This window comes from Dendrobates tinctorius, unplaced genomic scaffold (assembly GCF_039654945.1).
Source record: "Dendrobates tinctorius isolate UK_male_01 unplaced genomic scaffold, ASM3965494v1 ptg000195l, whole genome shotgun sequence".
Lineage (NCBI taxonomy): Eukaryota > Metazoa > Chordata > Amphibia > Anura > Dendrobatidae > Dendrobates > Dendrobates tinctorius.
In genome coordinates this window covers 591,090-735,268 of record NW_027361862.1, presented here as the reverse complement: position 1 = coordinate 735,268, position 144,179 = coordinate 591,090, and the positions used below count along the sequence as shown (strand labels likewise).

At 49.9% G+C, this 144,179-nt stretch overlaps 1 protein-coding gene across 1 annotated transcript; it reads left to right on the top strand.

Annotated features, from left to right (window-relative positions):
* The first annotated feature begins 61,754 nt into the window (after window positions 1-61,754).
* FAM204A (family with sequence similarity 204 member A) lies at window positions 61,755-105,275 on the top strand. The gene is made up of 7 exons (XM_073552720.1): window positions 61,755-61,916; window positions 63,248-63,302; window positions 86,572-86,614; window positions 86,689-86,788; window positions 90,416-90,505; window positions 104,756-104,865; window positions 105,015-105,275. The coding sequence occupies exons 1-7, from the start codon at window positions 61,809-61,811 to the stop codon at window positions 105,064-105,066; spliced, it is 558 nt and encodes a 185-aa protein (XP_073408821.1). The 5' UTR covers window positions 61,755-61,808; the 3' UTR covers window positions 105,067-105,275.
* Window positions 105,276-144,179: the final 38,904 nt, after the last annotated feature.

Sequence of the window (144,179 nt, the reverse complement as noted above, 5' to 3'; positions counted from 1 at the left end):
CGCGTCTCTGGGATACCCGCTATTTACCTTGGAAACCAGCATACACGCTAGTTTCCAAGGTAAACAGCGGGTATCATTTGAATCATAGAATTGAGGTTTCTTTGAATCATAGAGTTGGAAAGGACCTCCTGGGCCATCTGGTCCAACCCCCTGCTCAAAGCAGGATTCGCTAAATCATCCCAGACAGATGTCTGTCAGCCTCTGTTTGAAGACTTATATTAAAGGAGAACTCACCACCTCTCATGGCAGCCTGTTCCACTCATTGATCACTCTGTCAAAAAGTTTTTTCTAATATCTAATCTGTGTCTCTTCCCATTCAGTTTCATCCCATTGCTTCTAGTCTTTCCTTGTGCAAATGAGAATAAAGTGGATCCTTCTACAATGTGACAGCCCTTGAGATATTTGTAGACAGCTATTAAGTCTCCTCTCAGTCTTCTCTTCTGCAAGCTAAACATTCCCAAATCATGCAACCTTTCCTCATAAGACAGGGTTTGCAGACCGGTCACCATTCTGGTCGCTCTTTTCTGAACATGCTCCAGTTTGTTGATGTCTTTTTTAAAATGTGGCGCCCAAAACTGGACACAATATTCCAGATGAGGTCTGACCAAAGAGGAGTAGAGGGCAATAATGACTTCACGTGATCTAGACTGTATGCTTCTGTTTATACATCCTAGATTTGCATTTGCCTTTTTTGCTGCTGCATCACACTGTTGACTCATATTCAGTCTGTGATCAATTAGTATACCCAAGTCTTTTTCACATGTGCTGTTGCTTAGCCCTATTCCTCCCATTTTGTATATACTTTTTTCATTTTTATTGCCAAGATGTAGTACTTTGCATTGTTCCCTGTTAAAAACTATTCTGTTAGTTGCTGCCCACTTCTCCAGTTTATTTATATCTTTTTGAATCCTCTCTCTCTTCTCTAGTATTAGCTATCCCTCCTAGCTTTGTGTCATCAGCAAATTTAATCAGTTTACCCTCAATTCCTTCATCTAAATCGTTGATATAGATGTTGAACAATACAGGGCCCAGGACAGCCCTGTGGTACACCACTTGAGACATTCTTCCAACTGGATGTGATTCTGTCATAGAAGGAAATTAAGTTAGTCTGACATGACTTATTAGTTACAAACCCATGCTGACTCTGTTTAATCACATCATTCTTGTCCAGGTACTTACATACATGTTGTTTAATAATTTGCTCAAAGATCTTTCCTGGTATAGAAGTCAGACTCACCGGCCTATAGTTGCCTGTGTCCAACTTCTTCCCCTTTTTGAAGATAGGAACATTTGCTCTTCTCCTGTCTTCTGGGACTTTTCCTGTTCTCCAAGAATTTTCAAAGATTATGGAGAGGGGTTCAAAAATTTCTTCTGCTATCTCCTTCAGAACTCTGGGGTGTAATTCATCTGGACCTGGAGACTTGAATTCATTTAGGTTAGCTAAGTGTTTCCTCACTAACTTTCTGTTTATAGATATCCTGGATTCTTCTATTCCCTTAATAGGACAGTGAAGATCAGTTGATGTTACATTTCCTTTCTGAGAGAAAACAAATGCAAAATAGGAATTTAAAAGTTCGGCCTTCTCAACATCCTGTCTTACCATTTCATCATTTTCATCCTGTAAAAATCCTATAGCATCTTTGACTTTTCTTTTACTTTTGACATAGCCCCAAATCCTTTATTATTGCTTTTGACATCTCTTGCAAGCCTCAATTCATTGTCAGCTTTAGTTATCTGATTTGTGCCCTGCAATTTCTGCAGACAGCATTATATTCTTCTTTAGATATGCCTCCCTCTTTCCATTTTATAAACATTTTTTTCTTCCTTTTTAGTATGTGCTTAAGTTCTGTGTTCATCCATCCAGGTTTCCTTAAACGCTTCCTATTCTTCCCTCTTTTTGGAATTGTTAACAATTGTGCTCCGAGAATTTCATTTTTCAAGATTTCCCATCATTCCTGGACATTTTTGTCCTTAAGGATATCCAGGAGCCGCGCAGCTCTTAGATACCCGATGTTTACTTTGGACACCAGCTTGCTCGCTGGTCCTGTTTTCTGGAGGGGCTGTCTATGTGACAGCTCACCAGCTATCAGCCTAACGATGTCCCAGCGATCCCATCCATGTTGGATTGTTGGTGGGATTGCTGGGACATCGTTATGTGTAACGGGGCCTTAATTGAGCTAATTCAATTATCAGCCTTTTGGAAGGTAATTGAGACTCCAGACAATATGGGTAATACATGAAATGATACAGGGCAACAAGAAGACATTATGAAAATCAGTGAAATAGAAATATACACAAAATGATACCCACATAGCCTATCACACATCACATCCCCAAAATCCTTTTTTTATTGATTTTGACATCTCTTGCAAGCCTTAATTGTCAACTTTAATCTGATTCGTGCCCTGCAGGTTCTGCAGACATTATATTCTTCTTTAGAGATGCCTCCCTCTTTCCATTTGATAAAGATTTCTTTCTTTTTAGCATGTGTTTATGTTCTGTGTTCATCCATCGTGGTTTCCTTAACCCCTTCACCGCCAAGGGTGGTTTGCACGTTCATGACCGGGCCAATTTTTACAATTCTGACCAGTCTCTTTATGAGGTCATAACTCTGGAACGCTTCTATGGATCCCGGTGATTCTGACATTGTTTTCTCGTGACATATTGTACTTCATGATAGTGGTAAAATTTCATTCAAATAACTTGCGTTTGTGAAAAAAACGGAAATTTGGCGAAAATTTTGAAAATTTTGCAATTTTCCAACTTTGAATTTTTATGCCCTTAAATCACAGAGATATAGCACACAAAACACTTGATAAGTAACATTTCCCACATGTTTACTTTACATCAGCACAATTTTAGAACCAAAATTTTTTTGTTAGGAAGTTATAAGGGTTAAAAATTGACCAGCAATTTCTCATTTTTGCAACACCATTCTATTTTTACGGACCACATCACATTTGAAGCCACTTTGAGGGGTCTGTATGATAGAAAATACCCAAAAGTGACACCATTCTAAAAACTGCACCCCTTAAGGTGCTCAAAACCACATTCAAGAAGTTTATTAACCCTTTAGGTGCGTCACAGGAATTTTTTGAATATTTTAAAAAAAAATGAATATCTAACTTTTTTTCACAAAAAAAATACTTCAGGTTCATTTTTTTATTTTAACAAGGGTAACAGGACAAATTGGACTGCAAAAGTTATTGTGCAATTTGTCCTGAGTACGCTGATATCTGATATGTGGGGGGGAACCACTGTTTCGACGCATGGCAGAGCTCAGAAGGGAAGGAGTGCCGTTTGACTTTTTCAATGCAAAATTGGTTGGAATTCAGATCGGATGCCATGTCGCGTTTGGAGAGCCCCTGATGTACCTAAACAGTGGAAACCCTTTAAAGACTACAATATTGTGTTTACGCACTTAGGGCGCCGCGAATTGTCTGTTCTTCTCTCCCAAACAGGGTTTTTTTTGCTAAAAGTTATTGTGCAATTTGTCCTGAGTACGCTGATACCCCACATGTGGGGGTAAACCACTATTTGGGCGGATGGCAGAGCTCGGAAGGGAAGCAGCGCCATTTGACGTTTTTGGCTGGAATTGAGATCTGACACCATGTCGCGTTTGGAAAGCCCCTGATGTACCAAAACAGTGGAAACCCCCCACAAATGACACCATTTTGGAAACTAGACCCTCAAGGAACTTATCTAGATGTGTGGTGAGCACTTTGACCCCTCCAGTGCTTCACAGAAGTTTATAACGCCCGGGCGTGAAAATAAAAAATTCGTATTTTTTCCACAAACATGATCTTTTAGTCACCAATTTTTTTTATTTTCCCAAGGGTACCAGGAGAAATTGGACCCCAAAAGTTGGAGTCCAATTTGTCCTGAGTACGCTGATACCCCATATGTTGGAGAAAACTACTGTATGGGCACATGTCGGGGCTCGGAAGGGAAGTAGTGACGTTTTGGAATGCAGACTTTGATGGAATGGTCTGTGGGTGTCATGTTGTCTTTGGAGAGCCCCTAATGTACCTAAACAGTGGACAACCCCCACAAATGACCCCATTTTGGAAACTAGACCCCCTAAGGAACTTATTTAGATGTGTGGTTAGCACTTTGAACCCCCAAGGGCTTCACAGAAGTTTATAGTGCCCGGGCATGAAAATAAAAAAATCGTATTTTTTCCACAAACATGATCGATTAGTCCCCAATTTTTTTATTTTCCCAAGGGTAACAGAAGAAATTGGACCCCAAAAGTTGTTGTCCAATTTGTCCTGAGTACGCTGACACATTTGTGGGAGAAAACTACTGTATGGGCACACGTTGGGGCTTGGAAGGGAAGTGCGACGTTTTGGAATGCAGACTTTGATGGAATGGTCTGCGGGTGTCATGTGCGTTTGGAGAGCCCCTGATGTACCTAAACTATTGAAACTCCCCACAAGTGACCCCATTATGGACACTAGACCCCCCATAGAACTTATCTAGATGTGAGGTGAGCACTTTGAACCCCCAAGTGCTTCACAGAGGTTTATAATGCCCGGGCATGAAAATAAAAAATCATATTTTTTGCACAAACATGATCAATTAGTCCCCAATTTTTTTATTTTCCCAAGAGAAATTGAACCCCAAAAGTTGTTGTCCAATTTGTCATGAGTACGCTGACACCCCATATGTGGGAGAAAACTACTGTATGGGCACACGTCGGGTTCGGAAGGGAAGTAGTGACGTTTTGGAATGCAGACTTTGATGGAATGGTCTGCGGGTGTCATGTTGCCTTTGGAGAGCCCCTAATGTACCTAAACAGTGGAAAACCCCCACAGATGACCCCATTTTGGAAACTAGACCCCCTAAGGAACTTATCTAGATGTGTGGTGAGCACTTTGAACCCCCAAGTGCTTCACAGAATTTTATAACGCCCGGGCGTGAAAATAAAAAAAATCATTTTTTTCCACAAAAATGATATTTTTGCCCCCAATTTTTTATTTTCCTAATGGTAACAGGAGAAATTGGACCCCAAAATTTGTTTTGCAATTTGTCCTGAGTAGGCTGATACCCTACATGTGGGGGTAAAACACTGTTTGGGCGCATGGCAGAGCTTGGAAGGGAAGGAGCACCATTTGACTTTTTCAACTCAGAATTGGCTGGAATTGAGATCAGACGCCATGTTGCATTTGGAGAGCCCCTGATGTGCCCAAACAGTGGAAACCCCCCAATTATAACTCCAACCCTAACCCCAACACACCCCTAACCCTAATCTCAGCCCTAACCCTAGCCCTAACCCTAATGGGAAAATGGAAATACATACATTTTCTTTTAATTTTATTATTTTTCCTTTACTAAGGGGGTGATAATGGGGGGTTTGATTTACTATTTATGGCGGTATTTATGTTTGGCGGCTGTCACACGCTAAAAGATGCTTTTTATTGTAAAAATAGTTTTTGCATCACCACATATTGAGAGCTATAATGTTTCTGTATTTTGACTCACTGAGTCATATGAGGTCTTATTTTTTGCGGGACGAGTTGACGTTTTTATTGGTACCATTTTCGGGCACGTGACATTTTTTGATCGCTTTTTATTCCGATTTGTGGGACGCAGAATGAACAAAAACCAGCGTTTCATGAATATCTTTTGGGGGGGGGTGCGTTTACACCGTTCCGCTTGCGGTAAAATTGATAAAGCGGTTTTATTCTTCGGGTCAGTACGGTTACAGCGATACCTCATTTAGGTCTTTTTTTATGTTTTGTCGGTTTTATGCAATGAAAACTATTTTATATAAAAAATAATTATTTTTGTATCGCTTTATTCTGCGAGCTATAACTTTTTTATTTTTTCGCTGACGATGCTGTATGGCAGCTCGTTTTTTGCTGGACAAGATGACGTTTTCAGCGGTACCATGGATATTTATATGCGTCTTTTTTATCGCGCGTTATTACACTTTTTGTTTGGCAGTATGATAATAAATCATTTTTTGCTTCGTTTTTTATTTTTATTTTTTAAGGGGTTCGCTAAAGGGGTTAACTAATGGGATAGTTTTATAGGGCAGGTCGTTACGGACGCGGCGATACCTAATATGTGTACTTTTATTGTTTTTAATTTTTATTTAAAAAAATGGATTGGGGGAATATTTTTTTTTTTTCTAATTTATTTGGCGATTTTTTTTAAATTATTTTAACACTTTTTTTTTTTTACTTTATTACCTTGTCCCAGGTGGGACATCACTGTCCTGTGACAGATCGCTGATCTGTCACATCACAGATCACTGTGACAGATCAGCAATCTGTCACAGGCAGTTCTGCAGACTTCCTCATGCCTGCGCTTTGCAGGCAGTGAGGAAGTCAGCTCCCTACAGGCCCTCGAAGGCCCCCATCGCCATCTTGGATTCGGGGGCCTGTAGGGATAGAGAATCCCGCAGCAGCGCTGCACATTGCGCTGCCGTGGGGGGCTCAGGGAAGCATGGAGGGAGCCCCCTCCCTGCTGATGCTTCCCTTTAACCCCCGATACACCGCGATCATGTTTGATCGTGGTGTGCAAGGGGTTAACGTGTTGGGGCTGTCCGTGACCACCCCTGACACATAGTGCCGGGTGTCAGCTGTGATAATCAGCTGATACTCGGCCACGATCAGCGGCGCTCACCACGTGGGCGCCGCTGATCGCGGTAGACGTACTATCCCGTCCATGGGCATAGGGGCCCGGGTCCCATGGACGGGATAGTACGTCTGATGTCAGGAAGGGGTTAAATGCATCCTATTCTTCCCTCTCTTCGGAATTGTTAACGATTGTGCTTTGAGAATCTCATTTTTCAAGATTTCCCATCCTTCCTGGACTTTTTTGTCCTTAAGGATATCCAGCCATTGGATCCCTCCGATTCTCTGAGTCCCTTAAAATCTGCCTTTCTGAAATCTAACCTTGACGTCTGAGTCTTCACAGGTCTTCCTCCTCTAGTTATCCAAAATTCTAAAATAGCATGGTCGCTACCTAGGGTCCCAGCCACTCTTACCTCAACCATTTCTTCCCTGTTTATAAGGCTAAGATCCAAGGTAGCAGTTCCTCTTGTTTTCTCCCTTACCTTTTGGAAGATAAAAATGTCAGCAAGAGAGGATAAGAATTTCCTTGACGTGTTAGTTTTGCTGAGATTCCCAACAAATATCTGGATAATTGAAATCTGAAATGACAACTATGTCATATTTTTTGGAGAACTTGGCCATTTAATGCATAAAGAGTTCATCCATATCTTCAGCTTGCACAGGCGGCCTGTAGTAAATGCCTACAATGGTGTCCTTTTCATTGTTCTGTCCTTGTATTCTTACCCAAACAGTTTCCACAGAACTCCCAGTCTCTGAAGCTTCAATCTCTGTGCAGATACACGCTTTGCTACTCAGAGCTGCAGGATCTGCTTGTGAAAGTACGCCGCCTGTGTGCCCATTTTAGAAAGTCAGCTACAGCTTCCGCTGCCCTTGCCGTGCTTCATCAGCGTTTTCAGCTTCTGGCTCACCGACTGTCGTGTGATATCCCCACATGTTGGAACTCTACACTGCATATGTTGGAAAGGTTTTGTGAGCTGAAGAGGGCAGTTGTTCACTACCAGCATCAACAAGGCCGTCGGTATTCAGTTCAGTTCAGATTCCACACATAAGACCTCAGGAGTGGATGAATGTCAGACATATATACTATCCTACAAAACTTTGAGGAGTCCACCAAGATGGTGAACGGCGATGACGCCATACTTAGTGTCACCATCCCGCTTCTCTGTATTCTGAAAAGCTCTCTGCTAACAATGAAAGAGGATGCATTGCAGGCGGAGCACGATGAGATGGAGCAAGAAACCATACAGGGTGATTACACACAGCCCAGCCTCAGGTCATCCCAACATGGATTGGTTGACAATGAGGAAGAGGAATAAGAGGAGCTACTTTCATGCGCTATAGACAGTACTACAAGCTTAACTGTAAAACCGTCTGTTCAGCGTGGATGACCTGAGGACAGGGAGGACAGCATGGTCAGTCATCCTCTTGCCTGTTAGCAGTCTGTCACGCATGGCTGACTTTATGTTGCGCTGCCCTTCCCATGACCCTCATATTCTCCAAATTTTGAGTGACAGTCATTACTGGTGGGTGACACTTCTAGACCCACGCTACAAGGAGAACTTTCAATCTCTTCTTCCAGAGGCAGAATGGTCTACTAAAATGTTGCAGTACCAGAGGGCCATTGTTGCAGAATTATTAAAAAAAATTTCAATCTGAAAACGCGGGCGGCAGAGGACACAGTTCGTTGGACAACCAAGGAGTACAGGCGAGAGAGACACAACTCCAATCCAGCAGAGGAACACTGGCAAAGTTCTGGGAGAGTTTTCTCTGACCCTCCCATCGTACAGGCCCTGAGGCGCAGGGTACTCTCACAAGGAGTGCAAAGTTTTGGAAGATGCTGAGGGAGTACCTTGCTGATCGTACCAATGTCCTCCGTGATTCCTTTGTGCCTTATAATTATTGGGTATCCAAGCTGGACATGTGGCATGAACTGGCTCTCTATGTCTTGGAGGTCCTGGCCTGTCCTGCTGCTAGCGTTTTGTCAGAGCAGGTTTTTAGTGCCGCTGTTTGAATTATAACTGATAAGCGCATCCGCCTGTCAACTGACAATGCTGACAGGCTGACTCTTATAAAAATGAACAAGGGCTGGATTGATCCAGACTTCTCTACACCACTGAATCATAATAGCAAAACATAACCTCAAATCCAATGTCATTTTTTGGGAGGTATATTCCCATGCACCTCTTCACACCCACACGAGTATACGCTTTTTGATTTTGCCTATTTGCTGTTGTCCTCTTTCTTCTCCTCATCATCCAGCACCACTATATCTCCAGGATGACCGTGGTCTGTGATGCAACCGCCACGTTATTGTGTTAAAGGGTGTCTTTGATGCCTGTAAAATTATTATTTTTTTTTTTTACACATTATGTTGATTTGAACCCCCTCCAGGGGGAAATGTTTGTCAGACCGGCTCCTTTAAATTGGGAAAAGATTTCTAGTAGGCCCTACTCCACGTCTCTTCCAAGGGGTATTGGAGTGAATCCAAATTTGGAGCAGACCTTGCATTCACTTCATGGGCAAACATGTGAGTAGCAAATTAAGAATAATGGGAACTTTGTTTTCATGTGGCTGTTCAAGACGTGGCTTCAAAGGCTTATAGGGGTATGGAAGTAGCTAATTAACCCCTTTACGACATCAGACGTACTATTCCATCCATGTGACCAGGACCAATTTGACCATGGATGGTATAGTATGTCTAAGGCATCTTTCACACTTCAGTTTTTTACAATCCGTCACAATCTGCCAGGTTTTGAAAAAAACGGATCCTCAATTTTTTTTTGAGGATCCGTTTTTTTTCCCCATTGACTTGCATTAATGGCGGATTGTGACGGATTGCTGTCCGTTGCATCCGTTTTTTTGGAGGATCCGCCAAAAGTTGCTGTCCGTCACATCCTCAAAGATTTCAAAACGGAGCTTGTAACGTTTTTTTCTCTGGCGGATCCTCCAGACACTCATTTAACCCGAAATTCTTTCTGGGTGCCGGACAAAAAAAAAATCTCTCTCTCTTCTCTCTTTCTCCTTCCCCCGGCCAGCGTTTCCTTTAAATTTCCTCATTTTCAGGATCCGTCTAAAAACGGATCCTGTGCCATCCGTTCACATCAGTTAAGAACGGATCCGCTTGTCTGACTTTTTGGCGGATTTGAACTGATGCAAAAAACTGAAGTGTGAAAGAGGCCTAAGCGATCGGCCGCGCACACGGGGGGTGGGCAGCCAATCGCCACTGAGTGTCAGCTGATTCTCACAGCTGCGATTGAACACAAAATGCTGCGATTGAACACAATTGCAGCATTCCAGGAACAAGTAGAGGGCAAACAGCCCCTCTGCCTTTGGATTGGATACCTCGCGGCTTGACACGGGGTCCCGATCGCTGCCATGGTAAGCCGATGTTGTTGTGACGACATCCGGGTTACCAGAGCTAAGAAACTTCTGCCATGCGCAGCGCATGATCAGAAAGTCTCTCAGTGTCAGTGCACTAAGTGCAGCGCTGACAGCTTCTATAGCATGCAGATGCTGCTTCAGCTGCATGCTATAGAAGCGATCAGCCTGCAAAAAAATGATTGTCTCATAGTGGGACAAAGTAAAAAAGTAAAAAAAAGTAAAAAAAAGTTTAATTGCAAAAATATTTACAAAAAGAATAAAAAATAATAAAAAAAAAATCAATAACTATTTTATCACTAAATAAATATTTGAATGAAAAATAATATCTAAAGAATAAAAGTGCACATAATTGGTATTGCCGTGTCCATAACGACCCAATCTATAAAACTGTCCCACTAGTTAACCCCTTTAGTGAACACCATAAAAAAGGCACAGAACAATGCTTTATCATCATACCGCCGAACCAAAAGTGGAGTAACACGTGATCAAAAAGACGGATATAAATAACCATGGTACCGCTGAAAACGTCATCTTGTGCTGCAAAAAACGAGCCACCATAGAGCATCATCACCGGAAAAATAAAAAAGTTATAGCTCGCAGAATAAAGTGATGCAAAAATAATTATTTTTTCTATAAAATAGTTTTTATTGTATAAAAGCGCCAAAACGTAAAAATGATATAAATGAGGTATCGCTGTAATCGTACTGACCCAAAGAAAAAAAAGCTTTATCAATTTTACCACACGCGGAACTACATAAATGCCCCCCGAAGAAATTCATGAATTGCTGTTTTTTGTTCATTCTGACTCCCAAAAATTGGACTAAAAAGCGATCAAAAATGTCATGTAATCGAAAATGGTACCAATAAAAACGTCAGCTTGTCCCGCAAAAAATAAGACCTCACATGACTCGGTGGGTCAAAATATGGAAAAATTATAGCTCTCAAAATGTGTTGATGCGAAAACTATTTTTACAATAAAAAGTGTCTTTTAGTGTGTGACAGCAGTGAAACATAAAAACATTAGATGCGACCGTCCACACTGAGAACCACTGGTGAATGAGCTGCTGGGAACACAGCGTCAGTATCCGGGGGTGACGTCAGAGGTTACCTCAGGTCACTGGGCTCTGTTCCCAGCCGGGCTGAGCTGCAGTGAGATCCAGGGTCACTTATTATATTCACATACCAGGAAACAGTAGATTATTTCCAAAAAGGGGCACTTGTTGGGTATTACCTCTGTTAAGGCACATATACATAAGTTCCTTGGGGGGTCTAGTATCTAAAATGGGGTCACTTGTGGGGGGTTTCCACTGCTTGGGCACATCAGGGGCTCTCCAAACGTGACATGGTGTCTGATCTCAATTCCAGTCAATTTTGGTTTGAAAAAGTCAAACGGTGCTCCTTCCCTTCCAACCTCTGCCATGTGCCCAAACAGTGGTTTACCTGCATAAATGGGGTATCAGCATACTCAGGACAAATTGCATAACAACCTTTGGGGTCCAATTTCTACTGTTACCCTTGGTAAAATAAAAAAATTGGACCTGAAGTAAACTTCATGAATCTGGTTTTGAGCCCCTTGAGGGGTGCAGTTTTTAGAATGGTGTCACTTTTGGGTATTTTCTACCATATAGACTCCTCAAAATGACTTCAAATGTGAGGTGGTCCCTAAAAGAAAAATGGTGTTGTAAAAATGAGAAATCGCTGTTTAGCTTTTAACCATTATAACTTCTTAATCAAAAAAAAATTTGGTTCCAAAATTGTGCTGATGTAAAGTAAGCATGTGGGAAATGTTACTTATTAAGTTTTTTATGTGACATAGCTCTGTGATGTAAGGGCATGAAAATTCAAAGTTGGAAAAACGTCAAAGAATATGTCACAAGAAAACAATGTCAGAATCACCGGGATCCATGGAAGCTCCAGATTTATTACCTCATAAAGGGACAGGGGTCAGAATTGTAAAAATTGGCCCGGTCATGAACGTGCAAACCACCCTTGGGGGTAAAGGGGTTAAGAAAAATATGAATGTTGGTTTCATGTGGCCACCCAGAAAGTTGGTTCAAAGGGTTATTGGGGTATGTGTAACTTTGGCTCAGGGCAGGCCTTGCATTCAATGCATAGGTAAACACTATGGGACACCGAGTTTCTTATAATGGGAACATTTTTCATGAGACCCTCCTGTACGTCTCGTCAAAGGGGTATTGGTTCAGTGCATAAGCTAACAGTATGGCAATACCAAATGAAAAAAATGAGAACTTTAGTTTTATGAGGCCCTCCTTAACGTCTCGTTGTCACGATAATGTAAACATGAACTATGGTTTTCCTTATTAACACACCTTTCCAGAATGTTCCACACACACTGAGCCTGCAATACTAGCTGTGATGGTTTGACCCCCCTCCTTCCCCCCGCCAGCCTGCCAGTAGCTGCAGCTTTCTCCCGCTCGCTTGCCTGTAATTCAATAGTCCCCCCTCACCCCTCCCTAAGGAATGTAGTAATAAGCAGAATACAATCCTTTGTCCCCAACATGTGCTTTGGGTCTTCCATAGCATAGATGTAGAATCTAACCATAGGACATAACTCGATGCCAGTTTATGTTATAAATATGAAAGTTACATATTTGGGACGTGCTTCGACGGGGCTACTCGGCCTGTGTTTTTCCAGCCTCCAGCTTCAGCGGAACCCGAGAAATGGATTCCTGCGCAGCCGAGGCAGCCCGATGAATAAGATAATACTATGTGTGTCTCTATTTGAGGTACCCTCTGCGAGATATGATAATTATGAGTTTTCTTAGCCAGTTTTTAAATCTGAAAAAAGGGGAGGGTGTTCCTAACTCAGCCCCTTTAGTGATGTCAGAGCCTAGAAGTATTGTCACTCAGTCTGCAGGCAGTCTTGTCTGGGAAATGCTGATACAGAGCCCACTCTGTGATGCGTTGTGACGTATGGCTCTTCCCACCAGCCTGGTCTGCCCAAGATGATCTATGCAAATGTAAGGGTTTCTCTTCTTTAATCCCTGTTATTTTGTAATTGTCTGTACATCCTTTGTCTCATATTGTAAAATCTTTTTATACCTTCTGTAAACACTGCCTAACTATTTGGAGTTGTGACGAACAGCCCCCCGCTGTTCGCCAATTACGTGACGAACGGGGGTCCCGCTGCCACCAAAGCGCAACAGACAGCGGACCCTGTCACCAATATGTCACAATCCCATCACTGACACGGGTGTATCAGCGGACGGAGGGGCGTGACGCACTGCCGGCACACGGCTATCACAGGTACAGTGGGGGCTTATCTTAGTTATCCCACCACTGGTACCATGTGACAAAAAATGCAGCAAGCTAACCTTGCTCTAACAATTTATTGCAGGGGGTATTTTGGATGCCCCACCACTGCAGATATTTATGTATATCCCACTTTCTCAGTTCCACTTTGGAACTCGCAGCTCTCCGGCGCCCCCTTTACCCTCAGGTCAGTCAGGGAACTGCACCTAGGATAATTAGTCGCTGGACGGGCTGCTTGTTGTGAACCGGCGGTTAGGCTACTGCAGTGAGGGAATTATCAATGCTGTGGCCGCAGCCCCTCATTCAGCAATATAAGACCCTTCTGGACTACCAACTAGCCAAAACAACCATACACAACGCGCTGCCACCAGCCATGGTTTACTTAATTCACAGAGTTAATTAAGAGGGTCCGTGGCAAACCCCTTGAATTAGTAGCGATCTAAAAGAGGCGCTTAGTTCGTTTCTTAGAGCATGGAGACAGACTAAATATTAAATCATTTATTCCCCGAAAAAGTAGGGCAGTGGTTATACAGATCAAAGGTGCTTTTTATAAAATTGAGACATAAAATATGTACAGTAGACAAGTATAAAACAACAATGAATGAAACAGAAAGAAATTACACTCACAGTTGCATATTGTTCCTTAGGCAGCCCATGCGGCGTGGGGGAGGGGCCAGACATCCCAAGACAAGGGGGTAGGTCTGTTCAGCATCAAAACTCAGCTCCAACTTACCGGGATATCATAGGGAATGCCCATAAACTAGGGTTTGTGACCTCATGAAAGGGGCGGTCTGAAGGGGTCCCACCTCTCCCTCTTCAAGTTATGATCTGGCTACAAACTTTAGAATAACCATTGTGACGAACAGCCCACGGCCGTTCGTCCACTTACGGGCGACGACTAACGGGGGTCCCGCTGCCACCAAAACGCGACGGACAGCGGACCCTGTGTCACCACTATGTCACGATCCCACCACTGACACCGGTGTATCAGCGGACGGAGGGACGTGACACAATGCCGGCACACGGCTATCACAGGCGCAGTGGGGCTTATCTTAGTTATCCCACCACTGGCACCATGTGACAAAAATATCCAGCAAGCTAATCTCGCTCTACAATTTGCCGCAGGGGGAGTTTAATTTGGATGCCCCACCACTGCTATCAATCTTCCAAGTACTGCGGGGATTTGTGTATATCCCACTTTCTCAGTTCCACCTTGGAACTCGCAGCTCTCCGGCGCCCCCCTTACCCTCAGGTCAGTCAGGGAACTGCACCTAGGATAATTGGTCGCCGGACGGGCTGCCTGTTGTGAACCGGCAATTAGGCTTCTGCAGTAAGGGAATTATCAATGCTGTGGCCGCAGACCCTTATTCAGCAATATAAGACCCTTCTGTACTGCCAGCAAGCCGTAATAGCCGTACACAACGCGCTGCCACCAGTCACGGTTACTTAATTCACAGTGTTAAATTAAGAGGGTCCGTGGCAAACCCCTTGAATTAGTAGCGATTATCTATCAAAGGCGTATAGTTCGATTCTTAGAGCATGGAGACAGATCTAAATAATTATTTCATTTATTTTCCGAAAGAGGACAGTGATCACAGATAAAAGTTGCTATAAAATTGAGACATAAAATATGTACAGTACAGGTATAAAATAAAAGTGGAGAAAACAAAGAGATTACACTCACAGTTCCATATTGTTCCTTAGGCAGACCATGTGGCTAAGGTGGGTGGAGGCGGAGCTGCACTTCTCCGCTCATCTGAGTTCTTGTCAGCACGGATTCTGCAGCTGTTCTGAGCTGGTTTGCCCAGGAAATGCCTTATAGACTTTCCTATGTGACATCACAGAGAGGTGCATTCTGGGTTGATCCCACCTCTCTTATCCAAGTTATGTTTTGGCTACAAAACTTAGATTAGCTATAACTTTATGGGAGAAGCTGGTATGGACTCATCAGTGGTATCATGTTTCCCAGCGTAATGAGCCCATCAAGAAAACATCAAACATCTATGCGATATGACCGTCCATTTGGGCGCAAATCCTATCTCATGTTCTGGACAGGGTAGAACTTCGAAACATACGCGGTCTCGAAGCTGGGACCGCTCAGGTTATAAAAATATGATTTTCATATCTCTAGGGTATTTGGTTCTTATGGTATAGTCTCTCATAGTTTTATTCGTTTCAAACAAAGAAGTTTTGTTCCCGCACTTTTTTTTCTCTTTCAGCTGAGAGAAGCCAAATGGTGTGAGGAAGATGGTCTAGCTAATTAACATTCCTGCTCTTCCAGAGGAAGTGGCAGGGTTGATAAAACCTGGGGGGAAGGAATTCCTACTACTGACAGTTTACAATGTCCTAGGATGGAGGATTTGTTAGCACATTGCAACAGAAAACATATCTTCGGGCATTGTACATCACACCTCCCCCCTTAAGAGGGCGCTAAGGAGGCATTACCTCTCGGTAATCTGCCATGCGCACCTCAGCGGGTTCGCCCCGGCGGGACAACCCATCGGCATTGCCGTTTTCACTGCCCTTCCTGTGTTTTACAGTAAAATCGTACTGTTGAAGGGCAAGGCTCCAGCGGAGCAATCTTCCATTGGTTCCGGACACTGTGTGCAACCAGCTCAGAGGGTTGTGGTCGGTTACCACCGTGAAGGCGCGCCCATACAGGTAGGGCTGCAAACGCTGCAGTGCCCACACCATGGCCAGACACTCCTTCTCGATGGTCGAGTATGCCACTTCCCTCGGCAAAAGTTTCCGGCTCAGGTACAACACGGGGTGCTCTTGGTCCCCCGAGTCGACCTGGCTAAGCACAGCACCGAGGCCAAACTCGCTGGCGTCGGTCTGTACCAGAAACGGGCGACTGCTGTCGACTGCTCTCAACACTGGAGAGTTGCACAGGGCTGCTTTCAAAGCTTGGAAAGCCACCTCACAGTCATCTGTCCAGTTGACTGTTTGGGGTAGCCTCTGCTTGGTGAGGTCAGTCAAGGGTTTGGCAAGGGCGCTATAGTCCTGTACGAACCGCCTATAGTACCCTGCAGTGCCCAAGAAGGACTTCACCTGTTTCTTGGTCCTGGGGGTGGGCCAGGACACGATGGCGTCCACTTTTTCTGGCTCCGGACTCATGGAACCCCCGCCTACCCGGTGCCCCAGGTAGTGGACCTTGCGCATGCCTATCTGGCACTTCCCCGGCTTGATGGTCAGGCCTGCCTGGTGAAGACGCTTGAGCACCTCCTGGAGGTGCTGAAGGTGTTCCTCCCAGGTGGAACTGAAGACGGCAATATCGTCTAAGTACGCCACTGCGTACTCCTCCAGTCCCCGAAGCAGGTGGTTGACCATCCGCTGGAAAGTGGCAGGGGCATTCTTCATGCCGAAGGGCATGACCGTGGACTCGTACAGTCCAAAGGGGGTGATAAAGGCGGATTTCTCCTGCGCCTCAGGGCTCAGGGGAATCTGCCAGTATCCCCGACTCAAATCCATGATGGATATGTAGTTGGCGTTTGTCAACCGCTCGAGCAGATCCTCGATGCGCGGCATTGGGTGGGCATCAGAGGTTGTGATGGCGTTGAGCCCCCTGTAGTCCACGCAGAACCGGGTGGTTCGATCCTTTTTAGGCACGAGGACTACAGGTGAAGCCCACGCACCTTTTGACCGTCGAATCACTCCCAGCCTTAACATCTCATCGACCTCTTGGCGCATGACTTGTTTCACCGTTTCAGAGATCCGATAAGGTGTTCGCCGTAATGGGGCATGATTCCCGGTGTCCACCTCATGAACCGCTAACTCCGTCCTCCCAGGACGGTTGGTGAACACGGGCCGGAAGAGTTCCAGGGTGGCCATCAAATGCAACCGCTGGGACACGGTGAGCGAACCACTTATCTCCATGTCCTCAATGGACCCATTGGCCTTGGCCTGGGCCAGCATGTCCAGGAGGGAATCTTCCTCCCCATCCTCTGGCAGATTGCAGACCGGTAGGACGCAAGCTTCACGTTCGTAGTGCGCCTTCAGCATGTTGACGTGAAAGGCCTTGCGCCTACCCCGAGTATGGTCAAGCGTGACCACGTAGGTGACCGGGTTGAGCTGTTGGTGGACGACGTACGGGCCTTCCCAGGCTGCCTGAAGCTGCGTCATGTTGTCATGCACCAACTGCGTCAAGGTCTGCATCTTGTCACGGAAGCGCATGACATAATCAACGATGGACACTTCTGTGGGGTTTGGCTCATCTTCCCAGGATTCTCTTATCAACCCAAGGGGTCCCCGGACTCGCCTGCCATACAGGAGCTCGAAGGGGGAGAACCCGGTCGAGGCCTGCGGAACTTCTCTGTAAGCGAACAGCAGGTGTGGGAGGTACCGCTCCCAGTCGCGCCCTTGGGTCTCAACCAGTATGCGGAACATCTGTTTGAGGGTACCGTTGAAGCGTTCACACAAACCATTAGTCTGTGGGTGATACGGACTCGATACCAGGTGCGTCACCTGCATTTTCTCACAGAGAGCCTCCATTAGGCGAGACATGAATTGGGGCCCTTGATCGGTAAGCATCTCCCTGGGAAATCCTACCCTTGAAAAGATGGTCACCAGTGCGTCAGCCACCTTATCTGCCCTGGTTGAAGACAGAGCTACTGCCTCTGGGTACCGGGTAGCGTAGTCTACCACGGTGAGAATGTATCGCTTTCCGGAGCTGCTGGGGACGGACAGCGGTCCTACAATGTCCACCGCGATTCTCTGGAAAGGCTCCTCTATCACCGGCAAAGGAATAAGGGGAGCCTTAAGAGCAGGCCCCGCCTTACCCACTTTTTGACAGGTGGTGCAGGAGCGGCAGTAGTGTGTTACATCTGTCCCCATCTTGGGCCAATAGAAGTGTTGAGACAGCCGTGCCTTTGTTTTGCTGATCCCCAAGTGTCCAGCGAGTGGAATCTCATGGGCAATCCGCAACAACTCAGTTCTGAACTGATAGGGGACGACCAGCTGTCTTTCCCTCAACCACTCCTTTTTAGGATCTCCGGGTACTGTCTCCCGGTACAACCTTCCTCGTTCCCAGAACACCCTCTCCTTATCAGGCTTGGAGGTGGGCGTCTCGGCGAGACCTCTCAATTTCTCCAGGCTGGCATCTGAGTGCAGAGCAGCCTGGAACTCCATGCTGGAGGCTGCCAGAAGTGACGTCAGGGTACCTCCTTTACTGGGACCCTCTGGAACCGGCTCTGGGTTCACCTCTGGTTCAGTCTCTCCTGTAGCAGCAGAGGGTCCAGAAGACAGTGCGTTACCTGCGATCTGGGCACTCTGACTGCGTGTGACAGCTGCTATGTATGCTGTCTCCCTGGGGATTTCTACAGACCCACCAGCCGGTGCTGCCCTGGGCTCTCCCTCCCCATCCACCCCCAACACTTTAGGAGCAGTGCTACTTATGGGCCAGTTACCTTCCTCGGTGGCACTGGTCAGCTGCATGGCATTACCTTCCTCATGGTCCCCATGCACCTCCCCATTCTCTTGAGCACCGTTGCTTGCTCCTGCCAGGGGTTCCTCAGCCGTCTCACTCCGCAGAGTGACGGGGCTGAGCACCTCGGTACCTGTGGACACATCTGCCGTTTCAAAGAAAGGGTTAACGGGTTCAGTCGGCACAGATACATCAACATCATCATTCCTAGGAAAAGAATGGTTATCAGTTTGCTTTGGTACATTCACATCAGCATCAGCATCATACCTTGGGAACGAATGGTTGTTAGTTGCATCATTACTCATCAAGGCATTAGCAGGTAACACATTCAGTTTCCCATCATCAACATCATCAGGGTTAACGTTACCCTTATTATCAGTTTGGGGAAGGGTGTCAGGGACATGGTATGCAACCATCCTCCCCAAGTCAGTCCCCAATAAAACATCAGTGGGCAAATTTTCAGACACTCCCACCTCCCTCAACCCGCTCCCGGCACCCCAATCAAGAAAAACTCGTGCCACTGGCAAGGGACAACGGGTGCCTCCAATCCCGGTGACAGTCAAGGTTTTCCCCTCAACAAACTCTTCAGGGGCCGCCAGTCCAGGACGGATGAGGGTTCGTTCAGCCCCGGTGTCCTTGAGGCCTGTAGCAAGACGGGCCCCCACCTGAACAGGTTGAACGTTGTCGTCAGCCCTCCCAACCACACCTCCCACCAAAAGAACAGAGGCGTTGGGCCCGGGGGCCTTGGCTGGGGGGTTCTTCGGCCTATCCGGACAGGTGTAAGAGAAGTGACCAGGCCGCTTGCAGTGGTGACACAGGCGACTGTCAGTAGCCGGCCTGTTGTTGGCAACAGGGACAGGGCCTCCGGAGGGACGGCTAGCTGGGGCATTGGGGTTGGTTGCTGGCTTACCCCCTTTCCAGCTGGTGGCGACTGGCCTCCGCGTCTCAGGCTTCTGGTTGGCCTCGTGGTTGTCGGCGATCTGCGCCGCTTTGTCCACGTTCGTTGGTTCGCGGTCCAGGATGAACTGTCGGACCTCAGCTGGGCAGAGATGCAGGAACTGGTCTTTGATCATCAGGTCCCGTAGCTGCTCAAAGGTTTCAACGGACAGTCCATGGATCCACTGGTCAAAGTGGGTCCTGAGTCCTTGCACCACATCACTGTAGCTATCATGTGGGCCACGTTGGAGGTGTCGGAACTTCTTTCGGTATACCTCAGGTGTCAGCCGGTATTTGGCGATCAGCGCCTGCTTTATGGCGTCATAGTCGTCATCGGCTTCTGGCGGAAGAGAAGCAAATGCCTCCAGGGCTTTGCCTTTTAGACCTGGGGTCAAGTACCTTGCCCATTGGTCTCTAGGCAGCTGGTACTGTCTGCAGGCTTTCTCAAAGGCTCGCAGAAATGTGTCCAAGTCCCCATCCTTTTCCATCACGGGAAAATGCTCTGGCCGGGGTTTAGGAGTCTGGACGCTGCTGGGCTCACTGCTTCGGGCTGTGGGGGCATTCCCACCCCGCTGGAGTACCTCCAGTTCATGGGCCCTCTGCGCCTGGCGCTCGGCTCTCTCAGCCTCAGCTTGGCGCTCACGTTCGGCTTGGGCCTCCTGCCGATATTGCTGGATCAGCCTCACCCGCCCATCCCTGTCTTCGGCGGGGAGTTCGTCCAAGGCCATTTGCAGATAGGGGTCCACCCCGTTCTGGTTGAATGTGGGGCCAGCGCTCAGGAGTGGAGCCTCTGCTGCAGCCCCATGGCAACTTGGGCCAACTTCTGCGCACGCTGGATTCTGGTCGTTGTCCAGCTGCACTAGAGCCGCGATCATTTGATCTTTGGTTCCGCCTGCGGCGTCTATGCCTCGGTACGTGCATAACCCAGCAAGGGTGTCCTTTTTCTGCTTCTGATACCACTCCACTGTCATCGCCGCCATGGTTGCCAAATAAAAGATAGAAAAAGAAAAACGAAGAAACGGGAGGGGGATACTTGCAAGTACACACTAATGTCTCAGGACTAGTAACCACTGAGTCTGTTCTCCAAAACCTATGATGCAGGATTCCCGCAGGAACCGTGCAGGTCTTTAGTGAGAGGAATGATTGCTCAAACCAAATCACTAATGCTCTAGGATTATCCCACCGCTCTGCCACCAATATGTGACGAACAGCCCACGGCCGTTCGTCCACTTACGGGCGACGACTAACGGGGGTCCCGCTGCCACCAAAACGCGACGGACAGCGGACCCTGTGTCACCACTATGTCACGATCCCACCACTGACACCGGTGTATCAGCGGACGGAGGGACGTGACACAATGCCGGCACACGGCTATCACAGGCGCAGTGGGGCTTATCTTAGTTATCCCACCACTGGCACCATGTGACAAAAATATCCAGCAAGCTAATCTCGCTCTACAATTTGCCGCAGGGGGAGTTTAATTTGGATGCCCCACCACTGCTATCAATCTTCCAAGTACTGCGGGGATTTGTGTATATCCCACTTTCTCAGTTCCACCTTGGAACTCGCAGCTCTCCGGCGCCCCCCTTACCCTCAGGTCAGTCAGGGAACTGCACCTAGGATAATTGGTCGCCGGACGGGCTGCCTGTTGTGAACCAGCAATTAGGCTTCTGCAGTAAGGGAATTATCAATGCTGTGGCCGCAGACCCTTATTCAGCAATATAAGACCCTTCTGTACTGCCAGCAAGCCGTAATAGCCGTACACAACGCGCTGCCACCAGTCACGGTTACTTAATTCACAGTGTTAAATTAAGAGGGTCCGTGGCAAACCCCTTGAATTAGTAGCGATTATCTATCAAAGGCGTATAGTTCGATTCTTAGAGCATGGAGACAGATCTAAATAATTATTTCATTTATTTTCCGAAAGAGGACAGTGATCACAGATAAAAGTTGCTATAAAATTGAGACATAAAATATGTACAGTACAGGTATAAAATAAAAGTGGAGAAAACAAAGAGATTACACTCACAGTTCCATATTGTTCCTTAGGCAGACCATGCGGCTAAGGTGGGTGGAGGCGGAGCTGCACTTCTCCGCTCATCTGAGTTCTTGTCAGCACGGATTCTGCAGCTGTTCTGAGCTGGTTTGCCCAGGAAATGCCTTATAGACTTTCCTATGTGACATCACAGAGAGGTGCATTCTGGGTTGATCCCACCTCTCTTATCCAAGTTATGTTTTGGCTACAAAACTTAGATTAGCTATAACTTTATGGGAGAAGCTGGTATGGACTCATCAGTGGTATCATGTTTCCCAGCGTAATGAGCCCATCAAGAAAACATCAAACATCTATGCGATATGACCGTCCATTTGGGCGCAAATCCTATCTCATGTTCTGGACAGGGTAGAACTTCGAAACATACGCGGTCTCGAAGCTGGGACCGCTCAGGTTATAAAAATATGATTTTCATATCTCTAGGGTATTTGGTTCTTATGGTATAGTCTCTCATAGTTTTATTCGTTTCAAACAAAGAAGTTTAGTTCCCGCACTTTTTTTTCTCTTTCAGCTGAGAGAAGCCAAATGGTGTGAGGAAGATGGTCTAGCTAATTAACATTCCTGCTCTTCCAGAGGAAGTGGCAGGGTTGATAAAACCTGGGGGGAAGGAATTCCTACTACTGACAGTTTACAATGTCCTAGGATGGAGGATTTGTTAGCACATTGCAACAGAAAACATATCTTCGGGCATTGTACATCACAACCATAACTTAGCGAGAGGAGCTCGCACAAACACATATTTGGTATCATTGGTTGTAATTTACCGAATAGAATCCGAAAACACCAAACATGCCATAACTGAGACATTCTATTTGGGTGCAATCCATATCTCAGTCTCTGGAAGTCCGAGAACTATGCAAGAGCCACTGTAGGGAAGCCGGGATCGCGCAGATCACAGAAAGAGGAGGGGGGAAGCTGCAGCTCCATGCCAGGCTGACAGTTTACAATGTCATAGAATGGAGGATTTCTAGCACATTCCAACATAAAACATATTTTGCAGACATTGTATATCACACCTCCCCCCTTAAAAGGGCGCTACGGAGGAATTACCTGTTGATAATGGGCCATGCGCACCTCAGCGGGTTCGCCCCGGCGGGACAACCCATCGACATTGCCGTTTTGACTGCCCTTCCTGTGTTTTACAGTGAAGTCGTACTGTTGAAGGGCAAGGCTCCAGCGGAGCAACCTTCCATTGGTTCCGGACACTGTGTGCAACCAGCTCAGAGGGTTGTGGTCGGTTACCACCGTGAAAGCGCGCCTGTACAGGTAGGGCTGCAAACGTTGCAGTGCCCACACCATGGCCAGACACTCCTTCTCGATGGTCGAGTATGCCACTTCCCTTGGCAAAAGTTTCCGGCTCAGGTACAACACGGGGTGCTCCTGGTCCCCCGAGTCGACCTGGCTGAGCACAGCACCGAGGTCAAACTCGCTGGCGTCGGTCTGTACCAGAAACGGGCGACTGCTGTCGACTGCTCACAACACTGGAGAGCTGCACAGGGCTGCTTTCAAAGCTTGGAAAGCCGCCTCACAGTCATCTGTCCAGTTGACTGTTTGGGGTAGCCTCTGCTTGGTGAGGTCAGTTAAGGGTTTTGCAAGGGCGCTATAGTCCTGCACGAACCGCCTATAGTACCCTGCAGTGCCCAAGGACTTCACCTGTTTCTTGGTCCTGGGGGTGGGCCAGGATGCGATTGCGTCCACTTTTCCTGGCTCCGGACTCATGAAACCCCCGCCTACCCGGTGCCCCAGGTAGTGGACCTTGTGCATGCCTATCTGGCACTTCCCCGGCTTGTTGGTCAGGCCTGCCTGGTGAAGACGCTTGAGCACCTCCTGGAGGTGCTGAAGGTGTTCCTCCCAGGTGGAACTGAAGATGGCAATATCGTCTAAGTACGCCACCGCGTACTCCTCCAGTCCCCGAAGCAGGTGATTGTCCATCCGCTGGAAAGTGGCAGGGGCATTCTTCATGCCGAAGGGCATGACTGTGGACTCGTACAGTCCAAAGGGGGTGATAAAGGCAGATTTATCCTGCTCAGGGGGATCTGCCAGTATCCCTGACTCAAATCCATGATGGATATGTACCTTGCGTTCGCCAACCGCTCAAGCAAATCCTCGATGCGTGGCATCGGGTGGGCATCAGAGGTTGTGATGGTGTTGAGCCCCCTGTAGTCCACGCAGAACCGGGTGGTTCGATCCTTTTTAGGCACGAGGACTATAGGTGAAGCCCATGCGCTTTTTGACGGTCGAATCACCCCCAGCCTTAACATCTCACCGATCTCTTGGCGCATGACCTGTTGCACCGCCTCAGACATCCGATAAGGTGTTCGCCGTAGTGGGGCGTGATTCCCGGTGTCCACCTCATGAACCGCTAACTCAGTCCTCCCAGGTCGGTTGGTGAACACAGCCTGGAAGGGTTCCAGGGTTTCCAACTGCGACCGCTGGGTTACGATTAGCAAACCACTTATCTCCATGTCTTCAATGAACCATTGGCCTTGGCTTGGGTCAGATTGTCCAGGAGGGGATCTTCCTCCCCATCCTCGGGCAGGTTGCAGACCGGTAGGACGCAAGCTTCACGTTCGTGGTGCGCCTTCAGCATGTTGACGTGAAAGGCCTTGCGCATACCCCGAGCATGGTCAAGCATGACCACGTAGGTGACCGGGTTGAGCTGTTGGTGGACAACGTATGGGCCTTCCCAGGCTGCCTGAAGCTTATCCGTTGGTACGGGGACCAGCACTCACACCTTTTGACCCACCTGGTAGGTCCGCTCCCGGGCGTTCTGGTCGTACCAGTGCTTCTGGTCAGCCTGAGCCTGCGTCATGTTGTCATGCACCAACTGCGTCAAGGTCTGCATTTTGTCATAGAAGCGCATGACATAATCCACGATGGACACTTCTGTGGGGTTTGGCTCATGTTCCCAGGATTCTCTTATCAACCCAAGGGGTCCCCGGACTCGCCTGCCATACAGGAGCTCGAAGGGGGAGAACCCGGTAGAGGCCTGCGGAACCTCTCTGTAAGCGAACAGCAGGTGTGGGAGGTACCGCTCCCAGTCGCGCTCTTGGGTCTCAACCAGTATGCGGAGCATCTGTTTGAGGGTACCCTTGAAGCGTTCACACAAACCATTAGTCTGTGGGTGATACGCACTCGATACCAGGTGCTTCACCTGCATTTTCTCACAGAGAGCCTTCATTAGGCGAGACATGAATTAGGTCCCTTGATCTCGGTAAGCATCTCCCTGGGAAATCCTACCCTTGAAAAGATGGTCACCAGTGCGCCAGCCACCTTATCTGCCCTGGTTGAAGACAGAGCTACTGCCTCTGGGTACCGGGTAGCGTAGTCTACCACGGTGAGGATGTATTGCTTTCCAGAGCTGCTGGGGATGGCCAGCGGGCCTACAATGTCCACCGCGATTCTCTGGAAAGGCTCCTCTATCACTGGCAAAGGAATAAGGGAGCCTTAAGAGCAGGCCCCGCCTTACCCACTTTTTGACAGGTGTTACAGGAGCGGCAGTATTGTGTCACATCTGTCCCAAACTTGGGCCAATAGAAGTGTTGAGACAGCCGTGCCTTTGTTTTGCTGATCCTCAAGTGTCCAGCGAGTGGAATCTCATGGGCAATCCGCAACAACTCAGTTCTGAACTGTAGGGGGACGACTAGCTGTCTTTCCCTCAACCACTCCTTTCGAGGATCTCCGGGTACAACCTTACTCGTTCCCAGAACACCCTCTCCTTATCAGACTCGGTGGTGGGCGTCTTGGCGAGACCTCTCAATTTCTCCAGGCTGGCATCTGAGTGCAGAGCAGCCTGGAACTCCTTGCTGGAGGCTGCCAGAAGCGACATCAGGGTCCCTTCCTTACTGGGACCCTCTGGAACCGGCTCTGGGTTCACCTCTGGTTTAGTCTCTCCTGTAGCAGAAGAGGGTCCAGAAGACAGGGCGCTACCTGCGATCTGGGCACTCTGACTGCGTGTGACAGCTGCTATGTTTGCTGTCTCCCTGGGGATTTCTACAGACCCACTAATCGGCGCTGCCATGGGCTCTACCCCCCCATCCACCCCCAACACTTCAGGAGCAGAGCTACTTATGGGCCAGTTACCTTCCTCGGTGACACTGGTCAGCTGCATGGCATTACCTTCCTCATGGTCCCCATGCACCTCCCCATTTCCTTGAGCACCGTTGCTTGCTCCTGCCAGGGGTTCCTCAGCCGTCTCATTCCGCAGAGTGACGAGGCTGAGCACTTCGGTACCTGTGGACACATCTACCGTTTCAAAGAAAGGGTTAACGGGTTCAGTCGGCACAGATACACCATCATTATCATCATCATTCCTAGGAACAGAATGGTTATCAGATTGCTTTGGTACGTTCACATCACCATCGGCATCATTCCTGGGGAAAGAATGGTTGTTAGTTGCATCATTACTCATCAAGGCATTAGCAGGTAACACATTCAGTTTCCCATCATCATTACCAACATCAGGGTTAACGTTACCCTTATTATCAGATTGGGGAAGGGTGTCAGGGACATAGTATGCAACCATCCGCCCCAAGTCAGTCCCCAATAAAACATCAGTGGGCAGGTTTTCAGACACTCCCACCTCCCTCAACCCGCTCCCAGCACCCCAATCAAGAAAAACCCGCGCCACTGGCAAGGGACAACGGGTGCCTCCAATCCCGGTGACAGTCAGGGTTTTCCCCTCAAAAAACTCTTCAGGGGCCGCCAGTCCAGGACGGATGAGGGTTCGTTCAGCCCCGGTGTCCTTGAGGCCTGTAGCAAGACGGGCCCCCACCTGAACAGGTTGAACGTTGTCGTCAGCCCTCCCAACCACACCTCCCACCAAAAGAACAGAGGCGTTGGGCCCAGAGGTCTTGGCTGGGGGGGTTCTTCGGCCTATCCGGACAGGTGTAAAAGAAGTGGCCAGGCCGCTTGCAGTGGTGACACAGGCGACTGACAGTAGCTGGTCTGCTGTTGGCAACAGGGACAGGGCCTCCGGTGAGACGGCTAGCTGGGGCACTGGGGTTGGTGGCAGGCTTACCCCCTCTCCAGCTGGTGGTGACTGGCCTCCGCGTCTCTGACTTCCGGTTGGCCTCGTAGTTGTCGTCGATCTGTGCCGCTTTGTCCGCGTTCCTTGGTTCGCGGTCCAGGATGAACTGTCTGATCTCAGCTGGGCAGAGATGCAGGAACTGGTCTTTATTTCAACAGGTCCCGTAGCTGCTCAAAGGTGCTCACTGACAGTCCATGGATCCACTGGTCAAAGTGGGTCCTGAGTCCTTGCACCACATCAATGTAGCTATCGTGTGGGCCACGTTGGAGGTGCCGGAACTTCTTTCGGTATACCTCAGGTGTCAGCCGGTATTTGGCGATCAGAGCCTCCTTTATGGCATCATAGTCACCATCGGCTTCTGGTGGAAGAGAAGCAAACGCCTCCAGAGATTTGCCTTTTAGTCCTGCAGTCAAGTACCTGGCCCATTGGACCTTATTCAGCTCGTACTGTCTGCAGGCTCTCTCAAAGGCTCGCAGAACCGTGTCCAAGTCCCCGTCCTTTTCCATCACGGGAAAATGCTCTGGCAGGGGTTTAGGACTCTGAACGCTGCTTGGCTCACTGCTTCGGGCTATGGAGGGCATCCTCATCAGCCGCGCCAGCTGCAGTTCATAGGCCCTCAGCGCTTGGCGCTCAGCTCTCTCTTGAGCTTGCTGGATCAGCTGCAGACGTCCCACATGGTCTTCGGCTGGGAGTTGCTGTAGGGCCAATTGCAGATAGGGGTCCAGGATTTCCTGGCTGCCGGACTGCACCAGCTGGACCTCTGCGGCTGCACCATCGGCACTGGTGCTGCCTTCTGCGCCCTGGTTCTCTTCCCATTGCACTAGAGCCGTGACCAACTGGGCTTTGGTCTTGTCGGCGACGTCATTCTGACGTGCACAGGGACCTCAGGGTGTCCTTATTAAGCTGCTTATAATAAGATTCTCCCCGCGTAGCCATGGTTGCCAAATAAAAGATAGAAAAGAAAAACGAAGAAACGGGAGGGAATACTTGTACGTACACACAAATGTCTCAGGACTAGTAACCACTGAGTCTGCTCTCCAAAACCTATGATGCAGGATTCCCGCAGGAACCATGCAGGTCTTTAGTGAGAGGAATGATTGCTCAAACCAGATCACTAATGCTCTAGGATTATCCCACCGCTGCCACCAATATGTGAACAGCCCGCCGCTGTTCACCAATTACGTGACGAACGGGGGTCCCGCTGCCACCAAAACGCGACGGACAGCGGACCCTGTGTAACCAATGTCACAATCCCACCACTGACACGGGTGTATCAGCGGACAGAGGGACGTGACGCACTGCTGGCACACGGCTATCACAGGCACAGTGGTGGCTTATCTTAGTTATCCCACCACTGGCACCATGTGACAAAAAATGCAGCAAGCTAACCTTGCTCTAACAATTTATTGCAGGGGGGTATTTTGGATGCCCTACCACTGTTAACAACCTTCCAAGCACTGCGGGGATTTATGTATATCCCACTTTCTCAGTTCCACTTTGGAACTCGCAGCTCTCCGGCACGCCCCTTTACCCTCAGGTCAGTCAGGGAACTGCACCTAGGATAATTAGTCGCTGGACGGGCTGCTTGTTGTGAACCGGCGGTTAGGCTACTGCAATGAGGGAATTATCAATGCTGTGGCCGCAGCCCCTCATTCAGCAATATAAGACCCTTCTGGACTGCCAACTAGCCACAACAACTGTACACAACGCGCTGCCACCAGTCACGGTTTACTTAATTCACAAAGTTAATTAAGAGGGTCCGTGGAAAACCCCTTGAATTAGTAGCGATTATCTAAAAGAGGCGCTTAGTTCGTTTCTTAGAGCATGGAGACAGACTAAATATTAAATCATTTATTCCCCGAAAAAGTAGGGCAGTGGTTATACAGATCAAAGGTGCTATAAAATTGAGACATAAAATATGTACAGTAGACAAGTAAAAAACAACAATGAATGAAACAGAAAGAAATTACACTCACAGTTGCATATTGTTCCTTAGGCAGCCCATGCGGCGTGGGGGAGGGGCCAGACGTCCCAAGACATGGGGGTAGGTCTGTTCAGCATCAAAATTCAGCTCCAACTTACCGGGATATCATAGGAAATGCCCATAAACTAGGGTTTGTGACCTCATGAAAGTGGCGATCTGGAGGGGTCCCACCTCTCCCTCTTCAAGTTATGATCTGGCTACAAACTTTAGAATAACCATAACTTAGCGAGAGGAGCTCGCACAAACACATATTTGGTATCATTGGTTGTAATTTACCGAATAGAATCCGAAAACACCAAACATGCCATAACTGAGACATTCTATTTGGGTGCAATCCATATCTCAGTCTCTGGAAGTCCGAGAACTATGCAAGAGCCACTGTAGGGAAGCCGGGATCGCACAGATCACAGAAATATGATTGTTATATCCGTGCTGGGTATGGTTTTTGCAATATGACTTGTTTTAATATTTCTCATATTGATCCCAGCACATTTCCAGAGAACAAAGGATTTCCTGTCCTGTGCAGGCAGGGGGAAGGGAAGAATTCCACACTTACTTCGAGAGGAAGTGGCCGGTTTTAGGTTTCACAGAGCTGCAAGCAGGGGGGCACTGGTCTGTGTGTGTGTGTAAGCTGTGGGCGTAAAGAAGAGGGGGAAGCTGCAGCTCCATGCCAGGCTGACAGTTTACAATGTCATAGAATGAAGGATTTCTAGCACATTTCAACAGAAAACATATTTTGCAGACATTGTATATCACAGGAGTAAAATATAAATTGACTAGTTTCATTTCTCCTTGCTCTATAACGAATTTTGCACGTGCCTGAAGTGAATTACGCTACTAATTTGGGTTGGCTTCGGACCCCATTTATTAAGAAATATTAATAGAAAAATCGGAGCAGGTGGCAGCGAAGTGTGTTCTGGGCTAGGTGTGTAAAGCTGGCAGTGAAGGAACGGGTTATATAAGCTCATTGTCTAGCTGCGGCTAGGATTAGTTATAATTCCCTGCAGCTCGCCTAATAGCCAGTCCACAATGAAGCAGGCCCATCCTGCGACCAACTATCCTAGGTGTAGTTCCTTGACAGACCTGAGGGTAAGGGGGCGCCGGAGATCTGCGAGTTCCAAAGCGGAGCTGGAAAGTGGGATAAACAAATCCCTGCAGTTCGTGACCTATTGCTGACAGCAGTGGGACAACTAAAATAAGCCCCTGTGGTAAATTGATAAGTCAATAGACCTGTTTGCTGTTTTCATCACATTTGGTGGCAGCGGTGGGATAACTACGATAAGCCCCCCTGCGCATGAGATAGCCGTGTGCCGGCCAAGGTGGTTTTCGTGATATATTGGTGGCAACGGTGGGATAATAGAGCATTAGTGATCTGGTCTGAGCAATCACTCCACTCACTAAAACTTGCACGGTTCTTCCAAGAACCCTGCAGCAATAGTTTGGAGAACAAACTCAGTGTTTATTAGTCCTGAGACAATTGTGTGTACTTGCGATTACCCCCTCCCATCTCTTTGTTTTTCTATCCTATCTTTTATTTCACAACCATGGCTGTGATGGGAGAAGAGTGGTATAAGCAGCATAAGGAGGACGCTCTTATTGCCCTTTGCGGGTGAAGGCGGGTTGACACCACGGACAAAAACAAAGACTTACTGGTCGCGGCTCTGGTGCAACTGGAAAACGCCCAGAGACCAGCGGGCGCAGAACTCAGCAAAAGAGAAAATGGTGATACAGCATAGGCCCACTGTACGCTGGCCCCACTTGCCCCCAGGTCAGATTGGACCCCCACCTGCAGACGGCCATGGAAGAACTCTCTGCCGAAGACCATGATGGACATCTGAGACTGATACAGCAATACCAGAAGGAGGCCCGAGCCGAGCGAGAGGCTGAGAGGGCCCGGCGAGAAGCCGAGCGGGAGGCTGAGAGAGCCGAGGGGGAGGCTGAGTCGAGTGCCAAGTCAAGGGAGAGGCCGAGCAGTGGGAGGCACAAGATCGGAGAGACCATGATGGCCTGGCTGGGGAGGATACCCTCCACAGCCCAGAGCAGTGAGCCCGACGATACGCTGGAGGACGATATCTTGGAGGGGACGATACACTGAAGGACGATATACTGGAGGGCACGATACACTGGAGGATGATATATTGGAGGGGACGATACGCTGGAGGATGATATATTGGAGGGGACGATACGCTGGAGGACGATATATTGGAGGGGACGATACGCTGGAGGACGATATATTGGAGGGGGGATAATATACTGGAGGATGATATATTGGAGGGGACGAAACACTGGAGGACGATACATTGGAGGGGACGATACACTGGAGGATGATATAATGGAGGGGACGATACACTGGAGGTTGATATATTGGAGGGGACGATACCCTGGAGAACGATATATTGGAGAGGACGATACGCTGGAGGACGATATATTGGAGGGGGGAGGATACACTGGAGGTCGAAATTTTGGAGGGGGAGGATACACTGGAGGACGATATATTGGAGGGGACGATACGCTGGAGGATGATACACTGGAGGACGATATATTGGAGGGGACGATAGACTGGAGGATGATATAATGGAGGGGACGATACACTGGAAGATGATATATTGGAGGGGAAGATACCCTGGAGAATGATATATTGGAGGGGACGATACGCTGGAGGACGATACATTGGAGGGGGAGGATACACTGGAGGTCGAAATATTGTAGGGGGACGATACCCTGGAGAACGATATATTGGAGGGGACGATACGCTGGAGGACGATACATTGGAGGGGACAATACTGTGGAGGAATACACACAGACCCGTTCCTCCCACGTCACCACCGTGACGTAACTACACAGGCAAAGTTCTCCGGCGCCCCCTTTGTCTCTCAGGTCAGTAAGGAAACTGCACCTAGAGCAAATGGTCGCCGGGGAGGAGGTCCTGTTACCCGCTGGGGGTTCTAAGGTTCGTGATCAGAGTAAAAGCATCAGCCCAAGATTAGGTTTATAGTTTAATTTCCTTAAGGGCTTACTTGATAATTACAGAAATATACAGTAAATTTACAGTCAGAGAAAAGATATAACAATAAGGGTACAAGATTTAAGATATTAAGCTGGAGGTCAATTTACCAGATTGTAGGGTCATGTGGGTGCTGGGGAGCTCTGCAGTCCACAGGTACAAGAATCTTAGTTGCCGGACAGACCCCCAAAGCATGGGCCGCTGCTCCGGCCCCCTGCTGGCACGGCTCCGTACCTGAGCTTTGAAGCTCTGTTTTGGGCCTATCCTCATTATCACACCAATGGCCCAGGCTATTTAGCATTGGAACACTAAATCCTGCGTGTATTTACAAAGTACACAGCACCTGGGGGTATAGAAGCCGTTAGCTGCCTGTAATTCCTGAACTTAGACCAAAATGGATGCCAAGCTCAGACATGTGGCCCCATATCCCAAGATGGCAGCTGCTCCTTCATCACACCTCCCTGCTTTAGAGGGCGCTAAGGGGTATCACATTCCTGTGATACCCCATGCGCCCTTCTGCACCCTCTCCTTGCCGGGACAGCCCATCAGCGTTACCATGGTCCCTGCCTCTTTTGTGGCGAATGAGAGGCTCCAGCGTAGCAACCTCCCATTCCTCCCACAGACCGTTTGTAACCAGCTGAGGGGGTTGTGGTCCGTTTCCACGGTGAATTGTCGTCCATACAAGTATGGCTGCAGACGCTGCAGGGCCCACACAATTGCCAGACATTCCTTCTCCATCGTGGAATAGGCCACTTCCCTCGGCAGGAGCTTCCGGCTCAGGTACAGAACGGGGTGTTCATGGCCCGTAGTGTCGACCTGGCTGAGCACAGCACCAAGGCTGAAGTCGCTGGCGTCGGTCTGCACTACGAACGGCCGTGTGAAGTCGGCTGCCTGTAGTACAGGAGAACTAGAAAGGGCGGTCTTGAGCGCCTGGAAAGCTGTCTCGCAGGCGACTGTCCAGTCGACTGCGACGGGCAGCCTCTTCTTGGTGAGGTCCGTCAGGGGCTTGGCCAGGGCACTATAGTGTGGAACAAACCTCCTATAATACCCGGCTGTCCCCAAGAAGGACATCACCTGCTTCTTGGTCCTGGGGGTGGGCCAGGATGCGATGGCATCCACCTTCCCGAGCTCTGGCTTCAGAGCTCCCCCACCTACCCGGTGCCCCAGGTAGTGGACCTCACTCATACCCAGCTGGCACTTTTCGGACTTAATGGTCAAGCCTGCTCGCTGGATCCGCCCGAGCACCTGCGCCAGGTGCTCTAGGTGATCTTCCCAGGTGGGACTGAAGATGGCGATGTCGTCTAGGTACGCGGTCGCATACCCTTCCAGTCCTTCGAGCAACGTGTTGACCATCCTCTGAAAAGTGGCAGGGGCATTCTTCATGCCAAATGGCATCACCGTGGACTCGTACAGTCCGAATGGGGTGATAAAGGCAGAGCGTTCCCGTGCCCCAGGGGTCAGGGGAATCTGCCAATACCCCCTGCTCAGATCCGTGATGGTCAGGTACTTGGCCCCGGCCAGTCGATCGATCAGGTCATCGATGCGCGGCATTGGGTACGCATCAGTGACCGTCACAGCGCTGAGCCCCCAGTAGTCTACGCAGAACCGCATAGTTCGGTCCTTTTTAGGGATGAGGACTACAGGCGAAGCCCACGCACTATTGGACACTTGGATCACCCCCAGCTTCAGCATCTCGTCTATCTCTTGGCGCATGCGCTGCTGCACCTCAAGAGAGACCCGATATGCTGAATGCCGGATCGGGGGACGATTGCCGGTGTCCACGTCATGGACGGCTGTCTCAGTCCCTCCGGGCAGGCTGCTGAACAGCTCCTGAAAGGGGTGTAGGGTGACCCTCAGCTGGGAACGTTGTTCCTCCGAGAACTGGTGGCCAACCCCTACATCCTCGATGGATCCACCCACCTTGGCTTGGGTGAGCAGATCCAGGAGGGTTTCTACCTCTCCTTCCTCAGGAAGGTTGCACACTGGGTGGGCACAAGCCTCCCGCTCATGATGGGCCTTCATCATGTTCACGTGGAAGGCCTTCCTCCTTCCACGGGTGTGGTCCAGGGTGACCAGATAGGTGACAGCGTTGAGCCACTGGTGCACGAGGTATGGACCCTCCCAGGCCGCCTGAAGCTTGTTTTGAGGTACGGGGACCAGTACCCACACCTTTTCACCCACCTCGTAGGTCCGCTCACAAGCATTCTGGTCCTGCCACCGCTTCTGGTCAGCCTGGGCTTGGGCCATATTGTCATACACCAGCCATGTCAAGGCCGTCATTCTGTCCCGCAAGCGCACGACATACTCAATGACCGACACTGTTACAGAACCACTCAGCACCCAGAATATGTTGTGCAGTTATATGTATATATAATAGGTTCCATGTCCCTAATGTATCAGCAGTGTCCGCCCTCCCCCTACCTTTGTAATTCCCACAGTAAACATATGCAGGCTCCGGCCACCTGCTGCTTTTAGAATCATAGAATCATAGAATCGTAGAGTTGGAAGGGACCTCCTGGGCCATCTGGTCCAACCCCCTGCTCAAAGCAGGATTCGCTAAATCATCCCAGTCAGATGTCTGTCCAGCCTCTGTTTGAAGACTTCCATTGAAGGAGAACTCACCACTTCTCGTGGCAGCCTGTTCCACTCATTGATCACTCTAACTGTCAAAAAGTTTTTTCTAATATCTAATCTGTGTCTCCTCCCATTCAGTTTCATCCCATTGCTTCTAGTCTTTCCTTGTGCAAATGAGAATAAAGTTGATCCTTCTACAATGTGACAGCCCTTTAGATATTTGTAGACAGCTATTAAGTCTCCTCTCAGTCTTCTCTTTTGCAAACTAAACATTCCCAAATCCTGCAACCTTTCCTCATAAGACAGGGTTTGCAGACCGGTCACCATTCTGGTCGCTCTTATCTGAACTTGCTCCAGTTTGTTGATGTCTTTTTTAAAATGTGGTGCCCAAAACTGGACACAATATTCCAGATGAGGTCTGACCAAAGAGGAGTAGAGGGAAATAATGACTTCACGTGATCTAGACTGTATGCTTCTGTTAATACATCCTAGAATTGCATTTGCCTTTTTTGCTGCTGCATCACACTGTTGACTCATATTCAGTCTGTGATCTATTAGTATACCCAAGTCTTTTTCACATGTGCTGTCACTTAGCCCTATTCCTCCCATTCTATATATGCTTTTTCCATTTTTATTGCCCAGATGTAGTACTTTGCATTTCTCCCTGTTAAAAACCATTCTGTTAGTTGCTGCCCACTTCTCCAGTTTATTTAAATCTTTTTGAATCCTCTCTCTCTCTTCTCTAGTATTAGCTATCCCTCCTAGCTTTGTGTCATCAGCAAATTTAATCAGTTTACCCTCAATTCCTTCATCTAAATCGTTGATAAAGATGTTGAACAATACAGGGCCCAGGACAGAGCCCTGTGGTACCCCACTTGAGACATTCTTCCAACTGGATGTGCAGCCATTTACGACCACTCTTTGGGTCCGATCACTAAGCCAGTTATGAATCCACCTAACAGTTGCCTTGTCCATTCCATACTTAATCATTTTTTCAATAAGGATTGTATGAGAGACTTTGTCAAATGCTTTGCTGAAGTCAAGATATACTATATCTACAGCATTTCCTTGATCCACCCAATCAGTGATACCGTCATAGAAGGAAATTAAGTTAGTCTGACATGACTTATTAGTTACAAACCCATGCTGACTCTGTTTAATCACTTCATTCTTATCCAGGTATTGACATACATGTTATTTAATAATTTGTTCAAAGATCTTTCCTGGTATAGAAGTCAGACTCACCGGCCTATAGTTACCTGGGTCCACCTTCTTCCCCTTTTTGAAGATAGGAACAACATTTGCTCTTCTCCAGTCTTCTGGCACTTCTCCTGTTCTCCAAGAATTTTCAAAGATTATAGAGAGGGGTTAAAAAATTTCTTCTGCTATCTCCTTCAGTACTCTGGGGTGTAATTCATCTGGACCTGGAGACTTGAATTCATTTATGCTAGCTAAGTGTTTCCTCACTATCTTTCTGTTTATAGATATCCTGGATTCTTCTATTCCCTTAATAGGACAGTGAATAACAGTTGATGTTACATTTCCTTTCTGAGAGAAAACAGATGCAAAATAGGAATTTAAAAGTTCAGCCTTCTCAACATCCTGTCTTACCATTTCATCATTTTCATCCTGTAAAAATCCTATAGCATCTTTGACTTTTCTTTTACTTTTGACATATCCCCAAAATCCTTTTGTAATGCATGTCTGGCCTGACGCTTGTCTATTGGCCGGCCCTCTGTATCTGTGTGATATATATTCTGTGTCCTGTGAGTAAAGTGTTGTCAGACTGGAAATACATGGAGAAGTAGTGATCTTTTTCATGCGCCAATGCACTCAGAGGCATTCCAGCCAGCGTCCTTCATTCAGACTACAACCAATGCAGAGTGGACCTCCGAAAACACGGGGTGGTACTGAAAGAAGTACCCCAGCTTGGATGACCCCGTTACACTGGTGGCAGACAGCGGGATTTGATACCCCTTCTACAGGAGGAAAGGAATGAATGGAAAATAATTACCAGAAGTTAAAAAGAGGACTACATTAAAAGACCTGGTGGAAGCCCAAGGGTTGATCGCCAGCAACAAAACAAAAGCGGATTTGATAGCAGCCATCATGGAACACGACAGTGCAGCGCCCCCCAATGTGAATGTGGAGGAGACCGAATTCCAGAGGGAGGTAAAGAACAGACTGGCGTTCTACGGCCCAAACCCTGCAGTAGAGATCATACGAGAAGTGATAGCTGATGTGCGTACTGATCTGAAGGAAAAGATGGCCGAGCGGACCAGGATAGAGCTAGCCAAGATGGGAATGGCAGAGCGGACCAAAGTGGAGCTGGCCAAGATGGAGATGGCAGAGCGGAGACAGGAGAGTCAGCGAGCAGGGGGAGCTCTGGCCTTCGACCAGGTATCTTCAACAGTAAGCCACAAAAAGATCCAGTACAATGCCTTCCGACAGTTGGGGGAGGCAAAGGAAGACATTGATGGCTTTCTGCAGGACTTTGAGCGGCAGTGTGCCCTTCATCAAGTAAAGCCGGAGGAATGGGTTCAGATTCTGGCCAGCAAGCTGACAGGCCGGGCAGCGGACACCTATCGCACGGTACCTGATGAGGACTGCATGGACTATGAGCGGATCATAGAAGTGATCTTGGCCTGGTATGCGCTGACACCAGAGGCCTATCGCCAAAAGTTCCGCAGACTTATAAAACGCGTAACCGATACCCACGCTGAATGGGCCTGTAAATTACGGCGGTCACTGCTACAGTGGGTACAAGGGAGCCAAGCAACCACTAAGGAGGACGTCCTCCAGCTCTTCCTGTTAGAACGATTCTTTAATGGACTAAACCCCGAGACACAGGAATGGCTTCGGGACAGGCGGCCAACGACTCTTGAGGAAGCCGCTCGTTTGGCCGATGAACATCATGATGCCAGGAGGCCGCAGTTCTCCGGATCAAAGGTGGTCACTAGGGGCCCGCCCATGGACCTGGGGGGCCCCAAACCACCGAAGATTGTAGGGGGATCAGCTAGAAACCCAGCCTACCACAGTCCCCCTGGGGTGCGATGCCACACCTGCCGTCAGCTGGGCCACCTGCAAAGACAACGCCCCAACCAGACTCAGCATACCCAGTGGCCAAAGGCGGGAACAGCTACCTTCAGCCGGGCTGCTGTACACTGCTACCAAGGCGAAGCTGACCCGGCATCGGGGGCTACGACTAACCAAGGGGTGGAAGAGATGGAGGAAGTGCTGCATGAAGTAGACCCGGTGCAGACAGCCCGGGCAGATAATCGACAACAGCATCGACATGTCGTGTGGGTTATTGGGAAACGTATGCAGGGACTAAGAGATTCCGGAGCAACTTTGACCCTTGTGAAGCCTCATCTCGTCCGGGACCAAGAGAAGATGGATCGGACAGTGGCAGTCCATGTAGCAGGGGGAGCTATACATCGATTACCCTCTGCCAGGATTCACCTGAACTGGGGAGTCGGGGATGGCCTTGTTGAGGTCGGCTTGATGGAGGATTTGCCTGCAGACGTCTTGCTGGGAAATGACTTGGGGCTCATGTTGTCTGCATTCTCGGTGGCCCCTCTGGCTGAGACCTATCCTGTGACCACCCGGAGACAAGCTCGAGCTGCGGAGGCGGAATCACACTCAGAGGAGCCCCAGGTAAGACATCCCAGCCCTGCACGTATTCCCATAGCCAGACATTTCTTGGGCCACCCCAGATGAATTTAAGAGGGAGTTACTTGAGGATCCTTCATTGGAGGGATATCGTGGGAAGGCACAGGAGGGGAGAGGGGTACTGGAAGGGGAACAGTTTGTATGGAAGCAGGGACTCCTCTACCGGATCACAGAGCAGCACCACACAGGGACGAGCCCCACTATAAAACAACAGCTGGTAGTTCCCAAGAAGTATAGGCAGGAGCTACTGCGAATCTCTCATGATATACCCTTGGCCGGGCACTTCGGCGTCAGTCGCACCAGGCATCGTCTGACACAAAACTTCTTTTGGCCGGGGGTAACCTATGATGTTAGTCAGTATTGCCAGACCTGTCACAGTTGTCAGCGCATTGGCAAGAGGGGGGATCGATGCAAGGCCAAATTACGCCCCCTCCCCATTGTGGAGGAACCATTTAGCTGAGTAGCGGTTGATTTGATAGGGCCGTTAGCCAAACCCAGTCCGTCCTGGAAAAAGTATATATTGACCGTGGTAGATTATGCCACACGGTATCCAGAGGCGGTTGCGTTACTTAACATACTGGCAGAGACGGTGGCGGCTGCCCTGCTACAGGTTTTCTCACGGGTTGGATTTCCCCGGGAGATTATCTTGGACCAGGGTACCCAGTTTACAGCAGAGGTGACCAACCAACTGTGGAAGCTGTGCGGCGTAAAGTCCATTAGAAGCGCCCCGTACCACCCGCAAACCAATGGGTTGTGTGAACGCTTTAACAGGACATTAAAACAGCTCATTGGGACTTTTACCAGGACCTACAGGGACTGGGAGAAATTCTTGCCACACCTCCTGTTTGCCTATCGGGAGGTGCCCCAAGAATCCACGGGGTTCTCCCAGTTCGAGCTGGTATACGGCAGACGGGTAAGGGGACCCCTAGACTTAGTGCTGGAACACTGGGAAGGGGAGGGCCTCATAGAAAGGGTACCTATTGTACCCTATGTGCTGGAATTCCGGGACCGCCTACAGGAGCTAACTCAGGCAGTATGTGAGAACATGCAGGCGACCCAGCGGCGCCAGCGCATATGGTACGATCGGAGTGCCAGAGAGCGCACTTTGGAAATAGGACAGAAGGTCCTGGTGTTAGAGCCCACTAAGCAGAATAAGTTTCAAGCTGCATGGCAGGGGCCCTACCAGGTAGTGGGGAAAATAGCCGACACAACCTATAATGTCGCCGATTGTGACGACCCCAGGGTTATCCGCATGTTCCACGTGAATATGCTGAAGCCCTACCGGGAGCGCCCTGAAGAGGTAGTGGCCATCTGTGCACCTGAAGCAGAGGATTTAGCCGGACTTCCCTTGCCGGATGTCTTAGGCTACTTTCAGACATCAGGTTTTCGGCATCAGGCGCGATCCGGCGTCGTGCCGGAACGCCGGATCCGGCAAATGTTTAGTAAAACCTGATGTGCCGGATCCGGTTTTCTGCCGGATCCGTCTTTTTCTTGACAGACAAAACCGGATCCGTCTCATCCGGTTCATCCGTTTTTCTATTCGTTTTTCGACGGATTACGCCGGATCCGGTTTTTAAAATTGACCCTTGTGGCCTTCCGAACGGGATTGGCTACTTGAAAACTATATATAGCATGTTCCTACAGCCCTTCTTTGACAGGTTGTAGAGGAGAAAGTGCAGGTTGGAGAGAAGAGCAAGTTACTGGCGAAGATGGATGTTGTCATTGGAAATATTTTGAAGAATTTGGCGGATTTTATAGCGGAGGCAAATCGTTTGAGGGTGATTGTTCTGGAGAAGGAGAGAGCGAGACAGCAGCGCATCAGGCATCGTAGACGACGTTTGTGGATCCACCCCATCACAGCCAAGAGAATGACGCGTGGGGTCTATTCTACACTCTGCATGGACCTTCGACGAAACCCGGATAAATTTTTTGGATATGTTAGGATGAAAATGGAGAATTTTGATTACTTGGTGGAGCGCATTGCACACCGCATAAGAAAAGCGGACACCTATTGCCGCTTCTCTGTTTCACCCGCAGAGCGTCTGATGGTGACTTTAAGGTAAGCCACATTTATTGGATGTGATCGCATCAGAGCACACTTTCACTGCAATCTTGTTGGTGGTAGTTTGTATCTCCAAGTGTTAGGTCAGTTTTGGTATGTAATGCTGTGATTTAAAACTAATTTATTGTTTTTTAATTCCCCACAGATTTCTTGCAACTGGAGAATCCCTTTCGTCACTGCATTTCCAGTACAGACTCGGGATTTCCACCATATCTGGAATTGTGAAGTACACATGCCGTGCACTGTGGGACTCCTTAGCTGAAGAGTTTTTACCAGAGCCCACAACAGAGAGGTGGATTGAAATTGCTGACAAGTTTCAACAGATATGTCAGTTTCCCAACTGCTTGGGCGCTGTGGACGGGAAACATATCCGCATTGTAAAGCCAGCTGGATCGGGATCGGAATATTTCAATTACAAGAAATATTTTTCAATTGTCCTCATGGCCATCGCTGACGCGGAATACAAATTTATTGCGGTTGATATTGGGGCCTATGGCCGCTCCAATGACTCTCAAGTTTTCAAACTGTCTGCCATGGGGCGTAAACTGTATGGAAACACCTTCCAGTTCCCACCACCTAGACCGCTGCCGCAAACATCTGGTCCACCTATGCCATTTGTCTGTGTAGGGGATGAAGCCTTCCAGCTGTCAGAACACCTTTTGAAACCGTACTCTAGCAGAGGATTGACAAGACCAAAACGCATTTTTAATTACCGCCTCACAAGAGCAAGAAGAATGGTTGAATGTACCTTTGGTATTCTGACAGCCAAATGGCGGGTCCTATTGACTGCGATCAACCTCAAGACAGAAACTGTGGACGAGGTGATCAAAGCGTGCGTGGTACTCCACAATTTTGTTATCTGCAAGGAACCCATTTCCATTGAGGACACCTCTGAAGAAACCACCTTGCAAGATTACCATGACATTACCACTAGAAGTTCTGTGACGGTTTCAGTAATGAGGGACAATTTTGCACTATACTTTATGTCACCTCAAGGCAGAGTACACTGGCAGGATGACAGAGTGTGAAAGATTTGTGCCCAACCAAACTTGTGTACCTTCTGTACCAACAGTATATACCTTTGCCAACCAAAGTTGGCTATCTTGTCATGGTCTCTATTTTTAGCTTTAGGCCACAGGTGTGTACCTGGTTGTGTTTTATGCAAAGTATTTCACCTTTTAACAAAAGTTGTGTACATTGTTAGGAAATCACCAACAATAAACACAACTTTTTAGGTGAAATACTTTGCTTCAAACACAACCAGGAACACAACTGTGGCAAAAAGCTAAAATTTACCCACAGTTATATACCTAGTTTTGAATACCATTTCACCTTTTAAATAACCTGTATTTAACCTTTTTCGCCGCAGAAAGAAATGACAGACAACCAGTGTAAAATAATTTAACTTTTATTGAAAAATGTTTTTTTTAGTAAACTTTTTTAAAATGTTAATAAACATGTTTAATAAAAATTTGAAACTATAAAACTGAAACCATAAAACTGGTCATTTTTATTTAAATACACACATTATAATTCTGTGTAGTGTGTGGTGGAAATACTGCTGTAGGGGCTGCGGGACACTTCGACACTGGGAGTGTGGAGAGAGGACTGGGATCGTGGTGGGGAAGGAACAGTTAGAGGTGAAGGTGTGGAAAAAACTACAGAATGGGTGGACATGTGGGAGGCAGAAGAGGTGGTGGGCGGTGGAGTGGAGGGTTGGGCAGGGACTGTAGGAGCAGATGATGTTGATGGAAAGTTGTATGGGGAAGGAGTTTGGTACGGGGAAGGAGTTTGGTACGGGGCAGGTTGCTGGAAGTGGGGAGATGTCTGGTACGGGGCAGGTTGCTGGAAGTGGGGAGATGTCTGGTACGGGGCAGGTTGCTGGAAGTGGGGAGATGTCTGGTACGGGGCAGGTTGCTGGAAGTGGGGAGATGTCTGGTACTGGGGAGGTTGCTGGTACTGGGGAGTTTGCAGGTACTGGAGAGGTTGCTGGTACTGGGGAGGTTGCTGGTACTGGGGAGGTTGCTGGTACTGGGGAGGTTGCTGGTACTGGGGAGGTTGCTGGTACTGGGGAGGTTGCTGGTGCTGGGGAGGTGGATGGTGCTGGGGAGGTGGATGGTGCTGGGGAGGTGGATGGTGCTGGGGAGGTGGATGGTATGTAATAGGAGGGGGAGGATGGAAAGTGGCTGGAGGGGGTGTAGATGTAATAGGAGGGGGAGGATGGAAAGTGGCTGGAGGGGGTGTAGATGTAATAGGAGGGGGAGGATGGAAAGTGGCTGGAGGGGGTGTAGATGTAATAGGAAGGGGAGGATGGAAAGTGGCTGGAGGGGGTGCAGGTGGAGGAACTACTGTGGTGGGAGGAGGAGGTTGGGAGGTAACTTGCTGGAGAGCAGCGTGGCATGAATGCATTACATGCATCTGCTGGGCAGGAGAGAGCGTTTCCATGCGCTCCACAACAGACCTGAAAAAGGTGTGGTTTGGCGAAGATCTTGCTTCTGAATGCATGGTTTGCAGAAGTGTCTTCACCTCCAGAATGCTGGAGTTGATCTGCTGATAGCCTGCGGAGATTTGCTCTGACAAGACTTTTAGACAGTTCTGGAAAGATGCATTCAGATGCAAGAACTCTGGCGCATAAGTCTTTTCCTGACCCCTCTGCCGCTGCCGCCCAGTACCCGCAGGTGTACTAGAGGTGGCAGGGGCAGAAGGGTGGGGTAAAGGGAAAGCGATCTCCTCACCAGCAGCTTCATGTAATGTAGGCGGCCACGATGCTCCTGTGCTGGTGGATGGGACAGATGGGTCGAATGTGTTGGAAGGCTGGGAAGGTGCAGATGTACCGGGGCGGTCGAAGTGTCCCTCGGTGCCGGTCTCCTCAGGGATCGCCTCAGAAGGGTCCAATCGTGCCGGCTCCCGAGTGCTGCTCACCGTGCTGTGGAATAAAGAGAAAAAAAAACAATTAAAATACTGACATGGTATGGCCCTGGCTGAAAAAAAAATTTACATCTAACATTTTTTTTCACATGTGGTGTGTAATATTTACCTTCTGGTGACCATTGTTTCCCGGAGGAACGACAGGGCTTCTGCGTACTTGTACTTGCTCCTGCGTCCTCCAGATCCACTCGGGGCCCGCATCTCTTTATTGAACTCCTTCTTGAAACGATCCCTCACAGACCGCCACCGATTCACAATTCTGTTCCCTGAAACGAGAAAGGAGTGGTTAGTATACAACATCAGTGTTTCCCAAACTCCAGTCCTCATGGTCCCCAGGGGTCATGTTTTCAGGATTTCCATAGTAAATAGAAATCCTGAACACATGATCCGTGGGGACCACGAGGACTGGAGTTCGGGAAACACTGGTTTAAATCAAGCAACCGGTACTGTATATACTTACGCTCTGTAATCTGGGCCCGAACATCGAGGTCCTCCCAGCGTCCCACAAGGAGCGAACAGATTTCCTCCCAGAGTCGTCGGGTAACGATCAGGTCAGCGTGGCGGCGGTCAGCCATATTCCAGAGCGGCTCCCTTTCTCTGACGAGATCGATGAGGCGGTCCACATCAATCCCTCCATCCTCACCGTCAGAGTCGGGAGCATGCTGTGAAGGCTGTTAAAGAAAAAGACAAAAATAACATAATTAGCCTCCACAAAAGAAATGAAATAAAAAGTGCAAAAAAAACAAAGCAAAAATATTTATACTTACACGCTGGTGACCGCCGCGTTGCTGTCGCCGACGACCCTGGGAGGCACTGCGAGGACCTCTTGGCCGAGCACCAGATTGGGAAGACTAGAGAAGAAAACAAAAAATGTTATGTCTTTGGATGTAGGCATTTGTTTGCTGTGTGTGGTCTGCAGAACATTGTTTTCTATGTGTTGTGTGTAGTGTGATGTTGTGTTTCTGCGTTTGATGCAAAAAACTTACCAATTGTGAGCCCACTCCAGGTGTCTGTCCACCCCTTCCTTCTTCTTCTGGGAGCTCCTCTTCATCTTGTGATTCCTGTTTTGAAATAAAAGGCAATGAATAGACATATATTACAGAGATGATGGATTTTGGAAATAAAAACTTACCGTCAAACGCTGACGATGCGAGGGAGGGCTCCCAGAAGATGATGTGCTGTCTTCCTGGTGGCCACACTCCATGCCTGTGGGTGGTGTTCCAGCTGCTGCCAGTGCTTCTGCTGATGCTGCTGCATCTATTGGGCGGCTGTTGAATAAAGAGAAACAAAGGGCCAATGAATATCTTGATATTCAATAGCCCTAGTTTGGAGGAATGGGGGATTTGATAATTACCGTCTCTCATCTGCTGCTGGACTCCCCTCCTCAGCATGTTCCATTTGCTGTTCCATTTGCTGCTCCATTTGGGGTGGTGGTGGTGCTGATGGTGCTGCAGTGGTCTCCTGCCTTCTCCTGCTTCGCTTGGTTGCTGTCTTGGGTGGCATGTTGGGTGTGGCTGTGGGTCCCACTGTCTTGCTTTTATATATGTCTTGTGGGCAGAGCTACTGAGCATGCTCAGACCAAAAAACCGGATCCGGCGCATTGCGGCGCTCATAGGCTTTCATTGTGTGAAAAAGCCGGACGCGCCGGATCCGGCGTGTCCGGCTTTTTCGCCGGAGACAAAAAACGTTACAGTAGACGTTTTTTCCAGACGCCGGATCGCGACACATTGCGACACATTGCCGGATCCGCCGCAAACCGGATGAAACGCATGGCCATCCGGCGCGATCCGGCGCAAATGCAAGTCAATGGGGGGGAAACCGGATCCGGCATTGCATTTCGCCGGATCCGGTTTCTGTCAAAAGCGCCGGATCGCGCCTGAAGGCGAAAACCTGATGTGTGAAAGAGGCCTTAGGCTACTTTCACACATCAGGTTTTCGGCGTCAGGCGCGATCCGGCGTCGTGCCGGAACGCCGGATCCGGCAAATGTTTCGTAAAACCGGATGTGACGGATCCGGTTTTCTGCCGGATCCGTCTTTTTCTTGACAGACAAAACCGGATCCGTCTCATCCGGTTCATCCGTTTTTCGACGGATTACGCCGGATCCGGTTTTTAAAATTGACCCTTGTGGCCTTCCGAACGGGATTGGCTACTGGAAAACTATATATAGCATGTTCCTACAGCCCTTCTTTGACAGGTTGTAGAGGAGAAAGTGCAGGTTGGAGAGAAGAGCAAGTTACTGGCGAAGATGGATGTTGTCATTGGAAATATTTTGAAGAATTTGGCGGATTTTATAGCGGAGGCGAATCGTTTGAGGGTGATTGTTCTGGAGAAGGAGAGAGCGAGACAGCAGCGCATCAGGCATCGTAGACGACGTTTGTGGATCCACCCCATCACAGCCAAGAGAATGACGCGTGGGGTCTATTCTACACTCTGCATGGACCTTCGACGAAAACCGGATACATTTTTTAGATATGTTAGGATGAAAATGGAGAATTTTGATTACTTGGTGGAGCGCATTGCACACCGCATAAGAAAAGCGGACACCTATTGCCGCTTCTCTGTTTCACCCGCAGAGCGTCTGATGGTGACTTTAAGGTAAGCCACATTTATTGGATGTGCTCGCATCAGAGCACACTTTCACTGCAATCTTGTTGGTGGTAGTTTGTATCTCCAAGTGTTATAGGTCAGTTTTGGTATGTAATGCTGTGATTTAAAACTAATTTATTGTTTTTTAATTCCCCACAGATTTCTTGCAACTGGAGAATCCCTTTCGTCACTGCATTTCCAGTACAGACTCGGGATTTCCACCATATCTGGAATTGTGAAGTACACATGCCGTGCACTGTGGGACTCCTTAGCTGAAGAGTTTTTACCAGAGCCCACAACAGAGAGGTGGATTGAAATTGCTGACAAGTTTCAACAGATATGTCAGTTTCCCAACTGCTTGGGCGCTGTGGACGGGAAACATATCCGCATTGTAAAGCCAGCCGGATCGGGATCGGAATATTTCAATTACAAGAAATATTTTTCCATTGTCCTCATGGCCATCGCTGACGCGGAATACAAATTTATTGCGGTTGATATTGGGGCCTATGGCCGCTCCAATGACTCTCAAGTTTTCAAACTGTCTGCCATGGGGCGTAAACTGTATGGAAACACCTTCCAGTTCCCACCACCTAGACCGCTGCCGCAAACATCTGGTCCACCTATGCCATTTGTCTGTGTAGGGGATGAAGCCTTCCAGCTGTCAGAACACCTTTTGAAACCGTACTCTAGCAGAGGATTGACAAGACCAAAACGCATTTTTAATTACCGCCTCACAAGAGCAAGAAGAATGGTTGAATGTACCTTTGGTATTCTGACAGCCAAATGGCGGGTCCTATTGACTGCGATCAACCTCAAGACAGAAACTGTGGACGAGGTGATCAAAGCGTGCGTGGTACTCCACAATTTTGTTATCTGCAAGGAACCCATTTCCATTGAGGACACCTCTGAAGAAACCACCTTGCAAGATTACCATGACATTACCACTAGAAGTTCTGTGACGGTTTCAGTAATGAGGGACAATTTTGCACTATACTTTATGTCACCTCAAGGCAGAGTACACTGGCAGGATGACAGAGAGTGAAAGATTTGTGCCCTAACCAAACTTGTGTACCTTCTGTACCAACAGTATATACCTTTGCCAACCAAAGTTGGCTATCTTGTCATGGTCTCTATTTTTAGCTTTAGGCCACAGGTGTGTACCTGGTTGTGTTTTATGCAAAGTATTTCACCTTTTAACAAAAGTTGTGTACATTGTTAGGAAATCACCAACAATAAACACAACTTTTTAGGTGAAATACTTTGCTTCAAACACAACCAGGAACACAACTGTGGCAAAAAGCTAAAATTTACCCACAGTTATATACCTAGTTTTGAATACCATTTCACCTTTTAAATACCCTGTATTTAACCTTTTTCGCCGCAGAAAGAAATGACAGACAACCAGTGTAAAATAATTTAACTTTTATTGAAAAATGTTTTTTGTAGTAAACTTTTTTAAAATTTTAATCAACTTGTTTAATAAAGCTTTGAAACCATAAAACTGAAACCATAAAACTGGTCATTTTTATTTAAATACACACATTATAAATCTGTGTAGTGTGGGGTGGAAATACTGCTGGAGAGGCTGCGGGACACTTCGACACTGGGAGTGTGGAGAGAGGACTGGGATCGTGGTGGGGAAGGAACAGTTAGAGGTGAAGGTGTGGAAAAAAACTACAGAATGGGTGGACATGTGGGAAGCAGAAGAGGTGGTGGGTGGTGGAGTGGAGGGTTGGGCAGGGACTGTAGGAGCAGATGATGTTGATGGCAAGTTGTATGGGGAAGGAGTTTGGTACGGGGCAGGTTGCTGGAAGTGGGGAGATGTCTGGTACGGGGCAGGTTGCTGGAAGTGGGGAGATGTCTGGTACGGGGCAGGTTGCTGGAAGTGGGGAGATGTCTGGTACTGGGGAGGTTGCTGGTACTGGGGAGTTTGCAGGTACTGGGGAGGTTGCTGGTACTGGGGAGGTTGCTGGTACTGGGGAGGTTGCTGGTACTGGGGAGGTTGCTGGTGCTGGGGAGGTGGATGGTGCTGGGGAGGTGGATGGTGCTGGGGAGGTGGATGGTGCTGGGGAGGTGGATGGTGCTGGGGAGGTGGATGGTGCTGGGGAGGTGGATGGTGCTGGGGAGGTGGATGGTGCTGGGGAGGTGGATGGTGCTGGGGAGGTGGATGGTGCTGGGGAGGTGGATGGTGCTGGGGAGGTGGATGGTGCTGGGGAGGTGGATGGTATGTAATAGGAGGGGGAGGATGGAAAGTGGCTGGAGGGGGTGTAGATGTAATAGGAGGGGGAGGATGGAAAGTGGCTGGAGGGGGTGCAGGTGGAGGAACTACTGTGGTGGGAGGAGGAGGTTGGGAGGTAACTTGCTGGAGAGCAGCGTGGCATGAATGCATTACATGCATCTGCTGGGCAGGAGAGAGCGTTTCCATGCGCTCCACAACAGACCTGAAAAAGGTGTGGTTTGGCGAAGATCTTGCTTCTGAAGGCATGGTTTGCAGAAGTGTCTTCACCTCCAGAATGCTGGAGTTGATCTGCTGAAAGCCTGCGGAGATTTGCTCTGACAAGACTTTGACAGTTCTGGAAAGATGCATTCAGATGCAAGAACTCTGGCGCATAAGTCTTTTCCTGACCCCTCTGCCGCTGCCGCCCAGTACCCGCAGGTGTACTAGAGGTGGCAGGGGCAGAAGGGTGGGGTAAAGGGAAAGCGATCTCCTCACCAGCAGCTTCATGTAATGTAGGCGGCCACGATGCTCCTGTGCTGGTGGATGGGACAGATGGGTCGAATGTGTGGGAAGGCAGGGAAGGTGCAGATGTACCGGGGCGGTCGAAGTGTCCCTCGGTGCCGGTCTCCTCAGGGATCGCCTCAGAAGGGTCCAATCGTGCAGGCTCCCGAGTGCTGCTCACCGTGCTGTGGAATAAAGAGAAAAAAAAACAATTAAAATACTGACATGGTATGGCCCTGGCTGAAAAAAAAAAGTTACATCTAACATTTTTTTTCACATGTGGTGTGTAATATTTACCTTCTGGTGAGCATTGTTTCCCGGAGGAACGACAGGGCTTCTGCGTACTTGTACTTGCTCCTGCGTCCTCCAGATCCACTCGGGGCCCGCATCTCTTTATTGAACTCCTTCTTGAAACGATCCCTCACAGACCGCCACCGATTCACAATTCTGTTCCCTGAAACGAGAAAGGACAAAGTGGTTAGTATACAACATCAGTGTTTCCCAAACTCCAGTCCTCATGGTCCCCAGGGGTAATGCTTTCAGGATTTCCATAGTAAATAGAAATCCTGAACACATGATCCGTGGGGACCACGAGGACTGGAGTTCGGGAAACACTGGTTTACATCAAGCAACCGGTACTGTATATACTTACGCTCTTTAATCTGGGCCCGAACATCGAGGTCCTCCCAGCGGCCCACAAGGAGCGAACAGATTTCCTCCCAGAGTCGTCGGGTAACGATCAGGTCAGCGTGGCGGCGGTCAGCCATATTCCAGAGCGGCTCCCTTTCTCTGACGAGATCGATGAGGTGGTCCACATCGAGTCCTCCATCCTCACCGTCAGAGTCGGGAGCACGCTGTGAAGGCTGTTAAAGAAAAAGACAAAAATAACATAATTAGCCTCCACAAAAGAAATGAAATAAAAAGTGCAAAAAAACAAAGCACAAATATTTATACTTACACGCTGGTGACCGCCGCGTTGCTGTCGCCGACGACCCTGGGAGGCACTGCGAGGACCTCTTGGCCGAGCACCAGATTGGGAAGACTAGAGAAGAAAACAAAAAATGTTATGTGTTTGGATGTAGGCATTTGTTTGCTGTGTGTGGTCTGCAGAACATTGTTTTCTATGTGTTGTGTTTCTGCATTTGATGCCAAAATCTTACCAATTGTGAGCCCACTCCAAGTGTCTGTCCACCCCTTCCTTCTTCTTCTGGGAGCTCCTCTTCATCTTGTGATTCCTGTTTTGAAATAAAAGGCAATGAATAGACATATATTACAGAGATGATGGATTTTGGAAATAAAAACTTACCGTCAAACGCTGACGATGCGAGGGAGGGCTCCCAGAAGATGATGTGCTGTCTTCCTGGTGGCCACACTCCATGCCTGTGGGTGGTGTTCCAGCTGCTGCCATTGCTGCTGCTGCTGCTGCTGCATCTATTGGGCGGCTGTTGAATAAAGAGAAACAAAGGGCCAATGAATATCTTGATATTCAATAGCCCTAGTTTGGAGGAATGGGGGATTTGATAATTACCGTCTCTCATCTGCTGCTGGCCTCCCCTCCTCAGCATGTTCCATTTGCTGCTCCATTTGGGGTGGTGGTGGTGCTGATGGTGCTGCAGTGGTCTCCTGCCTTCTCCTGCTTCGCTTGGTTGCTTTCTTGGGTGGCATGTTGGGTGTGGCTGTGGGTCCCACTGTCTTGCTTTTATATATGTCTTGTGGGCAGAGCTACTGAGCATGCTCAGACCAAAAAACCGGATCCGGCGCATTGCGGCGCTCATAGGCTTTCATTGTGTGAAAAAGCCGGACGCGCCGGATCCGGCGTGTCCGGCTTTTACGCCGGAGACAAAAAACGTTACAGTAGCCTTTTTTTCCAGACGCCGGATCGCGACACATTGCCGGATCCGGCGAAAACCGGATGAAACGCATGGCCATCCGGCGCGATCCGGCGCAAATGCAAGTCAATGGGGGGGGAAACCGGATCCGGCATTGCATTTCGCCGGATCCGGTTTCTGTCAAAAGCGCCGGATCGCGCCTGACGGCGAAAACCTGATGTGTGAAAGAGGCCTTAGGGGAAAGGACTCAGTCTAAAACATGGGACCAGGTACACTTGGGCGAAGACCTAGGCCCCTGGGAGAGACAGCAGTCGGAGGCGTTGTTGAGGCTGCGACAGAGGATGTTTTCAGAGAGACCGGGGTACACTCGCCTGGCACAACACAAGGTTGAGACCCAGGATCAGACCCCCCTGCGACAAAACCCCTTCCGCGTCCCTGAGGCTGGTTTCACACTTAGCGCTCGGGCGCACAAAATGCATCCTGTTGCATTTTTTGGGCGTCCGACTTGCCTCAAAAATACGCATGCGCACGCAATGCGTTTTTTTACAGCAAAACACCCATTATAAGTCTATGGGTGCGCATATGTGCGCATTGGCATGCTTATGTATGCGTTTTTTTTTTTTACCATTAGTTGGACAATGGAATTTAGGGGTTTGGGTTAGAGTTAGGGTTAGCTAGGGTTTAGGGTTAGGGTTAGTATGGTTTGGTTAAGGGTTAGGGTTAGGGTCAGGGTTAGGGTCAGGGTTAGGGTTAGTAAAGTCATGGTTTGGGTTAGTGTGAGGGGCCACCTAATGTTGGAAAAAACCGCAAACGCGGTAAAAACGCACTAAAAACGCATACAAACGCTTAAAAACGCTGCGTTTTTTTCATGCATGCTCATAAAAATGCTTGAAAAAAATGCAGCATTTGTATGCGTTTTTTCAATGCGTTTTTTTGCGGGAAAAACGCGCTGCAAAAAAAAGCAAGTGTGAAATTAGCCTGAGTCTGTACGAGAGGGGATGCGACAAGAGATGCTGCGTTTAGGGGTCATTGAAGAGTCAGATAGTCCCTGGGCATCCCCCATAGTGTTAGTGCCCAAGAAGGATGGGACTACACGATTTTGTGTAGACTATCGTAAGCTCAATGAGAAAACAGTGACGGATGCATATCCCATGCCGCGTGTGGATGAGTTGTTACACCGGCTTGCGGGGGCAAAGTATTTGACCACCATCGATCTATGCAAAGGCTACTGGCAGATTCCCCTTAGTCCTGACGCTATTCCCAAGTCGGCATTTGTCACCCCGTTCGGCTTATTCCAGTTTCGAGTTATGCCATTCGGGATGAAGAATGCCCCGGCGACCTTCCAAAGGCTGGCTGACCGGCTTCTGGATGGTCTATAGGAATATGCTTGTGCCTACCTGGACGACATCACCATCTACAGTGCAACATGGGAAGACCATCTAAATCACCTAGAGATAGCATTGGATAGGATCCACCAGGCCGGAATCACCCTGAACCCAAAAAAGTGTCACGTGGGCAAATCAGAGGTTCAGTATTTAGGGCATTGGGTGGGAAGTGGGAAACAGCGACCAGAACCAGCCAAGATTGAGGCCATAGCCAAATGGCCCATCCCACGCACTAAAACCCAGGTCATGGCGTTTCTAGGGACAGCGGGGTATTACAGGAAATTCGTTCCCAATTACAGCAGCGTAGCCAAGCCCCTCACTGATCTGACCCATAAGAACCAACCCCGCCAGGTAACCTGGACCTCAGAGTGTGAGGAAGCCTTCCGCCAACTAAAGGACGCCCTCACCAATACCCCTGTATTGACCGCACCCGATCCAACTAAACGTTTCCTTGTTCACACAGACGCTTCTATGTTTGGATTGGGGGCAGTACTGAGCCAAGTCGGGCCGGACGGCCAAGAACACCCGGTAACTTACCTGAGTCGGAAACTACTGCCCCGTGAAGTAAGCTATGCGGCCATCGAGAAGGAGTGCCTGGTGGTAGTATGGGCACTCAAGAAGTCGCAACCATATTTGTATGGACGACAGTTTTCCCTCCTAACGGACCATAAACCCCTAGTCTGGCTTAATTGGGTCTCCTGTTATGAATGAGTCACCGTAGGAGGCAAAAACAGAAATGCTAGCTAAGTCCAGAAAACCAGAGAAGTTGGCAGCTATCGGATTGCAGACCCCTGAACCTATCAACAACAACTAGCAGTAGCCGTGGGGGGTTCCTACGATGCCCTAGACCCCTCGATCACAGCCGGAGGACTAAATAGCCTAAAGACAGAAAGGGAAATCTAAACTGCCCCAGAACAGACCCCAAAGCAAAAGGCAGCCCCCAACATATAATGACGGTGAAGCAAGAAGAAAGAACACTAACACAGACAGAAAGATAGACTGAGCAAAGACGGGGCCCAAGCTAACTAGATAGGAAAGGACAGGAAGGCTGCTGTCTGCAATCCGTGAAAAACCCTATGAAAATAAGAGCCAACAGACTGACAGTGAAAAAGGCCCTGAAGACGCTAGGCTTCAAAAAGACTATGTCAGTACTCAGGAATATTCTGAAGACAGAGCAACCGGCAAAAGGTGATTCAGCTCACCCCAGCAGGGAATGGCAGAATCCAGAAAAGCAAGGCAAACAAAAACAAAACACAAATGCTAAAAGGCAAAGCAGAAAACTTAGCTTTAGAGCAGCAGGAATCAGACTTTTCTCCTAAAAGTCCACAGAGAAATCACCCGCAGGGCAGAAGGGCGTCGGCAGCTTTATATCCAGTCCCTGACTCCACTCAGCCAGTCATCATCATTAGGCTCAGGTGCCTGATAATCAGGCTCATTACCTTCCTTTACCAGAATAGGGAGTTCACCAGACCTCGGTGACGAAGGGGAAAATGAACTCACAACAGTCTCCGGAGACAACGCCAGATTGCTGCGGTGGGGTTTAGCCCTACAACCTCTGGACTTTACCATCCACTACAGACCCGACAAAGAAAACGGTAACGCCGATGGACTAAGTCGACAAACGGAACTTGTACCAACCCCATAAACTTCGGTCATCCCCAAACCGATCCGTTGAGGATCAGACTGTGTATGCCGATCGCGTCGCTGAAAAGGGGGAGCCGTGTTACAGAACCACTCAGCACCCAGAATATGTTGTGCAGTTATATGTATATATAATAGGTTCTATGTGAGATGCATGTCCCTAATGTATCAGCAGTGTCCGCCCTCCCCCCACCTTTGTAATTCCCACAGTAAACATCCGCAGGCTCCGGCCACCTGCGGCTTTTGTAATGCATGTCTGGCCTGACGCTTGTCTATTGGCCAGCCCTCTGTATCTGTGTGATATTTTCTGTGTCCTGTGAGTAAAGTGTTGTCAGACTGGAAATACATGGAGAAGCAGAGATCTTTTATATGCTCCCATGCACTCAGAGGCATTCCAGCCAGCGCCCTTCATTCAGACTACAGCCAACGCAGAGTGGACCTCCGAAAACACGGGGTGGTACTGAAAGAGGTACCCCAGCTTGGATGACCCCGTTACAGACACTCCAGGGGTAGCCAAATCCCCTTCCCATGCTTCCTTCACCAGAGCAAGGGGCCCCCGTACACGTCGCCCGTACAGGAGCTCAAAGGGGGATTACCCTGTTGAGGCCTGTGGGACCTCTCGGTAGGCAAACAGCAGGTGTGGGAGATACCGCTCCCAGTCTCTCCCGTGGGAGTCGACAAACATCTTCAGCATCTGCTTTAAGGTGCCATTGAACCGCTCACACAGGCCATTGGTCTGTGGGTGGTACGGGCTGGCTACCAGATGTTGCACCTGTACCTGCTTACAAAGAGACTCCATCAGCTGCGACATGAACTGGGTCCCTCGGTCGGTGAGCATTTCCTGGGGAAACCCCACTCTGGAGAAAATCTCCAGTAAGGCAGTGGCCACTTTGTCGGCCCGAATGGACGACAAAGCTACCGCCTCCGGGTACCGGGTGGCATAGTCCACTACCGTTAGTATGAAGCATTTCCCGGAGCGACTGGGAGTGGACAGAGGTCCAATGAGATCCACAGCCACCCTCGAGAAAGGCTCTTCGATGATGGGCAGAGTTACCAGTGGGGCTTTGGGGCGCCGCCCCGCCTTCCCCACCCTCTGACAGGTGTCACACGAACGGCAGTAGGCAAATCACCTCGGTCCTCATTCCTGGCCAGTAGAAATGCTGAGCTAGGCTGGCCCTGGTTTTAGCGATCCCTAGGTGTCCGGCCATGGGAATCTCGTGTGCGATCCGCAACAATTCTGCCCTGAACGGATAGGGTACCACTAACTGTTGGTCCCTGGGCCACGCCTCCGGTGAACCCTGCTGGACCGTTACCCGATACAGCCATCCCTGGTCCCAGACCACTCGCTCTCGGTCGGACTCCAGGGGAGGCTGTGCCGCCTGCTCCTTGAGAGCTTTCAGGCTAGTGTCAGCTTCCAACGCTGCCTGAAATCCCTGACTCGATGTGGCAAGAAATGACGAAACTGCCACCTCCTCTGTCAGCTCCCCGGGATCTGTCTCCTGGCCGCTGTCTGACTCGGCAGCCACTTGGTCGGAGAGATGGGAACCGTCGGACCTCCGCGAGGCTCCTTGGGCTCCGGCGCTCCTACTCCTGGTAACAGCGGCCACGACCGCTGAGACCACAGGTAGCTCCTGCTTCCCCTCGGCCCCCGACCAAGTCGCCGGGTCAGGCAAACTTCCCTGGCCTCCTGACATCCTGGATGTGGGGAACTCCTGCCCTGGGGTCTTACCTGGTGGCTCCTCTCCCAGGACGCCCCCTCCCCCCATGGCCTGTTCCTCTTTCTGCAGAGGTCCTCAACTCAGCAGGCTGGATTCACTTAGGGGCCCTACACTGCCCATAGCAGCCCCTCCCTCCACCTCTGAGCTCTCCCCTGCAGGCTTCTTACCTGTCCTCACTGTGAGTCCTGTGTGTGTAGTGTCAGTGCATGGCTTACCATCAGGTTTCACTCCCTCCTCCACTGTTGGAGGCACATTCAACACATTAACATTAGCATTCACAGTAGAGTCATGACATTCTTGGGGAGCTGGACTTGGGGGTTCAGTGGTCACCCACTGAGTCACTAGCTGCCCCAAATCTGTCCCAAGCAACACATTGGCAGGAATATTTGGCGTTACTCCCACCTCCCGCATTCCCCTCCCGGCGCCCCAGTCCAAAAACACCTTGGCGACGGGCAGCGCCGGTTCAACACCTCCAATTCCGGAGATGGAAAGGGTTTTCCCAGGCACCAAGTCTTGAGGGGACACCACCTCAGGACGTACCTGGGTTCGTTCAGCGCCTGTGTCCTGCAGTCCCATGACCGCTGAGTGGCCGATGGTGACGGGTTGGTAATTGTCCAGGGACCTCCCACCACCCCCTCCCACACACAAAACAGTGGACGGTTTCTGGGACAGGGATGGGGCCTTATGGCGCTGGGGACACGCAGCCTTAAAGTGTCCCGGGTGGTTGCAATGATGATAACGTCTGGGTTCTGCTCCTGGCCTGGAGAGGGCAGCAGGGGCGTACACCCCTTGCACTCTGGGGGCTGGGGGGACAGGGGCAGGACTGGGCTTACCCCCTCTCCAGGTGCTGCTGGCAGGCTTCTTAGGCTCAGAGGCCCTGTTGTTGGCATACTCGTCTGCCAGGGCGGCTGTAGCAGAAGCCCCCTTTGGTTTCCGGTCACGGAGGAACTGCTGGAGGTCCTCTGGGCAGTTCCACAAGAACTGCTCCGTGACAAACAGTTCCTGGACCTCCTGGCGGGTGGTGAGCTCTAGACCCGAGCTCCAGTGCTCCGCAGCTCTCAGCAGTGCCCGCATGTGGTCGGTCCAGGTGTCCTTTGAGCCCTGTTGAAGGCTCCGGAACTTCCTGCGGTACGACTCCAGGGTGAGGTTGTAGTGCTGGAGCAGGGCCCGCTTGATGCTGTTGTAGTCCTGCTCCTCCCCGGCAGGTAAGTCCCCCAAAACTTCCAGGGACTTACCCCTCAAACGGGGGGTCAGGTACCTTGCCCACTGATCCAGGGCCAGATGGTGTTGGAGGCAGGTTCTTTCAAAGGCCAGCAGAAAGGAATCCAGGTCTCCATCCTTTTCAAGCAGGGGGAAGTCCTCCGCCCGGACATTGGAAGCCTTGGTCCCTGGTGGGGCTGGAGCGTCCAGCGGGAGCCCGTGCTGAGCCATCTCCAGTCGGTGCCGGCGCTCCACAGCTTCACGGCGTTCAGTATGCTCACGCTCCGCTGCTCTCTCGGCCGCCGCTTGCTCACGCTCCGCTGCTTTCTCTGCTGCTGCTAGGAGTCTGTCATGGGCGGCGTCATTACCAGCCTCGAGCTGTGCCATAGCTGCTTGGAAAAGGGCCTCCGATCTGGACAGGCTGGGGTGGGCAGTCCACTGCAGGACAGAGCACGGGGGTCTGGCTCCTTGGGGAGCCCTGGCTGAGCTCCCCCTAGCCTTCATTGGTATTGTCCTCCACCACCTCCTCATAGACCATAGCATTGGCCTCCCCATTTGTCCTACTCCTGGTGCTTTCCGCCATCTTGGGAACCTCTGGTTACTGACACAGCTGCAACCCTGGCCTCGCACACAACTTATTATATTTGCACTCTGACCGCCTAGTGCTGGGCTGACCTTAAGACCGCAGCAGTGAAAGTTACCGCTGGTAGTCTCTAGTGTCTGGGAGTAGGGTTCCCACACACACTATTACTCTGATCCCACCGCTTGCTACCAAGTGTGGAGGAACACACTCGGACCCGTTCCTCTCACGTCACCACTGTGACGTAACTACACAGGCACAGCTCTCCGGCGCCCCCTTTGTCTCTCAGGTCAGTAAGGGAACTGCACCTAGAGCAAATGGTCGCCGGGGAGGAGGTCCTGTTGCCCGCTGGGGGTTCTAAGATTCGTGATCAGAGTAAAAGCATCAGCCCAAGATTAAGTTTATAGTTGAATTGCCTTAAGGGCGCACTAGATAATTACAGAAATATACAGTAAATTTGCAGTCAGAGAAAATATATAACAATAAGGGTACAAGACTTAAGATATTAAGCTGGAGGTCAATTTACCAGATTGTAGGGTCATGTGGGTGCTGGGGAGCTCTGCAGTCCACAGATACAAGAATCTTAGTTGCCGGACAGACCCCCAAAGCATGGGCCGCTGCTCCCCTTGGCAGGTCTGTACCCAGGTCCTTCTTAGTTCGTCATCGTCCAGATCTTCTGAGTGAAAGACTGAAAGTCTGCCAGGGGCTGCCAATCCTTAAACACGCTAGGTTCCTCCCCCTGTGTCAGAGGGTGGGCTAATAATCCATGCTCCTAGGATGGAGCCAAAGCGTCTGGGACACACAAAGGACGTATATTCCTACGTCTGCTAGCAGGTACATTCTAATTGAAGCCCTAGGCTTTTTTCCGGCCCCCTGCTGGCACGGCTCCGTACCTGAGCTTTGAAGCTCTGTTTTGGGCCTATCCTCATTATCACACCAATGGCCCTGGCTATTTAGCATTGGAACACTAAATCCTGCTTGCATTTACAAAGTACACAGCACCTGGGGGCATAGAAGCCGTTAGCTGCATGTAATTCCTGAACTTAGACCAAAATGAATACCAAGCTCAGACATGTGGCCCCATATCTAGGATGGCGGCTGCTCCTTCATCACAACGATATATTGGAGGGGGAGGATACACTGGAGGACGATATATTGGAGGGGACGACACGCTGGAGGACGATATATTGGAGGGGACGACATGCTGGGGGACTGTTATGAATGAGTCACCGAAGGAGGAAAAAACAAAAATACAAGCTAAGTCCAGAAAACCGGAGAGGTTGGTAGCTATCGGATTGCAAACCCCTAATCCTATTCACACAACTAACAGTAGCTGTGGGGGGTTCCTACGGTGCCCTAGACTCCTCATTCACAGCCGGAGAACTAAATAAGCCTAAAGAAAGAAAGGGGAAATCTAAACTGCCCCAGAGCAGACCCCAAAGCAATAGACAGCCCCCAACATGTATTGTCGGTGAAAAACAGATGAAAACACAAACACAGACAGAGACAGGTTGAGCAAACGATGGGGCCCAACTAACTAAATAGGACAGGACAGAAAAGATGCTGGCTGCAATCCGCAAAAAACACTACAAAAATGTCCCAACCGTCTGATAGGAAAAAAGGCCTTGAAGTTGCTAGACTTCAAAATCACTATATCAGCACTCAGGTATATTCTGAAGACTGAGCAAAAGATCAACTTGACCAGAGACAAAAATGGAGCTCAGCCTGTACCAACAAGGGCAGGCAGAACCCAAACACTAAGTAAACAGACACAATCTCATGGAAAAATAAGAGAGCAAAAACTTAGCTTTCAGAAGACAGGTACTGAACTGGTTTGCAAGAGCTCAGAGCAGAAAGGATCACCAGCACCCCTGCAGGGCATCAGCTGCCTTATATCCACTCAGTGATTCCGGGTGTCCAATCACGCTCCGCCTGTTCAGATGATTGGGATGGGAAAAACCTATCAATTTCACTACCTCTCTTCACCAGCAGAGGGAGTTCATCAGACATCAACGATGAAGGGGAAAATGAACTCACAACAGGGGACGATATATTGGAGGAAACGATACACTGGAGGACAATATATTGGAGGGGACGACACGCTGGAGGACGATACATTGGAGAGGACGATACGCTGGAGGACGATATATTTGAGGGGAGGATACGCTGGAGGATGATATATTGGAGGGGACGATACGCTGGAGGACGATATATTTGAGGGGAGGATACGCTGGAGGATGATATATTGGAGGGGAGGATACGCTGGAGGACGATATATTGGAGGGGAGGATACACTGGAGGACGATATATTGGAGGGGAGGATACACTGGAGGAAAATATATTGGAGGGGGAGGATACGCCGGAAGACGATATATTGGAGGGGAGGATACGCTGGAGGACAATATATTGGAGGGGAGGATACGCTGGAGGACGATGTATTGGAGGGGAGGATACGCTGGAGGACGATGTATTGGAGGGGAGGATACGCTGGAGGATGATATATTGGAGGGGGAGGATACGCTGGAGGACGATATATTGGAGGGGAGGATACGCTGGAGGACGATACATTGGAGGGGAGGATACACTGGAGGAAAATATATTGGAGGGGGAGGATACGCTGGAGGATGATATATTGGAGGGGAGGATACGCTGGAGGACGATATATTGGAGGGGAGGATACGCTGGAGGACGATACATCGGAGGGGACGATACGCTGGAGGACGATATATTTGAGGGGAGGATACGCTGGAGGATGATATATTGGAGGGGACGATACGCTGGAGGACGATATATTTGAGGGGAGGATACGCTGGAGGATGATATATTGGAGGGGAGGATACGCTGGAGGACGATATATTGGAGGGGACGATACGCTGGAGGACGATATATTGGAGGGGAGGATACGCTGGAGGACGATATATTGGAGGGGAGGATACGCTGGAGGACGATATATTGGAGGGGAGGATACACTGGAGGACGATATATTGGAGGGGACGATACACTGGAGGAAAATATATTGGAGGGGGAGGATACGCCGGAGGATGATATATTGGAGGGGAGGATACGATGGAGGACAATATATTGGAGGGGACAATACGCTGGAGGATGATATATTGGAGGACGATATATTGCAGGGGACGATATATTGGAGGGGACGATACGCTGGAGGACGATATATTGGAGGGGAGGATACGCTGGAGGACGATATATTGGAGGGGACGATACTCTGGAGGATGATATATTGGAGGACGATATATTGCAGGGGACGATATATTGGAGGGGACGATACGCTGGAGGACGATATATTGGAGGGGAGGATACGCTGGAGGACGATATATTGGAGGGGACGATACGCTGGAGGATGATGATATATTGGAGGACGATATATTGGAGGGGACGATACGCTGGAAGACAATATATTGGAGGGGACGATACGATGGAGGACGATATATTGGAGGGGACGATACGCTGGAGGACGATATATTGGAGGGGACGATATGCTGGAGGATGATATATTGGAGGGGGAGGATACGCTGGAGGACGATATATTGGAGGGGGAGGATACGCTGCAGGATGATATATTGGAGGGGAGGATACGCTGGAGGACGATATATTGGAGGGGACGATACGCTGGAGGACGATATATTGGAGGGGACGATACGCTGGAGGACGATATATTGGAGGGGACGATACGCTGGAGGACGATATATTGGAGGGGACGATACGCTGGAGGACGATATATTGGAGGAGACGATACACTGGAGGATGATATATTGGAGGGGACAATACGCTGCAGGATGATATATTGGAGGGGACGATACGCTGGAGGACGATATATTGGAGGGGACGATACGCTGGAGGACGATATATTGGAGGGGAGGATACGCTGGAGGACGATATATTGGAGGGGAGGATACGCTGGAGGACGATATATTGGAGGGGAGGATACGCTGGAGGACGATATATTGGAGGGGACGATACGCTGGAGGACGATATATTGGATGGGAGGGTACGCTGGAGGACGATATATTGGAGGGGGAGGATACGCTGGAGGACGATATATTGGAGGGGACGATACACTGGAGGACGATATATTGGAGGGGAGGATACGCTGGAGGATGATATATTGGAGGGGACGATATATTGGAGGGGAGGATACACTGGAGGACGATATATTGGAGGGGAGGATACGCTGGAGGACGATATATTGGAGGGGACGATATATTGGAGGGGAGGATACACTGGAGGACGATATATTGGAGGGGACGATATATTGGAGGGGAGGATACGCTGGAGGACGATATATTGGAGGGGACGATACGCTGGAGGACGATATATTGGAGGGGACGATACGCTGGAGGACGATATATTGGAGGGGACGATACGCTGGAGGACGATATATTGGAGGGGACGATATATTGGAGGGGAGGATATATTGGAGGGGAGGATACGCTGGAGGACGATATATTGGAGGGGACGATACGCTGGAGGACGATATATTGGAGGGGAGGATACACTGGAGGACGATATATTGGAGGGGACGATATATTGGAGGGGACGATATATTGGAGGGGAGGATACACTGGAGGACGATATATTGGAGGGGAGGATACGCTGGAGGACGATATATTGGAGGGGACGATATATTGGAGGGGAGGATATATTGGAGGGGAGGATACGCTGGAGGACGATATATTGGAGGGGAGGATACGCTGGAGGACGATATATTGGAGGGGACGATACGCTGGAGGATGATATATTGGAGGGGACGATACGCTGGAGGACGATATATTGGAGGGGACGATACGCTGGAGGACGATATATTGGAGGGGACGATATATTGGAGGGGACGATATATTGGAGGGGACGATACGCTGGAGGACGATATATTGGAGGATGCAGGGGAGGAAGGTAACGATTAGGGCTGATGTGTGGCGTTGAGCCTTGGGGACGCACACACACACACAGGTGTATACGCATATAATATGTACTACCCTGTACACACTCACGACGTCTACTCTCCGCAGTCTCTGGCCTCCACTACATCAGCGCAGACTGAGGGCGGGCAGGAAGCAGCGTTGCACACACGACTTCCGGTGTTCCCTCGGTTTCCATAGCAGCATTCACCTGCTTCCAATTTGCGGTTCGCGCCTCGTTTTCATCATTCAGTTTGTGATCTCATTGGTTCCCCACATTAACACGCCCCTCTGTGGGCGGTGTCACCAGTGGCGCTGAGCTGCGCGGAAGATGTGGAGCGGCCTGCTGCCTCAGGGAGCGACCGAGAGCGACTTGTCATCTGAAGGCGAGGGCCCGGGGCCGAGCACCGACACCACCGTGCCCGAGAGCCTCGTCACTGTGCGTAACACCCGGAAGTAGGCGCCCCGGTGGCGGGCTGTGGCCCATTGTCCTGTATTCTGGCTCCACTCCCTTGTCCTGTGCTCTGGCTCCTCCCCCTTGTCAGGTGCTCTGGCTCCTCCCCTTTGTCAGGTGCTCTGGCTCCTCCCCCTTGTCAGGTGCTCTGGCTCCTCTCCCTTGTCCTGTACTCTGGCTCCTCCCCCTTGTCCTGTACTCTTGTCTTCTCCTCCTTGACCTGTACTCTGTCTTCTCCCCCTTGACTTGTGCTCTGGCTCCTCCCCCTTGTCCTGTTCTCTGGCTCCTCTCCCTTGACCTGTGTTTTGGTCCCTCCCCCTTGTCATGTGCTCTGTCCTCTTTCCCTGTGTTCTTTTCCCTCCCTCTTGCCCTGTACTCTGATCCCTCCTCCTTGTCCTGTACTCTGGTCCCTCCCTCTTTTCCTGTACTCTGGCTCCTCCCCCTTGTCCTGTGCTCTGATCCCTCCTCCTTGTCCTGTACTATGGGCCCTCCCCCTTGTCCTGTACTCTGTGCCTTCCCCTTTGTGCTATGCTCTGTTCCCTCCATCTTGCCCTGTACTCTGGTCCCTTCTTGTCCTGTGCTCTGGCTCCTCCCCCTTGTCCTGTGCTCTGGCTCCTCCCCCTTGTCCAGTGCTCTGGCTCCTCCCCCTTGTCCAGTGTCTGGTCCCTCCCCCTTGCCCTGTACTCTGTTCACTCTCCCTTGTCCGGTGCTCTGTTCCCTCCCCCTTGTCCTGTGCTCTGGCTCCTCCCCCTTGTCCTGTGCTCTGGTCCCTCCCTCTTGCCCTGTACTCTGGTCTCTCCCTCTTGCCCTGTTCTCTGACCCCTTGCCCTGTACTCTGGCTCCTCCCCCTTGTCCGGTACTTTGTTCCCTCCCCCTTGTCCTGTGCTCTGGCTCCTTCCCCTTGTCCTGTACTCCGGTCCCTCCCCCTTGTCCTGTAGTCTTGCTGCTCCCCCTTGTGCTGTGGTCCCCCCCTTGTCTGGTGCTCTGACTCCTCCCCCTTGTCCTGTGTTGTGGTCCCTACCCCTTGTCCTGTGCTCTGGCTCCTCCCCCTTGTCCTGTGCTCTTGCTCCTCCCCCTTGTCCTGTGCTCTGGCTCCTCCCCATTGTCCTGTGCTCTGGCTCCTTCTCTTTGTCTTGCACTCCGGCTCCTCTCCCTTGTCTTCTACTCTAGCTCCTCCCCTTTGTCTTGTACTCTGGCTCCTCTCCCTTGTCCTGTGCTCTGGTCCCTCCCCCTGTCCTGTTCTCTGGCTCCTCCCCCTTGTCCGGGGCTGTGGTATTTTTCTTGGTGTCTTTCTGATTTCTCTTTTTCCTCCATAGAGATTTGTGGCTCTTCAGAGGAGACGCAGTGAGCGGAGGCCGAGACACCGGACAGGTAACCGGGGCTGCGCCTCACAGGGAGGGGCCGTCCGGACAGAGCGCGGCACTCAATCCTGGGGTTGTGGGGGTCCCGCAGAGCATCACCCCGGGGTCCCACCGCTGTCTGTCTCCCTGCCCCCCTTCCTCTGGACCGCCGTCACATGACCCAGGCACACCTGTTTGTCAAGCGTCATCTGTAACGACTCGGCCTCGTGTCGCCCGGCCTCGTCCCCGTGTCGCCCGGCCTCGTCCCCGTGTCGCCCGGCCTCGGCCCCGTGTCGCCCGACCTCGGCCCCGTGTCGCCCGGCCTCGGCCCCGTGTCGCCCGGCCTCGGCCCCGTGTCGCTCGGCCCCGTGTCGCCCGGCCTCGGCCCCGTGTCGCTCGGCCCCGTGTCGCCCGGCCTCGGCCTCGTGTCGCTCGTCCCCGTGTCGCCCGGCCTCGGCCCCGTGTCGCTCGTCCCCGTGTCGCCTGGCCTCGGCCTCGTGTCGCTCGGCCCCGTGTCGCCCGGCCCCCGTGTCGCTCGGCCCCGTGTCGCCCGGCCCCGTGTCGCCTCGGCCTCGTGTCGCTCGGCCCCGTGTCGCCCGGCCCCCGTGTCGCTCGGCCCCGTGTCGCTCGGCCCCGTGTCGCCCGGCCTCGGCCTCGTGTCGCTCGTCCCCGTGTCGCCCGGCCTGGTATGAGGAGATCGGCCCCGTGTCGCCCGGCCTGGTATGAGGAGATCCAGGATAGGGCGAGGTCTTTGATGCCAAAGGAGGAGAGGATCTGTAGAGGAGGCAGTGGTCAACTGTGTCGAAGGCAGAGGACAGGTCTAGAAGGAGGAGTATAGAGTATTGTCCGTTGGCTTTGGCTGTATGTAGGTCGTTAGTAATTTTGGTCAGGGCTGTCTCAGTGGAGTGATGGGGGCGGAAACCAGATTGTAGGTTGTTGAAGAGCAAGTTAGATGAGAGGTGGGAGGAAAGTTCGGCGTGGACGTGCTGCTCCAGGAGTTTGGAAGTGAATGGAAGCAATGATATTGGGCGATAGCTGGACATAGCGGTTGGGTCGAGGGTTGGCTTTTTAAGGATAGGCGTGATTGTGGCATGTTTGAAAGCAGAAGGGAAGGTACTGGAAGTTAGTGATAGGTTGAAGAGGTGGGTTAGGGATGGGATAAGTGTGGTGGTGAGGTTGGGGAGGGGATGGGGTCAAGTGCACAGGTTGTGAGGTGCGATTTGGAGAAGAGGCGATTAAGCTCCCCTTCAGTGATGTTGGAGAGAGAGGTTATGGGGTTTGGGCATTGGTCTGGTATACAAAGGGGTTGTGGTGATTGAGTGATGAAGACTTGACGTGTTTGGTCAATCTTGTTTTTGAAGTGTGCGGCAGAGATGAGGGAGGTTGGAGGAGGCAGTGGTGGGCGGAGGAGGGAGTTAAAAGTTTTGAATAGCTGTTTGGGGTTGTAAGATAGGGACGATACGAGGGTTGTGAAGTAGGCCTGTTTAGCAGAGGTGAGGGCAGATTTGAAATCGAGTGTTCCTTGTTTGAATATGGTGAAGTCGTCTTAGGAATTTGTTTTCTTCCAACGGCGCTCTGCAATCCTGGACACTAGCCGGAGCTTTTTAGTAGTGTTATTGTGCCAGGGTTGTCTGTTGATACGTCGCATTCTGCCATCAACGAGAGGGGCAACCGCGTCAATAGCTGATGCGAGAGTGGCATTGTAGAAAGCAGTGTCTGTGTCATGGAGTGAGGATAAAGATGCCAGTGGTAGAATAGAGTCAGAGAGCGCGTGGGTGTCTAGGTGTGCAAGGTTTCTGCGGGGGTGCGCATGTTGCTGGACATGGGTGCCAGGTGAGGAGGACAGGGATGAGAAAGTGAGTAGATGGTGGTTGGATAGAGGGAGAGGGGAGGTGGTGAAGTTAGAAAGAGAGCAGAGACGGGTGAAGACCAGGTCTAATGTCTGTCCATCTGTGTGGGTGGCTGAGGAGGACCACTGAGTAAGTCCAAAGGATGAAGTAAGGGACAGGAGTTTGGAGGCTGCTGACTGAAGGGTATCAGTGGGGATGTTGAAGTCACCCATGATGATAGTGGGGGTGTCAGTCACAGATAGGTGATCCCACCAGCTGCCACCACTTGTGAGGATCTGAGGTGGTGGGTTATAAAAATCACCTAGGCAGGTTAACAATGCAACTATATTTATTCCATACATCTATGGTTGTACAACAAATCCATGTAGATGGCCAACATACAATGTCCTCAGTCCACAAGTGCCCAATCTGAGATCGGTAGTTCCACTGGCCCCATATCAAGCGATACCTACTGTCTCCCAACTTCCTGTTGGCCCACAGCTTTTCTCCAGCCGGTATAGAACTTCATAGAAGTTGCACTTCATAGAATAGAATCGTAGAGTTGGAAGGGACCTCCTGGGCCATCTGGTCCAACCCCCTGCTCAAAGCAGGATTCGCTAAATCATCCCAGTCAGATGTCTGTCCAGCCTCTGTTTGAAGACTTCCATTGAAGGAGAACTCACCACTTCTCGTGGCAGCCTGTTCCACTCATTGATCACTCTAACTGTCAAAAAGTTTTTTCTAATATCTAATCTGTGTCTCCTCCCATTCAGTTTCATCCCATTGCTTCTAGTCTTTCCTTGTGCAAATGAGAATAAAGTTGATCCTTCTACAATGTGACAGCCCTTTAGATATTTGTAGACAGCTATTAAGTCTCCTCTCAGTCTTCTCTTTTGCAAACTAAACATTCCCAAATCCTGCAACCTTTCCTCATAAGACAGGGTTTGCAGACCGGTCACCATTCTGGTCGCTCTTTTCTGAACTTGCTCCAGTTTGTTGATGTCTTTTTTAAAATGTGGTGCCCAAAACTGGACACAATATTCCAGATGAGGTCTGACCAAAGAGGAGTAGAGGGAAATAATGACTTCACGTAATCTAGACTGTATGCTTCTGTTAATACATCCTAGAATTACATTTGCCTTTTTTGCTGCTGCATCACACTGTTGACTCATATTCAATCTGTGATCTATTAGTATACCCAAGTCTTTTTCACATGTGCTGTCACTTAGCCCTATTCCTCCCATTCTATATATGCTTTTTTCATTTTTATTGCCCAGATGTAGTACTTTGCATTTCTCCCTGTTAAAAACCATTCTGTTAGTTGCTGCCCACTTCTCCAGTTTATTTAAATCTTTTTGAATCCTCTCTCTCTCTTCTCTAGTATTAGCTATCCCTCCTAGCTTTGTGTCATCAGCAAATTTAATCAGTTTACCCTCAATTCCTTCATCTAAATCGTTGATAAAGATGTTGAACAATACAGGGCCCAGGACAGAGCCCTGTGGTACCCCACTTGAGACATTCTTCCAACTGGATGTGCAGCCATTTACGACCACTCTTTGGGTCCGATCACTAAGCCAGTTATGAATCCACCTAACAGTTGCCTTGTCCATTCCATACTTAGTCATTTTTTCAATAAGGATTGTATGAGAGACTTTGTCAAATGCTTTGCTGAAGTCAAGATATACTATATCTACAGCATTTTCTTGATCCACCCAATCAGTGATACCGTCATAGAAGGAAATTAAGTTAGTCTGACATGACTTATTAGTTAGAAACCCATGCTGACTCTGTTTAATCACTTCATTCTTATCCAGGTATTGACATACATGTTGTTTAATAATTTGTTCAAAGATCTTTCCTGGTATAGAAGTCAGACTCACCGGCCTATAGTTGCCTGGGTCCACCTTCTTCCCCTTTTTGAAGATAGGAACAACATTTGCTCTTCTCCAGTCTTCTGGAACTTCTCCTGTTCTCCAAGAATTTTCAAAGATTATGGAGAGTGGTTCAAAAATTTCTTCTGCTATCTCCTTCAGTACTCTGGGGTGTAATTCATCTGGACCTGGAGACTTGAATTCATTTAGGTTAACTAAGTGTTTCCTCACAGCCTATGTTCCTCCAGACGATGGATATCAGGACCATAGCTCATGGATACCCACTCCAGACGACTGTCTCCAAAACTCCATAGTCCATTCATCCATCCCAGTAACAACAATATTGACACAACCGGTGCTCCGTGCTGGAAAAAGTCTCCATCTCGTAGCGGTGTGGACTCCGCTCGACGTCCGTTTGTCCGATACTCTTTAGTAAGCGGTCATATCCTTACACTCCTCCCCCACTTTTTTCAGCATGGACACAAATGTAAGAGGTTTCACTTTCATGAGAACGAAATTTGTATCATCCAGTTTCTTCAAGGCATATTCCATGTCGTCCTTCCAAATAAACTCCACAGGCCCCATTCCACCCTGGTGTACATCGGCATAGTAGACATCCTCAGCTTGTCTCATCTGATCATCCAGAGCCACTCAACTCCCCGATGGGGGAAGCCCTGAGATGAAGACTCTGTATTTTGTTAGCTGGGACAGGGGTCTGTTTCTCCAGCGGAGTCTTCCATATCCTCCTCCTGATGCACGGTTAGACCTGGGAAACGCCACATGTACCCGATGAGAACCGAACTTGTATCCATTGCGTCCAACTCCAGAGTGCTGACCCCCAGCTGGGGGGATGGTCACTTGGCGGCCTGGTAAATAATGTTCTGGGGGGACAGTATTTGGGCTGACGATGGTAGACCCGGAGTCCCTGGGCCCCCTGATGTCATTTACCTCCCCCAGGTCACATTCCTTCATGGTAAGTCATTCCATTTTGTGCATTATTCACCACTGGCAGGGGAGTAGTCGGCATGTTGAGATTGCTCTGTTCCCTCTCGGCTGACGCAGTGAGAACCGATCCTTGGCTTTGGGTTACGACATTGGCCCAGTGGCACACCAGCCCTGCTCCTAGGTTGTCTCCCAGCAGCACATCTACTGGCAGGTGCCGCACTACTCCTACATCCACCATTCCACGACTGTGACCCCAGTCTAAATGTAGTCAGCCTTCCGAATGTTCAGAGATTCTCCTCCGGTTACATTGACTAACATCCGGGCCGGCCCAAATACTGTCCCCCCAGAACATTATTTACCAAGCCACCAAGTGACCATCCCCATAGCTGGGGGTCCGCACTCTGGGGTTGGACGCAATGGTACAAGTTCGGTTCTCATCGGGTACGTGTGGAGTTTCCCAAGACAACCTGGGGACCAGGAAGAGGATATGGAGGACCCCGCTGGAGAAACAGACCCCTGTCCCAGATAACTAAATACAGAGTCCTTATCTCAGGGCTTCCCCCATCGGGGAGTTGAGTGGATCTGAAAGGTCATATGAGACAAGCTGGGGATGTCTACTATGTCGATGTACGTCAGAGTGGAATGGAGACTGTGGAGTTTATTTGCAAGGACGACTGTCACGATTCCTTCGATCAGTGTGTCTGGGACTCAGTGATGGACAGCTCTGTTGACCTACCTGACTGGAAGTTGCAGAGATTTCCACAGGTGCTCCCTGTTCTTGGTACTTGCCTTGCTATTTAGGTGAGCTGTCTGGCCCAGATGACTGCCAGTCTAAAGCTTGTGCTCTCTGCTGTGTGGTTGCCTGATCCCTGTGCTGTAAGTTCTGATATTCTGTTGCTGACCTTTGGACCGTGTTCAGACTACTCGTTTGTTATTTCCCCCTTTGCTGTTTCTCTGGTATTCTGACCCGGCATGTGACCTGACTTCTGACTTACTACGTGCTCTTTTGTTATTGACCCCTGAACGCCTGACTTCGCTGACTCGCAGCCTGTCCTTGGATTGAAACTAGAGTCACAACATCATGGGATATGCCTTCAGGAACCTGGATGATACATGAAGATGAAACCTCTTAGGCCGGGGTCACACTGGCGAGGAATACGGCCGAGTGAGAGGCGCTAAAAGCACGCATTAGACACGGACCAATGATTCTCTATGGGGTCCCTCGCACCAGCCGTATATTTCTCATCCGTATTCTACGCTCCGTGCCAATCGCGTACTACGCCCGTAATACGCCAATGCAAGTCTATGGGTGCGCAAAAAATACGGATTACACACGGAACACACGTGTGACCTGCGAGAAATACGCACCAGGTGTCTTTTACAAAAGCCGGCAATTCAGTGCGCGATACAGTAAACTCACACTGACAGGTTAATAAAGAAACGAAAGAATAGAGATAGACGAATAGAATACATATATATATATATATATACTAGATTAAGGCCCGATGCTATCGCATCGAGAGGATAGTGACACACCTTGCCATGTTAACCCTCAATACACACACACACCTCAACACACACTCCTCTCACCATCTCCACTCACTCTTTCACTCCACATACGACCCTTTCTCTCACTCCGTCTCTCATACTCACACTGTCATCGTCGCTGCTCCACGATCCCCGACATCATCTTCCGACGGCGCCATCCTGGATCCCGACATTGTCCACGCCGGCGACATGTTCATGCGGCCACGCCATCTTGAGTATTCTGAAATCCTGCGAGTGGACATTAGTGGAGATAGTGAGAGGAGTGTGTGTGTTGAGGAGTGGTGTGTTGAGGGTTAACATGGCAAGAGGTGTGCTGTGACGTCACCAGTTACAACTGGACGGAAGTTGTTACAACCCGGAAGCTGCTTAGCGCATTTATTATAGTAGATTAAGGCCCGATGCTATCGCATCGAGAGGATAGTGACACACCTCTTGCCATGTTAACCCTCAATACACACACACCTCCTCAACACACCACACCGCCTCAACACACACTCCTCTCACCTTTCACCATCTCCTCTCACGTCCATTCACTCTTTCACTCCACATACGACCCTTTCTCTCACTCCGTCTCTCATACTCACACCGTCATCGTCGCTGCTCCACGATCCCCGACATCTTCTTCCGCCGGCGCCATCCTGGATCCCGACATTGTCCACGCCGGCGACATGTTCTTGCGGCCATGCCATCTTGAGTATTCTGAAATCCTGCGAGTGGACATTAGTGGCTCACCATTGTCATTTTGAAACACGACTGCTACTTCACTGACAGTGGGATTATTGTAGCGTCGAGGGTCTTGAGTACGATCTTGTTTAATAGCCATAGTGATGTTTGGCATGACAGTTCCGTTTTGTAGAGATTTAATTTTTTCTTGTTCTTCCACATCACGTAACATTTGATAAGCTTCCACAAAAGGATTAATAGTTTGGATTTGAAGGGCAATAATGTTCATCAATGTAGGATGACATTTTTGATTTTCTTTACATCGTAAGCGTTGTTCGTTTGCGGTAGCGATATCGAGAATGTAAAGTTGGGCAAATGCGCGTTGCTGGTCATCTGAGGGATGTAGTGTTTCAGTTCTATGATAGATCTGGCCATGTATGCGGAAACAGTATGGGCCATATCCAGGAGGTGGTGAAATATTTGCACCCATGGAGGCAAAAGCAAAGGAACTGTTAATACTTCGAATATTATCCATGAAATTTTTGCTAAATTCACTTTGCCCTTTCAGCAAACGTGTAAAGACATCAGGATATTGTAGTATGGGTACATGGACTTTACCCTTCTGACAGCAGAGCGTAAAGTTGTTATCAGAAGGTATCTCTGCTACAAAATGCAAAGCTTCGCAATGCTCACATACATGGGTCATGTCACCACAGCTGTGTTCGGTAATACTATTTTCATCATTAGTGAAAATGTGAGGTTGTAGTAGAAGTGCATGTCCAACTGGGGGGTGCGCCTAGTTTTGAGACCAACGTATATTTGTCTTGGTTGCACTTTCTGCGGGCTAACTGCAGCTTGTATGTGAAGAAACTGTGCGTTGGTATTGACTAATGGTGGTATTGATAGGGCAGAAACAGATTGCTGATTAGTTATGTCAGTGAACGGCATATAGGATGAAGTGTGGTAGTAACTTGTTCCACATGCTGATGTGGAAGCATCCTGTTGTGAGTCTAATAATAATGATGAGGAAGAGGCCGTCTGTTGTTGGCGGTGATGGCGTGTAGAGGCTTCTTCAGCCAATGTAATAGATTTAGAGTTAGGGGATTCGTGTGTGAGACGACGGCGTTTATAAGCCTTAATCTTGTCAAGTCGATGGTGTTTTTCCTCAGGAGTCTCATTAGCACGGCGTTGTTTTTGTCGTAGTGCTAAAGCTGCTTTCCTTTCACTGGCATTGGCATACTGTGCGTCGGTATTGAATGGTGGTATTGATAGGGCAGAAACAGATTGCTGATTAGTTATGTCAGTGAACGGCATATGGGATGAAGTGTAGCAGTAAATTGTTCCACATGCTGATGTGGAAGCATCCTGTTGTGAGTCTAATAATAATGATGAGGAAGAGGCCGTCTGTTGTCGGCGGTGACGGCGTGCAGAGGCTTCTTCAGCCAATCTTATGGATTTAGAGTTAGGGGATTCGTGTGTGAGGCGACGGCGTTTATAAGCCTTAATCTTCTCAAGGCGATGGTGTTTTTCCTCAGGAGTCTCATTAGCACGGCGTTGTTTTTGTCGTAGTGCTAAAGCTGCTTTCCTTTCACTGGCATTGGCATACTTTTTGTTATGACTCATGTTGGCACAGGTAAAGGAGTCTATTTGGCAGTTATCTGGCAGTGAAGAAGGCGTCCTGGAGTATTGTAGAGTAAACAGATACTAATTGACCCTGTAATTGCCCAGCAGTAGTTATGAAGTGGTAGAGGCAAATTGGCCCTGTAATTAGACACAGGCAGAGGAGCAAGGCAGCAGTAGTTATGGCGGTAGAGGCAAATTAGCCCTGTAATTAGACACCGGGAGAGGAGCAAGGCAGCAGTAGTTATGGCGGTATAGGCAAATTGGCCCTGTAGTTAGACACCGGCAGAGGAGCAAGGCAGCAGTAGTTATGGCGGTAGAGGCAAATTGGCCCTGTAATTAGACACCGGCAGAGGAGCAATGCAGCAGTAGTTATGGCGGTAGAGGCAAATTGGCCCTGTAATTAGACACCGGCAGAGGAGCAAGGCAGCAGTAGTTATGGCGGTATAGGCAAATTGGCCCTGTAGTTAGACACCGGCAGAGGAGCAAGGCAGCAGTAGTTATGGCGGTATAGGCAAATTGGCCCTGTAATTAGACACAGGCAGAGGAGCAAGGCAGCAGTAGTTATGGCGGTAGAGGCAAATTGGCCCTGTAATTAGACACCGGCAGAGGAGCAAGGCAGCAGTAGTTATGGCGGTATAGGCAAATTGGCCCTGTAGTTAGACACCGGCAGAGGAGCAAGGCAGCAGTAGTTATGGCGGTATAGGCAAATTGGCCCTGTAATTAGACACAGGCAGAGGAGCAAGGCAGCAGTAGTTATGGCGGTATAGGCAAATTGGCCCTGTAATTAGACACCAGCAGAGGAGCAAGGCAGCAGTAGTTATGGCGGTAGAGGCAAATTGGCCCTGTAATTAGACACCAGCAGAGGAGCAAGGCAGCAGTAGTTATGGCGGTAGAGGCAAATTGGCCCTGTAATTAGACACCAGCAGAGGAGCAAGGCAGCAGTAGTTATGGCGGTATAGGCAAATTGGCCCTGTAATTAGACACCAGCAGAGGAGCAAGGCAGCAGTAGTTATGGCGGTAGAGGCAAATTGGCCCTGTAATTAGACACCAGCAGAGGAGCAAGGCAGCAGTAGTTATGGCGGTAGAGGCAAATTGGCCCTGTAATTAGACACCGGCAGAGGAGCAAGGCAGCAGTAGTTATGGCGGTAGAGGCAAATTGGCCCTGTAATTAGACACCGGCAGAGGAGCAAGGCAGCAGTAGTTATGGCGGTAGAGGCAAATTGGCCCTGTAATTAGACACCAGCAGAGGAGCAAGGCAGCAGTAGTTATGGCGGTAGAGGCAAATTGGCCCTGTAATTAGACACCAGCAGAGGAGCAAGGCAGCAGTAGTTATGGCGGTAGAGGCAAATTAGCCCTGTAATTAGACACCAGCAGAGGAGCAAGGCAGCAGTAGTTATGGCGGTAGAGGCAAATTGGCCCTGTAATTAGACACCGGCAGAGGAGCAAGGCAGCAGTAGTTATGGCGGTAGAGGCAAATTGGCCCTGTAATTAGACACCAGCAGAGGAGCAAGGCAGCAGTAGTTATGGCGGTAGAGGCAAATTGGCCCTGTAATTAGACACCAGCAGAGGAGCAAGGCAGCAGTAGTTATGGCGGTAGAGGCAAATTAGCCCTGTAATTAGACACCAGCAGAGGAGCAAGGCAGCAGTAGTTATGGCGGTAGAGGCAAATTAGCCCTGTAATTAGACACCGGCAGAGCGGCAAGGCAGCAGTAGTTATGGCGGTATAGGCAAATTGGCCCTGTAGTTAGACACCGGCAGAGGAGCAAGGCAGCAGTAGTTATGGCGGTATAGGCAAATTGGCCCTGTAGTTAGACACCGGCAGAGGAGCAAGGCAGCAGTAGTTATGGCGGTATAGGCAAATTGGCCCTGTAATTAGACACAGGCAGAGGAGCAAGGCAGCAGTAGTTATGGCGGTAGAGGCAAATTGGCCCTGTAGTTAGACACCGGCAGAGGAGCAAGGCAGCAGTAGTTATGGCGGTATAGGCAAATTGGCCCTGTAGTTAGACACCGGCAGAGGAGCAAGGCAGCAGTAGTTATGGCGGTATAGGCAAATTGGCCCTGTAGTTAGACACCGGCAGAGGAGCAAGGCAGCAGTAGTTATGGCGGTATAGGCAAATTGGCCCTGTAATTAGACACCGGCAGAGGAGCAAGGCAGCAGTAGTTATGGCGGTATAGGCAAATTAGCCCTGTAATTAGACACAGGCAGAGGAGCAAGGCAGCAGTAGTTATGGCGGTATAGGCAAATTAGCCCTGTAATTAGACACAGGCAGAGGAGCAAGGCAGCAGTAGTTATGGCGGTATAGGCAAATTGGCCCTGTAATTAGACACCGGCAGAGGAGCAAGGCAGCAGTAGTTATGGCGGTATAGGCAAATTAGCCCTGTAATTAGACACAGGCAGAGGAGCAAGGCAGCAGTAGTTATGGCGGTATAGGCAAATTAGCCCTGTAATTAGACACAGGCAGAGGAGCAAGGCAGCAGTAGTTATGGCGGTATAGGCAAATTGGCCCTGTAATTAGACACCGGCAGAGGAGCAAGGCAGCAGTAGTTATGGCGGTATAGGCAAATTAGCCCTGTAATTAGACACCGGCAGAGGAGCAAGGCAGCAGTAGTTATGGCGGTATAGGCAAATTGGCCCTGTAGTTAGACACCGGCAGAGGAGCAAGGTAGCAGTAGTTATGGCGGTATAGGCAAATTGGCCCTGTAATTAGACACCGGCAGAGGAGCAAGGCAGCAGTAGTTATGGCGGTATAGGCAAATTGGCCCTGTAGTTAGACACCGGCAGAGGAGCAAGGCAGCAGTAGTTATGGCGGTATAGGCAAATTAGCCCTGTAATTAGACACCGGCAGAGGAGCAAGGCAGCAGTAGTTATGGCGGTATAGGCAAATTGGCCCTGTAGTTAGACACCGGCAGAGGAGCAAGGTAGCAGTAGTTATGGCGGTATAGGCAAATTAGCCCTGTAATTAGACACCGGCAGAGGAGCAAGGCAGCAGTAGTTATGGCGGTATAGGCAAATTGGCCCTGTAGTTAGACACCGGCAGAGGAGCAAGGCAGCAGTAGTTATGGCGGTATAGGCAAATTAGCCCTGTAATTAGACACCGGCAGAGGAGAAAGGCAGCAGTAGTTATGGCGGTATAGGCAAATTAGCCCTGTAATTAGACACCGGCAGAGGAGCAAGGCAGCAGTAGTTATGGCGGTATAGGCAAATTGGCCCTGTAATTAGACACAGGCAGAGGAGCAATGCAGCAGTAGTTATGGCGGTATAGGCAAATTGGCCATGTAATTAGACACAGGCAGAGGAGCAAGGCAGCAGTAGTTATGGCGGTATAGGCAAATTGGCCCTGTAATTAGACACCGGCAGAGGAGAAAGGCAGCAGTAGTTATGGCGGTACAGGCAAATTGGCCCTGTAATTAGACACCGGCAGAGGAGCAAGGCAGCAGTAGTTATGGCGGTACAGGCAAATTGGCCCTGTAATTAGACACCGGCAGAGGAGCAAGGCAGCAGTAGTTATGGCGGTACAGGCAAATTGGCCCTGTAATTAGACACAGGCAGAGGAGCAAGGCAGCAGTAGTTATGGCGGTACAGGCAAATTGGCCCTGTAATTAGACACCGGCAGAGGAGCAAGGCAGCAGTAGTTATGGCGGTACAGGCAAATTGGCCCTGTAATTAGACACCGGCAGAGGAGCAAGGCAGCAGTAGTTATGGCGGTAGAGGCAAATTAGCCCTGTAATTAGACACCGGCAGAGGAGCAAGGCAGCAGTAGTTATGGCGGTAGAGGCAAATTGGCCCTGTAATTAGACACCGGCAGAGGAGCAAGGCAGCAGTAGTTATGGCGGTAGAGGCAAATTAGCCCTGTAATTAGACACCGGCAGAGGAGCAAGGCAGCAGTAGTTATGGCGGTAGAGGCAAATTGGCCCTGTAATTAGACACCGGCAGAGGAGCAAGGCAGCAGTAGTTATGGCGGTAGAGGCAAATTGGCCCTGTAATTAGACACCGGCAGAGGAGCAAGGCAGCAGTAGTTATGGCGGTAGAGGCAAATTGGCCCTGTAATTAGACACCGGCAGAGGAGCAAGGCAGCAGTAGTTATGGCGGTATAGGCAAATTGGCCCTGTAATTAGACACAGGCAGAGGAGCAATGCAGCAGTAGTTATGGCGGTATAGGCAAATTGGCCATGTAATTAGACACCGGCAGAGGAGCAAGGCAGCAGTAGTTATGGCGGTAGAGGCAAATTGGCCCTGTAGTTAGACACCGGCAGAGGAGCAAGGCAGCAGTAGTTATGGCGGTATAGGCAAATTGGCCCTGTAATTAGACACAGGCAGAGGAGCAATGCAGCAGTAGTTATGGCGGTATAGGCAAATTGGCCATGTAATTAGACACCGGCAGAGGAGCAAGGCAGCAGTAGTTATGGCGGTAGAGGCAAATTGGCCCTGTAATTAGACACCGGCAGAGGAGCAAGGTAGCAGTAGTTATGGCGGTAGAGGCAAATTGGCCCTGTAATTAGACACCAGCAGAGGAGCAATGCAGCAATAGTTATGGCGGTAGAGGCAAATTGGTCCAGTAATTAGACACCGGCAGAAAAGCAAGGCAGCAGTAGTTATGGCGGTAGAGGCAAATTGGCCCTGTAATTAGACACCAGCAGAGGAGCAATGCAGCAATAGTTATGGCGGTAGAGGCAAATTGGCCCTGTAATTAGACACCAGCAGAGGAGCAAGGTAGCAGTAGTTATGGCGGTAGAGGCAAATTGGCCCTGTAATTAGACACCAGCAGAGGAGCAATGCAGCAATAGTTATGGCGGTAGAGGCAAATTGGTCCAGTAATTAGACACCAGCAGAGGAGCAATGCAGCAATAGTTATGGCGGTAGAGGCAAATTGGTCCAGTAATTAGACACCGGCAGAGGAGCAATGCAGCAGTAGTTATGGCGGTAGAGGCAAATTAGCCCTGTAATTAGACACCGGCAGAGGAGCAAGGCAGCAGTAGTTATGGCGGTAGAGGCAAATTGGCCCTGTAATTAGACACCGGCAGAGGAGCAAGGCAGCAGTAGTTATGGCGGTAGAGGCAAATTAGCCCTGTAATTAGACACCGGCAGAGGAGCAAGGTAGCAGTAGTTATGGCGGTAGAGGCAAATTGGCCCTGTAATTAGACACCAGCAGAGGAGCAATGCAGCAATAGTTATGGCGGTAGAGGCAAATTGGTCCAGTAATTAGACACCGGCAGAGGAGCAAGGCAGCAGTAGTTATGGCGGTAGAGGCAAATTGGCCCTGTAATTAGACACCGGCAGAGGAGCAATGCAGCAGTAGTTATGGCGGTAGAGGCAAATTGGCCCTGTAATTAGACACCGGCAGAGGAGCAATGCAGCAGTAGTTATGGCGGTATAGGCAAATTGGCCCTGTAGTTAGACACCGGCAGAGGAGCAAGGCAGCAGTAGTTATGGCGGTATAGGCAAATTAGCCCTGTAATTAGACACCGGCAGAGGAGAAAGGCAGCAGTAGTTATGGCGGTATAGGCAAATTAGCCCTGTAATTAGACACCGGCAGAGGAGCAAGGCAGCAGTAGTTATGGCGGTATAGGCAAATTAGCCCTGTAATTAGACACAGGCAGAGGAGCAAGGCAGCAGTAGTTATGGCGGTATAGGCAAATTAGCCCTGTAATTAGACACAGGCAGAGGAGCAAGGCAGCAGTAGTTATGGCGGTATAGGCAAATTGGCCCTGTAATTAGACACCGGCAGAGGAGCAATGCAGCAGTAGTTATGGCGGTATAGGCAAATTGGCCCTGTAGTTAGACACCGGCAGAGGAGCAAGGCAGCAGTAGTTATGGCGGTATAGGCAAATTAGCCCTGTAATTAGACACCGGCAGAGGAGAAAGGCAGCAGTAGTTATGGCGGTATAGGCAAATTAGCCCTGTAATTAGACACCGGCAGAGGAGCAAGGCAGCAGTAGTTATGGCGGTATAGGCAAATTGGCCCTGTAATTAGACACAGGCAGAGGAGCAATGCAGCAGTAGTTATGGCGGTATAGGCAAATTGGCCATGTAATTAGACACCGGCAGAGGAGCAAGGCAGCAGTAGTTATGGCGGTACAGGCAAATTGGCCCTGTAATTAGACACCGGCAGAGGAGCAAGGCAGCAGTAGTTATGGCGGTACAGGCAAATTGGCCCTGTAATTAGACACAGGCAGAGGAGAAAGGCAGCAGTAGTTATGGCGGTACAGGCAAATTGGCCCTGTAATTAGACACCGGCAGAGGAGCAAGGCAGCAGTAGTTATGGCGGTAGAGGCAAATTGGCCCTGTAATTAGACACCGGCAGAGGAGCAATGCAGCAATAGTTATGGCGGTAGAGGCAAATTGGTCCAGTAATTAGACACCAGCAGAGGAGCAATGCAGCAATAGTTATGGCGGTAGAGGCAAATTGGCCCTGCAATTAGACACCAGCAGAGGAGCAATGCAGCAATAGTTATGGCGGTAGAGGCAAATTAGCCCTGTAATTAGACACCGGCAGAGGAGCAAGGCAGCAGTAGTTATGGCGGTAGAGGCAAATTGGCCCTGTAATTAGACACCGGCAGAGGAGCAAGGCAGCAGTAGTTATGGCGGTAGAGGCAAATTAGCCCTGTAATTAGACACCGGCAGAGGAGCAAGGTAGCAGTAGTTATGGCGGTAGAGGCAAATTGGCCCTGTAATTAGACACCAGCAGAGGAGCAATGCAGCAATAGTTATGGCGGTAGAGGCAAATTGGTCCAGTAATTAGACACCGGCAGAGGAGCAAGGCAGCAGTAGTTATGGCGGTAGAGGCAAATTGGCCCTGTAATTAGACACCGGCAGAGGAGCAATGCAGCAGTAGTTATGGCGGTAGAGGAAAATTGGTCCTGTAATTAGACACAGGCAGAGGAGCAATGCAGCAATAGTTATGGCGGTAGAGGCAAATTGGCCCTGCAATTAGACACCAGCAGAGGAGCAATGCAGCAATAGTTATGGCGGTAGAGGCAAATTGGTCCAGTAATTAGACACCGGCAGAGGAGCAATGCAGCAGTAGTTATGGCGGTAGAGGCAAATTAGCCCTGTAATTAGACACCGGCAGAGGAGCAAGGCAGCAGTAGTTATGGCGGTAGAGGCAAATTGGCCCTGTAATTAGACACCGGCAGAGGAGCAATGCAGCAATAGTTATGGCGGTAGAGGCAAATTGGTCCAGTAATTAGACACCAGCAGAGGAGCAATGTAGCAATAGTTATGGCGGTAGAGGCAAATTGGCCCTGTAATTAGACACCGGCAGAGGAGCAAGGCAGCAGTAGTTATGGCGGTAGAGGCAAATTGGCCCTGTAATTAGACACCGGCAGAGGAGCAAGGCAGCAGTAGTTATGGCGGTAGAGGCAAATTAGCCCTGTAATTAGACACCGGCAGAGGAGCAAGGTAGCAGTAGTTATGGCGGTAGAGGCAAATTGGCCCTGTAATTAGACACCAGCAGAGGAGCAATGCAGCAATAGTTATGGCGGTAGAGGCAAATTGGTCCAGTAATTAGACACCGGCAGAGGAGCAAGGCAGCAGTAGTTATGGCGGTAGAGGCAAATTGGCCCTGTAATTAGACACCGGCAGAGGAGCAATGCAGCAGTAGTTATGGCGGTAGAGGAAAATTGGTCCTGTAATTAGACACAGGCAGAGGAGCAATGCAGCAATAGTTATGGCGGTAGAGGCAAATTGGCCCTGCAATTAGACACCAGCAGAGGAGCAATGCAGCAATAGTTATGGCGGTAGAGGCAAATTGGTCCAGTAATTAGACACCGGCAGAGGAGCAATGCAGCAGTAGTTATGGCGGTAGAGGCAAATTAGCCCTGTAATTAGACACCGGCAGAGGAGCAAGGCAGCAGTAGTTATGGCGGTAGAGGCAAATTGGCCCTGTAATTAGACACCGGCAGAGGAGCAATGCAGCAATAGTTATGGCGGTAGAGGCAAATTGGTCCAGTAATTAGACACCAGCAGAGGAGCAATGTAGCAATAGTTATGGCGGTAGAGGCAAATTGGCCCTGTAATTAGACACCGGCAGAGGAGCAAGGCAGCAGTAGTTATGGCGGTAGAGGCAAATTGGCCCTGTAATTAGACACCGGCAGAGGAGCAAGGCAGCAGTAGTTATGGCGGTAGAGGCAAATTAGCCCTGTAATTAGACACCGGCAGAGGAGCAAGGTAGCAGTAGTTATGGCGGTAGAGGCAAATTGGCCCTGTAATTAGACACCAGCAGAGGAGCAATGCAGCAATAGTTATGGCGGTAGAGGCAAATTGGTCCAGTAATTAGACACCGGCAGAGGAGCAAGGCAGCAGTAGTTATGGCGGTAGAGGCAAATTGGCTCTGTAATTAGACACCAGCAGAGGAGCAATGCAGCAGTAGTTATGGCGGTAGAGGCAAATTAGCCCTGTAATTAGACACCAGCAGAGGAGCAATGTAGCAATAGTTATGGCGGTAGAGGCAAATTGGCCCTGTAATTAGACACCGGCAGAGGAGCAAGGCAGCAGTAGTTATGGCGGTAGAGGCAAATTGGCCCTGTAATTAGACACCGGCAGAGGAGCAAGGCAGCAGTAGTTATGGCGGTAGAGGCAAATTAGCCCTGTAATTAGACACCGGCAGAGGAGCAAGGTAGCAGTAGTTATGGCGGTAGAGGCAAATTGGCCCTGTAATTAGACACCAGCAGAGGAGCAATGCAGCAATAGTTATGGCGGTAGAGGCAAATTGGTCCAGTAATTAGACACCGGCAGAGGAGCAAGGCAGCAGTAGTTATGGCGGTAGAGGCAAATTGGCTCTGTAATTAGACACCAGCAGAGGAGCAATGCAGCAGTAGTTATGGCGGTAGAGGCAAATTAGCCCTGTAATTAGACACCAGCAGAGGAGCAATGCAGCAATAGTTATGGCGGTAGAGGCAAATTGGTCCAGTAATTAGACACCGGCAGAGGAGCAAGGCAGCAGTAGTTATGGCGGTAGAGGCAAATTAGCCCTGTAATTAGACACCGGCAGAGGAGCAAGGCAGCAGTAGTTATGGCGGTAGAGGCAAATTGGCCCTGTAATTAGACACCGGCAGAGGAGCAAGGCAGCAGTAGTTATGGCGGTAGAGGCAAATTAGCCCTGTAATTAGACACCGGCAGAGGAGCAAGGTAGCAGTAGTTATGGCGGTAGAGGCAAATTGGCTCTGTAATTAGACACCAGCAGAGGAGCAATGCAGCAATAGTTATGGCGGTAGAGGCAAATTGGTCCAGTAATTAGACACCGGCAGAGGAGCAAGGCAGCAGTAGTTATGGCGGTAGAGGCAAATTAGCCCTGTAATTAGACACCGGCAGAGGAGCAAGGCAGCAGTAGTTATGGCGGTAGAGGCAAATTGGCCCTGTAATTAGACACCGGCAGAGGAGCAAGGCAGCAGTAGTTATGGCGGTAGAGGCAAATTAGCCCTGTAATTAGACACCGGCAGAGGAGCAAGGTAGCAGTAGTTATGGCGGTAGAGGCAAATTGGCCCTGTAATTAGACACCAGCAGAGGAGCAATGCAGCAATAGTTATGGCGGTAGAGGCAAATTGGTCCAGTAATTAGACACCGGCAGAGGAGCAAGGCAGCAGTAGTTATGGCGGTAGAGGCAAATTGGCCCTGTAATTAGACACCAGCAGAGGAGCAATGCAGCAGTAGTTATGGCGGTAGAGGCAAATTGGTCCAGTAATTAGACACCGGCAGAGGAGCAAGGCAGCAGTAGTTATGGCGGTAGAGGCAAATTAGCCCTGTAATTAGACACCGGCAGAGGAGCAAGGCAGCAGTAGTTATGGCGGTAGAGGCAAATTGGCCCTGTAATTAGACACCGGCAGAGGAGCAAGGCAGCAGTAGTTATGGCGGTAGAGGCAAATTAGCCCTGTAATTAGACACCGGCAGAGGAGCAAGGTAGCAGTAGTTATGGCGGTAGAGGCAAATTGGCCCTGTAATTAGACACCAGCAGAGGAGCAAGGCAGCAATAGTTATGGCGGTAGAGGCAAATTGGTCCAGTAATTAGACACCGGCAGAGGAGCAAGGCAGCAGTAGTTATGGCGGTAGAGGCAAATTGGCCCTGTAATTAGACACCGGCAGAGGAGCAAGGCAGCAGTAGTTATGGCGGTAGAGGCAAATTAGCCCTGTAATTAGACACCGGCAGAGGAGCAAGGTAGCAGTAGTTATGGCGGTAGAGGCAAATTGGCCCTGTAATTAGACACCAGCAGAGGAGCAATGCAGCAATAGTTATGGCGGTAGAGGCAAATTGGTCCAGTAATTAGACACCGGCAGAGGAGCAAGGCAGCAGTAGTTATGGCGGTAGAGGCAAATTGGCTCTGTAATTAGACACCGGCAGAGGAGCAATGCAGCAGTAGTTATGGCGGTAGAGGAAAATTGGCCCTGTAATTAGACACAGGCAGAGGAGCAATGCAGCAATAGTTATGGCGGTAGAGGCAAATTGGTCCAGTAATTAGACACCGGCAGTAAACAGGCATAGGACCAAGGCAGCAGTAGTTATGGTGGTACAGGCAATGCCAAGCGTCCGCACAGCAAGTCGGCGTGAGGTAAATGACGCAATTTCACGAATGCAAGATGGCGTCGGCGAAATCACCTCTTGCCATGTTAACCCTCAATACACCACACCGCCTCAACACACACTCCTCTCACCTTTCACCTCCACTCACGTCCACTCACTCTTTCACTCCACATACGTTCCTTTCTCTCACTCCGTTTCTCATACTCACACCGTCATCGTCGCTGCCCCGACATCTTCCTCCGCTGCCGCGATCCAGGATCCAGACGTTCTCCAGGCCGCCGACATATTCTTGCGGGACGCCATCTTGGATTTCGTGAAATCCCGCGATATTCAAGATGGCGTCGCCGCAACAACATGTCGCTGGCGTAAACGACATCAGGATCCAAAAAGATGGCGTCGGCGAAATCTCGCGAGATTACGCCGACGCCATTTTGGATCCCGATGTCGCCCACACCAGCGACATGTTCTTGCGGGACGCCATCTTGGATTTCGTGAAGTCCCGCGATATTCAAGATGGCGTCGCCGCAAGAATATGTCGGCGGCCTGGAGAACGTCTGGATCCTGGATCGCGGCAGCGGAGGAAGATGTCGGGGCAGCGACGATGACGGTGTGAGTATGAGAAACGGAGTGAGAGAAAGGAACGTATGTGGAGTGAAAGAGTGAGTGGACGTGAGTGGAGGTGGAAGGTGAGAGGAGTGTGTGTTGAGGCGGTGTGGTGTGTTGAGGGTTAACATGTGCGTGTGTGCGGTGACGTCACCGGTTACAACTGGACGGAAGTTGTTACAACCAGAAGCTGCTTAGGGCATTTATTATTATAGATATATACACACACTATCTATATATACGCATTCTATGTGTCTATATCTATTCTTTGGTTTCTCTTATAAACCCTGTCATAGGGCTCCATTATATGTCCATTTTGCAAGCCTGCGAGAAAATCTCGCCATACGGATTACATACGGATGCTGACATGCGCAAAATACGCGACCGCACCTTGATTACAGATGACATACGGAGCCCTGTTTAGGGGCCATTCATCCATATTACGCCTGTAAACTACGGACCGTATTTTGCGTCTGTTAGTGTGACCCCGGCCTTACACTCGTGTCCATGCTGAAAAAGTGGGGGAGGAGTGTGAGAAGCTGGCCACGGACTAAGGACTATTGGACCAATGCATGTAGAGCGGAGTCCTCGGCTCTACGGGATTCAGGCTCTTTCCAGCACGGGGCACCGGTTGTGTCAATACTATTGTATTTTATTACAGATTTACTTGCTGTGTTTATTAGTGATTTACTTTCTCGCCAGCTCATCCTCAGGAATCAATGTTTCCATTCAGTGACAGTAAGCAGAGGAAGACGTGCAGGCTAGATATTATGTATACCGAAGGCCCAAACACGAGAAGCAATCAAGGAACTCTATCATTCCCAAAAGTTGGGAGACGGTGAGTATCACCTGGTATGGGGGCAGTGGGACTCTCAGCCCTGGGGAAGGGATCTTGTATAGTGAGGACATTGTAGTTTTTACATCTACCTGGATTTGTTGTACAACCGTGGATGTATGGAATAAAAATAGTTGTATTGTTAACCTGCCTAGGTGATTATTACAACCCACAACTTCAGATGTTCACACGCGCTGTGGGCTCTGCTGCGCCGCCCGTCTCGCGCTCTGTGGGCTCTGCTGCGCCGCCCGTCTCGCGCTCTGTGGGCTCTGCTGCGCCGCCAGTCTCGTGTGCTGTGGGCTCTGCTGCGCTGCCAGTCTCGTGCTCTGTGGGCTCTGCTGCACCGCCCGTCTCGTGCTCTGTGGGCTCTGCTGCGCCGCCAGTCTCGTGCTCTGTGGGCTCTGCTGCGCCGCCAGTCTTGTGTGCTGTGGGCTCTGCTGTGCCGCCCGTCTCGCGCGCTGCCTCCTGCAGGAGGTGAGACCCGGATCCCTACATCTTACACACACTAGCTCTCAGCTCGGGATAGGACGTGGCCTTTCCTTTGAGTCTTGATCCCTGCTTATGATTGGTCCAGCTCAACATGGAAAATTTGGTGAACTGCTCTCTTTAAAGGGATTCACCGCAACGCCACATATTTAATCCCTTCCTCACTAGGCCAATTTTTGATTTAGCAGTTCTGTTCTTTTTTCCACCTCTGCGTGTTCGGGACTTGACCCGCAGTCCATTACACTAGATGACGTTGTCCTCAGTAGAGAGATGGTGGTGAAGCTTAGACCTTCAACAAGTGATCAGACAACTGCAGGTTTAAAAAGGATGAAAAAAATGTGAAAATGACCCTTCTGAATCGCCCTTGAATCATTTACAATTCATCCACCAAAAAAATGCAATAGAACGTGATCACGTTTTTCTGTCTACCAAAAGTGATATCAAAACTGTCAGGATTACACCGCTACAAAGGGAGGATACAGGATCCACAGCTCAGTGCAGGTGAAGTCACAGCTCACCTCCTTGACTTCAGCAAAGCATTAGACAAAGTCTCTCATACAATCCGTATTGAAAAAATGACTAAATATAGAATGGACAAGGCAACTGTTAGGTGGATTCATAACTGGCTTAGTGATCGGACCCAAAGAGTGGTCGTAAATGGCTGCACATCCAGTTGGAAGAATGTCTCAAGTGGGGTACCACAGGGCTCTGTCCTGGGCCCTGTATTGTTCAACATCTTTATCAACGATTTAGATGAAGGAATTGAGGGTAAACTGATTAAATTTGCTGATGACACAAAGCTAGGAGGGATAGCTAATACTAGAGAAGAGAGAGAGAGGATTCAAAAAGATATAAATAAACTGGAGAAGTGGGCAGCAACTAACAGAATGGTTTTTAACAGGGAGAAATGCAAAGTACTACATCTGGGCACTAAAAATGAAAAAAGCATATACAGAATGGGAGGAATAGGGCTAAGCAACAGCACATGTGAAAAAGACTTGGGTATACTAATAGATCACAGACTGAATATGAGTCAACAGTGTGATGCAGCAGCAAAAAAGGCAAATGCAATTCTAGGATGTATTAACAGAAGCATACAGTCTAGATCACGTGAAGTCATTATTTCCCTCTACTCCTCTTTGGTCAGACCTCATCTGGAATATTGTGTCCAGTTTTGGGCACCACATTTTAAAAAAGACATCAACAAACTGGAGCAAGTTCAGAAAAGAGCGACCAGAATGGTGACCGGTCTGCAAACCCTGTCTTATGAGGAAAGGTTGCAGGATTTGGGAATGTTTAGCTGCAGAAGAGAAGACTGAGAGGAGACTTAATAGCTGTCTACAAATATCTAAAGGGCTGTCACATTGTAGAAGGATCAACTTTATTCTCATTTGCACAAGGAAAGACTAGAAGCAATGGGATGAAGCTGAATGGGAGGAGACACAGATTAGATATTAGAAAAAACTTTGACAGTGAGGGCGATCAATGAGTGGAACAGGCTCCCACGAGAAGTGGTGAGTTCTCCTTCAATGGAAGTCTTCAAACAGAGGCTGGACAGACATCTGACGGGGATGATTTAGCGAATCCTGCTTTGAGCAGGGGGTTGGACCAGATGGACCAGGAGGTCCCTTTCAACTCTACCATTCTGATTCCTCTCCCTCCCTGCACAGTGACTCCTGCACAGACTGCACGATGCTATCAACAGTCACATAAGTCGCTAGGTGATATCACAGCTCCTCTTCCTCCCTGCACTGTAAACCCATCGCAGACCACAGCATGCTCACAACACTCTTGTAGAAACATAGAAGTCACAGCCCACCTCCTCTCCCTCCCCACACAATAACTTGCACAGACCGCAGCATGTTCACAACACTCCTGTAGATGATGTCACAGCTTATCTTCTCTCCCTCACTGCTCTGTGACCCCTGCACAGACAGCAGCATGCTTACAACACTCCTGTACAAGTCTCTAGGTGATGACACGTCTCACCTCCTCTCCCTCCCCGCACAGATGGCATAACAAGCTCAGAAGGCCTCCTATGACCTTCGCTCTCTACATCCTTCCTCCCTAATGGTCGTGAGCTCTGCATCGAGGGGCAGAATATCGCCCTATACCGACAGCACAGGAGGGATGAGGCCCTGGGGTGCAGTCACCCTGGCCGGGGGGAGGAGCTTGCGGGCATGCCCTTTGATGTCATTGTGACATCATTCTGCAGGCTCCTCCCCCTCTGCACTCCAGGGTTATTCCAGGTCGTGCATCGGACGGGACCCGTGTGCTGCCAGTTGTCGGTGCGATGGCGGTTCATGATTTGCACAGCGCCGTTCTCGCGTCGGCTGATCGCTGATCTGTCTCTTTACCCTAATATAACTTTTTCTGTAATCAGGAAAACGAAAACGTCGTCATCCGGAGGACCAGGATGGTGAGAGGTGCGATGGGCTCCAAGTGGGAGGGATGGGGGGCATCGGCGTACAAGAAATCAAGTCTGTATGTTCTGCCACAGCATGAAAACCGATCAGATGCCAGCCCTGGACACCCTGCAGGAATACTTCGGGGTCGATGACCGTCTGAATCCTCCTGTGTCCAACAAGGTGATGAGGAAGGTGAGCGAACACTGAACGACACAGGCGTCCGACAACTGGATACCTCCAGCTATAGAGCTGGGATACATTATACCCCACAGCACAGTCTGGTGCCTCCACCTATAGATCTGGGGTACATTATACCCCATAGCACAGTCTGGTGCCTCCATCTATAGATCTGGGGTACATTATACCCCATAGCACAGTCTGGTGCCTCCACCTATAGAGCTGGGGTACATTATACCCCATAGCACAGTCTGGTGCCTCCAGCTATAGATCTGGGGTACATTATACCCCATAGCACAGTCTGGTGCCTCCAGCTATAGATCTGGGGTACATTATACCCCATAGCACAGTCTGGTGCCTCCAGCTATAGATCTGGGGTACATTATACCCCATAGCACAGTCTGGTGCCTCCATCTATAGATCTGGGGTACATTATACCCCATAGCACAGTCTGGTGCCTCCATCTATAGATCTGGGGTACATTACACCCCATAGCACAGTCTGGTGCCTCCATCTATAGATCTGGGGTACATTATACCCCATAGCACAGTCTGGTGCCTCCAGCTATAGATCTGGGGTACATTATACCCCATAGCACAGTCTGGTGCCTCCATCTATAGATCTGGGGTACATTATACCCCATAGCACAGTCTGGTGCCTCCAGCTATAGATCTGGGGTACATTACACCCCATAGCACAGTCTGGTGCCTCCACCTATAGAGCTGGGGTACATTATACCCCATAGCACAGTCTGGTGCCTCCAGCTATAGATCTGGGGTACATTATACCCCATAGCACAGTCTGGTGCCTCCACCTATAGATCTGGGGTACATTACACCCCATAGCACAGTCTGGTGCCTCCAGCTATAGATCTGGGGTACATTACACCCCATAGCACAGTCTGGTGCCTCCATCTATAGATCTGGGGTACATTATACCCCATAGCACAGTCTGGTGCCTCCAGCTATAGATCTGGGGTACATTACACCCCATAGCACAGTCTGGTGCCTCCACCTATAGATCTGGGGTACATTATACCCCATAGCACAGTCTGGTGCCTCCATCTATAGATCTGGGGTACATTATACCCCATAGCACAGTCTGGTGCCTCCACCTATAGATCTGGGGTACATTATACCCCACAGCACAGTCTGGTGCCTCCAGCTATAGATCTGGGGTACATTACACCCCATAGCACAGTCTGGTGCCTCCACCTATAGAGCTGGGGTACATTATACCCCATAGCACAGTCTGGTGCCTCCAGCTATAGATCTGGGGTACATTATACCCCATAGCACAGTCTGGTGCCTCCACCTATAGATCTGGGGTACATTACACCCCATAGCACAGTCTGGTGCCTCCAGCTATAGATCTGGGGTACATTACACCCCATAGCACAGTCTGGTGCCTCCATCTATAGATCTGGGGTACATTATACCCCATAGCACAGTCTGGTGCCTCCAGCTATAGATCTGGGGTACATTACACCCCATAGCACAGTCTGGTGCCTCCACCTATAGATCTGGGGTACATTATACCCCATAGCACAGTCTGGTGCCTCCATCTATAGATCTGGGGTACATTATACCCCATAGCACAGTCTGGTGCCTCCACCTATAGATCTGGGGTACATTATACCCCACAGCACAGTCTGGTGCCTCCAGCTATAGATCTGGGGTACATTACACCCCATAGCACAGTCTGGTGCCTCCAGCTATAGATCTGGGGTACATTACACCCCATAGCACAGTCTGGTGCCTCCACCTATAGATCTGGGGTACATTATACCCCATAGCACAGTCTGGTGCCTCCATCTATAGATCTGGGGTACATTATACCCCATAGCACAGTCTGGTGCCTCCATCTATAGATCTGGGGTACATTATACCCCATAGCACAGTCTGGTGCCTCCATCTATAGATCTGGGGTACATTATACCCCATAGCACTGTCTGGTGCCTCCACCTATAGATCTGGGGTACATTATACCCCATAGCACAGTCTGGTGCCTCCACCTATAGATCTGGGGTGCATTATACCCCATAGCACAGTCTGGTGCCTCCACCTATAGATCTGGGGTACATTATACCCCAATAGCACAGTCTGGTGCCTCCATCTATAGATCTAGGGTACATTATACCCCAATAGCACAGTCTGGTGCCTCCATCTATAGATCTAGGGTACATTATACCCCCTAGCACAGTCTGGTGCCTCCACCTATAGATCTTGCGTGCATTATACCCCATAGCACAGTCTGGTGCCTCCACCTATAGATCTGGGGTACATTATACCCCATAGCACAGTCTGGTGCCTCCATCTATAGATCTAGGGTACATTATACCCCCTAGCACAGTCTGGTGCCTCCACCTATAGATCTTGCGTGCATTATACCCCATAGCACAGTCTGGTGCCTCCACCTATAGATCTGGGGTGCATTATACCCCATAGCACAGTCTGGTGCCTCCACCTATAGATCTGGGGTACATTATACCCCATAGCACAGTCTGGTGCCTCCATCTATAGATCTAGGGTACATTATACCCCCTAGCACAGTCTGGTGCCTCCACCTATAGATCTGGGGTGCATCCCATAGCACAGTCTGGTGCCTCCACCTATAGATCTGGGGTACATTATACCCCATAGCACAGTCTGGTGCCTCCATCTATAGATCTAGGGTACATTATACCCCCTAGCACAGTCTGGTGCCTCCACCTATAGATCTGGGGTACATTACACCCCATAGCACAGTCTGGTGCCTCCACCTATAGATCTGGGGTACATTATACCCCATAGCACAGTCTGGTGCCTCCACCTATAGATCTGGGGTACATTATACCCCATAGCACAGTCTGGTGCCTCCACCTATAGATCTGGGGTACATTATACCCCATAGCACAGTCTGGTGCCTCCACCTATAGATCTGGGGTGCATTATACCCCCTAGCACAGTCTGGTGCCTCCACCTATAGATCTGGGGTGCATTATACCCCCTAGCACAGTCTGGTGCCTCCACCTATAGATCTGGGGTGCATTATACCCCATAGCACAGTCTGGTGCCTCCACCTATAGATCTGGGGTACATTATACCCCATAGCACAGTCTGGTGCCTCCACCTATAGATCTAGGGTACATTATACCCCCTAGCACAGTCTGGTGCCTCCACCTATAGATCTGGGGTGCATTATACCCCATAGCACAGTCTGGTGCCTCCACCTATAGATCTGGGGTACATTATACCCCATAGCACAGTCTGGTGCCTCCACCTATAGATCTGGGGTACATTATACCCCATAGCACAGTCTGGTGCCTCCACCTATAGATCTGGGGTACATTATACCCCATAGCACAGTCTGGTGCCTCCACCTATAGATCTGGGGTGCATTATACCCCATAGCACAGTCTGGTGCCTCCACCTATAGATCTGGGGTACATTATACCCCATAGCACAGTCTGGTGCCTCCACCTATAGATCTGGGGTACATTATACCCCATAGCACAGTCTGGTGCCTCCACCTATAGATCTGGGGTACATTATACCCCATAGCACAGTCTGGTGCCTCCACCTATAGATCTGGGGTACATTATACCCCACAGCATATTATCTGATTTCCTTTGACCATTGTAATCGCTTCTTCTCTTTACAGTCATGTCTGGAGCAGAATTTGGATGAGGCGTTGAGTAGAGGAGACATTGAGAAAGCAGAAGAGCTGAGTGACAGCCTGGCCACGCGAGAGGTGAGTGCTGGTGGCAAGAGACACCACAGGAGAGCAGGAGCATCCGCTGCCTGAGGGTCTGTCTACAGCCGTCAGTGTACTGGACCGTGTGTTATAGAGACACGTCACCGACACTGGAGACTGACGGATCTTCTCATACAGACGCCATCCCCCCCTGTGTGATATAACTGATATCTGGAGAGCGGTGATGTCTCCTCTGTATAATATAACTGATATCTGGGGAGCGGCGATGTCTCCTCTGTATAATATAACTGATATCTGGGGAGCGGTGATGTCACCTCTGTATAATATAACTGATATCTGGGGAGCGGTGATGTCTCCTCTGTATAATATAACTGATATCTGGGGAGCGGCGATGTCTCCTCTGTATAATATAACTGATATCTGGAGAGCGGCGATGTCTCCTCTGTATAATATAACTGATATCTGGAGAGCGGCGATGTCTCCTCTGTATAATATAACTGATATCTGGGGAGCGGTGATGTCTCCTCTGTATAATATAACTGATATCTGGAGAGCGGTGATGTCTCCTCTGTATAATATAACTGATATCTGGGGAGCGGCGATGTCTCCTCTGTATAATATAACTGATATCTGGGGAGCGGCGATGTCTCCTCTGTATAATATAACTGATATCTGGAGAGCGGTGATGTCTCCTCTGTATAATATAACTGATATCTGGAGAGCGGTGATGTCTCCTCTGTATAATATAACTGATATCTGGGGAGCGGTGATGTCTCCTCTGTATAATATAACTGATATCTGGGGAGCGGTGATGTCACCTCTGTATAATATAACTGATATCTGGGGAGCGGTGATGTCTCCTCTGTATAATATAACTGATATCTGGAGAGCGGTGATGTCACCTCTGTATAATATAACTGATATCTGGGGAGCGGTGATGTCTCCTCTGTATAATATAACTGATATCTGGGGAGCGGCGATGTCTCCTCTGTATAATATAACTGATATCTGGGGAGCGGCGATGTCTCCTCTGTATAATATAACTGATATCTGGGGAGCGGTGATGTCTCCTCTGTATAATATAACTGATATCTGGGGAGCGGTGATGTCTCCTCTGTATAATATAACTGATATCTGGGGAGCGGTGATGTCTCCTCTGTATAATATAACTGATATCTGGGGAGCGGTGATGTCTCCTCTGTATAATATAACTGATATCTGGGGAGCGGTGATGTCTCCTCTGTATAATATAACTGATATCTGGGGAGCGGTGATGTCACCTCTGTATAATATAACTGATATCTGGAGAGCGGCGATGTCTCCTCTGTATAATATAACTGATATCTGGAGAGCGGCGATGTCTCCTCTGTATAATATAACTGATATCTGGAGAGCGGCGATGTCTCCTCTGTATAATATAACTGATATCTGGAGAGCGGCGATGTCTCCTCTGTATAATATAACTGATATCTGGAGAGCGGCGATGTCTCCTCTGTATAATATAACTGATATCTGGAGAGCGGCGATGTCTCCTCTGTATAATATAACTGATATCTGGGGAGCGGCGATGTCACCTCTGTATAATATAACTGATATCTGGGGAGCGGTGATGTCTCCTCTGTATAATATAACTGATATCTGGGGAGCGGCGATGTCTCCTCTGTATAATATAACTGATATCTGGGGAGCGGCGATGTCTCCTCTGTATAATATAACTGATATCTGGGGAGCGGCGATGTCTCCTCTGTATAATATAACTGATATCTGGGGAGCGGCGATGTCTCCTCTGTATAATATAACTGATATCTGGGGAGCGGTGATGTCTCCTCTGTATAATATAACTGATATCTGGGGAGCGGTGATGTCTCCTCTGTATAATATAACTGATATCTGGAGAGCGGCGATGTCTCCTCTGTATAATATAACTGATATCTGGGGAGCGGCGATGTCTCCTCTGTATAATATAACTGATATCTGGGGAGCGGCGATGTCTCCTCTGTATAATATAACTGATATCTGGGGAGCGGCGATGTCTCCTCTGTATAATATAACTGATATCTGGGGAGAGGTGATGTCTCCTCTGTATAATATAACTGATATCTGGAGAGCGGTGATGTCTCCTCTGTATAATATAACTGATATCTGGGGAGCGGTGATGTCTCCTCTGTATAATATAACTGATATCTGGGGAGCGGTGATGTCTCCTCTGTATAATATAACTGATATCTGGGGAGCGGCGATGTCTCCTCTGTATAATATAACTGATATCTGGGGAGCGGTGATGTCTCCTCTGTATAATATAACTGATATCTGGAGAGCGGTGATGTCTCCTCTGTATAATATAACTGATATCTGGGGAGCGGTGATGTCTCCTCTGTATAATATAACTGATATCTGGGGAGCGGTGATGTCTCCTCTGTATAATATAACTGATATCTGGGGAGCGGCGATGTCTCCTCTGTATAATATAACTGATATCTGGGGAGCGGCGATGTCTCCTCTGTATAATATAACTGATATCTGGGGAGCGGTGATGTCTCCTCTGTATAATATAACTGATATCTGGGGAGCGGTGATGTCACCTCTGTATAATATAACTGATATCTGGGGAGCGGTGATGTCTCCTCTGTATAATATAACTGATATCTGGGGAGCGGTGATGTCACCTCTGTATAATATAACTGATATCTGGAGAGCGGTGATGTCTCCTCTGTATAATATAACTGATATCTGGGGAGCGGTGATGTCTCCTCTGTATAATATAACTGATATCTGGAGAGCGGCGATGTCTCCTCTGTATAATATAACTGATATCTGGGGAGCGGTGATGTCTCCTCTGTATAATATAACTGATATCTGGGGAGCGGTGATGTCACCTCTGTATAATATAACTGATATCTGGGGAGCGGTGATGTCTCCTCTGTATAATATAACTGATATCTGGGGAGCGGTGATGTCTCCTCTGTATAATATAACTGATATCTGGGGAGCGGTGATGTCTCCTCTGTATAATATAACTGATATCTGGGGAGCGGTGATGTCACCTCTGTATAATATAACTGATATCTGGGGAGCGGTGATGTCTCCTCTGTATAATATAACTGATATCTGGGGAGCGGTGATGTCACCTCTGTATAATATAACTGATATCTGGGGAGCGGTGATGTCTCCTCTGTATAATATAACTGATATCTGGGGAGCGGTGATGTCTCCTCTGTATAATATAACTGATATCTGGAGAGCGGTGATGTCTCTTCTGTATAATATAACTGATATCTGGGGAGCGGTGATGTCACCTCTGTATAATATAACTGATATCTGGGGAGCGGTGATGTCTCCTCTGTATAATATAACTGATATCTGGGGAGCGGCGATGTCTCCTCTGTATAATATAACTGATATCTGGAGAGCGGCGATGTCTCCTCTGTATAATATAACTGATATCTGGGGAGCGGCGATGTCTCCTCTGTATAATATAACTGATATCTGGGGAGCGGCGATGTCTCCTCTGTATAATATAACTGATATCTGGGGAGCGGTGATGTCACCTCTGTATAATATAACTGATATCTGGGGAGCGGTGATGTCTCCTCTGTATAATATAACTGATATCTGGAGAGCGGCGATGTCTCCTCTGTATAATATAACTGATATCTGGAGAGCGGCGATGTCTCCTCTGTATAATATAACTGATATCTGGGGAGCGGTGATGTCTCCTCTGTATAATATAACTGATATCTGGGGAGCGGCGATGTCTCCTCTGTATAATATAACTGATATCTGGGGAGCGGTGATGTCTCCTCTGTATAATATAACTGATATCTGGGGAGCGGTGATGTCACCTCTGTATAATATAACTGATATCTGGGGAGCGGTGATGTCTCCTCTGTATAATATAACTGATATCTGGGGAGCGGCGATGTCTCCTCTGTATAATATAACTGATATCTGGGGAGCGGTGATGTCTCCTCTGTATAATATAACTGATATCTGGGGAGCGGTGATGTCTCCTCTGTATAATATAACTGATATCTGGGGAGCGGCGATGTCTCCTCTGTATAATATAACTGATATCTGGGGAGCGGCGATGTCTCCTCTGTATAATATAACTGATATCTGGGGAGCGGTGATGTCTCCTCTGTATAATATGTCGGGTGCAGTTGCGGCTGCAGCGATGGCTTTCAGGGGCTCAGTAATGCAGATCTGTCTGGTGCGTGTGAGCAGCACGGGGGTCCCTGGTGCAGAGCCTTGGTGTCTTCTCACCTGGGACACCCGTGACCTCTGCTTCTCTCCTGGGACACCCGTGACCTCTGCTTCTCTCCTGGGACACCCGTGACCTCTGCTTCTCTCCTGGGACACCCGTGACCTCTGCTTCTCTCTCAGGGTCCTTTGCAGGTTCCTGTACTTTTTCCTGCTGTGTCATCCTCCACACTCAGCCATTTTTGGGGCCAGGGTCCTTCGGCAGGTGAGGTGTCTCCGGCCGCTGCGGCGCCTCATTTCTCCCAGTAATCACAGGCAGGGGCTGGAGCAGGCAGATAAACCCTGTGCTCGGGGGCGCGCCTCCTGCACAGCGTTAATCCCGTTGCTGTCCTAATAGGTGAAGCTAATTTCTGATGTATAACATTTCTAAGCCCATAAATAGCATTTTGGAAGCTGCGACTTTGATGGAGGTGGCCCCGTGCCAGCGAAACAAATAACCCCGGCTCAGCTGGCAGCCGGGGAAGTGACAGGCTCTGCCCGGGATCTTGGCCGCAGCCCCCCGGATTGCCTGCGACCTGGGCCAGGCCTGGGGACTCCTCGTGATGACTGTCACCTTGTGCGCAGACTTGGCGGCCATGTTATCAGAGCTCGCGCAGCCGAGCCGTGTTTGCCTTGGGTCCTGATTAACAGTCTGAAGGGTAAATCTGCCACACAAAACCTCACTCCCCGCTGACCGCGGCAGTCGGATCAGTGATTGACGCCGAATGTTTGTTTATTTATCGTGGTAAAGCCGGATAATTACACAGTGATTACACCATGCTGCCGGTCCAGGGGCGAGCGGCGGCCATGACGTCATCAAACCGTGGTGGCAGGTGAGCGGCAGGCGCAGGGCTGCGATGGCCGGGCTGATTACCCCAGACAATGGCGGGCGGCTGCAGCCGCCACATTAATCGCCATGTTTTCTGTTTTAATTAAAACCATTTTAGTAAATGAAAGCCCACAGCAAAACACAGCTATAATTTGTTTGTAATTAGCTGCTAATTGCTGGTAGTGGCGGCTTAGCTCCCTCGGATTCTTTCTTCCTGATTGCCATTTTATTAGCGGGCTCGTCATTAATTAATCTTTTTTTCTAATTAGCTTATAAAACTGTTGATGGCACATTATTGTAAATGTGATTTTAAGTTCAAAGCTTGTTAATAAGCTTCCTACACCACGAGATAAAGCCGCCACTGACAACAGCAGCCATTGTGTCCCCCGCCAGCCGGGAACTGTGGGGACGCCTCTCCACACGTGGACCCCTCATAGGATATCATCCAGGTACTCCACCGTGCACCTCTCCAGTCCCTGAAGCAAGGCATCACCGTGGACTCAAATAGTAGTGATTTGATAGTAGTGATGGCGTTGTGCCCCCTGTAGTCCACACAGAAGTGGATGGTCCGATTCTTTTTTGGTACCAGGACTGCAGGTGAGGCCCACGCGCTCTTGGACCGTTGAATCATCCCCAGCTGTAACATCTCATCGATTTCTTGGCGTACAACATGCTGCACCTCGTCAGAGATCCAATAGAGTGTCCGGCGTAGTGGGGCATGATTCCCGGTGTCCACCTCGTGGACTGCTAACTCAGTCCTTCCATAACGGTTGGAGAACACGGCCCGGAAGGGTTCCAGCATATTTCGCAGCTGCGCTCGCTGAGATTCAGATAGCAAGGCGCTTACCTCCACGTCCTCAATGGACTGACCGGCCTTTGTTTGGGCCAGCATGTCCGGGGGGGGGGGTCGTCCTCCCCATCCTCGGGCAGGTTGCAGACTGGTAGGACGCAGTCTCCATGTTCGTGATGAGCCTTCATCATATTGCTGTGAAAGGCCTTGCACCTACCCCAAGCGTGGTCAAGAGTGACCACGTAGGAGAATGGGTTGAGCTATTTGTGTATGACATGGGCCTTCCCAGGCCGCCTGAAGCTTATCTTTTGGTACGGGGACCAGCATCCACACCTTCTGACCCACCTGGTAGGTCCGATTCCTGGCATTCTGGTCGTACCAGCGCTTCTGGTCAGCCTGAGCCAGCGTCACGTTGTCATGCACTAACTGCGTCAAGGTCTGCATTTTGTCACGGAAGCGCATAACATAATCCACAATGGACAACTCTGAAGGGGTCGGCTCCTCTTCCCAGGATTCTCTTATCAACCCAAGGGGTCCCCGGACTCGCTTGCCATACAGGAGCTCGAAGGGGGAGAACCCCGTCGATGCCTGCGGAACTTCTCTGTAAGCGAATAGCAGGAGTGGGAGGTACCGCTCACAGTCGCGCCCTTGGCTCTCAACCAGCATTTTTGTCATCTGTTTGAGGGTACCGTTGAAGCATTCACACAAACCATTGGTTTACGGGTGATACACGCTCGATACCAGACGCTTCACCTGCATTTTCTTACAGAGAGCCTCCATTAGGCGAGACATGAATTGGGCTCCTTGATCGGTAAGCATCTCCCTGGGAGATCCTACTCGTGAAAAGATGGCCAACGGTGCATCCGCCACCTTATCTGCCCTAGTTGAGGACAGAGCCACTGCCTCCGGGTACTGGGTAGCGTAGTCTACCACAGTGAGGATGTATTCCTTTCCCGATCTGCTGGGGACGTCCAGTGGGCCCACAATGTCCACCGCGATTCTCTGGAAAGGCTCCTCTATCACTGGCAAAGAGATCAGGGGAGCCTTGGGAGCAGGCCCTGCCTTCCCCACTCTTTGACAGGTGATACAAGAGCAGCAGTAGTTGGTCACATCTGTCCCCATCTTAGGCCAATAGAAGTGTTGAGACAGCTGTGCCTTAGTTTTGCTGATCCCCAAGTGTCCAGGGCGTTACCCACAATCTGGGCACTCTGACTGCAGGTGACAGCGGGCTACGTAGGCTGTCTCCCCGGAGTTTTCCACAGACCCATCAGCTGGTGCTGCTATGGGTTCTACCTCCCCATCCACCCCCAATACCTCAGGAGCAGTGCTAATCATGGGGCAGTACCTTCCTCATGGTTTCTGGTCAGTTGCACGGCCCTACCTTCCTCATGGTTCCCGTGCATCTCCCCATCTCCCTTAGCACTGTCGCTTGCTCCTGTTAGGGGTTCCTCAACCGCCTCACCCCACAGGGTGATGTGGCTGGGCACTTCTGCACCTGTAGACACATCATCATTCTCAGAAAAATGGTTATCAGGTAAAACATGCAATTTCACATCATTATCTATAGCATTAACATTACCCGTAGTATCAGATTGGGGAGGAGTGTCGGGGACATAATACGCGCCCATTCTCCCCAAATTAGTCCCCAACAAAACGTTGGTGGGCAAGTTTTCGGACAACCCCCACCTCCTTCACCCCCCTCCCGGCACCCCAATCTATGAAAACCTAGGCCATCGGCAAGGGACAGCGGACACCCCCCAATCCCGGTGACAGGGTTTTCCCCTGAATAATCTCGTCAGGGGCCGCCAGTTTGCGTCGGATGAGGGTCCGTTCAGCCCCCGTGTCCTTGAGGCCTGTAGCGAGATGGGCCCCCACTCGGACTTGCAGCACATTGTCATCGACCCAACCACCCCACCCACCTAAAGAACTGCTGCATTAGGCCCGGAGGCCTTGGCTGGGGTGTTCTTCTTCTCCGGCCAGGTGGCACTGATATGTCCAGTCCGTTTTCAGGAAAAAAAAAAACTGGCGAGCGTCTGATGTAGGCCTGGCATTGGCAAATGGGACAGGGCCTCTGGTGTGTCGGCTGGCAGGGGCACTGGTGTTGGTTGCAGGCTTATCCCCTCTCCAGCTGGCGGTGACTGGTTTCCGGTTGGTGTCGGCGATCTGCGCCGCTTTGTCCGCATCTTTGGCTCTCGGTCCATCACGAACTGTCGCACCTCAGCTGGACAAAGATGTAGTAACTGGTCTTTGATCATCAGGTCCCTCAGCTGCTCAAAGGTGGTCGCTGACAGACATTTGGATCCACTGGTCAAAGTGGGTCCTGAGTCCTTGCACCACATCGCTGTAAATGTCGTGTGGGCCACGTTGGAGGTTCCAGAACTTCTTGCGGTATACCCCAAGGGTTAGCTGGTACTTCTTTATCAGAGCCTGTTTGATGGTCTCATAATTTCCATCTTGCTCTGGAGGGAGGGAAGCAAAGGCCTCCAGAGCTTTGCCTTTCAGTCCTGGCGTCAGGAACCTGGCCCGTTGGATCTCAGGCAGCTGGTACTGTCTTCAGGCTTTCTCAAATGCCCACAGAAAAGTGTCTAAGTCCCCATCTTTTTCCATCATGGGAAAGTGCTCTGGCTGCAGTTTCGGAATCTGAGCGCTACTGGGCTCACTGCTCCGTGCTGTGGAGGGTACTACCCCTAGCTGGGCCATAAGCAGTTCATGGTCTCTCTGGGCTTGGCGCTCGGCTCTCTCTTAGGCTTGCTGGATCAGCTGCAGACGTCTCTCCTTGTCGTCTTGTGAATTTTGTTGCAGAGCCAACTGCAGAAGGCTGTCCATGCTACCCTGGCTGCAAGTAGGGTCGGCCTGTACCAGCTGGACCTCTTCAAATTGCACCAGTTCCGTGACCAGTTCTTTGGTTTTGTCCGTGGAGTCAAGCTGCTTCGACGTGAACAGGGCAATAGAGTTTCCTTTGACTGCCGCTTATAAAAAGCTTCTCCCAGCTTAACCATGGTTACCAAATAAAAGATAGGACAGAAAAACAGAGAAGGGGAGGGGGTAACTGCTATACACGCTGTATTGTCTCAGGGCTAATAAACACTGAGTTCATTCTCCAAAACTTTTTGCGCAGGGTCCTCGCAAGAACCGTGCAAGTTTTTAGTGAGAGGAATGATTGCTCAGACCAGATCACTAATGCTCTATTATCCCACCGTTGCCACCAATATGTCACAAACTGCAGGGGGGATATATTTGGGTATCCCACCGCTGCCACCAAATGTGATGAATCGCAGGGGTGTTTGGTTGCCCCCAGTTCTTCAGCACGGATTTATGTATATCCCCCTTTCCAATTCCGGGTTTGGATCTTGCAGCTCTCCGGCGACCCCCTTACCCTCAGGTCAGTCAGGGAACTGCACCTAGGATAAGTAGTCGCCAGACGGGCCGCCTCACCGTGTACGGGCTAATGGGAAGGCTGCAGTGAGGGAAATGACTAATCCCAGTCCTAGGCGGGATACACACTTATCAAACTCCGTCCATCACTGCCAGGGTCTACCCCAAAAGCCCAGAACATACTATGCCGCCACCAGCTCCTGGTTCTTTTTAAGATCGGGTCAGGAGCCACCTGATCAGTAGCGTTGGCTTGATTAAGCATGGAGGTCGTGGGGATACATTATAGAGCAAGGAGAAATGAAGCTAGTAATTTTATATTTTACTCCAAAAAGTAGGCAGTGTTTACAAATATACCAAAAGATGTTACAAATTGGGAGACAATTTAGTATGTACAGTCAATTACAAAATAAAGGATTAAAGATGAAAAGAACACTTACAGATATCTCAGTCTATGGAAAGCATGTGGTTTGGGGGGAGAGGGACTCCCAAAGGCAAGGATTCAGCCCTCAGCATGGATGGTATACGCTGTCTCCCCCAGGTCTCTCTGTCCTCAGACTTAGGTTCCTGTTCATATACCCTGTGCTTGTGACATCACTGAGGTGGGCGGAGCTATGGAAGCACTCCCTTTTCAGAAATGCCTAATAAACGCATAAGTATCATATCTCGGGGAGGGAACCTCGTAGTTTGACAAACAAAGTATCATTTTTCTCAGCATGACAGTGTTCATTTAAATCCAAACCCAGCTTGGCTATATGCATTGGTTAAGTAGCAATCCACTACTTGGATTCTGGTGGTCCCTGAGCTTAGAAAATTCAATGGGGTGTGGTTCTATCGGTGTAGGCTCCAAATATGTAACTTTTACACCTATATCACTATTTGGAGTCAAGATATGCCCTCTCACATCCATAGAAAGCACATGTCTCCAGACAAAAGATTGTATGCTGATCCCTCAGCACATTCTTGAGGGAGGGGGAGGAAGGATAGTATTAGGATTACACACGCAGGCATAGTGTGACAAGCTCCCCTGGTTCAGGGGGCTGTGAGGAGGGTCACATCTGTAGCGTGTGAAGAAGAGCTCAGTGGGGGGTCAAAAGCCCACAGCGTGTGTCTGCTGAGTGTCAGTGAAGCCAAGGAACATTCTAGAATCATAGAGTTGGAAGGGACCTCCTGGGCCATCTGGTCCAACCCCCTGCTCAAAGCAGGATTCGCTAAATCATCCCAGTCAGATGTCTGTCCAGCCTCTGTTTGAAGACATCCATTGAAGGAGAACTCACCACTTCTCGTGGCAGCCTGTTTCACTCATTGATCACTAACTGTCAAAAAGTTTTTTCTAATATCTAATCTGTGTCTCCTCCCATTCAGTTTCATCCCATTGCTTCTAGTCTTTCCTTGTGCAAATGAGAATAAAGTTGATCCTTCTACAATGTGACAGCCCTTTAGATATTTGTAGACAGCTATTAAGTCTCCTCTCAGTCTTCTCTTTTGCAAACTAAACATTCCCAAATTCTGCAACCTTTCCTCATAAGACAGGGTTTGCAGACCGGTCACCATTCTGGTCACTTCTCTGAACTTGCTCCAGTTTGTTGATGTCTTTTTTAAAATGTGGTGCCCAAAACTGGACACAATATTCCAGATGAGGTCTGACCAAAGAGGAGTAGAGGGAAATAATGACTTCACGTGATCTAGACTGTATGCTTCTGTTAATACATCCTAGAATTGCATTTGCCTTTTTTCCTGCTGCATCACACTGTTGACTCATTCAGTCTGAAGAAGTGTGTGATGATAAAGAAAACCATACCTCATATCTATATTATCGTGACACTCACCTCGCTTCCGGTCCCGGATCTTGCAGCGCTCACCCCTCTTCCGGATCTTGCAGCGCTCACCCCTCTTCCGGATCTTGCAGCGCTCACCCCTCTTCCGGATCTTGCAGCGCTCACCCCTCTTCCGGATCTTGCAGCGCTCACCCCTCTTCCGGATCTTGCAGCGCTCACTCCGCTCCGCGCCCTGGTTTTCTGCATCTTGTAGCTGCTCCAGTGTGGGGGGGAGATTTAGTAGGAAGTGTGACCAAAATTGAAAACTGGATAAAAAAGTGAATAATGTCACATTACTGTAAAGATGAGGGGGTAATTTGTGGCGACTTTTTTGCTAATTTTCCTGAAGCCTCAGAATAAGGGGCTGTCACCCATTCTGTGCATCAGGCCTGACAGCGCCAATGATCCGTGAAATAGTCTGCCGCTGGCTTTGTTCTGATAAGAATGAGCAAATCTCACAAAGCCGAGCTCCCGGAATCTCATTTTCATACGTGCATGCCGCCTGAAAGAAATAAGCTGTTTGCTGACTTGATTAATCAGACAATTGGGGCTTTTTTCACTTCTTTGTCGCTTTGATCTTTGCGGTCTCCACGGTAACGCGCCTGACACTAATGTTCAGCTTCAGTTAAGACAATCGGAAATTGTCGCCATTCTAAATATGTTTATAGGGCTGCGGCCCGTGAGCGGGGGACGACTCCTGTGGCTGCACGCTACCTGGAGCGCGGTACTGGGAGCGGTGTAAATGCCGTCATTGCCAGCTGTGCGCAGTGCTGGGTGCGGTGTGAATGCCGTCATTGCCAGCTGTGCGCAGTGCTGGGTGCGGTGTGAATGCCGTCATTGCCAGCTGTGCGCAGTGCTGGGTGCGGTGTGAATGCCGTCATTGCCAGCTGTGCGCAGTGCTGGGTGCGGTGTGAATGCCGTCATTGCCAGCTGTGCGCAGTGCTGGGTGCGGTGTGAATGCCGTCCTTTCCAGCTGTGCGCAGTGCTGGGTGCGGTGTGAATGCCGTCCTTTGCAGCTGTGCGCTGCGTGGTGCGGTATGAACACCGTCCTTTGCAGCTGTGCCCTGCGTGGTGCTGGGTGCGGTATGAACACAGTCCTTTGCAGCTGTGCGCTGCGTGGTGCGGTATGAACACCGTCCTTTGCAGCTGTGCCCTGCGTGGTGCTGGGTGCGGTATGAACACCGTCCTTTGCAGCTGTGCCCTGCGTGGTGCTGGGTGCGGTATGAACACCGTCCTTTGCAGCTGTGCCCTGCGTGGTGCTGGGTGCGGTATGAACACCGTCCTTTGCAGCTGTGCCCTGCGTGGTGCTGGGTGCGGTATGAACACCGTCCTTTGCAGCTGTGCGCTGCGTGGTGCTGGGTGCGTTATGAACACCGTCCTTTGCAGCTGTGCCCTGCGTGGTGCTGGGTGCGGTATGAATACCGTCCTTTGCAGCTGTGCCCTGCGTGGTGCTGGGTGCGGTATGAATACCGTCCTTTGCAGCTGTGCGCTGCGTGGTGCTGGGTGCGTTATGAACACCGTCCTTTGCAGCTGTGCACTGCGTGGTACTGGGTGCGGTATGAACACAGTCATTGCCAGTTGCGCGGTGCTGTGCACTACCTAGTGCCCATTGATGGGCACGGTACAAATTCCATCCTTGCCAGCTGCGCGGCGCGAACGCCATCCTTGCCGGCTGCGCGGCGCGAACGCCGTCCTTGCCGGCTGCACGACGCGAGCGCCGTCCTTGCCGGCTGCACGACGCGAGCGCCGTCCTTGCCGGCTGCACGACGCGAGCGCCGTCCTTGCCGGCTGCACGACGCGAGCGCCGTCCTTGCCGGCTGCACGACGCGAGCGCCGTCCTTGCCGGCTGCACGACGCGAGCGCCGTCCTTGCCGGCTGCACGACGCGAGCGCCGTCCTTGCCGGCTGCACGCTACCTAGTGCACGGTGCAGCGTGAACGCCGTCCTTGTCAACTGAGCACTTTCTATATTTTGGTCGCTTTGTAAACAGTGTGGCGTGCGTCTGTCCGTGTACCCTCCGGCGGGGGAGGGGGCGATACTTTACAAGGCACCGTCATTGTGTCCATCGCAGGAGATGATTTACTCACTTCAAACCTGTAAAATTGAAAGGAATTTAAAGAAGGAGCAAAGCACAAATCCGGAGTCGTGGGCTGAGTATTGGCTGGAGGTGACGCCGCGGCTTCACAAAGCTTCTAAGTGGCTGTAAAGATGATCGCCTCGAGGGAGCAGCCAGACCGGCTTCTGAAACCAGCTCAAGCCTTATCTGCTATCCAAGCAAAGTACCATTAATCTTCCTGAAAGACCTTTTATGGCTTTTAATATCGCCCAAATTAGAACATTTTACACCCCGGCTTCCTGAAATGTACTGATAAAAGCCTTTACAGCTTAGTTTTCTTCTCCGCAGCCTCCGACCAATTTCCAGTCCCCGCGATAATGTTTAGACGCCTTAATTAAAATGCAGCAAAATGCCGGATGTTCCGTGTGAAAAGTGCAGCGGATTCTCTACAAAAGCCGGGCTTGTATTATGTGTAGTGTGAGAGCAGATAGACGGGTAATGTGAGCGCAGGGCGGGGGCCACTGCCTGCTCTCGGGGGCCGCGGCACGGTTCTGGGGGACTCCTATCATACCTGATGCTTCTGGGCTCCTTCATCAGGAGATTTCCAACAAATCTGAAAAATACAGGACAGAAATAAAACTCCCAAGGCGTCAGTACGGAGCTGCTGTAATAACAGGGGCCCGGGGGCCCGTCCCAGGACTGTGAGGAGCACTAACAGTGGATGACAGGCATCTAAGTATTGGCGTCCTGGAGCCGTGACATCAGGAGTGTCTGACTATGCGCCAGGTGCGGGACTTTACGTCTGACAACTTTACACATGTGACTTTACATCTGACTACTCCACATAGCGTGCTTTTCTCTGCTCTCCCTCTGTGCACAGGACTTCTTGTCCCCTGCGTTGTGTCTCTGACCCCTCTGGTCTCGGGGTCCTGGGGACTAAAGGTTGGGGGGGATCCTGGAGACTGAAGGTTGGGGGGGAGAGTCCTGGGGACTAAAGGTTGGGAGGCTCCTGGAGACTGAAGGTTGGGGTCTGCACTTTTACGCTGCTTTGGTGCTTTTGCTCCGGCTCTTGACGCTTCTGTGGAGAGATGTCCGGCCGTGATAATGGCGCCCCCCCGACACGGCTCTAATCCGCTAATCCCCATTCAGGGAGCCGTGCTCTCATCCTGCGTCTTTCTCTACAGATTGCAGTGAAGATCACAAAAGCGGCTGCTTATCACCGACACATGAAAGCCAAAGAAGAGCCACAGTCTTCCCAGGAAACTGCCACCAAGACCAAGCCTCCGGCCTGGGGGTGAGCACATAGGCAAGGCGCTGATGGGCGGGAGCGGTGCCCTGGGAGCGCTACACTCACCTGGGGAGAGACTGCCTCCATACTGGGGTGAATCTGTGCTTGTCGTTCATTAACTGCTGATTATTCATCTTCTCTTGTTTTTTTTTCAGATTTGAAGCCAAGAAAAGATGGGAAACAAAGAGTAACATGGGCTATATGTGACAAGCAGCAGTGTCCGAGCAATGGGGGCTGCGGTGTCTATGCACACATGTGACATTGCAGACCACCAGACAGAGAAGAAACAAAAACCCAGTACTATACTGGTTACTGGGACCATGCACCAGGGGGGTGCCAACTAGCCACCTGTAAAGAACCATGCCAAGGCACAGCAATGGAAACAGGAGACAATACAGAGTGTGTAGCTTCAAAAAGTTGTATCTTTATTATTTAGACAAAAATCCCCAAAATATTTAAAAAGCAAAATGACAGACACAACAAACCGTGAACTAATTACTGCCAGCAGGGTAATGTCCACAGAATGAGTGCCCATAAATAATGGTAGAGATGCAAACATCAAGAATGCGAGAGTCAAATACTCAAAGGTGAGTAAAATCATCGTACCCTGTGAGAGAAGTGCAGTGCACAAATCCGGGGGCTTCCGACCCTACGCGCGTTACGCTGGGATTTTTCCTTTGCTTTCTCAAGGGGCAGGTGTGGAAAGGTGGTGCACGTATGTAGCCATAGTAACAAGTCACGTGGTCATCCACATGACCGCTATTCCCCCAGTGGTGCTGCAGTTGCGGAGCATGTACACCATGACGCCACGTCACTCCAATGACCACCCAGCCATGAATTCATTACCGAGCGGGAAATAATTCCAAGGATCCCATGCGTGCACGGCAGCGGTGTCTGTACACACATCTGACACTACAGACCACCGTACAGAGAAGAGGCAGCTCACACCGGTGTCTGTACACATCTGACATTACAGACCACCGTACAGAGAAGAGGCAGCTCACACCGGTGTCTGTACACATCTGACATTACAGACCACCGTACAGAGAAGAGGCAGCTCACACCGGTGTCTGTACACATCTGACATTACAGACCACCGTTCAGAGAAGAGGCAGCTCACACCGGTGTCTGTACACATCTGACATTACAGACCACCGTACAGAGAAGAGGCAGCTCACACCGGTGTCTGTACACATCTGACATTACAGACCACCGTACAGAGAAGAGGCAGCTCACACCGGTGTCTGTACACATCTGACATTACAGACCACCGTTCAGAGAAGAGGCAGCTCACACCGGTGTCTGTACACATCTGACATTACAGACCACCGTACAGAGAAGAGGCAGCTCACACCGGTGTCTGTACACATCTGACATTACAGACCACCGTACAGAGAAGAGGCAGCTCACACCGGTGTCTGTACACATCTGACATTACAGACCACCGTACAGAGAAGAGGCAGCTCACACCGGTGTCTGTACACATCTGACATTACAGACCACCGTACAGAGAAGAGGCAGCTCACACCGGTGTCTGTACACATCTGACACTACAGACCACCGTACAGAGAAGAGGCAGCTCACACCGGTGTCTGTACACATCTGACACTACAGACCACCGTACAGAGAAGAGGCAGCTCACACCGGTGTCTGTACACATCTGACATTACAGACCACCGTTCAGAGAAGAGGCAGCTCACACCGGTGTCTGTACACATCTGACATTACAGACCACCGTTCAGAGAAGAGGCAGCTCACACCGGTGTCTGTACACATCTGACATTACAGACCACCGTACAGAGAAGAGGCAGCTCACACCGGTGTCTGTACACATCTGACATTACAGACCACCGTACAGAGAAGAGGCAGGTCACACCGGTGTCTGTACACATCTGACATTACAGACCACCGTACAGAGAAGAGGCAGGTCACACCGGTGTCTGTACACATCTGACATTACAGACCACCGTACAGAGAAGAGGCAGCTCACACCGGTGTCTGTACACATCTGACATTACACACCACCGTACAGAGAAGAGGCAGCTCACACCGGTGTCTGTACACATCTGACATTACAGACCACCGTTCAGAGAAGAGGCAGGTCACACCGGTGTCTGTACACATCTGACATTACAGACCACCGTACAGAGAAGAGGCAGCTCACACCGGTGTCTGTACACATCTGACATTACAGACCACCGTACAGAGAAGAGGCAGCTCACACCGGTGTCTGTACACATCTGACATTACAGACCACCGTACAGAGAAGAGGCAGGTCACACCGGTGTCTGTACACATCTGACATTACAGACCACCGTACAGAGAAGAGGCAGCTCACACCGGTGTCTGTACACACATCTGACATTACAGACCACCGTACAGAGAAGAGGCAGCTCAGACCGGTGTCTGTACACATCTGACATTACAGACCACCGTACAGAGAAGAGGCAGGTCACACCGGTGTCTGTACACATCTGACATTACAGACCACCGTACAGAGAAGAGGCAGCTCACACCGGTGTCTGTACACATCTGACATTACACACCACCGTACAGAGAAGAGGCAGCTCAGACCGGTGTCTGTACACATCTGACATTACAGACCACCGTTCAGAGAAGAGGCAGCTCAGACCGGTGTCTGTACACATCTGACATTACAGACCACCGTACAGAGAAGAGGCAGCTCACACCGGTGTCTGTACACATCTGACATTACAGACCACCGTACAGAGAAGAGGCAGCTCACACCGGTGTCTGTACACATCTGACATTACACACCACCGTACAGAGAAGAGGCAGCTCACACCGGTGTCTGTACACATCTGACATTACAGACCACCGTACAGAGAAGAGGCCGGTCACACCGGTGTCTGTACACATCTGACATTACAGACCACCGTACAGAGAAGAGGCAGCTCACACCGGTGTCTGTACACATCTGACATTACAGACCACCGTTCAGAGAAGAGGCAGGTCACACCGGTGTCTGTACACATCTGACATTACAGACCACCGTACAGAGAAGAGGCAGCTCACACCGGTGTCTGTACACATCTGACATTACAGACCACCGTTCAGAGAAGAGGCAGGTCACACCGGTGTCTGTAAACATCTGACATTACAGACCACCGTACAGAGAAGAGGCAGCTCACACCGGTGTCTGTACACATCTGACATTACAGACCACCGTACAGAGAAGAGGCAGCTCACACCGGTGTCTGTACACATCTGACATTACAGACCAATGTACAGAGAGGAGGCAGCTCACACCGGTGTCTGTACACATCTGACATTACAGACCACCGTTCAGAGAAGAGGCAGCTCACACCGGTGTCTGTACACATCTGACATTACAGACCACCGTACAGAGAAGAGGCAGCTCACACCGGTGTCTGTATACATCTGACACTACAGACCACCGTACAGAGAAGAGGCAGGTCCCACCGGTGTCTGTACACATCTGACACTACAATCCACCGTACAGAGAAGAGGCAGCTCACACCGGTGTCTGTACACATCTGACATTACACACCACTGTACAGAGAAGAGGCAGCTCACACCGGTGTCTGTACACATCTGACATTACAGACCACCGTACAGAGAAGAGGCAGCTCACACCGGTGTCTGTACACACATCTGACATTACAGACCACCGTACAGAGAAGAGGCAGCTCACACCGGTGTCTGTACACATCTGACATTACAGACCACCGTACAGAGAAGAGGCAGCTCACACCGGTGTCTGTACACATCTGACATTACAGACCACCCTTCAGAGAAGAGGCAGCTCACACCGGTGTCTGTACACATCTGACATTACAGACCACCGTACAGAGAAGAGGCAGGTCACACCGGTGTCTGTATACATCTGACATTACAGACCACTGTACAGAGAAGAGGCAGCTCACACCGGTGTCTGTACACATCTGACATTACAGACCACCGTACAGAGAAGAGGCAGGTCACACCGGTGTCTGTACACATCTGACATTACACACCACCGTACAGAGAAGAGGCAGGTCACACCGGTGTCTGTACACATCTGACATTACACACCACCGTACAGAGAAGAGGCAGCTCACACCGGTGTCTGTACACATCTGACATTACAGACCACCGTACAGAGAAGAGGCAGGTCACACCGGTGTCTGTACACACATCTGACATTACAGACCACCGTACAGAGAAGAGGCAGGTCACACCGGTGTCTGTACACATATGACATTACACACCACCGTACAGAGAAGAGGCAGCTCACACCCGTGTCTGTACACATCTGACATTACAGACCACCGTACAGAAAAGAGGCAGGTCACACCGGTGTCTGTACACATATGACATTACACACCACCGTACAGAGAAGAGGCAGCTCACACCCGTGTCTGTACACATCTGACATTACAGACCACTGTACAGAGAAGAGGCAGGTCACACCGGTGTCTGTACACATCTGACATTACACACCACCGTACAGAGAAGAGGCAGCTCACACCGGTGTCTGTACACATCTGACATTACAGACCACCGTACAGAGAAGAGGCAGGTCACACCGGTGTCTGTACACACATCTGACATTACAGACCACCGTACAGAGAAGAGGCAGGTCACACCGGTGTCTGTACACATCTGACATTACAGACCACCGTACAGAGAAGAGGCAGCTCACACCGGTGTCTGTACACATTGTGAGGTAGCGCTGTCATTCAAGGTCGGGGGACACTCGCTTGGCCGCAAATAAATCACATCCGATACGGGTTTTCTATAAAACCATATCAGTCCGTGAGGTTTATTCACCATCATAAACCACAGCAGCAATATGCAAGAGCGTAGTGTCCATGATATAGCTTCACATTACAGCATAGCGTCCATTAAACAGGCTATTTAGCCCCAGTGTTATCTCACTCACGTCAGGGTTCCCATATGGCTGTTTCTCCAGGCTGCAGACATCCACTCACTCCTCAGGGGCTCTCAGACGCTGGCCGCCATTACACACACATCCGCTCCACAGGCTGTTAGGAGATCCTTCTCACAGGACCTTCCAAACTGGACCAATCAGGTCCCAGCATTCACACCTTTTGACCTAGCCTGGCCACCTTATATGGTCCGTAGCCACGCCCACTGGGTCACATGGCTATGACCTCATCACAGGTCCTTCACACACTTGCAAAGCCTTTTACTATAGGCGTTTTAAGACACACCCCTGGGTGGATTTGTAGGTTACCAGAACCCGCCCATCTCTCTAGTTACCTGAAGACTTCTCCCTTAGAAACAACACCTCAGCAATGATATTGATGATCACACATACACAAGTCTCCATCTCAAAGCCACCCACTTTGAGATACATAACTATCCTTCAGGATTCTGCCACTCATCCGTTCTCTTGGGACATCCACACAACGCCCCCTAGTGGACACAGTGGTCATTACACCACATACCCCGCCCCTCTGTTCAAACTTGTGGGATTGAACACACAATCTTACACCAGGATCTCGAGACCGGGCACTCATTACACCTTACCCCCCAGGTCAAGAGAACCGTTTCACTCTGTCATCCGGCCTCATTTCTACGTTAGGCCTCCCCCGCCCCCAGCGGTCAAAATATCGGTCACTGTCTTTGACCCTCCAGTTGCAGTCTGTCTGCGTCATCAGACACTGTTTAGTCACCACCCTCGTAGAGTGCGCTTCGTCACCTGACCGTTCTCCCACTGACCGGCTCTCCCGGTTGGTACGGTCATCAGTCTTAATCGGTCCTACTGTCTGGCCTGAGTCTGACCCATTCAGCTTCTCACAGGAACTGCGGTCTCTCAGTCTCGCACGGCCCGTCGAACTGCCAATTGCTGACATTCTTCGGCCACCTGCCATGTCACTACTTGGAGGAACCCTTCAGGTCCTTACATCTTGGGTTGGAGGTGGCCGCCACCTGGTATTCCGTACTTCTTTATTAAATCGCTGACGGTCCAGCCTCAACTGCTCAATTTCTTGCAGGTACCCCTCGATACTACACGAGCATCCGAAAGTCTCTCAGGCTCTCCATGGAGCCAACCACCATGATGGGAATCCTACCCACTTCACTGGATACCGGGTCTTCATTATCAGGAGGGATCCTCACCACACCGGAGATATTCACGAAGTCTTGCATCACCTTCCCGGATCTTCCAATGATTCTCCCATTCAGAGCTTTGGGTACCGGAACCACATCTTTCCGCAAACCCCGCCGATCCATAGCCTCCCTGGCTAACTCCAGGCATCGAGCAGCCTTCACATTACTCCGCCTGACCAGCTGTTTGGCGTGGAGACATTGTAGATGCATCTCTTTCAGGACAGCTACCCGGTTTGCTGTATCTTCTCTGGCTGATACTATCACCAACTGCTGAGTCTCAGGTGCCCAGTGCACCTTACAGGCTTTGACCGCCTCTTTGAAAGCCTCGTGCACACCTTCCTCAGCACAGGCTTCTTGCATGTCTTCTGGTACATCAATTACAGACTGGAAGGTCATGGTCTTGCTCTCTTCCTGGACCGAAGGCTCTGGCTTTACCACGGACACTTCCCTCACTACAGTTGCCCCGACCGGGTGACTGTCTTTAGTTCTTAACTCACCAACTTCACACGATGGGATCACTGCATGACCCTTTGCCACCATGGCTACTGGCAGTTCTGTCTTATTATCACTCGCGCTCGCCCGCGGTAAGTCTTCATCCAACTTCTCAGAAGACTTTTTACTACTCCTCTGAGTTCCTCCATGTCTTCCTTGAGGTTCTTGTTCACACTTTGCCAGGTGGACAGGTGACCTCTGAGCTCCAAGACTTCTTTCTCGAGCTCCTCGACCCTGTGCTCGGCCGTTTGTCTCAGGACTCTTTCTTGTTTGACATGTTCATCCACCTCTTCTCTGAGGGCCTTATTCAGTCCGTGCCATTTTACCATGTGCCCTTTGAGCTCAGAGACTTCTTTCTCTAGCCCTTCTATTCTGTGCTCCCTTTCTTTCTCAGAGCCACAGTCACCCCCCGAGATTGAGTCATCCCTCCAGTTACTCACTAACCGTGTGACTAGTTCAGCCGTCTTATCCACCAGGTCAGCGTCAGTTTTGTCACGAGATGTCAGGTCCCTCTGTTGGGCTGACATACCCCTTTTTCCGGTCACCTCCACCTCTGACCTCTCCACGTCAGGAGCCGTCACCGTCTTCGTATGGGTTAGCCCAACAGTAGGAACGTCTCCACCCTCGTGGCATATATCATTAAACCTGACAAAGTCCCGGCCCCACTCCAAGGCATACTCTAAGGCTGGTTTCACACTTGCGTTTTTTCGCGCTGGATTTTAGCGCTAAAAAACGCATGCGTTTTTTTTCCCTATATTTTGCATGGGATGCGCTTATGTGCGCATACACATGCGTTTGTATGCGTTTTTCCGCGCATGCGTTTTCTTTGCAGTATGCGTTCGGGCACACAAAATGCATCCTGTTGCATTTTTTGGGCGTCCGACTTGCCTCAAAAAAACGCATGCGCGCGCAATGCGTTTTTTTTTTTGCAGCAAGACACCCATTATAACATTATAAGTCTATGGGTGCGCATATGTGCGCATTGGCATGCTTATGTATGATTTTTTTGCGCATGCTTTTTTTTTTAACCATTAGTTGGACAATGGAATTTAGGGGTTTGGGTTAGAGTTAGGGTTAGTTAAGGGGGTTTAGGGTTAGGGTTAGCTAGGGGTTAGGGTTTGGGTTAGGGTTAGTAGGGTTTGGTTTAGGGTTAGTATGGTTTGGTTAAGGGTCAGGGTTAGTAAAGTCATGGTTTGGGTTAGTGTGAGGGGCCACCTAATGTTGGAAAAAAACGCAAACGCGGTAAAAACGCACCAAAAACGCATACAAACGCATAAAAACGCTGCGTTTTTTTCATGCATGCTCATAAAAATGCTTGAAAAAAACGCAGCATTTGTATGCGTTTGTATGCGTTTTTTTTGCGGGAAAAACGCGCTGCAAAAAAAAGCAAGTGTGAAAGTAGCCTAAGTCTGATGGTATACTGCCCCCTTGGCACTCACCGCCTCCAAGCCCCTCAAACATTCTGTCTACCGCATAGTTCACTGTGACCCCATGTGCACAGCGAACCTGGACCATTTTCTCTTGTCAGACAGAAAGTGAGAGGAGTTCCTACCAGAGTCACCAACCATCCCGACCTCCCTTCCCGGTGTAGCATCACGGTACACACTTGCGGCCAGTCATCACTCGGAAAGAATATCCCACATTCTGGAAATGACATACTTGAACACTGCAGTTTCCCAGACACCCACTGAGCCAACCAGGGCTGCCACTTCAAACGCTGCCCCTTTCTGGACCACCACCCCAATTTGGGTTACCTCCTCCTTCTGAGACTCCACCCCTTTTTGGGTTACCACCCCAATTTGGAACTCCACCCCCTTTTGGGCTACCACCCCGATTTGGGTCACCTCCCCCTTTTGGGACTCCACCCCCTTTCGGGATCTCCCCATGTCTGTTATACCGGTCTTCTCAGACCACAGTTCACACCACACAGTTAATGTCTCTTACGATACCACACAAGTCTTTGTGGGCACCACCACAGCTCCTGCTGTCACCGATCACCAGCACCTCCGGCTGCTGTTCACACACAGCGGCTGGTGTCACTGCAGCTCCTGCTGCGCCATCTTCGTGGACCCGCCAATCCACCGGAAGCCGCTTGTCAGCTTCGTAACCCCGCCAAGTTACCGGAAGCCGCTTGTCACCTTCGTGACCCCACTGAGCCACATCAAGCCGCTTGTCACCTTGACTCCCACTGAGCCACCGCAGGCTGAGTCGAGAAAAAAGAAGCAAAAACACACCACAAAAAAACTCACGGGTCCTGACTGTGTGCTATTCAGGACGCTCCTGTCTCCACCTGAGACCGTCCAACACACAAGGCGCACCGGGTGCGATTCAGGGAGCGACCCTCCTCCCAGGGTCTCCCCACACACCGGCCTCACCAGGTCCTGGGGCTCGGTGGGTGCTCTTCAGGACTTCTGTCTCTGCCTGAGACTGTCCAACACTCAGGCCTCACCAGATCCAAGGTCACACCATGTGCTCCTGGGATCCGACTCTTCCCCCAGGGCTGACCCTCCAGGACCTTTCCTCACTGAACCCACCAGGTACACTGTCTTCCTCACTGACCCAAGTCAGTACCACACGAACACCTGTCCGATACCTGTGTCGGCCACACGGGTCACCGTTTTACTCATTGACCCAGGTCAGTACCACATGAACACCAGTCCGTTTCTCCTGTGTTGCCCACACAGGTCCTCAGGTTCCTCTTCTCCGCAGAGACACACTAGCAATTACCAGTCTCTTTCTCCTGGGGAAGCAGCCGCACTGGGCTGACCGATCTGGACAGTGCCTTACTCACTAGGCCGCCCCACGGTTTCCAGAACCACAGCCGGACAGTGGCTTCCCCACTTGCAGGCCGTCACAGGCTCTGCTCACATGTGGCCGGTCAGCAGCACATCACACGGCTTCCACAACAGTCAGCCCTCCTGGCTCCGCGTTGCTCTTTGCCACCGAATTTTGCAGTCCTTATCTGTTGCTGCCAGCAACAAAGCTACAACACTGTCCATAGCTTCTCCACCAATTGTGAGGTAGCGCTGTCAATCAAGGTTGGAGGACACTCGCTTGGCCGCAAATAAATCACATCCGGTACAGGTTTTCCATAAAACCATATCAGTCCGTGAGGTTTATTCACCATCATAAACCACAGCAGCAATATACAACAGCGTAGCGTCCATGATATAGCTTCACCTTACAGCATAGCGTCCATTAAACAGGCTATTTAGCCCCAGGGTTATCTCACCCACGTCAGGGTTCCCATATGGCTGTTTCTCCAGGCTGCAGACATCCACTCACTCCTCACGGACTCTCAGACGCTGGCCGCCATTACACACACAGCCGCTCCACAGGCTGTTAGCCAGGAGATCCTTCTCACAGGACCTTCCAAACTGGACCAATCAGGTCCCAGCATTCACACATTGTGACCTACCCTGGCCACCTTATATGGTCCGTAGCCACGCCCACTGGGTCACATGGCTATGACCTCATCACAGGTCCTTCACACACTCACATAGCCTTTTAATACAGGCGTTTTCAGACACACCCCTGGGTGGATTTGTAGGTAACCAGAACCCGCCCATCTCGCTAGTTACCTGAAGACTTCTCCCTTACACTTAGAAACAACACCTCAGCAATGATATTGCTGATCACATGGGTTGCCCTCCCAGGACTGTGGGGTGCTCGGTACTGAGCCGGTGTCAGTGGGATGTGTCACAGCAGCGGTGACCCGGTCCGTGGCCCTGGGCGCCCAAGCAATGGGAGATGTAGTTAATGGTAGAATAGTTTGTGACGCCACCCGTGGTGTTTGGCAAGCAAGATGTTAAGCCAATGCTGTGTACAGATCCTCTGGGGCTGATGGTGTGTTGCAGCATAGATGGTGTAGCTCCCCACACGTGAACCTGTAACCCCAGGGCAGTGTATAGGCGCAGGCGGAGTGAGGAATTTTGGTACCCAGATGTAGCAGTGCTGACGGTGTTGGCGCACTAAGGAATGGAAGACACCAGGGCTTGCAGTTCCAAAGTTTTACTCACAGTCCGTGGTACACACTGGTGCCTGCCTCCGGGCCGTGTCCTCTGGGGCAGAGACTCAATCAACCTCCCGGGCAAGTCAGGATTCTCCTCTCCAACACTCCGCAAAACATGTACCTTTCCTGAACGACTCCTCTATTGCGCCTTTTAGCGTGAAGAGCTCCAGTACCGTGGTACTCTAAAGTTCCTCCTGTCAGATGTTCCTAACAACTCTTCCTTGTACGGCAGACAGCTGTAGCCTTCGGGGATCCCTTTATCCTGAGTCCCGGCTCTCTATACAGATGGGAGTAGTGCATTTACAGCCAACTACTCCACCGGTGTCTGCTGCAGAACCATAAGTGTCCATACAACCTCGGGGACCAGGTCCCGGCCTTGCGCTGAGAACCTATAGGCAGGGTTCCTCTTCCAACCCACAACTCCTCTCTGTTCTCCTACTCCTTCGTTCTGCGCTGTTCCTTCTCTTATGGAAGCTTAGGTTGCAGTTCTACGTCTTTCTCCTTCTGTTCCTTTCCCGTGCCAGCTGGTTCAGGTCACTGAGGCAGCTGCAGCACTCCTTCCTCCATCCCTTCTTCCAGGGATCCGTCTTCAGTCTCTCCTGACTGACTAACCCTGTAGACTGATCTGTAATTCTAAACTTTCCCACTCTTTTATATTCAACTCCACCCACCTCCCAGCACATCTCGTGTTACGAAGCAAGGAACCACGAAAGGTGCTCTGCTACCCTCCAAGCATGAAGCCGCAATGTGGTCCATTGCTGAACTATCCTGTGTGTGGGATGCAGGTGTTGGAGCGTGGAAAGGAGTTCCCAATTTACCTAGGTGATGGGGCACTACACCTTAGGAGAAGGTGCAGTACCTCTGTGGCGACAGCCTCAGGGGCGCCACACACATACACAAGTCTCCATCTCAAAGCCACCCACATTGAGACACATAACTACCCTTCAGGATTCTGCCACTCAACCGTTCTCTTGGGGCATCCACACAGTGCCCCCTAGTGGACACAGTGGTCATTACACCATATCTGACATTACAGACCACCGTGCAGAGAAGAGGCAGCTTACACCGGTGTCTACACATCTGACCTTACAAACCACCTGTGAACAGCCCACCGCTGCCACCACTATGTGACGAACAGCACGGCCGGTACAACCAATATGTGACAAACGGAGGTCCCGCTATCACCAAAACGGGACGGACAGCGGACCCTGTGTCACCACTGTGTCACAATCCCACCACTGACACGGGTGTATCAGCGGACGGAGGGACGCGACACACTACCGGCACACGGCTATCACAGGCACAGTGGGGCTTATCTTAGTTATCCCACCACTGGCACCATGTGACAAAAATGCAGCAAGATAACCTTGCTGTACAATTTACCGCAGGGGGGTTATTTTGGGTGCCCCATCACTGCTAACAACCTTCCAAGTACTGCGGGGATTTATGTATATCCCATTTTCTCAGTTGCACTTTGGAACTCGCAACTCTCCGGCGCCCCCCCCTTACCCTCAGGTCAGTCAGGGAACTGCATCTAGGATAATTAGTCGCCGGACGGGCTGCTTGTTATGAACCGGCAATTAGGCTTCTGCAGTAAGGGAATTATCAATGCTGTGGCCGCAGCCCCTCATTCAGCAATATAAAACCCTTCTGGGCTGCCAGCAAGCCGCAATCACCGTGCACAACGCGCTTCCACCAGCTCCTGGTTTCTCCACTTAAGGTATAGACTCAAGGGAGGGGTTCGAAGCCAACCCGACAAATTAGTAGCGATTATCTAAAAGAGGCGCTTAGTTCGTTTCTTAGAGCATGGAGACAGACTAAATATTCAATCATTTATTCCCCGAAAAAGTAGGGCAGTGGTTATACAGATAAAAGTTGCTATAAAATTGAGACATAAAATAAGTACAATAGACAAGTATAAAACCAAAATGGATGAAAGCAGAAAGAAATTACACTCACGGTGTTAGGACGGCGGAAAGCACCAAATATAAAATAACAGGAGGTGCGTTCGCCGCCCGGAGTCCACCGTGCGGTAGGTGACAAGACCGCTGCTGAACAATGGCAGATGCACCTAATCAATGAGGTACTGCGCTCGGGTTAACGTCACCCGAACGCTAAGGACGGCTCTGTTCTGGCACAGAGTCGCAAGAGGCAATGTGATGCCGAGACGCGGCTCTGTTAATGTCACAGGCCTGCGTGTGGCATCGCAACAGCAACCAAGAGTAGCTGCGGTTAGTGCAGCGCAGCGGCAGGTAAAGCCACAGATGTCGGCGCTGAGACACGGGCGCCGACGGACGCTAGTGTAGGCGAGGATCACGTGGCGTGTAGCTTGCCACAAGCTGAGACTGACTATCCAACTCTCTGTCACCATTTGTAATATCCGAGGGAAGGGGTTTCATAATGCGTCAGTCACCAGTCCACACATCCGTCACCATACACACACAGCATAATATGCTACACTAGCGCATCGCCGAGCCGCCATGCGGGCTTTTTATAGAGATGCACTTCCGGGACCTTCCATTAGCTTGGGAAGGACCAATCAGATCCATCGTAGGACCTGAGCATGTGACCCCTGCTCTCCAGTGAGAGGTCAAGTTGCGGGCATGCCCAGTAGCACGGCATGAGGACTTATCCTCAGGAGCAGTTCCCTGCAGAGCAGGTTGCGCTGCTATTGCTGCACCAGAGGTGGCAGCAACATCCAGGCTGTCAGAGCGAGTCTGAGCAGCAAGCCTGGCTTGCCGTGTTTGCTGAACAACACCTGGAGCGGTTGAGGAAAAATGGGAGACCGCAGGATGTCTGGCTCTGGACTCCCGCTGTGCAGTGCCAGGAATCCGACGCCTAACACACGGTTGCATATTGTTCTTCAGGCAGACTATGCGGCTGGGGAGAGAAAGTGGAGCCACACGTCTCCACTCATTTGCAGGTCTCTCTAGCACAAGGACTTGAGCTGTTCTGCCCTCCCTGTACGGGAGGGGTACCTTATAGCCCCGGGTGTGTGACATCACCGAAATGGGCAGTCTGGAGAGTCCCACCTCCCTTACTCTCTAGGTAGAAATCTTACTAAAACTTATAATAATCATAACTTAGCGAGGGAAGCTCGCACAAACACATATTTGGTATGATTGGTTGTAATTTACCGAATAGGATCCGAAAACACCAAACATGCCATAACTGCGACATTCTATTTGGGAGTACTCCATAATTCAGGTTCTGGAAGTCTGAGAACTACGCAAAAGGCACCGTAGCGAAGCTGGGACCGCTCAGATCACGGAAATATGACTATTATTCCTCTGTCATGTATGGTTTTTGCAATGTGACTTGTTTTAATACTTCCAATATTGATCCCAGCCTGTGTTTTTCTGAACAAAGAGATCTTTTCCCCCTGCTGTGCTTCGAGAGGAAGTTGTTGGTTTCAAGTTTCACAGGCTCTGCACATGAAGACACTGGTATGTGTGTGTGAAGAGCTGTGGGCGAAAAGAGGAGGGGGGAAAGCTGCAGCTCCATGCCAGGCTGACAGTTTACAATGTCATAGAATGCTGGATTTTCTAGAAAGTTCCAACTGACAACATCATATTTTGCAGACATTGTATATCACACCACTATACAGAGAAGAGGCAGGTCACAACGGTGTCTGCACACATCTGACATTACAGACCACCATACAGAGAAGAGGCAGGTCACACTGGTGTCTGTACACATCTGACATTACAGACAACCGTACAGAGAAGAGGCAGGTCACACCGGTGTCTGTACACACATCTGACATTACAGACCACCGTACAGAGAAGAGGCAGGTTACACCGGTGTCTGTACACAAATCTGACATTACAGACCACCGTACAGAGAAGAGGCAGGTCACACCGGTGTCTACACATCTGACTTTACAGACCACCGTACAGAGAAGAGGCAGGTCACACCGCTGTCTGTACACTCATCTGACATTACAGACCACCGTACAGAGAAGAGGCAGGTCACACCAGTGTCTGTACACACCTGACATTACAGACCACCGTACAGAGAAGAGGCAGATCACACCGGTGTCTGTACACATCTGACATTACAGACCACCGTACAGAGAAGAAGGCAGGTCACACCGGTGTCTGTACACATCTGAAAATACAGACCTCCGTACAGAGAAGAGGCAGGTCACACCAGTGTCTGTACACACATCTGACATTACAGACCACCGTTCAGAGAATCATAGAATCATAGAGTTGGAAGGGACCTCCTGGGCCATCTGGTCCAACCCCCTGCTCAAAGCAGGATTCGCTAAATCATCCCAGTCAGATGTCTGTCCAGCCTCTGAAGACTTCCATTGAAGGAGAACTCACCACTTCTTGTGGCAGCTTGTTCCACTCATTGATCACTCTAACTGTCAAAAAGTTTTTGACAGGTAGGTCACACTGGTGTCTGTACACACATCTGACATTACAGACCACTGTACAGAGAAGAGGCAGGTCACACCGGTGTCTGTACACACATAGAAGAATCCAGGATATCTATAAACAGAAAGATAGTGAGGAAACACTTAGCTAGCCTAAATGAATTCAAGTCTCCAGGTCCAGATGAATTACACCCCAGAGTACTGAAGGAGATAGCAGAAGAAATTTTTGAACCCCTCTCTATAATCTTTGAAAATTCTTGGAGAACAGGAGAAGTGCCAGAAGACTGGAGAAGAGCAAATGTTGTTCCTATCTTCAAAAAGGGGAAGAAGGTGGACCCAGGTAACTATAGGCCGGTGAGTCTGACTTCTATACCAGGAAAGATCTTTGAACAAATTATTAAACAACATGTATGTCAATACCTGGATAAGAATGAAGTGATTAAACAGAGTCAGCATGGGTTTGTAACTAATAAGTCATGTCAGACTAACTTAATTTCCTTCTATGACGGAATCACTGATTGGGTGGATCAAGGAAATGCTGTAGATATAGTATATCTTGACTTCAGCAAAGCATTTGACAAAGTCTCTCATACAATCCTTATTGAAAAAATGATTAAGTATGGAATGGACAAGGCAACTGTTAGGTGGATTCATAACTGGCTTAGTGATCGGACCCAAAGAGTGGTCGTAAATGGCTGCACATCCAGTTGGAAGAATGTCTCAAGTGGGGTACCACAGGGCTCTGTCCTGGGCCCTGTATTGTTCAACATCTTTATCAACGATTTAGATGAAGGAATTGAGGGTAAACTGATTAAATTTGCTGATGACACAAAGCAAGGAGGGATAGCTAATACTAGAGAAGAGAGAGAGAGGATTCAAAAAGATTTAAATAAACTGGAGAAGTGGGCAGCAACTAACAGAATGGTTTTTAACAGGGAGAAATGCAAAGTACTACATCTGAGCAATAAAAATGGAAAAAGCATATATAGAATGGGAGGAATAGGGCTAAGTGACAGCACATGTGAAAAAGACTTGGGTATACTAATAGATCACAGACTGAATATGAGTCAACAGTGTGATGCAGCAGCAAAAAAGGCAAATGCAATTCTAGGATGTATTAACAAGCATACAGTCTAGATCACGTGAAGTCATTATTTCCCTCTACTCCTCTTTGGTCAGACCTCATCTGGAATATTGTGTCCAGTTTTGGGCACCACATTTTAAAAAAGACATCAACAAACTGGAGCAAGTTCAGAAAAGAGCGACCAGAATGGTGACCGGTCTGCAAACCCTGTCTTATGAGGAAAGGTTGCAGGATTTGGGAATGTGTAGTTTGCAAAAGAGAAGACTGAGAGGAGACTTAATAGCTGTCTACAAATATCTAAAGGGCTGTCACATTGTAGAAGGATCATCTTTATTCTCATTTGCACAAGGAAAGACTAGAAGCAATGGGATGAAACTGAATGGGAGGAGACACAGATTAGATATTAGAAAAAACTTTTTGACAGTTAGAGTGATCAATGAGTGGAACAGGCTGCCACGAGAAGTGGTGAGTTCTCCTTCAATGGAAGTCTTCAAACAGAGGCTGGACAGACATCTGACTGGGATGATTTAGCGAATCCTGCTTTGAGCAGGGGGTTGGACCAGATGGCCCAGGAGGTCCCTTCCAACTCTACGATTCTATGATTCTATGATCTGACATTACAGACCACTGTACAGAGAAGAGGCAGGACACACCGGTGTCTGTACACACATCTGACATTACACACCACTGTACAGAGAAGAGGCCGATCACACTGGTGTCTGCACACATCTGACATTACAGACCAATGTACAGAGAAGAGGCCGGTCACACCGGTGTCTGTACACACATCTGACATTACAGACCACTGTACAGAGAAGAGGCAGGACACACCAGTGTCTGTACACACGTCTGACATTACATACCACCGTACAGAGAAGAGGCAGGTCACACTGGTGTCTGTACACACATCTGACATTACAGACCAATGTACAGAGAAGAGGCAGGTCACACCGGTGTCTGTACACACATCAGACATTACACACCACCGTACAGAGAAGAGGCAGGTCACACCGGTGTCTGTACACACATCTGACATCACAGACCACCGTACAGAGAAGAGGCAGGTCACACCGTTGTCTGTACACATCTGACATTACAGAGCAATGTACAGAGAAGAGGCCGGTCACACCGGTGTCTGCACACATCTGACATTACAGAGCAATGTACAGAGAAGAGGCCGGTCACACCAGTGTCTGTACACACATCTGACATTACACACCACCGTACAGAGAAGAGGCAGGTCACACCGGTGTTCGTACACATCTGACATTACAAACCACCGTACAGAGAAGAGGCAGGTCACACCGGTGTCTGTACACATCTGACGTTACAGACCAATGTACAGAGAGGAGGCAGGTAACACATGTGTCTGTACACACATCTGACATTACAGACCACCGTGCAGAGAAGAGGCCGGTCACACCGGTGTCTGTACACATCAGACATTACAGACCACCGTACAGAGAAGAGGCAGGTCACACCGGTGTCTGTACACACATCTGACATTACACACCACCGTACAGAGAAGAGGCAGGTCACACCAGTGTCTGCACACACATCTGACATTACAGACCACCGTACAGAGAAGAGGCAGCTCACACCGGTGTCTGTACACATCTGACATTACAGACCACCGTACGGAGAAGAGGCAGCTCACACCGGTGTCTGTACACATCTGACATTACAGACCACCGTACAGAGAAGAGGCAGGTCACACCGGTTTCTGTACACACATCTGACATTACAGACCACCGTACAGAGAAGAGGCAGCTCACACCGGTGTCTGTACACATCTGACATTACAGACCACCGTACAGAGAAGAGGCAGGTCACACCGGTGTCTGTACACACATCTGACATTACAGACCACCGTACAGAGAAGAGGAAGCTCACACCGGTGTCTGTACACATCTGACATTACAGACCACCGTACAGAGAAGAGGCAGGTCACACCGGTGTCTGTACACATCTGACATTACAGACCACCGTACAGAGAAGAGGCAGGTCACACCGGTGTCTGTACACATCTGACATTACAGACCACCGTACAGAGAAGAGGCAGCTCACACCGGTGTCTGTACACACATCTGACATTACAGACCACCGTACAGAGAAGAGGCAGGTCACACCGGTGTCTGTACACATCTGACATTACAGACCACCGTACAGAGAAGAGGCAGGTCACACCGCTTTCTGTACACACATCTGACATTACAGACCACCGTACAGAGAAGAGGCAGCTCACACCGGTGTCTGTACACATCTGACATTACAGACCACCGTACAGAGAAGAGGCAGGTCACACCGGTGTCTGTACACACATCTGACATTACAGACCACCGTACAGAGAAGAGGCAGCTCACACCGGTGTCTGTACACATCTGACATAACAGACCACCGTACAGAGAAGAGGCAGGTCACACCGGTGTCTGTACACATCTGACATTACAGATCACCGTACAGAGAAGAGACAGCTCACACCGGTGTCTGTACACACATCTGACATTACAGACCACCATACAGAGAAGAGGCAGCTCACACCGGTGTCTGTACACACATCTGACATTACAGACCACCGTACAGAGAAGAGGCAGCTCACACCGGTGTCTGTACACACATCTGACATTACAGACCACCGTACAGAGAAGAGGCAGCTCACACCGGTGTCTGTACACACATCTGACATTACAGACCACCGTACAGAGAAGAGGCAGGTCACACCGGTGTCTGTACACATCTGACATTACAGACCACCGTACAGAGAAGAGGCAGCTCACACCGGTGTCTGTACACACATCTGACATTACAGACCACCGTACAGAGAAGAGGCAGGTCACACCGGTGTCTGTACACATCTGACATTACAGACCAATGTACTGAGAAGAGGCAGCTCACACCGGTGTCTGTACACATCTGACATTACAGACCACCGTACAGAGAAGAGGCAGGTCACACCGGTTTCTGTACACACATCTGACATTACAGACCACCGTACAGAGAAGAGGCAGCTCACACCGGTGTCTGTACACATCTGACATTACAGACCACCGTACAGAGAAGAGGCAGGTCACACCGGTGTCTGTACACACATCTGACATTACAGACCACCGTACAGAGAAGAGGCAGCTCACACCGGTGTCTGTACACACATCTGACATTACAGACCACCGTACAGAGAAGAGGCAGGTCACACCGGTGTCTGTACACATCTGACATTACAGACCACCGTACAGAGAAGAGACAGCTCACACCGGTGTCTGTACACACATCTGACATTACAGACCACCATACAGAGAAGAGGCAGCTCACACCGGTGTCTGTACACACATCTGACATTACAGACCACCGTACAGAGAAGAGGCAGCTCACACCGGTGTCTGTACACACATCTGACATTACAGACCACCATACAGAGAAGAGGCAGCTCACACCGGTGTCTGTACACATCTGACATTACAGACCACCGTACTGAGAAGAGGCAGGTCACACCGGTGTCTGTACACATCTGACATTACAGACCACCGTACAGAGAAGAGGCAGCTCACACCGGTGTCTGTACACATCTGACATTACAGACCACCGTACAGAGAAGAGGCAGGTCACACCGGTGTCTGTACACACATCTGACATTACAGACCACCGTACAGAGAAGAGGCAGCTCACACCGGTGTCTGTACACATCTGACATTACAGACCACCGTACAGAGAAGAGGCAGGTCACACCCGTGTCTGTACACATCTGACATTACAGACCACCGTACTGAGATGAGGCAGGTCACACCGGTGTCTGTACACATCTGACATTACAGACCACCGTACAGAGAAGAGGCAGGTCACACCGGTGTCTGTACACATCTGACATTACAGACCACCGTACAGAGAAGAGGCAGGTCACACCGGTGTCTGTACACACATCTGACATTACAGACCACCGTACAGAGAAGAGGCAGGTCACACCGGTGTCTGTACACATCTGACATTACAGACCACCGTACAGAGAAGAGGCAGGTCACACCGGTGTCTGTACACATCTGACATTACAGACCACCGTACAGAGAAGAGGCAGCTCACACCGGTGTCTGTACACACATCTGACATTACAGACCACCGTACAGAGAAGAGGCAGGTCACACCGGTGTCTGTACACATCTGACATTACAGACCACCGTACAGAGAAGAGGCAGCTCACACCGGTGTCTGTACACACATCTGACATTACAGACCACCGTACAGAGAAGAGGCAGGTCACACCGGTGTCTGTACACATCTGACATTACAGACCAATGTACTGAGAAGAGGCAGCTCACACCTGTGTCTGTACACATCTGACATTACAGACCACCGTACAGAGAAGAGGCAGGTCACACCGGTTTCTGTACACACATCTGACATTACAGACCACCGTACAGAGAAGAGGCAGCTCACACCGGTGTCTGTACACATCTGACATTACAGACCACCGTACAGAGAAGAGGCAGGTCACACCGGTGTCTGTACACACATCTGACATTACAGACCACCGTACAGAGAAGAGGCAGCTCACACCGGTGTCTGTACACATCTGACATTACAGACCACCGTACAGAGAAGAGGCAGGTCACACCCGTGTCTGTACACATCTGACATTACAGACCACCGTACAGAGAAGAGGCAGCTCACACCGGTGTCTGTACACATCTGACATTACAGACCACCGTACAGAGAAGAGGCAGGTCACACCGGTGTCTGTACACATCTGACATTACAGACCACCGTACAGAGAAGAGGCAGGTCACACCGGTGTCTGTACACATCTGACATTACAGACCACCGTACAGAGAAGAGGCAGCTCACACCGGTGTCTGTACACACATCTGACATTACAGACCACCGTACAGAGAAGAGGCAGGTCACACCGGTGTCTGTACACATCTGACATTACAGACCACCGTACAGAGAAGAGGCAGGTCACACCGGTTTCTGTACACACATCTGACATTACAGACCACCGTACAGAGAAGAGGCAGCTCACACCGGTGTCTGTACACATCTGACATTACAGACCACCGTACAGAGAAGAGGCAGGTCACACCGGTGTCTGTACACACATCTGACATTACAGACCACCGTACAGAGAAGAGGAAGCTCACACCGGTGTCTGTACACATCTGACATTACAGACCACCGTACAGAGAAGAGGCAGGTCACACCGGTGTCTGTACACATCTGACATTACAGACCACCGTACAGAGAAGAGACAGCTCACACCGGTGTCTGTACACACATCTGACATTACAGACCACCATACAGAGAAGAGGCAGCTCACACCGGTGTCTGTACACACATCTGACATTACAGACCACCGTACAGAGAAGAGGCAGCTCACACCGGTGTCTGTACACATCTGACATTACAGACCACCGTACAGAGAAGAGGCAGGTCACACCGGTGTCTGTACACATCTGACATTACAGACCACCGTACAGAGAAGAGGCAGCTCACACCGGTGTCTGTACACACATCTGACATTACAGACCACCGTACAGAGAAGAGGCAGGTCACACCGGTGTCTGTACACATCTGACATTACAGACCAATGTACTGAGAAGAGGCAACTCACACCGGTGTCTGTACACATCTGACATTACAGACCACCGTACAGAGAAGAGGCAGGTCACACCGGTTTCTGTACACACATATGACATTACAGACCACCGTACAGAGAAGAGGCAGCTCACACCGGTGTCTGTACACATCTGACATTACAGACCACCGTACAGAGAAGAGGCAGGTCACACCGGTGTCTGTACACATCTGACACTACAGACCACCATACAGAGAAGAGGCAGGTCACACCGGTGTCTGTACACATCTGACATTACAGACCACCGTACAGAGAAGAGGCAGCTCACACCGATGTCTGTACACATCTGACATTACAGACCACCGTACAGAGAAGAGGCAGCTCACACCGGTGTCTGTACACATCTGACATTACAGACCACCGTACAGAGAAGAGGCAGGTCACACCGGTGTCTGTACACATCTGACACTACAGACCACCATACAGAGAAGAGGCAGGTCACACCGGTGTCTGTACACATCTGACATTACAGACCACCGTACAGAGAAGAGGCAGCTCACACCGGTGTCTGTACACATCTGACATTACAGACCACCGTACAGAGAAGAGGCAGCTCACACCGGTGTCTGTACACATCTGACATTACAGACCACCCTACAGAGAAGAGGCAGCTCATACCGGTGTCTGTACACATCTGACATTACAGACCACCGTACAGAGAAGAGGCAGGTCACACCGGTGTCTGTACACATCTGACATTGCAGACCACCGTACAGAGAAGAGGCCGGTCACACCGGTGTCTGTACACATCTGACATTACAGACCACCGTACAGAGAAGAGGCAGCTCACACCGGTGTCTGTACACATCTGACATTACAGACCACCGTACAGAGAAGAGGCAGCTCACACCGGTGTCTGTACACATCTGACATTACAGACCACCGTACAGAGAAGAGGCAGCTCACACCTGTGTCTGTACACATCTGACATTACAGACCACCGTACAGAGAAGAGGCAGGTCACACCGGTTTCTGTACACACATCTGACATTACAGACCACCGTACAGAGAAGAGGCAGCTCACACCGGTGTCTGTACACATCTGACATTACAGACCACCGTACAGAGAAGAGGCAGGTCACACCGGTGTCTGTACACACATCTGACATTACAGACCACCGTACAGAGAAGAGGCAGCTCACACCGGTGTCTGTACACATCTGACATTACAGACCACCGTACAGAGAAGAGGCAGGTCACACCGGTGTCTGTACACATCTGACATTACAGACCACCGTACAGAGAAGAGGCAGGTCACACCGGTGTCTGTACACACATCTGACATTACAGACCACCATACAGAGAAGAGGCAGCTCACACCGGTGTCTGTACACACATCTGACATTACAGACCACCATACAGAGAAGAGGCAGCTCACACCGGTGTCTGTACACATCTGACATTACAGACCACCGTACTGAGAAGAGGCAGGTCACACCGGTGTCTGTACACATCTGACATTACAGACCACCGTACAGAGAAGAGGCAGCTCACACCGGTGTCTGTACACATCTGACATTACAGACCACCGTACAGAGAAGAGGCAGGTCACACCGGTGTCTGTACACACATCTGACATTACAGACCACCGTACAGAGAAGAGGCAGGTCACACCGGTGTCTGTACACACATCTGACATTACAGACCACCGTACAGAGAAGAGGCAGGTCACACCGGTGTCTGTACACATCTGACATTACAGACCACCGTACAGAGAAGAGGCAGCTCACACCGGTGTCTGTACACATCTGACATTACAGACCACCGTACAGAGAAGAGGCAGCTCACACCGGTGTCTGTACACATCTGACATTACAGACCACCGTACAGAGAAGAGGCAGGTCACACCGGTGTCTGTACACATCTGACATTACAGACCACCGTACAGAGAAGAGGCAGGTCACACCGGTGTCTGTACACATCTGACATTACAGACCACCGTACAGAGAAGAGGCAGGTCACACCGGTGTCTGTACACACATCTGACATTGCAGACCACCGTACAGAGAAGAGGCCGGTCACACCGGTGTCTGTACACACATCTGACATTACAGACCACCGTACAGAGAAGAGGCAGGTCACACCCGTGTCTGTACACATCTGACATTACAGACCACCGTACAGAGAAGAGGCAGGTCACACCGGTGTCTGTACACACATCTGACATTACAGACCACCATACAGAGAAGAGGCAGGTCACACCGGTGTCTGTACACATCTGACATTACAGACCACCGTACAGAGAAGAGGCAGCTCACACCGGTGTCTGTACACATCTGACATTACAGACCACCGTACAGAGAAGAGGCAGCTCACACCGGTGTCTGTACACATCTGACATTACAGACCACCGTACAGAGAAGAGGCAGCTCACACCGGTGTCTGTACACATCTGACATTACAGACCACCGTACACAGAAGAGGCAGCTCACACCGGTGTCTGTACACATCTGACACTACAGACCACCATACAGAGAAGAGGCAGGTCACACCGGTGTCTGTACACATCTGACATTACAGACCACCGTACAGAGAAGAGGCAGCTCACACCGGTGTCTGTACACATCTGACATTACAGACCACCGTACAGAGAAGAGGCAGCTCACACCGGTGTCTGTACACATCTGACATTACAGACCACCGTACAGAGAAGAGGCAGCTCACACCGGTGTCTGTACACATCTGACATTACAGACCACCCTACAGAGAAGAGGCAGGTCACACCGGTGTCTGTACACATCTGACATTACAGACCACCGTACAGAGAAGAGGCAGGTCACACCGGTGTCTGTACACATCTGACATTGCAGACCACCGTACAGAGAAGAGGCCGGTCACACCGGTGTCTGTACACATCTGACATTACAGACCACCGTACAGAGAAGAGGCAGGTCACACCGGTGTCTGTACACATCTGACATTACAGACCACCGTACAGAGAAGAGGCAGCTCACACCGGTGTCTGTAAACATCTGACATTACAGACCACCGTACAGAGAAGAGGCAGCTCACACCGGTGTCTGTACACATCTGACATTACAGATCACCGTACAGAGAAGAGGCAGGTCACACCGGTGTGACCGGCCTCTTCTCTGTATGGTGGTCTGTAATGTAGCTCAAGCAACCATCAAACTAACAATAGTTATCCTAGCAGGGATCAAACACAAAATACAGTGGCAACACAAACACGACTAATCCGGCGATGACCGGTAACTATAGGGCCGCGGTATGGCCTACTACGGATCCTAAGTATTAACTACAATGTGTCACTTATCCTGTCTGACGTCCGGCAGAGTGATGGTCGGTGCTGCTTCGGCTTTTCAGCCGCTGGGCCCAGCCGACGAGGATCTAATGGAGACTTCGGGCATTCCTACGCCCCGGCGAAGTGGGGGCACAGCAGGCCCCTGATGACTCCCTCTGCGTTGCACCTTCTGATGGAGGCGGGTCGGCATTGCCTGGGGATCGGGATGTGCAAGACGCAGCCACCAGCTGCGGGCAGGCAGAAAAGGCCGTGGGTGGCAGTAAACAGGCCGCAGCCGTGAGCTGGAGACGGGTGGTGGCGGCCGCGGGTGGCAGCGGACAGGTCGCAGCCGCGGACTGGAGACAGGCGGCCGCGGGTGCTGGAAGCGCGGTTGGGCGGTCAGTGTCTTTCCGCTGGGCAGTTCGGTGTCATCCCCCTTCTGTCGGCGCTGAGCCTCCCTTCAGACTCTAATGTTGCTGTGCTCTCCTTGCTCTGGCTCTCTGGCGCCCTCTAGCTTCCTGCCTCCTTCTCTCCTGCTCTGGCGTCTGATGTCTCCTGGCTCCCTCTGCCCCTTTTATATTGGCTCCACCCCCAACTGCTCTGGAACCCACTGTGGTCCGTCCTCCAATTCTGTCCCCCGGAAACAGTCCCCCTAGGAACTTTGGTGACAGTCCCCTTAGTTCCGGCTAGCACACATAGCGGGGACTCCTCCTCCTACACTCAGGCCATAGAATAATCCCTGCACATAAGATGATGGGGGTGCTTGTGCGGCTTTCATGGACTTTTGTATGATCAGCAGGCAATGGTTGTTGTACCAGGATAATGATGACACCAGCGAGCAGCAGCTGTTCTCAGAGGGAGACTGTACACATTTGTGAATAACGCTCAGCCTTTTCATGTGGGGCCATTAGCCCGGACCCCCGCCTCACCATTGCTCCTGCTCTGATCTCTGCATGCTTTGATTCCTTACAAGTGGCATCACTTCAGGTCTTGAGATCTCCAGTGGTCGGCCAGAAATACTTCATCCCCCTTTAAGCCCTCAGACCCTCCAGGAGCCACACTTGGACCTCTTATCATTCAGTTCCTCACCATCCAGCTGTGAGAGCAGGACTCAGTCCACAGGGGTCTCATCATCTCCGCATAAACATCTCTGACACCATGAAAATGGTGAAGGACTAAAAAAATTGGTGACTACACGCCCTTCATATGAGGCCGACTCGTCTGTAGATGGCTGGAAATAAAGCCAAACGGCCTATTTCTCATTTGCGGAGGTTTTAACTTTTTTTGTGATGATCCTTAATTGATTTTTTTGGGCAAATTTTTCAAAATGACACATGGCTCATGAATTTTGTGCAAAGTAAAAAGCGCTTTGTCATGAATTACAGGGGAGATATTTGTGTAGATCCCACCGCTGCCGCTAATATGTCATGAATTACAGGGGGATATATTTGTATTCCACTTTCCAGTTCCGGTTTGTAACTTTCAGCTCTCTGGTGCCCCCTTACTCTCAGGTCAGTCAGGGAACTGCAACTAGGATAAATAGTCGTCAGACAGGCCGCCTGGTAGTGTACTGGCTACTTGGATACTCTTCAGGGAGGGCGGTATAACTATTCCCACTCTCGGCGGGAAATACACTTTTTTTAAAGTTCATCCGTCTCTCCTAGAGTCTCCCAAATACCCCAGAACACACTATGCCACCACCAGCTCCTGATTTCAATTAACGTCTGGTCAGGAGCCAACCCAATCAGTAGCATTAACCTAGTCGTAGGACGTGGGGATAGGTTTAGAGCAAGGAGAACAAAGCTAGCAAAGTTTTAGATTTTACTCCAAACGAATAGGCAGTGTTTACAAAATTATGAAAAGATGTTACGAAATGAGACAATTACAATATGTAGAGACAATTATAAAACAAGGGATTAAAGTGAAGACTTAAGGTATTGTCACACTAAGTGATATCTCTAGCAATATCGTTATAACTTGTGACGTTATAGCTATATTGCTAGCGATATCGCTGTGTGATACCTACGACCGCTCCCCTGCTGGTTATCGCTGATCGCGCGAGAACGTTCAGGACTGTTTCTCGTCGTCAGCTTCCTGCGGCGCTTCCTGTGGAGAGACGAGCGTGGAGCCCGGCGGGAGGATGCAGGATCGCCGCGTCTGACAGGTAAGTAGCGACCCCTGTCCCCAGCGATGTCGCTGGTGAGATCTGCCTGTGTGGCAGCTCACTAGCGACCACTTAGCGATGTACCAGCGATCCTGACCGCGTCATATCGCTGGTTGGGATCGCTGGTGCATCGCTAAGTGTGACAGGACCTTTAGGTATTTCAGTTACTGGATAGCTATGTGGGATGGGGGAGGGGAGACCCAATGCATCAGGTCAGTTTGCACAGCTTCTGGTAGCTGACTTCAAGGGCAAAAGACACCCCCTTTGTCTTGGCCTCTGAGTTTTATACCCTTGCCCAAAACTGAGGGTCTCCTCCCTGGATGACCTCATGGGGTGGACGGAGCTATGGAATGCACTCCCCTTTTCACAAGGACTGATAACTTAATAACATCTTATTAATTTCATGTCTTGGGCTGGAAACCTCGGAGAGCGACGACGGGGCTATTATCAATCTTGTTCTGAAATTAACTTTCTATTAAACCTAAACATGGAGTGGAAGTATGACCCGGTTAAGCAGAAATCCATTTCTTGGATTCTACTGATGCTGGAATCTAGAAAACTCACTGGATGGTAGTTCTGCTGTTGTAGATGTCAGAAATGTGGGATTCACACCTATATCAATAATTGGTGCCATTATATTTGATCTAAAATGAACACTGTACTAATATAAGAAGTCTTGGTTTGCCATTTGCTCCAGGCACACGATGGAGGGGCCTGCTCACAACACATTCTTGAGGGAGAGGGGAACAGTGGTATAGAATTACGCAGGCATACTGAGGGGGCCAAGCAGCTGCGTGTCTGCTAGGGGCTTTGTGTGCGTACTGTAAAGACCTAGTGGGAGGCAGGGCAGCGTGTGTGTTTCAGTCAAGCAGTGTGAAGTTCTTGAAGTGTACTTTGAATATGGGCAGGCCCGGATTGATAATCTGGCGAACCAGGCAGATTCCCGGTGGGCTGGCGGCTATGTAGCAAAGTGGGCCGCCGGCCCTTTAAAACATCTTACTAGAGGCCCTGCGCGCTCTCTCTCCTTGTACGCGCTGACAAGAGCCGCTGTGGCACTTGACAGACAGTAGTGCTCGCCGCGGCGGCCCTCTGTCAGTGTGTGCAAGCAGGAGTGCGCGCACACAGGACCTTCAGTCACAAGTTTGAAAGGGCCGCCGTGGCGCGCGTAGGGCTCTTCAGTCTGATGCTGGTCTGTACCAGCGTCAGAGCAGATTTTTTTTTTTCCCTGCGCTACTCACCACCAGCCCCAGCCAGGGATCCACTGCTCTGCAGAGGGGTATATGCGCCCTAGGCGGCTCCTCCAACACTGTGCAGGGACACAAGACCGGCTGCTTCTTCCCTCGGGCCATCCCTGCGCCTTTAAATCTTGTGTGCCGGCCCGGCTGCTTCACATCCAGCAGACAGACGTGGCCCTGTCTGCTACGATGATGTAATGCGGCGCGGCCTGCACTGCTATCTGCTGGAGAGGAACATCAAAGGGAGGATCATGTGGGCCAGAGAAAAGTCGGGGGAAGGTAAAAAAAAAAAACAACCCTCCTCTGAGGCTATGTGCACACGTTGCAGATTCCGCTGCGGGTTTTTCCACGCGAAAACGCAGGTAAAACAGCAGGTAAAGTGACCTGCGGTTTTCCTGCGGTTTGGTCTGCGGTTTTGCCCTGCGGTTTCACACCTCTACTATGGTAAAGGTATGAAACCGCTGCGGAATCCGCACAAACAATTGACATGCTGCGGTTTGTAAACCGCAGCAAAACCGCGCGGAAAAATCCGCACCGTCAGCACAGCGTTTTTGAAACCTCATAGGGTTTCACTGTACTGTACATGGTCAGCGGAACTGCTGCGTTTCCGCAGGGCCAAAACCGCTGCGGAAATGCAGCAGAATCCGCAACGTGTGCACATAGCCTAATAAGTGTGTTCATGTATGTTAATGTCTGTAGATATGAATTTTATAACTTTTTTTGTATATAAGTCCAAATATGTATGTGAGTGCATGTATATATATATATCTCTGTGTATGTGTCTGTATATGTGCATGTCTGCATGTGAGCATGTCTATACGCATGTCTATGTCTTATGCATGTTGCAAGCGTGTCTGTGGGTGTGTCTATAAGCATGTCTGCATGCGAGTTTATAATCATTTCTATAAGCATGCCTGCAAGCTAGACTGCATGTCTGCATGCGTGCGTGTTTGCTTGTGTGCATATCTGCTTGTGTGTCTGCTTGCGTGTGTGTCTGCTTGCATGCATGCGAGTCTCCGTTTGATTGTTTAAAAGCATGTCTGTCTGTGCGTTTATAAGAGTGTCTACTGTATAAGCATGTCTATGTACAAGTGTGTGCGAGCGTCTCTGTGTGCATGTCTGCATGCATGGTTATGAGCATGTCTGCGAGGGTGAGCCCCACTATATACACAGCTCCACTCTAAACTGTGTTCCAAATTATTATGCACAAAGAGTTTCGGAGTGATAAGGGTAGAATTTTTTGGTCATTTACACTCATTGCTGGTGATGTGTGTCAGGGCTCTTTAGATCACTGAGAGCAATTGCAGAGACCTGTGCACATTAGTTTGGCCGGTGTGTCCAAATAAAGGCAAGACTACTGAAGAAGGCTGCTCCACATTATTAAGCAGCCGACATTTTTTGCCAAAATGGGAAAGAAAAAGGATGTGTCAGCTGCTGAGAAGCAACAAATTGTGAAGTATTTAGGTGAAGGCATGACTACAATCAACATTGCCAAGACACTTCATCGTGATCATCGCACAATCAAGAAGTATGTCGCTGATTCCCAGCACACACGTGTGCCTGCTGATAAGGAGAAACTGAGGACTCTTTCCAACAGGCAATTGCGTCAGGTTAAAAGAGCAGCTGCAAAAATGCCTTGTCATAGCAGCAGACAAGTTTTTGAAGCTGCTGGTGCCTCCAACGTCCCCCGAACAACAAGATGCAGGGTCCTTCAGAGGTTTGCAGCTGTGTATAAGCCGTCCTGTCTACCACCTCTATCCACTGCACACAAGCAGAGACGGCTCCAGTGGGCCAAACGAGACATGAAGACTGATGAGTGCCGTGCAACGCTCGATGGTCCGGATGGATGGAGTGGAGGATGGCTGGTTGATGGACACCCCATGAAAACACGGCTAAGGCGCCAACAAGGAGGAGGTGGAGTAATGTTTTGGGCTGGAATCATGGGGGGAGAGATTGTCGGCCCCTTTAGGATCCCTGAAGGGGTAAAGATGAACTCCATAATCTATGTGGAGTTTCTAAAACAGCACATCCTGCCATGGTTCAAGAGGAAGAACCGTGCTTTCCGCAGCAAGATCATTGTCATGCCTGATAATGCAGCGTCTCCTGCTGCAAATAACACATCTGCATCTCTGGCTGCTATGGGCATAAAAGAGGACAAACTTATGGTGTGGCCACCATCTTCCCCTGACCTCAACCCCATTGAGAACCTCTGGAGCATCATCACAAGGAGCGTCTATGATGGCGGGAGGCAGCTCACATCTAAGCAACAGCTCTGGGAGGGGATTCTGTCCACATGCCAAACAATGGAAGCACAAACCGTCCAAAAACTGACAAATTCAATGGACGAGAGAGTTCAGAAACTTCTTTCCAACAAGGGTCCTATGTGCAAATGTAACATCACCCAGAAGAAAGGTCTGACCTGAAAACTGTTTGATTTCATTTTGGAATAAGCTGATGATGCTGATAACTTCACAATTCACCATTTTTTTGTTCAAAATAAAAAGGTTGAAAACTCTGCTGTGCATAATAATTTGGAACATGCATTGTGAGTGTTTCTTATTTTTAAAAAATTTACTGTTTTCATAGGCAGTTTGTTCAAAAACATTGCAATTATACTATAATATTGTCACGCTCGCGCCTTGGCTGAATGGCGCGAGACGGGGGGTTGTGGCCCCACTGTGCCACAAACCAGACTACCCTGGAAGGGGCGTAACTACGGCAGCTACCTTGGTCTTCACTGGAGCCTCTGATGGTGAGGTCAGGCTTGTGCGGCAGGTAGCTGCCGGGTGCCACTCCAGGGTGGTGTCTGGCTGTGACTGCTGATCCCACTCGGGAACAGGACACCTGGACAGGTGCGAGTGACAAACAGGCTGAGACGCTGGGCAAGCAGGCACGGCTTGGTACACTGGCAGGCAGACACGGCTTGGAGACACTGGGCAAGCGGGCACGGCTTGGAGACACTGGGCACGGCTTGGAGACACTGGGCAAGCGGGCACGGCGACACTGGGCAAGCGGGCACGGCTTGGAGACACTGGGCAAGCGGGCACAGCTTGGAGACACTGGACAGGTAGGTGACGGCTTGAGACACAGGGCAAGCAGGAGTGGTATATGAGAGAACAGGTTTGGACCTGTTCACACCAGAGATGCAGCTATGGATATAGGCAGGAAGGAGTGGTATATGAGAGAACAGATTTGGACCTGTTCACACAGGAGATGCGGAGCAGGCAGAGCCGCAGGAGTGCGGAGCAGGCAGAGCCGCAGGAGTGCGGAGCAGGCAGAGCCGCAGGAGTGCGGAGCAGGCAGAGCCGCGAGGGTGCAGATGCACAGATAAAGCTGCGAGGGTGCAGATGCACAGATAAAGCTGCGAGGGTGCAGATGCACAGACAGGGAGGACACAAGGAAAGACACGGTAGAGAAGGAACCACAAACAAGGAGACTGACAGACAGAGGTAAGACTTGGAGACACTGGACAGGTAGGTGACGGCTTGAGACACAGGGCAAGCAGGAGTGGTATATGAGAGAACAGGTTTGGACCTGTTCACACCGGAGATGCAGCTATGGATATAGGCAGGAAGGAGTGGTATATGAGAGAACAGGTTTGGACCTGTTCACACAGGAGATGCGGAGCAGGCAGAGCCGCAGGAGTGCGGAGCAGGCAGAGCCGCAGGAGTGCGGAGCAGGCAGAGCCGCGAGGGTGCAGATGCACAGATAAAGCTGCGAGGGTGCAGATGCACAGATAAAGCTGCGAGGGTGCAGATGCACAGATAAAGCTGCGAGGGTGCAGATGCACAGATAAAGCTGCGAGGGTGCAGATGCACAGATAAAGCTGCGAGGGTGCAGATGCACAGACAGGGAGGACACAAGGAAAGACACGGCAGAGAAGGAACCACAAACGAGACTGACAGACAGAGGTAAGACTGAGTTCAGACAGAGACACAGGGACAAAGACACAAGGACCAGGATATTCAGCCTCCTGGCAGGCAGACAAGGTATAAGGCAAGACAAGAAGTATTCGTCCAGAGAAGGAGATACACAGAACAGGGCCTGGCTTCCTCAGCTGCAAGACACTAACTGAGTATAGACATTGCACAGGCCATGTTTCAGTGGGAGTGGCGAAACTAAATAGTCAAGGGCTCCAGGTGATTGGTCAGGGACAAATTACCCAGGTGCACCCAGACTGCATAAGAACCAGAGAGTTCAGGCGCCGCCCCCCTATACACACAGTCAGGAAACATGGCGAGCAAGCAGGAGAACAAGAGGCATAGCACATGGAGCTCAGGGCTGGCAACAGACAGATTTCACAGCATGGCTTGAAGCAGAAAGTAAGTTGGTGTGCGGGGGATGGGAGGCCATGAAGTGATGCCAGCAGGGTTGTTACAGTACCCCCCCCCCCTTTACGGCCCCTCTTCCTCAAGCCTGCCAGAATGACCTGAAGAAGGAGTATGGGACCACACACAGTCCAGGTTGACACGACATCCTTTAGGTAGGGTGGAGTATGTGTGCCATCAGGAATCCCAGATTGCCCGGTTTCTTGGTGCCCAAGGGAGTCAGTTTCCAACACAGAGTGTACAAAGACCTGGAAGCTTCAGACTTGATCTCTACATCAGCCGGCCAGCTGGAAACTGAAGACACCTTCACTAAGTCCAATTTCAGCCCGTTATCAAAAGAAAGTTTGACCTCCTCCAGGAGGGTGCGAAACGGAGATACGTAGGTCACTGTTCCAACCTCTTCATCCACCTGCCACATGGAAGCTGGAGGCATACATACAGGGAACCATTTCAGCCTGTGACCCTGAAAAAACTGGACCACATCTTCTTGGTTAGAGGATGAGTGAAGCTCTGTCTCGGGACCTTCGGCCACAGGGGGGCTGAAGGCATACACTCAGGATCCATCTTCAGCACTTTATCCTGAGGAAGACAATCAAGAGGCAGCAGTGCTCTTGGGAGCAGAACACTAGTATAGTCACTGGGGATGTGTGAGGAGACTGAGACCGCCTCCCCCTCTTCAGAGGCATCCTCACACCTTGACTCGGTGACTAGCAAACCCGGCGAAGAAGACGACTTCGCTGACTGAATGCGATGCACGGGAACCAGACACCTCTTGTCACTTGGTTGTTTCAAGTGTGGTGCCTTGCTGGGTCTCCAAACATAAATGGGCATCAGGATCTCTGGTTCAGAATAACCCATGGGCATACCAGACAGCCAATGGAAGACGAACTTCTTCGTATACAAAGCTCCGACCTGGAGCTGTAGTTGTCCTTGCAGGACTCGACTGTTCTCAAAGAGGGCTCGGCCACCTTTAGACGATGCCCACGCCGGGTTCTGGAGCTGAAGAATGGAGATCACACACTGACTCTGTATGGCTGGTGGCTCGAACACCCCAAAGCTCCCAGAAGGCAACGAAACAGTCATAGGCTTTAATGGAGAGGGAGGACTCTCGCCTGGGACAGCCTCCCCTACTGGCCCAGGGTTTTGGAGTACAGACTTCACAGGGCAGAGGCCAGACTCTGGCTGCAACTTGGCCCGCTTCTTTTTAGACCTCTTGGATCCTGCACAGGAGGTCGCATCGGCAGACTTGGGAACAGATGATGGCTGGACGGTCATAGGTGGTTGAGATGTTTCACCCACAGGTTCCTCTTGTCTGGTCTTTCTCTGGAAGCTTGGAGGGGAAGACTTTTCAGGAGCAGCTGGACGAGGCATGTCAAAAACTTTACGGAAGGCCACCAGGAAGGCCCCTAGGTTCATGACGATAGGATCCCCTGCTTCCCAGAGGGGAGTAATCCATATCAGAGCATCTCCTGCTAGGTAGGACATGATGTATCCCACCTTGAACCGGTCAGAGGGGAACCAGGCTGCATTCTGCAGGATCTGGTGCAGGCACTTTTTCAGGAACCCTTGGCACTCAGTAGGATTCCCATAGAACCTGGGCGGGTCTGCTGGGTCGTGCTCTTCATAGGCCAGGAGCTGATTGTAGAGGGCATTGGAGATGATGATTGGTTCAGAGGTCTCCACAATCGGAACCACGCAGGATGGAACAAATTCCTCTGGTTGCTCATACTGGCGGAACACAGGTTCATGACGCTCTGCGAGCGGAAGGACATGGGACTCAGCGGGGACCAGGGCCTGTGCAAACTGTCACGCTCGCGCCTTGGCTGAATGGCGCGAGCCGGGGGGGTTGTGGCCCCACTGTGCCACAAACCAGACTACCCTGGAAGGGGCGTAACTACGGCAGCTACCTTGGTCTTCACTGGAGCCTCTGATGGTGAGGTCAGGCTTGTGCGGCAGGTAGCTGCCGGGTGCCACTCCAGGGTGGTGTCTGGCTGTGACTGCTGATCCCACTCGGGAACAGGACACCTGGACAGGTGCGAGTGACAAGCAGGCTGAGACACTGGGCAAGCAGGCACGGCTTGGAGACACTGGGCACGGCTTGGAGACACTGGGCAAGCGGGCACGGCTTGGAGACACTGGACAGGTAGGTGACGGCTTGGGACACAGGGCAAGCAGGAGTGGTATATGAGAGAACAGGTTTAGACCTGTTCACACCGGAGATGCAGCTATGGATATAGGCAGGAAGGAGTGGTATATGAGAGAACAGGTTTGGACCTGTTCACACAGGAGGTGCGGAGCAGGCAGAGCCGCAGGAGTGTGGAGCAGGCAGAGCCACAGGATTGCGGATGCACAGATAAAGCTGCGAGGGTGCAGATGCACAGATAAAGCTGCGAGGGTGCAGATGCACAGATAAAGCTGCGAGGGTGCAGATGCACAGATAAAGCTGCGAGGGTGCAGATGCACAGATAAAGCTGCGAGGGTGCAGATGCACAGATAAAGCTGCGAGGGTGCAGATGCACAGATAAAGCTGCGAGGGTGCAGATGCACAGATAAAGCTGCGAGGGTGCAGATGCACAGACAGGGAGGACACAAGGAAAGACTCGGCAGAGAAGGAACCACAAACAAGGAGACTGACAGACAGAGGTAAGACTGAGTTCAGACAGAGACACAGGGACAAAGACACAAGGACCAGGATATTCTGCCTCCTGGCAGGCAGACAAGGTATACGGCAAGACAAGAAGTATTCCTCCAGAGAAGGAGATACACAGAACAGGGCCTGGCTTCCTCAGCTGCAAGACACTAACTGAGTATAGACATTGCACAGGCAATGTTTCAGTGGGAGTGGCGAAACTAAATAGTCAAGGGCTCTAGGTGATTGGTCAGGGACAGATTACCCAGGTGCACCCAGACTGCATAAGAACCAGAGAGTTCAGGTGCCGCCCCCCTATACACACAGTCAGGAAACATGGAGAGCAAGCAGGAGAACAAGAGGCATAGCACATGGAGCTCAGGGCTGGCAACAGACAGATTTCACAGCATGGCTTGAAGCAGAAAGTAAGTTGGTGCGCGGGGGATGGGAGGCCATGAAGTGATGCCAGCAGGGTTGTTACAAATATTAGATGACTGGAAAATAACAATGACGGCAATTCATATAGGTAATTTACAGAAAATAGGAGGAAATATTTTTTGCATAATAATTTGGAACACAGTGTATATTCCTTACCACAGTATATATTGTGGAGCTGTGTATACTTCTATCCTGTATACATGTTGTAGTTCTTAGTATCTGCACTTATTATGTGTGTGTGTGTATATATATATATACACACACACTCACAAGATCTCCTTCTCTACTCCCCTCTTATCTCCTCTTCCCACAATCGCATACAAGATTTCTCTCGCGCATCCCCCCTGCTCTGGAACTCTCTACCACAACATATCAGACTCTCACCTACCATTGAAACCTTCAAAAAGAGCCTGAAGACCCACCTCTTCCGACAAGCCTACAACCTGCAGTAACCACCGATCCACCAAACCGCTGCATGACCAGCTCTACCCTCGCCTACTGTATCCTCACCCATCCCTTGTAGACTGTGAGCCTTCGCGGGCAGGGTCCTCTCTCCTCCTGTACCAGTTATGACTTGTATTGTTTAACATTATTGTACTTTTATTATGTATACCCCTCCTTACATGTAAAGCGCCATGGAATAAATGGCGCTATAACAATAAATAATAATAATAATAATAATAATAATATATACTAGAGATGTGCCTGATGCTATCACAACGGGAGGGAAGTGTGTGTGTGGGGTGTGTGAGTATGTGTGTGTACGTATGTGTGTGTGTGTGCCGCAGCTGCCTGTCCACCCACCTCCGTGCAGTCACAGCCGGCAGGAAAGAGGGTGGTTTGCGGCCTGTGCTGGAGATGTACGTGTGTGTGTATGTGAGTACATGTGTGTGTGTGAGTACGTGTGTATGTGAGCATGTGTGTGTGTATGTGAGCACGTATGTGTGTGTGAGTACGTGTGTGTGTGTGTATATGATATACATATATATATCACTCTGATAAATTGTGAAAAAAGTGGTGGACTCTTTATTAGCCCATGTGGCAACGTTTCAGATCCATAACATAACCTTTTCTCTGCTGTGGAACTGAAATGTTGCCACATGGGCTAATAAAGAATCCACCCCTCCCCGCTTGCTCAGAGCCCCGGGCACTTGCGATACTTACCTCTTCCCGCTCCTCTGCTGCGGTGTCTTCTGACTGTGACATTTCAGGTCAGAAGGTGCAGTGACGTCACGTCTGTACTCCCTCTGCCTGAACAGTCACAGTGCAGAAAGCCGGAAGACGCCGACATTTAGGGTCCGGAGCAAAGCAGTGGCCAGCAAGGAGAGCAGGATTTTAGTTTGTTTTTTTTTAAATGTTTTGAGCAATATATGGGTCCCATCATATAATGGAGCATCATATAGGGCCCATCATATACTGGAGCATCATATAGGGCCCATCATATAATGGAGCATCATATAGGGCCCATCATATACTGGAGCATCATATAGGGCCCATCATATACTGAAGCATAATATGGGGCCCATTATATACTGGAACATCATATTGGGCCCATTATACTTTATATGGAGCTTCACATGGGGTCCATTATATGTGGAGCATTACATGGAGCCCATTCTGTTTGCAGCAATATATAGGGCCCATCATATAAAGTATGGAGCATTATATGGAACTTATTCTGTATGGACCATTATGTGGGGCCCATTCGGTATGGAGCAAGGTATGGGGCTCATTATACTGTATGGAGTTATATATGGGGCTCATTACACTGTTTGGAGCATTATATGGGGATCATTATTCTGTATGGAGCAATATATGTGGCTCATTATTCTATATGGAGCAATGTATGGGGATCATTATTGTGTATGGAGCAATATATGTGGCTCATTATTCTATATGGAGCAATGTATGGGGCTCATAGTACTGTATAGAGCACTATGTGGTACCCACAATGCTGTATGGAGCAATATATGGGGCACAATATACTGTATGGAGCACTATGTGGTACTCATAATACTGTATGGAGCACTATATGGGGCTTATTCTTTATGGAGCAATATATGGGCCTTATTATTCTGTATGGAGCATTATTTGGGGCTTATTATTCTGTATGGAGCAATATATGGGCCTCATTACAAGGTATGGAGGACTATGTGGTATCCATAATACTGTATGGAGTATTATATGGGGCTCATTCTGTGTGGAGCATTATATGGGGCTCATTATTCTGTATGGAGCATTATATGGGCTCATTATACTGTATTTAGCATTATATTGGGCTCATTATACTGTATGGAGCATTACATGGGGCTCATTATTCTGTATGGAGCATTATATGGGGCTTATTATTCTGTATGGAGCAATATATGGGCCTCATTACACTGTATGGAGAACTATGTGGTACCCAAAATACTGTATGGAGCATTATATGGGGCTCAGTATTCTGTGTGGAACATTATATGGGGCTCATTATTCTGTATGGAGCATTATATGGGGCTCATTATATTGTATTGAGCATTATATGGGGCTCATTATACTGTATGGAGCATTATATGGGGCTCACTATTCTGTATGGAGCAATATATGGGGCTCATTATTCTGTATGGAGCATTATATGGGGCTCATTATTATGAATGGAGCAATATATGGGGCCATAATACTGTATGGAGCACTATATGGGGCTCATTATTATGAATGGAGCAATATATGGGGCCATAATACTGTATGGAGCACTATATGGGGCTCATTATTATGAATGGAGCAATATATGGGGCTCATTATACTGTATGGAGCATTATATGGGGCTCATTATACTGCATGGAGCATTATATGGGGCTTATTATTCTGTATGGAGCATTATATGGGGCTCATTATTCTGTATGGAGGACTATACTGTCTGGTTTCTGACCTATTGATATCACTGATGTAATGTAAGAAGTGAAATCTTTGGCATTGTATACCTATATTTCTCTGCTGTATCTGTGCATTATGAATTGTGGTATGTGTTAAAGGGGCCACTTAGACTCTTTCACCTGGGGCCCACAAAAACCTGTAGCCGGACCTGTATGCACTACACACTACCCACTTTTCCTGTCTTGGTGTCGAAGAGGCAACTTTGAACTTTGGGAGGGTCAATATTGGTTTAGTATTTTCAGTATTACTATGGCCAAATAAAAATAAAATATCGGAAAAGCTGTTTAAATCGATTATCCCGAGTAATCCCTTCCCCTCTGGATAGGAGAAAATTTTCCAATTGCTGGAGATCTCACTGCTGGGACCCCATGATCCTGAAAATCAGAGCTCTGTAGAGCACCATGTAAATGCAGCTGCAGTCGATCATATGCACTGTGGCGCCATTCACATGTGGTTCTTCAAATATCTCCTTTTAGGAGAGTGAGGGGCAAAACAAAGTGTAGCAGAAATTCACTGATCGGGGTGAGGAGTGTTATAGTTTGTGGGCTGGTGGGGTTTGTGTGGCAGGGCTGCTTTTTTGTCCCAGTCCAGCCCTGAATATGGGCATATTCATTTCATTGCGACACACTTTATTGGGGACCAAGATGCCACGGCGCACGCCAGGAGGCTGACACTGAG

What these genes read in the sequence shown, in the direction of transcription:
- FAM204A (XM_073552720.1), top strand. Translation starts at nt 61,809, where the DNA reads ATGTGGAGCGGCCTGCTGCCTCAGGGAGCGACCGAGAGCGACTTGTCA. An exon ending in CCAACAAGGTGATGAGGAAG is followed by an intron (nt 86,789 to 90,415) that starts GTGAGCGAACAC and finishes TTCTCTTTACAG; the next exon opens with TCATGTCTGGAGCAGAATTT. An exon ending in ACAGCCTGGCCACGCGAGAG is followed by an intron (nt 90,506 to 104,755) that starts GTGAGTGCTGGT and finishes CTTTCTCTACAG; the next exon opens with ATTGCAGTGAAGATCACAAA.